Here is a 144,179-nt window from a genome sequence, read left to right as displayed (position 1 = left end):
TCTTGGGGTTTCTTAGAAACTGTCTTACTCCATTGAAATTTTATCATTATAAGTTCACTTCACATGGTGATAAATTCTCAGCCTTTTATTTATAACTTCTTTTTTGCCCCTTGGTTTCCAATGACTCATCTGTCTCATGGGGTTACCTTGCCCATCCAGTCAAGTATTCTTGTAATACCTTTCTATAAAGAACCCAGTTCAGCCTCCTTCTGTGGATTCACATCTCAGCTATGAATAACTAGCCCATCATCTTTCTCCAAATTTTGGAAATGCAGGCACTTTGCAAAACAGACTTATTTCTTTTTTCTGACATAGGCAAGGGAGCTCCGCTCAGATTCCTTTGACTGTAGGTTTCCCCAGGTCAGAGTCTTAGGCCAGTCCTTTATATTTGAAAAACATTTGGGCTAATTATAAGATTTTTTACTAACAAAAGTATTTTTTTTCTTTATCTTCTGGCATTTAACTGTAGGTCTTTTTTGTTTGTTCATATTTTCTATCTTCCTATCTTTCCATGTTGCATTACACTTAATATATTCCAATCTATTTTCAAGTTTATAAACTTTCTCTTTGGTTGTGCCCATTTTGCCATCAGTTTTCAATAATATTGTTAGTATTTTTTATTTCTAAAAAATTCTAAAAATCTGCCTGGTAATGCTTAATAACATCTTGTTCTTTGGTCAACTTTTAATGCCATTTTATTTATCCAGATAATCCATATGTGGCAATTTACATTCTATTTGTAATTCTAATACTTGATGTTTCTGAAGGGACAATTTTAATTTTTTTCTGCTGAATCTTGCCCTTTTTGTGTTTGTATTTTGTTCGTATTGGTTTTTGTTGCTTGTTTTGTTTTGTGTTTAGCTGATACTTAATTAAATTCAAACTGATGAAACTACTTATGCTTTGTTTCTAGAGATAATTTGTATTTTCTGCTGCATGTGGAGGTGTTACCACCTTTAATTTACTTATTTGACCTAAGAATTTTTTAGAATCTCTGCCCAAAAATCATAAATGACTGTTATATACATTGTTTTGAGCTACGTTCTCCACAGACATCACTAATAATAAGGGAGACTTTTAAGTTGAGCATTGTTTGTGGGTATAATGTCTCCCAAAGAAAATCAAGCTTAATCTTACAAAGACAGGAGAGAATAAACAAACAGGAGGAGGCAATCACCAGTCACAAAATGGGGTATTTGAGAATGGCATTGTTTCAATACTCAGAATATCAGATAGCTGCATGAAAATTTCTGGTAAAATTCAGCGGAAGGATCTAAAATATTTGCTAAACTTCTTGATTTAGGCACATAACATTTTTAGCATAAGATAATCAGGTATTATTTTTGAAAACTATAGTAGAGACATTCTAGTTCAACGTTTGAAAGCTGATTTTAATTTCATTGACTTTCTCTTAAGTCAGTAAAATATTGAAATATGCCAAAAACATTATTTGTAATAAAGCAATGTACTTTTGGTACATAAACATTGAACTTTTTTTATTATCTGTGTTTTTCAGAGAGAATTCTAGTGTAATAACAAATATTTCTACTGATGACAGTTTTGAGAAAATATTTCAGCCTCTAGCATGTTTATATTGACTCCAGGAACTTTAACTAAAACACTGAATAAAGAGATTAAAAAAGTAAGTTTATCGATTAAAATGAATTTATATTATATACATTGTGTTGCATGGGAAATAAGTATACACTAAAAAGATTCGTGAAATTCAGACATTACTAATCAATGTAGGTAGTAATTGGACCTCCAATTCTTTGCCTCAAGAACTATATATATTTTTAATTTATTATTATTATTTAGAGACAGAGTACTGTGCTATTGCTCAGGTTGAAGTGCAGTGGCATGCCATAGCTCACCGCAACTTCCTAGGCCCAAATGATTCTCTTGCCTTAGCCTCCAGAGTAGCTAAAACTACAGGCACATGCCACCACATCTGGCTATTTTGTACTTTATTTTTTATTTTTCTGTAGAGACAGGATCTCACTATGTTGCCTAAGCTGGCCTCTATCTCTTGGCTTCAAGCAGTCCTTCCACTCAACCTCTCAAAGTGCTGGAATTACTGGAGTGATTCACCCCAATAGCTATGTATTTTTTAATTTCTTGTTTTCTGTTTTTTTTTTTTTTTTTCTTGTCTTAGGTGGTTGAAATGTTATAAGTAAAAGATCCTAGCAGATTCATAGGGAGACACAATTAAGGCTATATCCATGAGATAAAATGAAAGATAATCTCTGAATCTATTATCAAGAAAGATTTCATATCAGAAGTGAAAAATCCGGGACTCTAGAAGAATTCATAGAAATATTCCCTGTCTAGAAGGGTATGCTGAGTACAGGTATTTCAAACTGACGGAGCACAGATACAAAAGTACAAAATTCCAGTGCAGAGTGACATGTAGCTTAGGGTGGCTTGCATGGAAAAGAGAAGAAACTTGAGAATACTGCCATAGGAAGTCACCTGTAATATGTGGAATTTTAAACTTTGTTTTACTCAAGGAATAGAATCAGCAGATTTAAAATAATGTCCAATTTCAATAAATAAGCAAGCTCATTTACTCTTAATCCATAAATATAAGGGCTCTATCTTATGAGTAAAGGTTTTAAAGGTTGGAAAGTTATAAACAGTAGATAAATTTTTACTGATTAATCTATAAATATACTTTGATAATTGTCCACATAGTATGCATTGTCTATTATTGCTTGGTTCACTTTTCCAGGTAGGAGCTCAACAGAAGTCATTTTTTCCCCAAGTTTTGGCATTTATACCTCATTTACCAAGAGGATCTAGGAAACAAATATGCATATTTATTGAGTTAATGTACTTTAATCTCATGATATTTACAAATAAGTGGGAAATTTTACTTTTGGGGAAGAAAGAAAGAGAAATAAACTAATGATACCATACATAACTAAAAATAGTGGAGTTACATTTTTCTATAGATTATTTGAAGAGTATTTGCCAGGTTTTATTCAACAAAAAATAATGAAAACCCTTATCTAAAAAAAAAGCTATAGTGACTTTAAAATTATATCCAATAAAAGAGCTAAGAATTCAGAAACAAATTTAAATTTCTACAAAAGCATAAGTTTTAGTAACTTATATTGTCCTTGGTGGGGAAAAGTCATTTTGAGGAGGTTTAAATGTCTCTCCTCAGGTATAAGAAGAGTGATACATTTAAAAATATGGGGCTTACCATTTTTGGCCTTTAAATTGATGCTTATTCTTAAAAATGTAGTTTGTTGCCTTAATAATATAGAAGGTATTGTTTAATTGAAGCTTTCATTCCCAACTAAAACTTTTGGTAGATGTATATTTCAAGAACACTTCAAGTATACTTTTTGATGGAGAGAAAAATAGCTTCTTCTCATATGATTATCTATATGAAGTGGGACCTTTCCATTGCACTGGGAGTGAGGGAAATATATATAATCAAATTAGTATTCCAGTGAGGCTACGGACAGGTAACTTTGGCTGGAAAATTGGTCTTCTCCAAAACAGCATGTACTGGTACTAAAACAGAGAGATAGACCAATGGAACAGACAAGGGGTCTCAGAAATAACACCACACATCTACAACCATCTGATCTTTGACAAATCTGTCAAAAACAAGAAATGGGGAAAGGATTCCCTATTTAATAAATTATGCTGGAAAAACTGGCTAGCTATATGTAGAAAGCTGAAACTGCATCCCTTCCTTATACTTTATATAAAATTAATTCAAGATGGATTAAAGACTTAAATGTTAGACCTAAAACCATAAAAAGCCTAGAAGAAAACCTAGGCAATACCATTCAGGACATAGGCATGGACAAGGACCTCATGACTAAAACATCAAAAGCAATGGCAGCAAAAGCCAATATAGACAAATGGGATCTAATTAAACTAAAGAGCTTCCACACAGCAAAAGAAACTACCATCAGAGTGAACAGGTAGCCTACAGAATGGGAGAAAATTTTTGAAATCTACCCATCTGACAAAGGGCTAATATCCAGAATCTACAAAGAACTTAAGCAAATTTACAAGAAAAAAATCAAACAACCCCATCAAAAAGTGGGCGAAGGATATGAACAGACACTTCTGAAGAGAAGACATTTATGCAGCCAACAGACACGTGAAAAAATGCTCATTATCACAGGTCATCAGAGAAATGCAAGTCAAAACCACAATGAGATACCATCTCATACCAGTTAGAATTGAGATCATTAAAAAGTCAGGAAACAGCAGGTGCTGGAGAGGATGTGGAGAAATAGGAACAGTTTTACACTATTGGTGCTAGTGGAACTAGTTCAACCACTGTGGAAGACAGTGTGGCAATTCCTCAAAGATCTACAACTAGAAATACCATTTCACCCAGACGTCCCATTACTGGGTATATAGCCAAAGGATTATAAATCATGCTACTATAAAGACATATGCATAGGTATGTTCATTGCGGCACTATTCACAATAGCAAAGACTTGGAACCAACCCAAATGTCCATCAGTGATAGACTGGATTAAGAAAATGTGGCACATATACACCATGGACTACTATGCAGCCATGAAAAAGGATGAGTTCATATCCTTTGTAGGGACATAGATGAAATTGGAAACCATTCTCAGCAAACTATCGCAAGGACGAAAAATCAAACACCGCACGTTCTCACTCATAGGTGGAACTTGAACAATGAGAACACTTGGACACAGGAAGGGGAACATCACACACCAGGGCCTGTCGTGGGGTCAGGGGAGTGGGGAGGAATAGCATTAAGAGAAATACTGAATGTAAATGATGAGTTAATGGGTGCAGCACAACAACATGTCACATGTTATATATGTAATGATTGTACACGCTGTGCACATGTACTCTAGAACTTAAAGTATAATAATAAAAAAAAGAAAGACCAAAAAAAAAAAAAAAGAAAAGAAAAGAAAACTGGTCTTCAGTCCTGACATTTGTCCTTTCCCTATTCTAATTAGACCCTGGTCCTACTTAACCACTATTGTGACCCAGCCTTGAACTTTGACCACTTCTGATACATTCTGCTACTCTCCACCTTCCTCTTCATTTTCTACTTATAGTCAAGTTTTAAATAACTTAAAAATAAAAAAAAAAGTGATTAAAGGTTGATGAGCTCTGCCAGCTCGTGAACTCTTACTGGAGAGAAAATTACCATTAACATACAAATAAATAGGGTTTATATTCATCTTTAAGGCTATAACAACTGTATATATGCAAAAGTTTGGTGGTCAGTATATAGACTTCTGTCACTTCAAAGTAAAGGCATCAACTCAGTGGCAAAGTTTACTTCAATGCCTTCTGTATTAGTCAGGGTTCTCTACAGGGACAGAACTAATAGGATATATGTATATATTAAAGAGAGTTTATTAGGGAGAATTGGCTCACAGGATTACAAGGCAAAGCCCCATGACAGGCCATCTGCAAGCTGAGGAAGAAAGAACTCAGTAGTGGTTCAGTCCCAGTCCCAAAACCTCAAAAGCAGGGAAGCAACAGTACAGCCTGCAGTCTGTGGCTGAAGGCCAGAGAGCCTCTGGCAAACCACTCACTGGTAGAAGTTCAAGAATCTAAAGGCCAAAGAACCTGGAGTCTGATGTCCAAGGGCATAAGAAGCAAAGGGAAGCATCCAACACGGGAGAAAGGTGAAAGCCAGAAAACTCAGCAAGCCAATTTATCTCACCTTCTTCCACCTGCCTTGTTCTAGCCAGCTGGCAGTCGGTCGGATGGTGCCCACCCACATTGAGGGTGGATCTTCCTCACCCAGTCCACTGACTCAAATGTCAGTCTCCTCTGGCAACAGCCTCACAGACATACCCAGAAACAATACTTTACCAGCTATCTAAGCGCCGTTCAATCCAACCAAGTTAACACCTGATATTAACCATAACACCATGTGAATAATTTTTCAAATGAAATGATTTTGAGACTTCAGTTCTTAGGAGTCAAATGGTTCTTTGAACAACTCTGCAAATGTGAGCAATTTAAAGCCCAGAGTCCTGCTGTGAGTGCTAGAGCTATGTCTTATAACTCTTATAAAATAATATAAACAGTATAATTTTCCTATATTAATTAGTCATCATGTTTAATTTCTAGTAAACACATAAGATATTTTCATGTATAAGTACTGTAGTCCCCCCATCAGTGGTTTTGCTTTCGGCAGTTTCAGTTAACCACAGTTAACAACAGTCAGAAAATATTAAAGTGTTTTGAGAGAAAGAGGGAGACCACATTCACAGAAATTTTATTACAATACATTGATATAATTGTTCTATTGTTATTGTTATTGTGCTTAAATTATAAATTAACCATGATCATAAATGTGTATGTATAGAAAAAACATATTAATGTGGTTTTTCTGTTTTTCTCTCAAAATACTGTAATATATTTAGATAAATAGTCAGACATTCTTCACCTAGTAGTTTTGCTACAGTATCTTCACCAACCACCAGACAGGCTGAATAGGACTCCTGCAGCAAGAAGCTCTGGAAATAATCCAAGAAACAATAAAATCTCTCTGGGGGCTCTTTTTCCTCAGACTAATGTGACTGACCTCTCATTTGATAAGAACCCTTTGGTAGACTCTGTTGGTATTTTCAATGAGAACAGTTGAGTGTTAAGATGTTTGCTCAAGAAGAATTGCACAAGCTTCTACAACAATGACATCTTTAGGGCTAAGTAGCCAGACTTGTCAACTTCGCACACTTAAAATGTTGGTATGTCTCATGACCAACCTCCTGCTCTTGGTGATGTTCAGAAACCAGGGAATTAATGTTGCCCCATGTGTCTAGATTAAATCACTTTTTTCGGGGGGAAGAAACAAAGTAGGTAGAAAGGCAATATGTATTACTCATGTTGATCATGTTTGGAGAGACACAAATTTGGAAATCCATTCACCTCTATGATGGCCTTTTATGCCCATCCTCACTGGGGCCTTGTGCAGTTATGTGCATCCTCTATGCGTTTCCTTTGCAAGTTTTAGATATTGACATAGATCCTCGGTAGCAACCAGGACCCTCCTGGAGCAATTTTGGAGATTGTTGGTAAATATTGTGTCCCAGGAGAGCTTAGTGGTCACAGGGAAAGTAAGTGTATTCTGGCTTATTCTGGGTAATATATTTAGACATGACATTCTGACCCAACAAGCAGGATTTGATTCAAGGTGATTAAAATCTTCTTTCATTTCTGTTCCATATATGAACAGGTATTGCCAAACAGTCCTATGCAGCTGATTCAAGCAAATATATCAAAAACTTTCACTCACTATTAAAGATCTTAGCACATCATCCTCAGATGGATTCCCCCTAGCAATTTGCCTTAGCTCTCTAAAACCATATTCTGTCTCCTGCACGGATGCTGTTAATTTAAAGTAGAAACAGCATATTCATGCTAATTGAATTCTGAGAAGCACCTTATGTGCTTCGCTGGATTGTTTTTTTCTGTGTGATTAGCATGCTTTCATTTACCTTCTCACTGGCTTGTGCTCTCTGGGAAAATATACAACCCTTGACATAAGACCCAATACATTTAGTTCCATTAATAAAGCCTTCCCTGGAGCATAAAGTTATCCTATTTCATCATTTCCCATGGGTTTCCTTCCACTGACAGAAATATCTGAGACCAACAGCATGATCTACAACCTTGTGTTTACCCTTAGAAAAATGCCAAGACCTAGGCTTCTCACTGAGGAAAGATATGTACTGAATACTGCTGTGATTTGCTTTTCTCTCCAAACTTCACGTTGAAACTGATCACCAATGTCACAGTGTTGGGATAGGGTCTTTTGGGAAGCATATAGGCCATGAGGACTCTGCTCTCATGAGTAGATTAATGCCATTATAAAAAGCTTTTATGAAGACAATTTAGCCCCCTTTTTGCCCTTCCACCTTCCACTATATAAGGGTACATTGTTCCTCTCTTCCAAAGGACATAGCATTCAAGACACCATCTTGGAAAAAGAGACTGGATTCTTGCAAGATTAAAAACTTACTGGTGCTTTGATCTTCCTAGACTCTAAAACCATGAGAAATAAATTCATGTTCTTTGTGAATTGCTAAGTATCACATATTCTGTTACAGAAGCACAATATAAACTAAAGCAAACATCAAACTTAGATATACACATAAGTTTGGAATGTTTGCTTGCTAGACATGGAAATAGATGTAGAGGCAACACTCTCACTGCTTCTCAGTCATAACTTAATGTCACCTTGAGTGATCCATTCAGGGACCCCGTGAAATTACTTCATGCCAAACCCAAATTCAAAGATTGGGATTTTTCCTTCTTTGCAGACATGGCTCAATGCTATGATGTCTCTATTTGGTAATCACATTTTCTACTACTGTTTGTATTCTTTACTACTGCTTGGATTGCCAATTTTATACAATGCTATTGTTAAATGTAATCAAATTAAACATTAAGATGAAAAAACAAAAATTAGCAGAATGGATAAATGAACATAACCCAAATATATGCTGTTTTAAAAAAGCACACTTTAGATTCAAAACACAAATAGATTCAAAGTAAAAGGATAAAAATAATATACCATGCAAATAGTAACCAAAAAAAGAGCTGTAGTGGCACAATAAAATCAGACAACATAGCCTTTAAGATGGAATTTATTAGTAGAAAGAGCAATATACACATTTAATATTCACTGATAAAGTTTGATTTTCATCTATTCTTTTACAATTTTTAGGTCCGCTTTCTTATTCCTCTATTCCCTTTTTACTGCCTTATTTTATGTTAAATAGATATTTTCTGTTGCACCATTTGAATTCTTTCATCATTTGTGTTCCTATATTTTTTTTATTTTGCTATTTTCTTAGTGGTTAACCTGGGATTATACTTAACAACTTATCATAATTAAATTTGAATTACTGTCAACCTAAATTCAATAGTATATGGCAAATTTATCCTGTATAGCTCCATTATTTCCTCTTCCTTTATGCTGTTATTGTGGTGTAAATTACATCTTTATTCATTATGACCCATCAATGTAGTTTTATGATTGTTTCTTTTTGAAGTTATTTTTTAAATTATGTAAAATAAGAAAAAAGATATATTTAAAAATGTACATTTTGTATGTTTCTTATATCAATCCGGTGTATTTTTACCAGTGCCAATTCTTTCTGTGGATTTGAATTAATGTTTAGTGTCCTTCAGTTTTAGCCTGAAGGACTCATTATAGAATTTCTTTTACAGCGTATCTACTAGCAAAGGATTTTTTGTCTTGTTTACGTGGAAGTGTCCTAAATCCTTTTTGGAGAGAAGGATAGTTCAGCTGTATATAAGACTATTTGTTGAAAGTCTTTTTTTTTTTTTTCTTTTTTCTGAGACGGAGTTTTGCTCTTGTTACCCAGGCTGGAGTGCAACGGTGCATCTCAGCTCACCACAACCTCCGCCTCCCAGGTTCCCAGGTTCAAGCGATTCTCTTGCCTCAGCCTCCTGAGTAGCTGCAATTACAGGTATGCACCACCACGCCCGGCTAATTTTGTATTCTTAATAGAGAGAGGGTTTCTCCATGTTGGTCAGGCTGGTCTCGAACTCCTGACCTCAGGTAATCAGCCCGCTTCAGCCTCCAACAGTGCTGAGATTACAGGCATGAGCCACCACCTGCCTGGCCAAAGGTCTTTTTATTTCAGCACTTTGAACATATCGAGAAAGCACAGTCCTCTGGCTTTCATAATTTCTGAGAAGTCAGCCACTGATTTTGCTGAAGATCTCTTCTCAATGGTAAGATGCCTGTGTCTTGCTGCTTTCAAAGTTTTCTCTTTGTCTTTTGATCATTCGATTATGATGTTTCTACTATGCATCTCTAAATTCTTCCAATTTAGAGTTTACTGAATTTTCTAAATGTGTGGATTAAGGTTTTAATTAAACTTTGAACGTTTTCAGTCATTTTTCTTCATATATTCCTTCTGAAACTTACTTTCTTTCCTCACCTCCTGGAATTTATCTAAAAGTTGGCACACGGATGATCTAATGATGTTCCACACATTTCAGGGTTTTATTCATTTTTCTTTACTATTTTTCTGTCTATAATTTATACTGGATTGTTTAAATTGACCTATCTTCAGGTTTACTGATCCTTCTTGCAGCTTAAATATGCCTCTAAGCCCCATAATGCAGTGGTTTTCCTTTCAGTGATTGTATTTTCAACTCCAGACATAGATATCTTTTAAAAATAATTTTGATCTTTTTATTTATATTCTCTGTTTGAAAAGACATTTTTATCCTGCTATCAGTGTTTTGAGATATGGTTTTATATAGTACCTTGAATAAATTTATAACAGTTGACTTTATTTATTTAGAGATAGGGTCTTGTTCTGTCACTCATGCTGGCATGCAGTGACATGACCATGGCTCACTGCAGCCTCAATCTCCTTGGCTCAAGTGATCCTCCTGCTTCAGTCCCTCCAGTAGCTGGGACTACAAGCATACACCACCACAAGTAATTAGAGCCTGGGGGCCGTTTCCCCATGCTGTTCTCATGATAATGAGTAAGTCTCATGAGATCTGATGGTTTTTTAAGCATCTGGTATTTCCTCTGTTGGCAATCATTTTCTCTCCTGCCACCCTGTGAAGAGGTACCTTCCACCATGATTTTAAGGTTCCTGAGGCCTCCCCAGGCATGTGGAACTGTGAATCAATTAAACATCTTTTCTTTATAAAATTACCCAGTCTCAGGTATTTTTTATAGCAGCATCAGAACAGACTAATATAGACAGAGGAATCTCACTATATTACCCAGGCTTGTCTCAAACTCCTGGGCTCAAGTGATCCTCCTACCTCGGCCTCCCAAAGTGCTGGGATTACAAGTGTGATCCACCATGCCCAGCCTATAGTAGCTGATTTAAAGCTTGTTTGTTTGTTTTCTAGTAAATCTATTGACTGGGCTTCCTAAGGATATTTTCTATTAATTGCTTCCCCCCACTTCATACTGGAAATATTTTATTTTTCTGTTTCATTACATTTCTCATAATTTTTTGTTGAGTACTGGACGTTTTAAATAACAAAAAATTACAACTATAGTCATCAGCTCTCTTGATCCCAAGTGTTGGTTGTGGTGGCTGTGTGCTTTTTTAGCAACCTTCCTGAATAACCTCATAATATCTCTATTGCGTGTCATACATTACTACTGATATCTCTTTCCAGCTGATGTTTAGGCAGAGATTTCCTTAAATGTCCTGCATCAATAAGTCTCCCCATCTTGGTCAAGGGGTTCAGTATATGTGTTGGCACACACTTTCAATGTTATGGCAAGTAGTTTCAAATATTTTCTAAACCTTCACACTTTCTGTTTGTACAGAACCTCAGTGTCAGCTACAGGTGAAATATAAGAAGTTTCTACATCTTTTTTGGGCATGCACACCATTTTGCAATATGCATGCTTTTCCAGATTCCCAGGAATATGTCAAAGCTCTTGAAAGCACTTTACAGGCTACCCATTTCCCAGGTTTTCCTTTTTGGTTTTTGATCTTCTTCTTTGCCCCAACATTATCACTTTCTCAGGCATCTGCAATTTAAACAATTGCTGCTGAATGTTTTGGAAGCTTCCTCAGAAAAAGATTATTCACACTGAGTGATCTCTGAGTCAGGTTAAATTAATAAAAAAAAAAAAAAAAAGTCCTTTCCAGTTAACTGACAGACAAGTCAAGTCGTAACATTTTTCTGAAGGTGGAATTTTTGAGAAACTCTAAATCAAATCCATTTCTGTTTTCTCTAGGAATTGTTACACTGATAATTTTTACAGTTACTGTGATTTCAAGGTTGTTGGTTTCCAGTGCTACTGCAAAGCTGTGCGGAAAGGAATACGAATATGGTAAGTTAAAATTCTGTAAATTGTGATGTTCATACTAATATCCAAGTGTTGTTCTTGACTAAATGCTCCTCATACTGTTGCATCCTATTTGTTAATTGCCAAATTTCTTTAAAATTTGATTTTCATAATTTTTGCTAGTGTTCTTATTGTTTTTCTTGAGGACCAGTTTTCAAATATTCTTATCTATGCATCCTGAAAACTAGAACTGTCTGCTCTCCGTTTTGTTGATTATATTTGTCGTTTCATTTCCACTCTCCTCTCAACTGTTAATCTATCTGCCCTCTCCTAATTATGACCCTTCTGCAGATGGCAAACCTGAGAATCCTTGTTTTGATTTCTTTTTTTTCTGTATAGGTCTTTAAATTTCTCTGTAGAGCTGGAACCAGATTGGCAGCAAACACTAAGTTGAACAAACTTTGCTGTTCCAATAAACTTGGAATCAGCATCTGAGGGATCATAGTGAAATCTGAGGGGCCTTCTGTTCCTAGTTCAGTTGTCCTGTGCACTACAACGTCTTTGTGAAAACACATCTGAGTTGAGACCCTTGATTCTGAGGTTTCCTTGAATTCTATTTGGTTGAATATCTCGCTGACAGACAGGTCATAGATTTGTGACAAGGCTGCCCTTTCCATCATTCATGTTGTTTTTTTCCCCCATTCAAAGTAGTATCTTTTTGTTATCTCCTGTAATTTGCATTTATACTGTAGTTCCATTATTCTAACAATGAATATTGTTATATAAGGCAGAGTATATCTATATTTATGATAGAATGTCATGCTTTTCCTTCATGTGGGTTTCTTAAAATACCATTTTAATATGAAGTTCATTGAAACATGAATGGGTAGTCAGAAGTTATCTAAAGTCTTTTTTGTAATTGAGAAAAAAGTTTACACTACCTATTAATGGTAATGGTGATGTTCTAGTATATGTTAAAAAGTCTTCTTTAGAAATGACTATAAATATTTTGAAATATGTACTGCAGTTATATCATCCTCTTATTATTATCATTTTTTAAATGGAATGGTGTCTTAGCAAAATGGAAATAGCACAAGTATAGAAACAATAGGTCTGTATACTAGAACTATAATATTTCACAAGTAACATATCTTTTCATTTTAACTTTTAAATTATTGTTTTCACAATTATTACATAATTGTGAATAATTTTATAACTGTGAATAATTTAAATTATAATTATTGCTTAGTGGAGTTGTTAGGAGAGTTAAGGTAAAGAATATCTTTATACTCCAAAGATGCTTAAAAAAAGTGCTTGCTAAAATAATCATCCTCACAATAACTATCAAAGAGTAGTTATAATTTTATTTTTATTTCTATGGTCTTTTTCATTTCCTTTCCGTTCATGCAAAACATTTTTTTTTTTTTTGAGATGGGGTCTCACTCTGTCACCCAAGTGAAAGTATAGTGATGTTATATGAGCTCACTGCAACCTCTGCCTCCCAGGCTCAGGTGATCCTCCCACCTCGGCCTCCCAAATAGCTGGGATTACTGGCACACATCACCATGCCTGGCTAATTTTTTATATTTTTGGTAGAGATGGGGTTTTATCATGTTGCCCAAGCTGGTCTAGAACTTCTGAGCTCAAGCGAATCACGCACCTCAGCCTCTCAAAGGGCTCGAAATAGAGGCATGAGCCACCATGCCCGAGCTAAAACATTTTTGTTGAATATATAAAATGTTGACAACCTGTCATATAGATTGGAGCTTGAAGGATGAAATAAAAAGTCAATAATTCCCACCCCCATTGTATGGTGCCATGAATAACACCTGGAACATAATATGTATTTAATCAATATTAACTGATAAAATAGATTTGTGAATAAAGGAATGAAAGAAAATTGGATTCTAATTACTTTCCAGAATGTTATAACCAATTATTTGTTTACGGAAGTACGCGACTGAATTAGTTGGCTTATGCTGCAATAAAGGACAGCCTTGAATTCATGGTGGCTTAAAACAATGAGTATTTATTTTTTTTCTAACGTTATTTGTTATCTCCAATCAGCACAGAAACTTATGTAGGGACCCAAGCTAACAGAGCAGCCTCCATCTCAAATATCAAAAGTTTCTGTCCAAGAGGAAAAGACTTAGAACCCATTCATATGGATCCACCCAAAGACAACTGTAGTTTTGCCATATGCCTTGAAGCAAGAGAAAAAAAAACAAAAACAAAAACAAAATAGAAAAATATCAAGTAAAAGGTAATAGTGAGTACCATAGGATATGGTAGGGGAAAGAGATTCAGAGGGTCATAGTAAAGGTGATGAAATGAATAATGTAATTAGAAAAGAGAGTTGTAATAACATTAGACAGGTTAAGATAATGGACTTAGAATGTAAAAGCATATGAAAGGAGTTTATCATTGGTGTTCTGAACATTTAAAACAAGCCTACCTAAGGCAATTATTTATTGTCTTCATTTACATACATTACCATTTCTTTGAGTGTCATTTGGATATTTTTATAGTCAACCATTTAATATTTCAATTAATGTCTAATATTTACCAGACATTATGCATTGTGTTTGGGACTTGTTTACCAAAGCGGCCATAGAACATACATTCCTTGTTCTTACAAAACTAAAATGTTCTGTTTCTCAAAGCGCTGGCAATTTTCCATACTTTTGAAGGAAACGCATGCTGCTATCACCTAAAAGATATTCTTGTGTATGTTAAGATAAGATAATCTAATCTTTTATTATAGTATTCATGAGGTTAAAGAATCATCATCTATCAAAATATATGAAATTGTCTTCATGCCACTAAAAAATCACTAAGCGACTTTATCTGTATTTCTATTTTAAGAAAATTTGCTTGTTGTGAAAATCCCAGACTTAGAGTAATATCCAGATGATACGTATATCATATAATATTTTTAATAAAATACTTTGCTTTTATTTTCTGGACCATATCCATAAAAATCACATTTAAATCTAATAATGTGGCTTAGATAAACACAAATAATTTTCCTGTGTTATAAATACATATTTGAAACATTTTCAACTTTATTCTAAAATTCATTTAAAAATGATGTTAAAAATGACTCCTATGTATTATTTTATTTGAAAAACTATATATTGCTGGCAATAAAAGCAATTGATAAATTTAAATCCAAAAATGTAATAATCCTAGTTTATATATATGTGACAGATTTTACTGTGCTATATTTTCCCCAAACTACATGCACACAAACGTGATGGTTAGAAATAGGAATTTACCAGGTGCACATATGATTGAGATGTGGTATGAGAGAAGTTTTAAAAACGTACTTTAATTTTCTTTGTCTATTAATGATTCTAATTTAACACTGTAGCTTCTCTTCTACACTTTAATATTGGCAGAATTCAGGAAATATTTCATAATGAATGACAATATTACCACATAATTAGATAATAGATATTATTAATGTAATTAATAATAGATATTATTATCTAATAATTATTATCTAATAATTTTGACAAATCCACAATGTGTTTTATTTAAGTGAAAGCCATTCTTCGTTCAAACACTGAATCTCCTCAAAATATTCAAAAACAAATCTTCATATCACTGATACATTATTTTGCCTCCCCTAACAATTTCCAAATGTACAAAAGGGACTTTGATAGCTAATTGTGGATAATTTGTGGAGGGTTAATTTGTAGTTGTAATAATCACTGAAAAAATTCTACTAAATATAGGTGGTTTTGACACAGGCATTTTGATACTTGTAAGAGTATACTGAGCTGGGTATCCTTGTTTCTTAAGAGCAGTTGGTGGCAAATAAAACTCAGAAGAAAACAAGTTAAAAATATGAACACAGTTTAATGTTAGACTAAAGAGCCTGAATTTTATTCATTTATTCATTATATCTTTCTAATTGAGGAATTAGAGAATAAAAAAACCTATCCTTTAGGAATATTAATTTTTTAGTAATGTGCCGGGAGGATTGGAGGAAAGCTAGAGGCAAGGAAACAATTAGAGGCTTTGCATTAGTGTAGAAATAAGGAAATAAGGACTCGGATTGGAAAAGTCACCATGAGAATAGAAAACAAAGCACAGCTAATAAATGCATTTCAAATGTTTTACATAGTTTGGCAAAATATTAGCTATTAAGATGAAGAGAGAGTTTGAAAAGTATTCATAATTTTGCACTTGATTGACTAGAGAAATATAATCATCCCCAAAAGTAGAAAAGATGGAGAATCTTGCCATGGGGATTCAAGGAGAATCTAATTTAAGCATATTGAGCTTTGAGGGTACAGTAAACTATCCGAGAATATATTTTAGCAAGGACTTGGAAATGTGGAACTAGAACTTGTAAAATAGTTTTTAGGCTTCTAAGAAATATGTTAATTTATACGACCATATAATTCTACTTGAACAACCCTAAGCATAACTTCATTTTGTGTTAGTAGCCTATTTTAAGTGGCAAAAGTGAATTTTGAGGATGCGGATTATCACATATCTACAAGAATCCTCATTTTTCACTACTTCAGTGGATCAGAACTAATATATATATATATGAAATAAAACATGGTGACCTACTTTTCTTCTGAGAGGTCTTAAAAATGAGTTCATTTTTTCTGATTCCAATAATTCAACTATCATTTTAAACAGCATGTTTTGGCACCAGTAGCATACCAAACAGGTTCTGTAGAATAGAGCTTAGAGGGATTTCATACCTTGGCATCTTGTCTCTTATAAGTACATAAAACATTAAAAAGGAAAATAACTATGATGAATCAAAAAGAACACGTCAAATTAACACAGGATTTTATGTTACAAAAATATGCAGTTTGCATAAATATGTACAAAGAAAATTAAAAGCGGTAGGATATTTAGGGCAAAGGATTTATGTCATACAAAGCATATAGTTTCTTACAAAATTCTTTTGTCAGTGTAAATGAGCAATGTAGTCATTCTAAACTGAGGCAATTAATGCTCAAATACATCTTTGAACAAAGGTCCTATGAAAGGGAATTTGGAGAAAAGACACTACTCCTGTGGTCAAGTTGGAAACCAGGGAGACATAGCTTTTGGTGTATTATGAACAATATTTGAGAAAACAAAGGGAGCATTTGAGTTTTACATCAAAAGTTATCTCTCAGATTGGCAATCAGATTTGTTTACACAAGTGAAAAACTATTCAAACTTGCTTAGTTCTGATTGGCCAGTGCGACTGAGTCCTTATTGGTTGATACAACTGAGCCCTAATTGGCTAGTTCAGGTGAGCTCTGAAAGTCCCAAAGTTGAACAGAAGTACGGACTTTCAAGAGACTCAGAGTCCATGTATGACCTTTAGTTAGCAAATGGTGACTTGGCTCTGTTTGAAATTTTGGCTCCAGAGCCACTTAAAAATCCATCTTAAATTATTGGCTCTTTCAGGTTCACTTTTGTTCACAAAGCAAATGTAATTATTTGTAACAAACAACTATCTGTCTCACTGTACTGTCAAATCAACCTTGTAAAATCAAAGATGCTCTATTTCATAATAGACAATAAAAATATGTGTGCATTTTTGTGTAGCCAGTATCAGATTTTCTTCCAAGAATTAAAGCTTTGCTCTTCCTAAATTTGAAGTTTTAAAAAAACTGATGTGTCAATGTTGTATTTAATACTGATTACAATGTGATCAGAATTCTCCCCAGGACTTCTGTGATCTGTTTCTGTCAGGAAAAGGAAGTTTTTATTTATTTAATAAACATTTTCCCCAAAAGCTATTCTGTGCTGTCCGAGTATTAACATAGCAGTCAATAGGGCAAGAATATTAATTTGCATATGAAAGAAAGATAAAGAAAATAACTTACTTCATATAATGTATTAGATCAGAAAGTCTTAAGTACTATGAAGACCAAATTAAAGCAGAGTAAAAAATTTAAGAATAGTAGATGGCACTAATTCCAGAAAAGGTAGTTAAGGAAGACATTTCTGAGACATTGAAAATTAACAACGATCTGAATGACATGAAGAACAAGATCCTTGACAAGGATCTCTAGGATATGAATTTCCAATTGGTGGAATAGCAAAGGGCAATACCCTGAGATAGGAATGCATATAGTATTTTGAGAAAACAAAAGTCCAGTGTCAATGGAGCAAAAAGAACAAGCCAAAATAAAATAAGTTTAGGCTGATGACCAGGGAGCAGATTATGTAGGATCTTATTTATTTTTCTCAGGGTGATGGGAATCCATGAGAAGTTTTTAAGCAAGAAGTAATGTGATCTTGTTTAAAGTTAACTTGTTTTAAGTAAGAAAAATAAAATAAATTGCTTAGACTATTGTGGAAAGTGATATTAGCTTGGACAAATGTGATAGCATAAAATTGTAGAGATGTGACTATATTAAGGATATAGATTCCAAGTACAGCTGACAAGAGCTTCTTGGATAGAGTTGAAATGTGAGAGAAAGAGACAATTTAAGGATAACCTTTTATGGCATTTTGAGGTCTGAGTAAGTGATGCTAATTATTGAATTAGAAAATACTAGGGAATATATGGGTTGGATTTGCTTATTAATATCAAAATGAAGATGCTTAATATGCAGTTGACTGACACAGCATAGGTTTGTGACAAGGATTCTCTTGCAATCATTTATATGAATTATTTTCTTTTCCCTCAAGCATTGTTTTATTATTGTCTTCTGTAGTGGAGACTCTCAATAAAACTCAAAAACTATTGGTAATATTTAAAGCTATAAATCTGGGTTACATTTACACAGCCAGGAGTTTTTATGAAGAAGACTTCTTAAGACTTAGTCCTCAAAAATTCTATCATTTACTAATTAGGAGGGAGAAAATAATCCAGCAAAATAAATGAAAATAACATATAATGAGGTAGGAGAAACATATAATGATATAGGAGAAAACTAATATTGTGTACTCTACATTAAGTAAAACAAATACTAATAAAAAGGAAATGATCAATGTTGAATGCTGCATGGCTGAATACAGTGAAGACTGGAAATTGTTCTTTCAATTTGATAAAATGAAAGCCATTGTTGACAACAGAAAATATTAACAGAATTGGAGGCACATGCCTGATTGAAGTGGGTCTAAGACAAAATAGGAGGTAAAATTATTAGAGTTGGTGTGTTTACACAAATTAAGAGAAATTTTGTTATAAAGGGCTACAGAGAAAAGGAGTAATGGTGGAGAGATACACAGACATATATAATCTTTTAAAAAGGCTAGAATATGTCTCAGAATGTTTATATGCTCATAGGAATGCTTCAAACCTTCCTGTAAAATAATAAAAATGAAAACAGGAGAGAGGATGTTAATTGCTAGATCAATATCTTTGTGTTGATGATGGACATAGATCCAGAGTTTAAATGAAGAGGTTGGTAATTGTCAGGTCATCGCAAGATTATAAAATGCACACAACATTTGTATAAATATTTGAGACTTTGGTAAGATTTAGATGGAAAGATGAGATTTAAATTCAATTTTATCAATGTGGAATTTCCCCTAAGTATTACAGCTGGAATCTTGGAACAATGGACAGATAGTAGATTTTTTCAGTGACATAAGAAACTTAAGACCCAGGATCTAGTCTTTGTCCTTCCATAGTTAAATCTTGCATCCCCTGATAATTCACCTAAACTCGGTGAATCTCAGGTTTCTCATTTATTAGCATGATGGTAATATGTCTTCAGTACTTACTGTATACCAGGCCACTGAGTTTAATATGTATAATCCTATCAAATACTCAACACTATTTCAGTATTATTATTGTTAATATTATACATAAACCACTGAATTTAAGAGAACCTAAGGAACAGATTCAACAACAACACAAACAAACAAACAAAAACCTGTTGGGTACTATGCTTATTACATGGGTGACTAAATAATCTGTACACCAAATCTTCGTGACTTGCAGTTTACCTATATAACAATCTTGCACTATGTACCTCAACCTAAAAGTTAAAAGAAATACAATTTAATTTGGTATTTGGAAAAAAAAGGACATAGGTAGCTCAAGTGTCAGAGTTTGGAATATTACCCTCATATAACTCTTAAAGCAGAATTCTTAGCCACAAGAGATACTGCCTCCTTGCTTCATTTCAGTCTGGCAAGAAAGGTAAAAAACGAAGCACTACTTTATCCAGTCTATCATTGATGGGCATTTGGGTTGGTTCCAAGCCTTTGCTATTGTGAATAGTGCTGCAATAAACATGTGTACATGTGTCCTTATAGTAGAATGTTTTATAATTCTTTGGGTATATACCCAGTAATGGGACTGTTGGGTCAAATGGTATTTCTGGTTCTAGATCCTGACTTCCATAATGGTTGAACTAATTTACACTCCCACCAACATTGTAAAAGCGTTCCTATTTCTCCACATCTTCTCCAGCATCTGTTGTTTCCTGACTTTTTAATGATTGCCATTCTAACTGGCATGAGATAGTATCTCATTGTGATTTTGATTTGCATTTCTGTAATGACAGTGATGATGAGCTTTTTCTCATATGTTTGTTGCCCACATAACTGTCTTCTTTTGAGAAGTGTCTGTTCATATCCTTCACCCACTTTTCGATGCGTTTGTTTTTTTCTTCTAAAATGTGACACATATACACCATGGAATACTATGCAGTCATTAAAAAGGATGCATTCATGTCCTTTGCAGGGAAATGGATGAAGCTGGAAACCATCATTCTAACATAGGAACAGAAAACCAAACACCGCATGTTCTCACTCATAAGTGGGAGTTGAACAATGAGACCACATGGACACCGAGAGGGGAACATCACACACCTGGGCCTGTTGGGGAGTGAGGGGCTAAGGGAGGGATAGTGTTAGGAGAAATACCTAATGTACATGACGGATTGATGGGTGCAGCAAACCACCATGACACATGTATACCTATGTAACAAACCTGTACGTTCTGCACATGTATCCCAGAACTTAAAGTATAATAATTAAAACAAAATTAAAAAAATAAAAAACTCTATAATGCATCGTGCAATATGTTTTATAAATGCATAGCATTAAAAATACTACATGACATGAGAAAAAGTACTACTGAAAAAAGTACATATTGGTGTAAAGTCATAAATGTTATTGCTAACTTTGAGAAAGAGTTGGAAAATTTTTCCTGTAAAGGTCCAGATAGTAAATATTTTAGACACTGTTTACCATATTATCTCTGCTGCAACTACTCAACTCTGCCCTGTAGAACAAGAGTGAAGGAATGAGCATGGCTATATTCCAATAAATTATTTATTAAAAATGCTAGAAGGTAATTTGGCCTATGAATCATAACCTGCTTTCCACTGCACTACATCATAGTTTTCCATAGATTAACTGGAATGAGAGTCACTGTGGAATTCCTTAAAGATGAAATTTACAAGTTTAATAGGCACCTACTTGTATGTACTATGTGCCAGCCACTACATTAAACAGGGTTTTATCATTGAGTGAGCATAACAGAAAATACTGACAGGAGTTTTAGTGTATTAAAATGAGAACAAAGAATAGAAGATGCTTAGAAGGGAAAGACTCAACAAGGAAATAAAAATTAAGGGCTGGAAAAAATAAGTAAGGCAGTGGAGTAAAAGAGAAAATCAGAATGTAATTGAAAGTACTAGGTGTAGTCCATGGATATGTTCATTGTTCAGGCTTTGAGTCATTATATAAGAAGTTAAAGTACAAATAAATCACAGATGTCTCTCAAATTACCTTAATTTTCAGAAGATATCAAATTGTTAAATGTTTCTGATCACAGACTGTTAAGGAAGAAATTATTTTAACGCTCAGTAATTTCTAAAATTTTGGTATATACTGTCATATGCAGAATCTTTCTGTATGCAAGTCTGTGTAACATAATATCTAATGATGTTAAACTCAATATCTTCACAGGCATTTCATTTAATCTTTAAGTGTTCCAAAGAGTTTTTTCTGGTTTTATTTCTAGGTACCCTTTTCTGTTCTATTGGTGTATGAATCTGTTTTTCCACCAGTAACATGCTGTTTTGTTTACTGTAGCCTTGTAGTATAGTTTGAAGTCAGGTACTGTGACTCTTCTGGCTTTTTTCTGTTTGCTTAGGATTGCTTTCACAATTCGGACTCCTTTTGGGTTCCATATAAATTTTAGAATAGTTTTTTTCTAATACTGTGAAAAATGATGTGGGTAGCTTGATAGTGATAGCATTCAATCTGTCAATTGCTTTGGGCAATAGGGCCATTTTAACAATATTGATTCTTCTCATCAACAATCATGAAGTTTTTTTTATTTCTTTGTCTTCTCTTTCATTTTCTTTAGTAGTATTTTGAAATTCTTATTGTACAGATATTTCACTTCCTTGGTAAGCTGTATTCCTAAGTATTTTATTATTTTTTTGTTTGTCTATGTAAATGGGATTGTGTTCTTGATTTAATTTTCAGCTTCGATATCGTTGCTATATAGAAATGCTACTGATTTTTAAACATCGATTTTGTGTACTGAAACTTTGCTGAAGTTGTTTATTTAGTCCTAGAAGCATTCTTGTTGAGACTACAGAGTTTTCTAGGTATAGAATCATATCATCTGTGAAGACATATCTCAAATACCTCTCTTCCTATTTGGATGCCTTTTATTTCTTTCTCTTGCCTGATTGCCCTGGCCAAGACTTCCAGTACTATGGTGAATAAGAGTGGTGAGAGTGGGCATTCTTGTTCCAGTTCACAAGGGGAATGTTTCCAGCTTTTGTCCATTCAGGAAATGTTAGCTGTGGGTTTGTCATAGATGGCTCTTATTATTTTGAAGTGTGTTCCCTCAGTGCCTAATTTGTCTAGAGTTTTTAACATCAAGGGACGTTGAATTTTATTGAAGACCTTTTCTGCATCTATTGAGATAATCACATGATTTTTTGTTGTTAATTCTGTTTGTGTGCTGAATCACACTAATGGATTTGTGCATGTTGAATTAGCCTTGCATCCCAGAAATAAAGCCTAATTAATTGTGATGAATTAATGTCTTAATGTGCTGGTGGATTTGGTGTGCTAGTATTTTGTTGAGAATTTTTGTGTCTCTGTTCATCAAGGATATTGGCCTGAAGTTTTCTTTTTCTGTTGTTGTCTCTTTCAGGCTTTGGTATCAGAATGATGATGGTTTTGTAAAATGAGTTAGAGAGGAGTCCTTCCTCCTCCATATTTGTAATAATTTCAGTAGGAGTGGTACTAGCTCTCTCTTTTTTTTTTTTTTTTTTTTTTTTTGAGACAAAATCTCTCTCTCTTGCCCAGGCTGGAGTTCAGTGACACAATCTCGGGTCACTGCAAACTCTGCCTCCCAGGTTCACACTATTTTCCTGCCTCAGCCTCCTGAGTAGCTGGGACTATAGGCACCCACCACCGCCCAGCTAGATTTTTGTATTTTTAGTAGAGACAGGGTTTCATTGTAGCCAGGATGGTCTCTATCTCCTGAACTCATTCATGATCTGCCTGCCTTGGCCTCCCAAAGTGCTGGGATTACAGGAGTGAGTCACTGATCCCGGCTAACTCTTTTTTGTATGATTGGTAAAATTCATATATGAATCCCTCTGGTTTAGGGCTTTATTAGTAGGCTTTTTATTACTGATTAAATTTTGGAACACATTATTGGTCTGTTAATCATTTTAATTTCTTCCTGTTTCAATCTTGGGAAGCTGTGTGTTTCTAGAAATTTACCTATTTCTTCTAGGTTTTCTAATTTGTGTACATAGAGGTATTTGTAATAGTTTGAGGATTTCTTGCATTTCTGTGGAGTTAGTTTTGATGTAACCTTTGTGGTTTCTGATTGTGTTTATTTGGATCTCCTCTCCTTTTGTTTTATTAATCTAGCTAGTGGTTATCAAACTTGTTTAATCTTTTAACCAACTTACGGTTTCATTGATCTTTTGTATACATTTACACATCTCAGTTTCATTCAGTTCAGCTTGGATTTTGATTATTTATTTTCTTATTCTAGCTTTGAGGTTTGTTTGCTCTTGTTTTTCTAGTTCCTCTAGGTACGATGTCAGGTTGTGAAAGTGAGATCTTTTTAATTTCTTGATGTAGGCATTTAACACTATAAACTTTCCTTTTAACCTGCTTTAGCAGTGTCCCAAAGATTCTGGTATGTTGTGTCTCTGTTTTCAATAGTTTTAAATAATTTTATGATTTTTGCCTTAACTTCATTATTTACCCAAAACTCATTGAGGGAAAGGTTAACTTCCATGTTATGTATGATTTTGAGCAAACTTCTTCATATAATTTCTACTTCTATTGCTTTGTTGTCTGAGAGTATGACCTGCATGATTTTGAATTTGTTTTTTAATTTTCGGAGACTTGCTTTATGGCTGAGTATGTGATTGACCTTAGGGTATGTGCTATGGTCAAGTGTTGAGTTCAAGTCCAGAACATGTTTGTTAGTTTTCTGTTTGGCGATCTAATACTCAGTGCGGTGTTGAAGTCCCCCAATGTTATTGCATGCTTGTCTACATGTGTTTGTACATTCTAAGAAGTGATTTCAAGTATCTGGGTGCTCCAAAGTTGGGTGAATATATGTCTAGGAAAGTTATGTCTTTTTGGCGAATTATACCCTTTATCATAATTACGTAATACCCTTCTCCATCCTTTTTGATAGTTTTTGGTTTAAAGTCTGTTTTATCTCAGATAGCAATAGTAACCACTGTTATTTTTGTTTGCCATTTGCCTGATGGATCTTTCTCCATTCCTTTACTTTGAGCCTATGTGTGTTGTTACTTGTGAGTCAGATCTTTTGAATACAGCATACAATTGGTTCTTGCTTCTTTATCCAGCTTGCCATTCTTTGACTTTTAAGTGGGGCCTTTAGCTCATTTACATTCTGTGTTAATTTCAGTGTGTGAGAATTTGATCCTTTCATTGTGCTGTTGCTAAGTAGACTTGATTGTATAGTGGCTTTATAGTGTCAATGAGGTAGGTATGTGTTTAAATGTGTGTGTGTGATGACAGGTATCGTTTTTCATGTCCATATTTAGCACTCTCTTTAGTCGTTTTTGTATGGCAAGTCTTGTGCTAAATAAATTATTGTATTTGTTTGTCTGAAAGAGATTTCATTACTCCTTTGTTTATAAAGCTCAGTTTGAATGGATATGAAATTCTTGTTTAGATTTTTTTTTTTTTTTTTTTCCTTTAAGGATGTTGAAAATAGGCCCCCTATCTGTTCTGGCTTGTAAGTTTTCTGCTAAAAGGTCTGTTGTTAGTCTGCTGGGATTCTTTTTGAAAATAACCTGCCCTTTTTCTCTAGCTGACTTTAAGATTGATTCTTTTGCACTGACCTCGGATACTCTGATGGCTATGTGTTTTGGAGATGGTCATCTTGCATCTATCTCACAGGGTTCTCTGAATTTCTTAAATGTGTATGTCAGACTCTGTAGTGATACTGGAAAGATTTTTGTGTACTATATTTTCTCAAATATGCTTTCCAAGTTGTTTGTTCTTTCTTCTTCTCTTTCAAGTATCTCAGTGTGTTTTTGTTTGGTTTCTTTACATAATCCCATTATTCTTAGAGGTTTTGTTCATTTAAGGACTTTTATTTTTCTTATTTTCTGCCCGGGTTGCTTCAAAGGAGTGGTCTTTAAGCTCTGGGATTCTCTCCTAAGATTTCATTGTTAATGTTTCCAGTTGTATTTTGAAATTCCTATAGTGAATTTGTTTATTTCCAAACGTTCAGTTCTATTATTTCTAAAATGGCTGTCATCTCTCAACCCTTGGACTGCTTTACTGTTTTCCTTGGATCGGGTTTCAACCTTCTCCTGTATCTTAATGAGCTTCCTTGCCTTCCAGATTCTGAATTCTATGTCTGATATTTCAGCCGTTTCAATCTCATTTAAAAACTTTTCTGAGGAGCTACTGTGATTTTTTGGAGATAAGAGAACATGCTGGCTTTTAGAGTTTCTAGAATTCTTTCACTGGTTCTTTCTCACCTGTGGGTACTGATTTTCCTTTATCTTTTGAAGTTTCTGTCCTTTGGATGGAGCTTTTTGTCTTTGTGATCTTTATATCCCTTGAGGGTTTGACTGTGGCAAAAGGTGGGTATAGTTGAATGTCTTCATTTCCAGATGCTTTCAGAGGGACCAGGCTCAACTCCACCATTCTGCATGATGCCATCTAAACCCAGGTATTTGCTCTACCTAGGGGACAACTGGGCATCATGTGTGTAAGTGCTCTAGCAGGGGTGGTGTGGGTGCTCTGGGTAGGGTGTCCTGGCAGGTGGACCCTAAGAGGAAGGCATTCCATCTCAGTGGCGGGGTGATGGGGGCACTGCAAGTGGAAGTTACTTCTGTGGGGGCACTGTGGGTGTGAGGTGCTTTGATGGAAGGTGCCACAGGCAGTAGGTGCCAGGTGGGGGTGGTGGGGGGTGCCATGTGCAGGAGACACTCTAGTGGGTTTCTGTGGGTGTGAAGCATTCCAGTGGTGGTGGCAAGGACACTGCAAATGGGAAGTGTTCCAGTGGGAATAGCAGGGCCACCTCAGGGGAGGAAGCACTCTGGCAGGGTAGCAAAGATGCCGCTGACAAATACACTCCAAAGGGGTAGCAGAGAGGTAACAAGTAAACATGTTCTGGTAGGAGGCTGTCAGCAAAAGCACTCTGGTGGGACAGTAGGGGTGTTAGACTAAAGTGCTGTGGCAGTGGCTGCTCGCAAAAACATTCTAGCATGGTAACCGAGGGCACACTGCTTGCAGGCACAGCCAGCCAGGAATTCTGGGAGGGGCCAGAGGACAGTGAGGCATGCAGATCAGACTTGTCTTGGTCCCACAAGAAGGACAACCAGACTCCAGGTCCTACACTTAAACAAGTCAGAGCTAACCTTCCTTAGTAGCTGTCTAGGGCCTGGAATACACCCCAGTGCTCAGCAACCCTGTGCAAGGTTCCCAGCTTTCTCTCTCTTCAGACATAGCATCTGGATTTTCTCTCTAACCTCTTAGTGCTTTTGTTCTCTCAGCTGGTCTGTTTGAAGTATGCCAGTTTACTTAATATTCTTGTCTGTTAATGGTAGGAGATTTTATTCCTGGCTGCATCTAGTCGGATACCTTGTCCGTGTCCCACCAAGTATATTTTTTAAATTATACAATGTCTATTCTATAGCTAAATAAGAAAACATGTTACAGAAAATAACTTTTTTTATGTATACATTTTAGAAACTAAGAAGAAATGGCAAAAACAAAGGCCACATATGCCAAGAAAACAGCTGTTCAAATTAAAGAACAAACTTGCCAACAAACCATGATAACTCACTCACCTTTTTGACTGGTAAATAAGCATGTACAAATGGATGGAATGTATTGACATTGACTCTATTTACAGATAAGTATTGTAAGTTCAGGATCTGTCACATGTTATATGTATACCTCATGGGATCCAGCTGCTATTGCTGAAGACTCTGAGTGTCTTTAGTCATTTAAGTCACCAAAAAAATTGATGCTCACATTTATTGTGAAAACCCTGATGGGTTTGGTTCCAGTTTCAAAGAAAAGTTAAAGATAAAGAAGACATATAATGAACATTCTTTTGACTATTTATTTTCGTGTTTATGAATGAATAAATAACATCAAGCTCAAGGAACATTTTATTCAAAAATGTAAAAAATTAGATGATTTATTACTCTACTTATAAGTTATAGTTTAAAATACAATGCAATCCGGCCAGGCATGGTGGCTCACTCCAGTAACCCCAGCATTTTGGGAGGCCGAGGCAGGTGGGTCATTTGAGCTCAGGAATTCGAGACCAGCCTGGCCAACATGGTGAAACTCCACCTCTTCTAAAAATATAAAAATTAGCCAGGTAGGTGGTGCATGCCTGTAGTCTCAGCTACTTGGGAGGTTGAGGCAGGGCAATTGCTTGAACCCAGGAGGCAGAAGTTGAAGTGAGCTGAGATCGCACCATCGCACTCCAGCCTGGGTGAAAAAGCAAGACTCCATCTCAAAACAAATAAAAATAAAATAAAATAGATCACAATAAACTTGATTAATCAAACAATATTGTTTCTTGTAGTAATAAAACAAAGTTAAGAACAATCCTTAGAATAAAGTGCTGTATTTTTCCCTATCAGCCAAGAACCTCTATTTCATTATAAATTTTATAGCAATTGCATGCTTTGTTAATAGTTAAATGCTATGAATTTTTGCAGTCATAACACTCAGTAAGTTCAAGTAAATATTTCCAATTCAAAACCTTCTTTACCATTACTATATCTCAAAAGGAGTTTCTAAAGTAATACTGATAATCAATGAAACTATAAATTGAATTTCATTTACTTAATCTATTTAATAATGATATACATATGTGTGTATATATATGCACACTCATATATAATACATATATAGTCAGAATATATATTATAATATATAGAGAGAGAGGGAGAGAGAGAGAGTCAGAAATACATAAATATTTTGTTTCATTTTGATTCAGATTGATTTAAATATATTGTTCCCTAATTTAATTACTTCAATTCCCTTTGCATGTTTTTGTAGACTAACGAACAGTTGTTCTTGTACTATTTACATCCAGACTAATGTAGTAATTTCCTTTTTTAAATGTAGATTATTGTAAGTGCCACATTATAAATGATATTAATGCAACTGTTAAAAGTAACCAAAAATTTAACAGTTAATTTATAATGCATTTTTCGTTAAAATTTTTAATTCCTGAGCTGGACTACTTAATTTTTAATACAAGTTTCACAATTCATTTACTTGTGCTCACTTGTTACCTCCATTTTTCTTTCAATAAAAGTCTCACTCTGGGATCAAGGCTGGAGTGCAGGGGACTGTTCAGGAATTCAATGTCTTCTTTGTTTGGTCTTGGGAAGTTGTATATTTCCGGAATTTATCCATTTCTTTTATGTTTTCTATCTTGTGTGCATAGAGATATTCATAGTAGTCTCTGGGGAATTTTGTATTTCTGTAGGATTGGTCATAATATCCCCTTTGTGATTTCTGATTGTGTTTATTTGGAGCTTCTCTCTTTTTTCTTGATTAGTCTAGTTAGCAGTTTATCTTATTTATTAAATCAAAGGACCAATTTATGTATTAATTGGTCTTTTGTATGGTTTTATACATCTCAATTTCCGTCAGTTCAACTCTGATTTTGGTTATTTTTTGTCATCTGCTACCAGACAGATTCACAGCTGAATTCTAAAAGATGTACAAATAAGAGCTGATACCATTCCTACTGAAGCTATTCCCAAAAAATTGAGGAGTAAGAAGGACTTCTTAACTCATTCTAAGAGGTTGCATCATCCTGATACCAAAAACTCGCAGAGACACAACAACAACAAAAAAAAACCTTTAGGTCAATATCCTTGATAAACATAGACACAATAATCCTCAACAAAACACTAGCAAATAAATTCAGCAGCACATCAAAAAGCTAATCCACTATTATCAAATAGGAATTTTCCCAAATCAGCAAATTTGCAAGGCTGATTTAACACACACAAATTAATAAATGTGACTCATTCAATAAAACTAAAAACAAAAATCATATTATTATCTCAATAGATGCAGAAAAGGCTTTCTGTAAAATTCAACATCCCTTCATGTTACCAAAAAAAAAAAAAAAAAAAACCTCAATAAACTAGGTATTGAAGGAACATACTTCAAAATAATAAGAGCCTTCTGTGACAAACCCACAGCCAACATCATCCTGAAATGGCAAAAGCTAGAAGAATTCAGAAAACTAGAACAAGACAAAGATGCCCTCTTTCACTACTCTTATTCAATATAGTACAGGAAGTTTTGGCTGGAGAAATCAGGCAAGAGAAGGAAATAAAAGGCATCAAAATAGGAAGGGAGAAAGTCAAACTATTCTTGTTTGCAGGCAATATTATTTATACTTAGAAAACACCATAACTTTTCCCCAAAAGCTCCTAGATCTGATAAACAACTTCAGCAAAGTTTCAGGATACACAATCAATGTACAAAAATCAGTAGCATGTCTATACACCAACAACATCCAAGCTGAGAGCCAAAAAAAGAACACAATCCCATTCATAAGAACCACAAAAAGAATAAAATACTCAGGAATATAGCTAACGAGGAGGTTAAATATCTCTTCAGTAAGAACTACAGCACACTGCTCAAAGAAATCAGAGATGACACAAAAAATGGAAAATCATTCCATACTCATGGATACGAATAATCCATATTATTAAAATGACCATACTGTCCAAAGCAATGTACAGATTTAATGTTATTTCCATCAAACTACCAATGATATTCTTCAAAGAATTAGAAATAACCATTTCAAAATTTATATACAATGAAAAAGTAGCTTGAATAGCCAAGGCAATCCTAGGCAAAAAGAACAAAGCTGGAGGCATCCTATTACCTGACTTCATGCTATACTATGCAGCTACAGTAACCAAAACAGCATGGTTTTCAAACCAATGAAATGGAATACAGAAGCCATAAATAATTCCATACACTGAAAACCACCTGAACTTCCATAAAGTTAACAAAAACAAGCAATGGGTAAAGGACTCCCTGTTAAATAAATGGTGCTGGGATAACTGACTATCCATATTCACATGGTTGAAAGTGGACCTCTTCTTTACACCATATACAAAAATTAACTCAAGATGGAATTAAGATGTAAATGAAAAACCTGAAACTATAAAAACCTTGGGCTATTGTCCAAGGCTATTACCTAGAAAATACCTTTCTGGACATAGGTGCTGGCAAAGAAGTTGTGATGGGGAAACCAAAAGCAATTTCAACAAAAACAAAAATTTACAAGTGGAATCTAATTAAGCTAAAGAGCTTCTGTGTGGCAAATGAGCTCTCAATAGAGTAAAAAGACACCATACAGAATGGGATAAAATATTTGTAAACTATGCATTCAACAAAGGATTAACATCCTGAATCTATAAGGAACTTAACTTTATAAGTAAAAACTAAACAATGCCATAAAAAAGTAGGCAAAGGACATGAGCAAACATTTCAAAATTAGACATATACATAACCAACCAGTATATAAAAAATAGTCAACATCACAAATCACTGGAAAAATGCAAATCAAAATCACAATGAGATACCATCTCACACCAGTCACAATGGCTATTATTACAAAAAGTAAAAAATAACAGATGCTGGCAAATTTGTGAAGAAAAGGGAATACTTGTACACTGCTGGTGGGAATGTAAATTAGTCACTGTGGAAAGAAGTTTGTCAATTTCTCAAAGAACACAAAGCAGAATTATCATTCTACCCAGCTGTCTTATTATTGGGTATATACCCAAAGGAACGTAAGTCATTCGATCATAAAGACACATGCAAACGTATATTCATCACAGCACTATTCACAATATCAAGGACATGGAATCAACCCAAATGTCCAACTTTAGATTGGTTAAAGTAAATGTAAAAGTAAAAGTAACTATATATATCATGGAATTCTACACAGTCATAAAAAACAAGATCATGTTATTTTCAGCGAAGTGGGTGGATTTGGAGGCCATTATCCCAAGTGAACTAACACATGAACAGAAAACCAAATGCTGTACGTTTGTACTTATAAGTGGGAGCTAAACATTGCATACATATGGACACAAAGAAGGGAACAACAGACACTGGGGCCTACTTTAGGGTGGAGGGAGGGAGGATGAGGATCAAAAAACTGCGTATTGGGTACTATGCTTGTCACCAAAATAATCTGAACACTAAACCCCTATGACATACAATTTTCCTTATAGAACAAGCCTGGACATGTAATCCTGAAGCTAAAGTAAAAATTTAAAGAAAGAAAGATGAAACGATAGGTTTGCAGCCTAAATGGAAAGATTAGCAAACACAAGACATAGCCAGATGATGTTGACATAATATAAGAATGTAAATGCTTGTTTACTCTTATAAACTTTTGCTAAATAATTTCAAAATGAGTTCTTTATTTATGATGACATAATATGCTGCAATATAGTCACCTACAGTATTTAACTCATTTATAAACTGGTAAATTGATATGTTTTGTTTGATACGGTAATTTTTTTTTCAGAATAAAGACACACCATTTAAAATATGTGAATTTACTATTTACGTATTATATTATTATATATTGACAGTACACAATTCAAATGACTTGTTAAATAACTTTTATCTTTAAACATTTTAAAAGTTCCTAGTATCTTTCTAATTTATCTTAATAAGTCCACCTTTTCAGATACTTTTCTTTAAGGTAAAGAAATTGTGTAAATAAGCACGCTTTTCTAAGATTTTACTTGCAAAACAGAAAATATTGATATCAACTTCAAATGTTTGAAGGACTTAACTTTTTTTAAGGCAACATTCTTTATCTGCTGTTGTTTTATTAGTAAAGTCAGTACACTATATGTATTTTGCAGATTTGTTAGAACACAATTTTGTAAAAATTGGAGTAGCATAAGAAGATACTAATATATAATAAAATATAATTAAGCAGTCATATACCTTTATTATGGCAACATGTTTTGTTTACAGTATTGTTATTGGACAAATTATTTGTTTTTTTAGCTTTATTGAGATAATTGACAAATAAGAATTATATATATTGAAGTTTTACAACATGAGGTTTTGATGTACACGTACGTTATGAAACTACCACAAATATCAAGCTAATTAATATATTCATCACCTTAAATAGTTAACGTTTGTGTTTTTGTAGTGAGAATACATAAGACCTACTCTCTTAGCAAATTTCAAGCTTATAATACATTTTTATCAATGTATTACATAGTCATCATGCTGTGCCTTAGGCTTCCAGAAGTTATTCATCTTATAACTGAAAGTGTATACCCTTTGATCAACATTTTCCCATTTTCCCTACCTTTCCCTCACCTCAAGCCCAGCTAACCACCTTTCTGCTCTCTGGTTTTGGATTCCACATATGTGGTAGCTAATTTTAACTGCCAACTTGGTCGGATTAAGCGAGAGCTTCATAGCTGGTAAATGCTTATTTCCGTGTGCATCTGAGAGGGTGTTCTCGGAGGAGATAGTCATGTGAGTCTGTGGACTGACTCACCCTCAATGTGGGCAAGTACCATTCAGTTGACTGTGGTCCTTGGTGGAACAAAAAGTACTGGGAAAAGTAAATTATAACTTTCTCTTTTGTAGTGCCCTTAGCTGCTGCCCTTCAGTATTTTGGAACTCCAAAATTCTCTGGCTTTTAGTCTCCAGGACTTGTAATAGTGGATCATGGGCTCTTGGGCTTTGAGGCCTCCAATTGGAACATTACTGAAGCCTCCTGATTCTCAGGCCTTTGGGTGAACTAGACTAGAAATTTCACAGCCTCTCAGGTTCTCAGCTCCCATTAATCAAAATAAAATGGGACTCCTTATCCTTCAGAATCCTGTGAGCCCATTCCCTGAATATATTCCCTGTTATCTATCCTATCTATCCTATCTATCTATCTATCTATCTATCTATCTATCTATCTATCTATCTATCCATCCATCCATCTATGTTTCTTTCTTTCTATCTATCCATCCATTCATCCATCCTATTGGTTCTGTCTTTCCAGAGAACCATAAGAGAGCATATAAGTCAGATCATGCAGTATCAGTTTCTGTCTTTCTGTTTCTGGCTTATTTTACTTAGCATAATGCCCTCCAGGTTCTTTCTGAAAAGATGATTCATAACGATTATGAGAAGATTTTTTTTTTTTATGGGATTTGAGTCAATAGTAATATCTCATTATTTTCAACACATTATTAGTTCTTTGGTGCATGACATTTTGTTTCTCTAAATTAATGCTTTGCAGTATTAATGAAAGACCCCTTAAGTTAAAGTCCAATGTTTGCATATTTGCCTTTAATATATAAGGGTTATGTCTACATAATAAAGACAGGTAATTAGGATTGATATTAAAAGACAAGGCAACACACAAAGCCATGTCTTACTTTATTATCTAAGTGTTTTAGATAATAAACACCTGTGATTTTATGTAACAAACATATGTTATTGATAGCAATTGAGGTTTATTAATTGCATTAAGCCCACCTATGCATGTAGGATATAATACCTTTATTTTATTTTATAGACGAAAACACATGCTTAACAAAACATCTTTCCTAAAGTAATAGAATCAGCATATCAAAGGCATTGAAGATTATTATACATACTCAAAAGTCTGTGCTTTTAAATATTATTACATATAGTTATCCATCTAACTAGCTATTCTTGGAATAATAGATGCATTCCAAATAGCCCTTAACAATTATTAATAGCATATGAACACATTTTTAAAACTCTGGTCATGTATTCAAGAATGGTATGCACTCTTACTTGGAGGTTCTCTCTTGGTTCCCACTAATAAAACTCCATTCATGATTTTTCCAGTCATATTAGTTTTTACAATGTTGTGTTTAACATGTAAGCAGCTCTTACTATAGAGTTGGTCCTAAAACAGTCATTTATGTTAAACCTTTCTGCTATGAAAGTAGTTAATATGTTAATCGTGAAAACAGTTTTTTATGTTTTTATACATAATACAAAACAGTATTTAACTGTGTTAAAATCTATATCTTCCCTATTTAGATTCCTGCTTATTGATTATTTGCATGCAGCATTTCTAAATGATTACTCTTTTCTGCTTCACTGTTCTTTTTTTCTCCCACATTTATTATTTCATCAAAGTTCTCGATGTTCTTTGTCATGCGAGAGTTTCATTTCAGTCTGGAAGTAAATTTTATCTCTCCTTTGTTTCTTCATATTTAATTAAAAGACAATCATTTAAAAATTAGAAAACAAATATTTTGTTAAATAAATATGTATTAATCTAGTATTTTTCAAGAAATAAATAAATGCACTATATCATAAATAGTTCCTTAAAATAATACCCACTTGTAAGCTGCCAAAAACAGTTTATGAAATAATAATGCTTGTTTTGGTGATAAATAGATCCCTATATATTGCCTAGAGATCACAGTTTACATAGAAATATTGTCTTTATTCTGCAGTTCAAGTTGTGAATATTTGGCATACACCACTGTAGTTTCTCTCTGAATAAAATTAAGACCATATGTCTAACAAGGAGTTAAGATTTAGCGGTGTATAAAAACATAGTGCCTAGATTCTAATGACACTACTCACTAATCTAATAATACAATGTCACTACTTTTCACTTTGATGTCAAACTCAACTTTGTATTCTAAAGCCTGCTGAGATGCTCACTCTTCATTCAGTGAAATATGGGGAAAAATATATTTTAATTAAGTTAGTTGGAAAATATAAAATATACATATTCAGGTTTAGAGATCTAGAATTTTTAAATATTATCCCTCAGCTTTAGTCAATATAAAAGTAATTTGTTTCACTTATAGTATGCTTATTATTAATTTCTCTGAAAAACTTGAATGTAAGAAGCAAAATTGTATTGGATACATGGGATTATAGTCATTGCAGATTTTGTAATTCTCATATATCACAGACTAATTAATAATAACATAAGATTGTATAATGACGGATCCTCTGTATTCCCATAGAAAATGCAGGACCATTCACACAATTAAACTGTGAGAAGCATGTTTCCACTTGACATTTATGGAATTGTATCTTGGCACACTCTTTGTTTTAACAGAGAAAAAGTTGATATAAATGTAAATCCAAAAGGCATTCTGGCAGCAATATTTTATTATTTCCTACTCAACTGAGTTGAATGGATGAATTTTAGCAATCGACATTCTTTGATGTTCCCTCTAGAAAACAGCAATTTAGCTTACATTGAAAATAACAGAGTAATGGCAACACTTATAGTAACTAAGAATCTCATGTTTGTTATGAATTCACCAAAGTAATGGAGGGCCTTAATGGTGTCTTTTTAAGAGGTTAGTATTTTCACGTATATATCACAAGAAACACAGCTGGATCTCCACAGTCAGATTTCAACTTTTTAAATATATATTCAGAAATCCAGTTCCACTTTCTAGTGCATGTCTTTCTTCAAATAGCCCATCAATGATCTCTAGCATGTCTTCTGTGGAAGGCAGAAGATTGTTGATAGAGCTTACGGTTATGCCTTATCCAGTCACTGTTTCTGAGAGGCCAAGTTCAATATTTCTCAATGTTACAATAACTATATAAACATAACCAAATAAGTTAATTAAACAAATTTTCCTTAAATGATAATTATGCATGTTAAAATGTGATAAATAGATATTTTCCCATTATGAATATTATAAATATTATATGGTCAAAGTCAAGCTTAAAAATTTTATTCATTCAATCATACAAATTAATAAGAAGAAGTCTTACTGATTATTTCCTATATCAAGACACTTTTCTAAACATTTTGTATGCACTGACTCATAGAAACCTCATTATAACCTAAATAACAGAGACAATTATTATCCTTATCTATGGAGAAATTTAGTCACGGAGCAGCTTAATTTATTGCTCAGAATCACACACCTGGTGGGTCTGGAATGCAGCTCAGGCATTCTGGTTGCTGAGCAAGGGCCCTTAACTTCTGTGATAAATTTCTTCTCCTCACCAATGCATTACAAAATATTGTTCTGTGTGAAACTCCTCCGACTTATTCACAATGTGCAAACCAAGGAAAGGTTACATTTTTTATGAAAGAGTAGTTTTATTTATCCTATTCTTGTTTTTTATTATCTACATAGTAATTGAATATTTTGATTCTAGCTGTTATTATGTGTATGGAGATGATGTTGTTTTTGATCATAATAAGACTGGAGAGGTAGATTTTAACTAGTTATCATACGACATATACAAAATCATTCCACCTTATGTATACATGATTGAATGTAACAGTAAAGTAATCTTGCAAATTATATTACTTGAATTTACATAACTCCCCTTGTCCCTTTTCTTTATAGTTCTTCTCAGTGAATCACAAAAATACGATGACTGAATTTTTCTTTAGTTAATATTTCTAGTTGAAAACATTATTTTATAGTATAAAAATAAGTGAACTGGTGAACTGAGAAGGAAGTTGTTTGAAGAAGTTTTACACATCATTATGAACAACATTTTCAGTGATGCTGTTTCTGACTCTTGGTTTTCATAATCAGGGAAAATATGAAGCTGCGAATTGATAATTCATGGCCTCCCACAAGGTGAGAAAAACATTCTGCTTAAATTTTCAAGACTAATTTGTATGGTGTTCTTTCCAGTAAGTCTTAATTTATTAGCTAGATTCAAATTATCTTGTGTTTTCTTAATGAAGAGAGGCATAGGTAATTTAAAGGATTCTTCAATAAGTCTTCAAGTTAGATATAATTATCTCTTCTCCTTTTCAGAACTACATGAAATAAGATTCACTTTGAAGACCACAAAGAATGGATTTAACTGCAGTCAAATATGCCAGCCCGTGCAATCTACTGATGAGATTGTGATATCTCTGAGAACAGAGAGTACTTTTCAATTTAGCAACTACAAAAAGATAAAGCTATCATAAGACTACTTTCTAGGTTCAAAATCAAGTTTTTAATTTAAATGGATCTAAAAATTCTTAGCTATAATATAAACATGCTTACTTTTCAAAATGCTTAATTACATGTAAAATGCTTGTACATGTAAAAATGCTTTGCATGTAGCTGCAGGCTTATATAATGTACATTAAATAATTTTAATAAATTATCTTAATAGATCTGAGTTTAAAATATTTATAGCAGATTTTAAATTCAATTTCTTGTTTCCAAAATTCCAGGACTTTGGTCTGGTCCTGCTACATGTAAAAATGCTTAACTATATGGTAGATAAATAAAAAAATTCAGGGACACTTGACTATTTTTTAGCACTAAATTCAATATTATGCTGATGGAGCTTTTTATTACATGAACTCTTTAATTAAAATGATTATATTAAAACTTATAACCTGTTTCTTATTTAGTTGAATTATGTTACCTATGGATTACTTTAACGAGCTTATTTTCATAGGAAAATTAAATTTCTAAACTTTAATTTGCTTAACCATTTAATATAATATCCAAAAACTTTAAAATGTCTCAAATGAATTTTTCAGTTAAACTTAGAGTTATCATTTACAGTGTCACAAAACTTGCTTAATAATGTAAAGTAAATGGACTCTATACAAATGTGCATCAAGCTATTTAATTTAAGTTTATTTACTTACTCTAAAATAATTTTTTGGTGATTTAGTATTTATCAGGTTTGTAAGTCATTGGAGTTTTTAAAAAGCTTACTAAATGAAAAATATATATTTTACATTGTTTTACTCTATATTTGTTTATGTGTATGTGCATCTGTGAGTAATGTATGAAATAAAATTAATGTAGTTACCTTCTAGGTTTTAGTGTTAGAAGAGAAATTACAAGCGCACATTTGGGTACATAGGACATGGCCTCTGTGGAGTATTGTTGCAGCCTCCTTACACCTTAGTTTAGTGAGGTCCGAGTTCTTGTCCCAAAGCCAGTAAGAATAAGGCACGCAGACATCAGAGAGTAAAGCAGAGTAGGAATTATTAAGTGACAGAAAAGCTCTAGTAGTGAGAGGGGACCCAAGGAGGGTTGCCAAAAATGGGGCTGAGTTTTGGGTCTCTCATGTGGCAGAAATAAGGAAGTCTTCTGTGGGTTTTGCCTTAACGGGAGGGCTAAAGTTCCCCCTGGGGTGTGACATCTGTGCATGCCCGAGGTTGACTATAGTAACTCTATCTTGGTTGTTACCCATGAGTGCCTAAGTTCAATACATGGTGGGGGAACGGGGGCTAAAACCACAATGCTAACGGCATTATAATGAGTTCAGGGTTATTTTAGGATGCTCTCAGTTCTTGTCTGTGCCTGTGTGGGTGTCTGGAAAGTCCCTTCTGAGCAAGCATTTTGGTATAAGAGTAAGTTCTTAACTACATTTCCTCCTGCTAACTATATAACAGAGGTGGTGCAGGTATGTTCCCACAGGCATTGTCCCTCTTCCAAGACCCTCCCTCGCTATTTGCCTAACCAGTCCCTACCTGCCTCCTGTCTCAGTAGGTTTTATTTCTTTCTGGAGAAGTTATGAAGATAAAACTAGCCTAGTTGTTCCATAGAGCTAATGTTTATGGATTATTTTGAATAAACATAGAAATTGAACTTCCCAGTCTTGATTCCTGAGAAAGCTACATTTGTATTATCTGAGCTTCTTTCTCAGGAAACAAACCACCAGGTCTCCTGGATAATATCAAAGGGATATTACCACATCTGGACAATGAGACACCAGTTAACTCACCTATAATGATTGCCTAATTGACTACCTGCTTCCTGTTGACCAACTCCTCTTACTTACCTCTCCCTAATTCCTGATTTCCCACACATGGTAAGGTTTCTTACTTGCTGTATAAAACCAATCATTTTAATGTGTCAGGGAGAAGAATTTGGGAATGATTTCCCACCTCCTTGACTGCAGCACCAGATTAAAGCATTCTTCCCTGGCAATACCCCTTGTCTCAGTGATTGGCTTTCTGTGCAGCAGGCAAGACCTAGAGTGAATCCTTGATGTTGCAGTAGCAAAGATATGAGTTATAAATCTAATTTATTTTTTTAAATACTCAGATAAATTAAGATCATTAATAAAAGATATTTTATATATATTATACAAATCTGCTATTATCAATTACATTTTTGTTATGTAAATTAAGAACTGATGATTCTTAAATTTATGACATAGAAATAGCTAATGGAACATATCCTTTGCCTTAAAAATATGATTCTAACAACAAATGCAAATTAATCTAATAAACAGAAGAAACAAAACCAATGAATGATATAGTGGCTTATTATAGCTAACATGGAAAATTATTATCAGAAAATGGTCTCTTGATTCTAAGAATAATACTCTTACATAGCAAAACAATCTAGAATTCACAAGATTTTAAGGCTAGTTTGTAAACATTTGCTGGACTAATTAGCAGACTACTGGATAAAGTTGATATTCAACAAATATTTGATTAATTACTTGAGGGAATGAGTATCTCAAGTCACACACATATATTAGATAGTGGAAAATCCTGTTTAAATACTTGCACAATTTTACATATATATATGCCTCACTCTTCATTCAAAAGGTAAGTAGTTTTATACATTGGGATATTTTGCCTGTCTGGGGTCAGAGAATCTGAGATTAAATTGTTACTTTGATATTTCCTAATATATGTATTATATAAAAGAATGATATGTCAATATGAAGGACTATAGTAAAGACACATGATTTATATAAAGGTCTCATTGCACTCTGTCTTTTGTATGGTCAGCATTCAGTACATTTATGCTGTTATTCTTCATAATGCTATTATTTGTATCCATATTTATGGTGTGGATATAATTCTAAAAAAAATTCTCAAATATATCTTCTGTCTGTGACATTAATAACCACCTTCTCATTTTTAAAACACTTTCTTGGTTTTTGGCATGATTATATTACTATCGTATTGATTTTCTTATGTCAAAGTCTTCTTTTTTTTTTTCTTCTGTGTTGACTTCTCATTCTATTAATTACCATTCAACATCTTTAATGTTTTGCATTTCCCCTTCATGTTTTCTTTCTTCCTCTAACTCTGTTCTCTTTCACTGATCTAAAACCTCCAACTAATACATGTGGTTGTGGATGATTATCATATTTTTCTTTTTAATGGTGAATATTGAATTCTCTTCTTAGCTGGTGTACTGTTTCCAAATATCTGAGTTTGTTATATAGTCTCAAACTTTAAAATTTTCCAAGCAAATGTCAATCTTCGTTTCTGTATCTATTCTTTCACGCCTATGCTTTGTTTTGCCTTTGAGATAAAAAATCTCAAACTGTCTTAAAAATAATTTTTATGAACTCCTATCTTGTCTCATGTTCTTCACACCCTGGCAGTTTTATGATAACATAATGGAACTGCAACTTGGTTATTTTGCTTTATGTATTTATTATAAATAATTCACAGGAGTTAAATATATGGCATGTAATACGACTGCATATTTTTGACAAATTATGTTTCTAATATATCACTCAAGTTATATCATCACCTGTTCAGGTTTGAATGCTCAGTTCTACAGTGTTTAAAGATTTAAGGGCTAACTTCTTAAACTGAAGTGATAAATAATCTAACCTTTCTTAATTTATCCCTATTATATAGACTTACCTATATTCTGTTTTGATAAAACTGTCATTACACTTTCAAATATCTTTGCTTTAAAAAATTATTTTATTTTAAATTCTGGGATACATGTGCAGAACATGCATAGGTAAACGTGTGTCATGGTGGTTTGCTGCACCTATAAGCCCATCATCTAGGTATTAAGCCCAGCATGCATTAAGCTATTTATCCTGATGCTCTCCCTCCCACTGCCCGTCCAACAGTCCCAGGGTGTGTTGTTGTCCTCTCTGTGTCCATGTACTCTCATTGTTCACCTCCGACTTATTAGTGAGAACATGAGGTGTTTGGCTTTCTGTCCCTGTGTTAATTTGCTGAGAATGATCGTTTCCAGCTTCATCCATGTCACTGCAAAGGATATAAACTCATTTTGTTTTATGGCTGTGTAGTATTCCATTGTGTATATGTACCATATTTTCTTTATTCAGCTTACCGTTGATGGGCATTTGGGTTGATCCTATGTCTTTGCTATTGTGAATATTGCTGTAATAAACACACATGTGCAGGTATCTTTATAATAGATTAATTTATATTTCTTTGGGCATATACCTGATAATAAGATTGCTGGGTCAAATGGTATTTCTGGTTCTAGATCTTTGAGGAATCGTCACACTGACTTCCACAACGGTTGAACTAATTTACATTCCCACCAACAGTGTAAAAGTGTTCCTATTTCTCCATAGCTTCACCAGCTTTTGTTGTTTCTTGACTTTTTAATAATTGCCATTCTGTATTTTCTTCTTTATAGTCTGGCTAGTGGTCTATTTATTTTGTTAATATTTTTTTTAAAAAACAACTCCTGGATTCACTGATTTTTTTGGAAGGGTTTTTGTGTCTCTATTTCCTTCAATTCTGCTCTGATTTTAGTTATTTCTCGTCGTCTGCTAGCTTTTGAATTTGTTTGCTCTTCTCTAGTTATTTTAATTGTGATATTAGAGTGTCAATTTTAGATCTTCCCTTCTTTCTCCTGTGGGCCTTTAGTGCTATCTATTTCCCTCTAAACACTGCTTTAGCTGTGTGTGTCACAGAGATTCTGGTACATTGTGTCTTTGTTCTCATCAGTTTCAAATAATTCATTTATTTCTGCCTTAATTTTGTTATTTACCCAGTAGTCATTCAGGGGTAGGTTGTTCAGTTTCCATGTAGTTGTACAGTTTTGAGTATCTTAATCCTGAGTTCTAATTTGATTGCACTGTGGTCTCAAAGACTGTTTCTTATGAGTTCTGTTCTTTTGCATTTGGTGAGGTGTGTTTTACTTTCAATTATGTTGTCAGAAATACAAACTATCATCAGAGGACACTATAAACACCTCTATACAAATAAACTAGAAAATCTAGAAGAAATGTATAAATTCCTGGACACGTACACCTTCCCAAGACTAAATCAGGAAAAAGTCAAATCCCTCAACAAAACAATTACAAGTTCTGAAATTGAGGCAGTAATTAATAGCCTATCAACCAAAAAAAGCCCAGGAACAGATGGATTCACAACTGAATTCCACCAGAAGTACAAAGAGGAACTGGTACCATTCCTTCTGAAACGATTCCAAACAATAGAAAAATAGAGACTGCTCCCTAACTCATTTTATGAGGCCAGCATCATCCTGATACCAAAACCAGGCAGAAAAACAACAGAAAAAGAAAATTTCAGGCCAATATCCCTGATAAGCATCAATGTGAAAATCCTGAATAAAATACTGGCAAACCGAATCCAGCAGCACATCAAAAAGCTTATCCCACGATCAAGTCAGCTTCATCCCTGGGATACAAGGCTGGTTCAACATACACGAATCAATAAATGTAATCCATCACAAAAAGAGAATCAATCACAAAAAACACACGATTATCTCAATAGATGCAGAAAAGGACTTTGATAAAATTCAACACTCCTTCGTGTTAAAAATTCTCAATAAACTAGGTATTGATGAAACGTTTCCCAAAATAATAACAGCTATTTATGACAAACCCACAGCCAATATCATACTGAATGGGCAAAAACTCAAATCATTCCCTTTGAAAACTGGCACAAGACAAGGATGCCCTCTCTCACCACTCCCATTCAACATAGTATTGGAATCTTCTGGACAGGGCAACCAGGCAAGAGAAAGAAATAAACGGTATTCAAATAGGAAGAGAGGAAATCAAATTGTCTCTGTTTGCAGATGACATGATTGTATATTTAGAAAACCCCATCGTCTCAGCCCCAAATCTCCTTAAGCTGATAAGCAACTTCAGAAAACTCTCAGGATACCAGATCAATGTGCAAAAATCACAAGCATTCTTATACACTAATAACAGACAAACAGAGAGCCAAATCATGAGTGAACTCCCATTCACAATTGCTACAAAGAGAATAAAATGCCTAGGAACACAACTTACAAGGGATGTGAAGGACCTCTTCAAGGAGAAATACAAACCACTGCTCAATGAAATAAGAGAGGACACAAACAAATGGAAGAACATTCCATGCTCATGGATAGGAAGAATCAATATTGTGAAAATGGCATTACGGTCTAAAGAAATTTATAGATTCAATGCTATTCCCATCAAGGTACCACTGACTTTCTTCACAGAAATAGAAAAACTACTTTAAATTCCGTATGGAATCAAAAACAGCCCATATAGCCAAGATAATCCTAAGCCAAAAGAACAAAGCTGGAGACATCACACTACCTGACTTCAAACTATACTATAAGGCTGCAGTAACCAAAGCAGCATGGTACTGGTACCAAAATAGATATATAGACCAATGGAACAGAACAGAGGCCTCAGAAATAACACCACATATCTACAACCATCTGATCTTTGACAAACTGACAAAAATAAGCAATGGGGAAAGGATTCCCTATTTAATAAGTAGTGTTGGGGAAATGGGCTAACCATATGCAGAAAATTGAAACTGAATCTCTTCCTTACACCTTATAAAAAATAACTCAAGATGGATTAACGACTTAAACGTAAGATAAAAAAATAAAAAATAAAACCCTAGAAGAAAACCTAGGCAATATCATTCAGGACATAGGCATGGGCAAAGACTTTATGACTAACACAACAAAAGCAATGGCAACCAAAGCCAAAATAGACAAAAGAGACCTAATTAAACTAAAGAACTTCTGCACAGCAAAATAAACGATCATCAGAGTGAACAGGCAACTTACAATATTGGAGAAAATTTTTGCAGTCTAGCCATCTGACGAAGGGCTAACATCCAGAATCTACAAAGAACTTAAACAAATTTACAAGAAAAAAACAAACAATTCCATCAAAAAGTAGGAGAAGGATATGAACAGACATGTCTCAAAAGAAGGCTTTTATGAGTCCAACAAACGTGAAAAAAAGCTTATCATCACTGGCTATTAGAGAAATACAAATCAAAACCATAAGATACCATCTCACACTAGTTAGAATGGCGATCATTTAAAAGTCAGGAAACAACAGATGCTGGAGAGGATGTGGAGAAATAGGAACCCTTTTACACTATTGGTGGGAGTGTAAATTAGTTCAACCATTGTGGAAGACACTGTGGCAATTGCTCCAGGATCTAGAACCAGAAATAACATTTGACCCAGCAACCCCATTACTAGGTATATACCCAAAGGGTTATAATTAATTCTACTATAAAGACACATGAACACATATGTTTATTGCAGCACTATTCACAATAGCAAAGACTTGGAACCAACCCAAGTGCCCATCAGTGATAGACCGGATAAAGAAAACGTGGCACATATACACAATGGAATACTATGAAGCCATAAAAAAGCATGAGTTAATGTCCTTTGCAGGGACATGGATGAAGCCGGAAACCATCATTCTCAGTAAATTAACACAGGAACAGAAAACCAAACACCACATATTCTCACTCATAAGTAGAAGTTGAACAATGAGAACACATGGACACAGGGAAGAAAACATCACACACCGGGGCCTATTAGGGGGGTTGGGGGGCTAAGGGAGGGATAGCATTAGGAGAAATACTTAATGTAGATGAAGGGTTTATGAGTGCAGCAAACCACCATTGCACGTGTATACCTATGTAACAAACCCGTACGTTCTGCATGTGTACCCCAGAACTTAAAATATGTTATATATATATATATATATATATATATATACACACACACACACACCTATATATATCTCCACAAAACCAAACATCACTTTAGTAGATTGCTGATCTAATTAATTCATAGGAAACTTATCATCAATTAGCCATCAACACAGAATACAGAGGGTTAAAACTCTGGAATTATTGTTTCTGTCTCTCTCCCTGATGATTATTGGAACATTTTCTTACATTCTTATATATGGTTATATGGCCCAATCTTATCTTCCAGATTTTCACTACACTTATTGAATTCAAGAAACCTAAAGCCACAGCAGCATTTCTGACATTTATTTCTACTAACACAAGACATTCCTCTACTTTTAATGTATAACAATGTTCCTTTTACTCAACACGGTATGATAAATGCCATAGTAAAAGGAATACACACCTAAGCCTTTTCCAGGGTATGGTTAGGACACAGTGGAGCCATTTGCAAATAATAGTGCTACCTATCCAACATTCCTACTTCCCCCAGCCTTAGGACACCCTCTTATATATTAAGAAGTGATTCAGTATTCCCTGTGGAGGCAATCATCATAGATGCAGTCTCTGAAGTTTTTGTGCTAGAGGTAGCTGATTTTCTCACTAAAGAGCTTCTTTAGTTGCTTCTTCTGGCAACAAAGTTTCAGGGATACTTGGCGGCATAAAATTCTTGGTTATTTTTATAACTGTCCAACAATATATAGTACATCCCAAGTCTCAGTATCCTGATTCATCCCAAACGTAATTCTGAGCTTAGCCTAAGAAATTCGGCGGAGCTTTTCTTTAATTGTTACTGCAGCTCTGAAAACCTGACAATGAAACCTAGAGACTGAAACTTATCTAGATGTGTCCTGTGCTAATTGTTTGAAATAATTTGCTTAAGACTTCTATAAATATTTTCTGATTCTCCCACCATGCCTTGTATTTGGACTCCATGGACTTAATTTACAGATGTATTTTTAGTAAGCTTTCTAGGGCACTAAGAAGCAGCTATTCGATCACTTACAATATTTTGTTGCCATAGTGACTAACTAATTTAGCTATGGGGTCACCAACCATGGCACATAAGCAAAATTTAGACCCCTGCCTGTTTGGGTAGATACTGTTCTTGAACACAGTCACACACAATTGGTGACATCAGTTTGCTTTAGCTGAAAAAAGGTAGATTGTATAGTTGCAACAGTAAACTTTTGGCTAACAAAGTTAAAATGTTTACTATATGATCTCTTGAGAAAAAATGTGTCAACAACTGCTCTAGTCACTTGACCTCCTGAAAGTTAGTGCTCCTCTGACACTGCATCCCATTCCACTGCAGTTGCTAATTTCAGTAGATTATATCACTACATGCCATTAGTTACCAGTAGTGTGTTTCCCTCAGAACAGAAAGGTATACAGACATTTATTAAATATTTGAGTAATCTATACCTAGAATCCTACTTTGAAGATCTGTTCCCTAGGTCACTCTTGATATCAATTATTGGAGCAACAAGATTCTGGCTCTTAATAGATAGCAAATTTATAAAGGGTTTAATGTTTTATAATTTAATAAAGTATCAGTGAAGAGAGTTGTGAGCAAATATAAGACAACCAGCTATAGGTGGTGAAGGACACAGTGATTAACTTTTAGTACCCATTTTCACTTCTACTCCTGAAGAAATAAATTGTGGGGCTGTGTTATGACAGCTTGGAAGAGAGGAAGGAGAGCTGTTGGACAGGTGATGCAAATGTAAAAAGCTGCCACAGGCAGAACCACAATGGTTCACTTACACAGAGAATGGGGAACTCAATCCTCCTTTCACCTGAGCTTAAATATCCATAGAGATCAGTCTACAAAACCTCAGAACAGGGCAGAGATGAGCAAACTTTGATCTAGAAAGGAGATAAAAGGGGAGGCCCTTAGTAGATTGAAAAACAGTATAATGTCTCAAGAACTGTAAATGCTTTCTCAATTTCCTCTAAATTCAGTTTAATTATTTAAAAAGTACATTTATATAAGTTAGAAATTCCAATCTTCACTCCAGTATTAAACTAAATGTTTTGAGATTGGCCAGTCTCACTAGGAAGTTAACAGTGTTGATGACAGATCAAAAAGTTGCACAGAATCTGGGACTATGACAATGTCATTAATTAAAGGCAATTTTATGAACGAATGAATTTTCTTTTTTATATAAGCCAATTTGTTGTTACTAGCAACCAAAAGATGAAAACTAGCCTATGACCTAACTTATGATTATAAGTTGTTAGCACAACATGATTGTCTAAACAAATTTTGTGGAAGATCACATATTACCACATTAAGTAAAACAACATGAAAACTGTTTAGAAGCACAGATAAAGGTCAGGGTGAGGCTGGCATGGGGTGTCATGTGAAAATGGATTTGCATCAAGAAGCTTGATCCTTGTTTTTGGTCTTCTAATATTGAAACCTACAAGGCTGATGCTTATTCATATGAAAAAGAAAACATTTAAAGCAAATAGAGACCTGTTGACTATTAATTAAACTCATAGGTCATTTTAATTCAGAAATATCTTTATGCCAAAGTGATTCTTAAATGTGATCAAATTTCAGTGAACATAAATTCAGTAAAATAATTTTTAATTTATATTAATTATTTATGTATATTAACTTCCAAACAGAAAGTCCCAATATAAAAATTATTCATAATGTATTTTTTTTTCAATTCCTGTAGTGAGTACATATTTTTTTCAGGTACTTGCAACTTAAAGGCTACACCAATGATAATTAAAAGATAATTTTTGATAGTTTAATGAGAGATACTCGTCAAAGTTTAAAAAATACATACTCTTTCTTTAAAAATTAGGTGAATCATAGCAGATTTAGCCTCATCAGACAAATTTGATTTAAAAAGACACAGGTTCAAATAAGATCAACCATTACTGATTGCTTTTGCAACAATGAAATTCTGTATCTTCATATATGTGTGTATGTGTGTGCAAACGTGTGTATGTGTATGTGTAGGTGAGAGATTATAGATAGAGATATTGTATAAAACACACATACATAATGTATTTTAAATATTATATATGTTATATTAAATGTGTTGTCACAATCTATAAGAACAATATTTTCATTTATTATAGATAGAGATATTGTATAAAACACACATACATAATGTATTTTAAATATTATATATGTTATATTAAATGTGCTGTCACAATCTATAAGAACAATATTTTCATTTTTAGCGATGGCTCCATCTAGCCAAACCTATTAATGACAAAGATTTTTGCTGGAGGGAAAAGTTCTTCTTTAAGAATTATTCTGGGGCCGGGCGCGGTGGCTCAAGCCTGTAATCCCAGCACTTTGGGAGGCCTAGACGGGCGGATCATGAGGTCAGGAGATCTAGACCATCCTGGCTAACACGGTGAAACCCCGTCTCTACTAAAAAAATACAAAAAACTAGCCGGGCGAGGTGGCGGGCGCCTGTAGTCCCAGCTACTCGGGAGGCTGAGGTAGGAGAATGGCGTAAACCCGGGAGGCGGAGCTCACAGCCTGGGCGGCAGAGCCAGACTCTGTCTCAAAAAAAAAAAAAAAAAAAAAAAAAAGAGTTATTCTGAAATGATATAAATACAAAAAAGAACAATTTTTTTTTTAGATATAGTCTCTCTGTGTTGCCCAGGCTGGAGTTCAGTGGTGCGATCTCGGCTCACTGCAACCTTCGCCTCCCGGTTCAAGCAATTCTCCTGCCGCAGCCTCCTAAGTAGCTGAGATTACAGGCGAGCACCATCATGCCCATCTACTTTTTGTATTTTTAGTAGAGATGGGGTTTCACCATGTTGGTCAAGCTAGTCTTGAACTCCTGACTTCATGATCCCCCCACCTCAGCCTCCCAAAATGTTGGGATTACAGGCGTAAACCACCGTGCCCAGCCAGCAATGTATTTTTTATGGACTGCTTTCATATTCATGTTAAATAAATATCAGTTTTCTTCTCCTGAAATCTACTTGTCCTCTTTACATTCTGCCAAACGCTGTAAAGATCTCCTAATTCAAGAGCCTGTTTCAATAGAACAATGTTGTTCCATTTATTATTTTTTTCAACAACATGCTAATTAAGCATTGAATAGTCATTCTTACAGTTCCTCTTAAAACAAATTGGAAAATGTATACTACTTGATTTGTGCAAATATTTATGAAAATATTTGTGAAGATTACATTGAACATTGAAGAAACAAGTAGGATATCTCTTTTCAAATTGTAGGTTAAAGAATACTTTTTTAAAAGCCAAAGATAAGGAGATATCAGATTTTGCTTTGCACAAAGAGAATATAAACTTCTCTTTATTCATGGATGCAATACCTTTATAAAGTTCCACAAAGTTTTTAAATGACATAAATGTACTTTATGTGTTGGAACAGTGTGCACTTCTATATACCACAACTTACAGTACCTATAAAAATAAAAAAGTAAGTTAAATATTTATTAGGAGCCAAAGGTACAGTTTTATCCTCTTTAAGATGAAATATAAAACTACAAATTATGTATTTTCCTTCTAAGAGGGGTATGTATGTGTGTGTGTATGCACATGTCTGTTTTTGACCTCTGACAGAGAAAATGCAAAAATATTTAAATACAAACACAGATGCATTTTCATATCCAATATAAGATTTTTCTTTATACTCACCGTTGGAAAAGTTTATAAGAAATTTGTAGAGAAAAATGTAGGTCTGATTACAGAATGATTTCTTCATAGATGTCAATGGAAACTATAAAGGGTTTCCATATAAGCAACTTTTTTCTAATTTTCATATTAGAAAATTACATATATTGAAGCAATAGCAAGGACATGAAAAATATGTCAAATATGTATAGAAACTGCATAGCATTTGTTGAAAGTACACAGGATACATTGAACAAAACACTGTCACAATTAATTTGTGGAATTGTCTTTCATTTATTCTTTTTACTTGTTTCAATATCTCCTTAAGTTTGATATTCTCTATGGAAATGTCAACATATTTAACAATTATCCAGCTTTTTGCCTAAGATAGGTGCTGTTGGAGTATTCTATATTCACATGTTATCTGTAGGATAAAGGATGTTTGAAAGACATGGTGTATGATGGAGCGATGTCAGAAAATTCTAATACTTTCAGCTTTCTTTTTATATTAAGTAGTATTTCTCTAGAATTACTGATATGGTTAAGTCCTGAATAGCTTTCTTAACGATATTTTTTCATCAGTAGTTTCTTCATTTAAATTCAAATGAGAGCATCAGAGCAGGTTATTAAAGCTAGAATGTAGTTGAGGTTGACAGTACTGTTTCTACATCTTAGTGAGTTGAAGACGTTTAGTGCAGCCTTACCTTTCTTGTAAGTTATTTATATATAACCATGAATCAGAAAGCTGTACTGTTAAACTTGGCAGACCAAACAGATTTCCCCTGTCCCATCTGCTGAATTCATTTCTTGATTCCTTATCTGAGGTCTCTCCAGTTCTTGGAGGTTTAAGAAAAGCAAACAAACAAATCTCAGGAGTGCCTGTGCAACTCTGCCCTCTGCTCACATCTTTGCCAATCCTGAATTCTATTCCATCTGCCCTGCTGCTGCCTGAGCTGTCCTCATGATCAATAGGCAGACAACGACTGTTGGCAAATAGGAAACATAAACATTTAATTTCACAGAACAGGAAGAAATTGCAAAATCCTTACGATAGAGGCCATGGACATAAAATGCATTGGCTTTTAACATACGTACATATTGTAGAAGCAGTTGAGAATACATAGAAATGTAAACTATGCAATGGCTTGTTGGAAAGCTATTCATTGAAGCTATACTCTGTATCTAAAGATAAATTTTATGCCACATAAAATAAAGTATAAGGAAATAAATATATACTTTGAAAGTCTTATAAGCAGTATTTCTAAGAATCTGAGCTAGAGTTCTTTTACAAATGGATATATATTTTAACATTATATTTCCTGCGGACTAAGTTGAAAGTGAAAATATTCTTGTTCAAAACAGTTTTCATTGCTGAAAAAAGAGATATAGCATTTACATGCAGAGAGATACTTTTTGTCCCAGAAATAAATCTAATGAAGATTTTATTATGCATTCGCTTTCTTTAGAGGCATTTTGCAATGTAATAGATACTGTCTTTTCTACCACCAGGAACTGATTTTTCTACCTGATTCAGTAACTGCAATGTGAGATGTCATTAAATGTTAGAGGCAATTATTTCAGTCAATTTAGCACATTATCCTAACTTCACCCGCATAATATTTTGTCATGTTTTCTATCTTCTTTCATACTCATCCCTACTTCATTCCTTCATAGTGCCATCCTGGATTTATTACGGTTCATTCTTACTTTTCCTCAGAACTCTGTTATTTGTCCCCTTTTAATCTCTTGTATGATATTTATGGATCACATAATCTATTTTTAAGAATCTCTTTATTCTTACCTTACTTCCAGTAGTACTCCATATTCTCACTCCAAAAAAATGTAGTTTTTCACAGAAGAATACGTGGCAGTTATTTTAAAGACTTTTCATATTTTCAAATCTGCAAATGCAAAGGGAAATTATGTGAAATCAGCCCACCTCTTGCATCCAACAAAAAAGTATTGTATTTCAGCCTTTTTGTTCTTTCTTTTAAAAAAGTTTTTGCTTGAAATGCATGCCATCCGGTTTCTTCTTTTACTGCTACTACTTCTTCCTATGTTCTAAGATACAAATCTATTTTCAATTAGTTTAATCACAAGATCACAATGCTGTGGTTTTAATTTGTTGGATAAATATTTTTGTAAAATTCAACATTCTTAAAAAATTTTTTTTTCTCATCACCTAGGCCAGAGAGATTTTGAAACAGTTAATTATAGTGAAATTCGGTTCTATTTTATTTTACCTCCTTATAAGACCATAATGGAAGCTCCACCAATGCTGAACATTGAGCCTTTCTAACATCTTGGTAAAATTTCTCCCTCAGTTTACTAAATCATTCCCTTTCAGTATTAGGATAATTTTGCCTTGATTACCTCTTCTTAATCACATTATAACATCTTGTCCCTCACTTCTTACAGTCTCCAGACTCCATCTGTCTTTCTCTCACCAGCTAATTAAGATTTTAATAACAGGTCTATCAAAAATTCAATTATTATATTAGTTTACTTTTTTTTTGCCTGACAGCTGTCAATGAAAAATAGCAATAACTATTCACATTTTGTAATCTTATGAATGATGTGTTACCAATTAACTTATAGACAGCTCAATGTAAGTTGTAAATCTATATGCACATTTTGCAATTGGCACATAAATACATATCAAAATAGCTTAATCAATAATCTATTATGGTGTAACTAGAAAAGAAAATACTATTATATTTGTGTAATGTTTTGTGTTAACTCACATTTATTAAAATTGCCCTTATAGTTTAGACAGTGCTTTATGTTTTAAAAAATTATATAGTTGAGAAGAAAAGACTAAAGGAAAACATTGCCTCTATTTACTGTGTGTGAATCACAGTGGTGTTTTTAAGAACGTTAAGAACCAGAACAGAACACTGGTGATCAGAACTGGCACCAACCAGATAACAACAGATATGATAGTGCTGTTGAACAGTAGCCAAATGTAGACCCTGATAAAATGTGACTATATACATGAAAATGCTTTGAATTTTTAAGTACTCTACAAAGATATAATTATAGTGAGTTATTGGGCAATTCTTAACCAAAAACCCCCCAATTTTCTATCTTTTTAAAGCAGTGTATCTCCAGAAAGATTGAAAATTCAAGAAAATAGAGAAAATATAAAAATTATAATACATCCCAAGGAAATTATTGGCACCAATTTTGAATGTTTTGTTCAGTTTAGTATAAGCATATTTCAAATGTTATCAGTATGTTGTTTATATTATTCTATCATATTTAAAAAATAAATATGCTAATGAGTAATGAGATACATGCATGAGAATTTTATCAATATACCAAACATAACTGACATAGAAAATTTTCTATAAAGTATTTAACATAAAATGACACAATTGTGGCTTATTTCCATTGAATCATTTACCTATGAGCATATAATTTCACTTTTAGCAGTAGGAAGATGCAATAATTTGAAACAAATTTTCTGTTATACTAAGTTCATTGTACCTCTACTACTGTAAAAATACATAAAATAACAGTAGACAGGTGCAATAATTTAATACAAACTACGAAATTTATAAATTATTAAAGTCAGTAAATCAGGTCATGTAGAAATGTTTCTACTCAATGAGGAAATGTGAAGAATTTTGTTAACTGTGTTCTGTTTTTCTCACGTAGGGAAACAACGTAACTTTTTTAAGGAAAGCTTTATTTATAAAACTGTCATGTTGGATCTTGGCCTCTAAAGGATATCTTCTGGGAAGAAATTATGTTTTAAACATCACCTTGGGTTTCTGAGAAAGTATATAAATCCAAGATACTATTATTTTTATCATTTTAAATTCATTGATACAATGTCTATTTTTGTATTGAAATTGTATATACCAACTTACTGTCTTATCATCCCAATGACTTCATCATTTTTTTTTCCTAAATGACTCACTTTTTTTCTTACTGGATTCATTCCAGTTTCTCATATCATATTTTTTAACACAAAAACCATGTAATATGTGTTTTTTTATCCAACACAGAATTTTATGATATTATCTTTCCTTGAATTATTTTCATATTTACCATAGATAGCAGCTCCTATAGAACTACAGTTTACAAATTTATTTCAATCTTTTCACCTTGTCTTGAACAAATAAGACCAATAAACATTGCTTCTTAATATTCTTTTGTACATCTTTTTGTCTCCATATATTTACATTTTATTTTTTATTAATTTTGAGTAAGACATTTTTAAAATAAGGTTTTCTATTTCTGTGCCATCATACTGTATTTTATTTAATGTGATTACACTAATTATTCAAATTGTTATTCATGCCACTTACTAGGTGGGTGATCTTCGAAAATTATTTATGTTTACTTAGTGTCTATTTTTATTTCTTAAAATGAAAAGTTAGACTGGATAAATGATGAAACCCTTCCCCAATCATTGACACTGTAACCCATTTTCTGCCACTTACTTAGACATAGATTCATTCTTTCTGTTCCTATGACTTATTATTCATAAAATAACTCATTCTGGAAATGATTTCTTCTTTATAAACATCTCCATATATTTCTAACAGTATCATAATTCTGTAATTCAAGAAGTATCTAGCTTAAAAGCTTACAATGAATGTAGACATGCTTAATTTACATAGGTCAAAAATAAAAATGGAATTTAAAATATGTAGATAATTATACTGTAAAGTTGAGGCTAAACCAGCCTCTCAGTAGTAAGGACCAAGGCACCTGATAACTGTATAGTATTTATTAAATACTAAATCAGATACATAAAATAAACTTTGTGCTCTTTGCATGAAAAACATTAACTTAAAAAATTTACAATAGAATCTGAGTTTTGTATAAATGTGGAAAACACCACATTAATAGGTAATATTACCATATATGCTCAGTTGTGTGACAATCTGTGTTGTCCTGTTTGTTTCTTTTTCAAATACTTGTAATTTTCAATTATTATCCTTTAGAAAATGATTAAATAAAGTAATTTCAGCCTCAATAAAAATGATTGACTAATCTTTGAAGAAATGTAGAATTAGAATAGCAAGGATTCGGGAGCTTACTTCTTACTTTTATCATATCCTAAATATTTTCAAAAGATCAAAGATGGATTTTTTTCTACATTTATATGGCATTAAAGATGATAACTCTGTACAGAGTTTCTAATTTTTTTGACGGTATGATAGTAAACAAAACCATATAGTATTTTTTCCCAATTATTAGATTTGAAAATCTATTAATGCATATTAATCAAACCATCACTTCCTGCTGTCCATAGTAGAGATAATTTTAAATTTTTTAAGTATTGCTGAATTGCTTTGAAAGTATAGAGCAAGGAAATTTTCTTTGAAAGTTAAACTTTTGAAAAGGGTTGTTTGTGTTAGTAGTTTCTTAGTTAAAAAACAATTGTACATTTATATAACATTAGATAGTACATTTACAAAGTAATTTTACAAATTCCAATATCTTAATATTGAATATGTTATTATAACTTTTATTTATTAAGCATTTAATATGTGCTCGGAAACTGTCAGGGATATTTCACACATAATCTCTTAAAAAATAGAGAAGAATAAATAAAACACAAAGACTTTATAATGCTTAGAGAAAATATATTAAAATATAAGGCTATAAAATTTTAAAGTAAAAGGGTGGAAGACCATACATTTAGATAGATTCGAATGTAGAGATACAGATAATAATACATAGATATAGATACAGATATAAGGCCAGGGGCGGTGGCTCAGGCCTGTAATCCCAGCACTTTGGGAGACCGAGATGGGCGGATCACGAGGTCAGGAGATCGAGACCATCCTGGCTAACACGGTGAAACTCCGTCTCTACTAAAAAATACAAAAAACTAGCCGAGCGAGGTGGAGGGCGCCTGTAGTCCCAGCTACTCGGTAGGCTGAGGCAGGAGAATGGTGTAAACCCAGGAGGCAGAGCTTGCAGTGAGCTGAGATCCAGCCACTGCACTCCAGCCTGGGCCGCAGAGCGAGACTCAGTCTCAAAAAAAAAAGAAAGTCAAGAAAAATAGAGAAGAATGAATAAAACACAAAGACTTTAAAATGCTTAGAGAAAATATATCAAAATATAAGGCTATAAAATTTTAAAGTAAAAGGGTGGAAACCATATATTTAGATAGATTTGAATGTAGAGATGCAGATAATAATATATAGATATAGATATAATACAAATACAAGTAGAAAGAAAACTGGTCTGTCTATACTGATATCAAACAAAGTAGACAGTAATACAAAGGAACAGCCAGATAAAAGGGGCAATTTGATAATGATTAATGTTGAAATCATCAGAAAAACATAACTAAAATGAGAAATAGAAAAATCTATAATGCAATATTTTAATTCACTATTCTCAGTAACCGATAGATAAATCATATGAAACTGCAAACTGATTATGAAAGTTAAAACAATGAAATGAGCACACTTGACCTAATAGACACATATAAAGCACTGTGCTAGCACTCACAGAGTAATTTTTTAAAGATATATGGAACAATTTTTAAAATTGACTTTATGCTGGGCCACAAAAACAGTCTCAATAAATTGCAAAAGATTGAAATCTCACAGCATGTTTTCTCTGATTGGATAGAAAAATCCCATTTATCTGGCAACTGAACAACAAATTGTCAAATATCTCTTGTTGAAGATAAAACTGTAATGGAAATTTAAAATTTTATTTTACTGAAACAAAATAATAACTAAACACTAAAATTTGTTGGATCCTGCTACACCAGCATATAAAGAGATGTCTGGCTGTAAATCCATGTGGTAAGAAAGAAAAAATTTCTGAAATGTTAATGTATTATTCATCCATCCCAAGAAAAAACTACAAATTAAACATGAAATTCTTCTAACTTATCAGCAATTAGAAAAATGAAGTAATTAAAATAAAAAGTATAAAACCAGAAGGTAATAAAATAATTAAGAATTAGAACAACATTAAAAAATCAACAGAACTAGCAGCCCTTTGTAAAGACTAATACAATGTATATACCCTTCCTAAGACAAATCAAGAAAGAGAAAAGAAGACACAAATATCCAGTATAAGAGTGAAAGTGAGAAAGTAGTCTAAATACTAGAGATATTAAAAAGATATAACCATCTTAAGAACTTTGAAACTTTAGACATTTTATCAAGTCTCTTAAAGTATACAACATCAAAACTGACATAAAAATAAAAATCCTGAATAGTTCAATATCTAAGAAAAATTGAATTTCTACTTTAAAGGCTCCCCACATCAAAAGAACTGTAGGACAAAATAATATTACCTATGATTTCTAGCGAATGTTTAAGGAAGAAAGAATTCCTAAATCATACAGGCCCTTCTAGAGAATAAAAACAGAGAAAAATATCCAAACACTTATAAGAGGCCAAAGTAACCTTGATGTCAGAACATGAAGGTATTAAAAATAAGTAAATTTACAAGCCTATCTTGCTCATTAATGTACATGTAATTGTTCTGAAAATAGCATTGGAAAAATCATGCATATAAATAACTAAAAAGGTAAAAATATCATGAACAAGTTGGGTTTATTTCAGGAATATGCCAAATCAATTCAATAGGCAAAAGTCAATTAATGTAATTTAGCATATTAGTAACTTAAAGAAGAACGTCCAAAAGATTAACCCAGATAACCACTTAATCAAACATGCATTTTAGATTAAAATTTAAAAAAAAGTAAACTATGTGTAGAAGAAGCTATCTTAAAGTTAACAATAAAAATATTATGGCAATTATAACCCTTTATGGTTAAATATTGAAATATTTTCTTTTGAGATTGGGAATAACACAAAGATTCCTTCTCTTTAATACTTTACAAGAAGTATTAAGCAGTGGCTTAAACAAAAATAAAATCAATATGTTGCTACTGAAAAGAAAAAAATCATAATTTGCAGACAATATTATTTATACCAAAATAATCCACTAGAATATAGATAAATCACTGAAATTCCTAAGTTAAGCAGACTGGCCAGATATAAGATCAATGTACAAATATCATATGTATTAATACATTTCAGTAATAAACCATTGGAAAATAATATTTTAAAATATAACATTTAAAATACTACAAACATAGTATGATAAATTTAGTGAAAAATGTGTAAAGTGTCTATGCACAAAACTATACATTACTGAGACAACAAATAAAATGTATGAAACTGGATTTTGTATCTTTATGCTATAATAAGTAATAGTCATATATTTGCATATTTACAATAATGCATCCCGTGTGCATATGTGTATGTGTGTGTGTGTGTTTTATGTATAGCGTGGAGTAAGTGATAAGTGAAAAGTCAATTAAAATGAATTAGTGAGTACATTACCAGCCCGATACTTCTACATACACACCTGGTTTAGAACAGAGCAGTGGGGGCGGGGTGGGGGAAGGTCTTTTGATAAATAATACTGAGTCATTTGTATATTAATATAGAAGAAAATAAATCTTGACCTGTTTTGATGATCTCAAGACTACACTCTCAATTGATTTGCTACAAGTACTTCCAGGACTCAATAGCAATTTATTCATGTAACTATGAGTTATTACAGTAAACTGACACAGAGCAACAGAAAGAGGATAAAAGATACACAGTTGGCCAATTTTCAAGGAGTAAGATGTAGGCTCCCACATTCTTTTTCTTTTAATCTTTTTTTCTGGGACTGAATAGAATGCACTTTTCTCTCTGGCTGTGAATTTCAATGATATATGCAAAGTGTCCCTTACCAGGGAAGGATGCCTGAGTCTCAGTGTTCAGGGCTTTGATAGAGGGCTGGATACGTGGGCATACCCTATTATGTGACCAGCCATGGTTACTGAAACTCAGAAAGTCCAAAATGAAACCAGGTGCATATCATTAGTCTTGATGTTTGTCAAAGCAATCATGACAAGCTTATTTGCACAGCCTGTGACTCGAAGTGTGAAAAATTATTAGCTATTAACATAAATAACCTTCTGAGCTCTATATTGCCCAAGGTGAACAAGAGTCCATCATGGTTCCAGGCAACTTTGGAAACATTCAGGGACTAAGCAAACAGACATGTGTTGATTATTTCCTTACATGATATCTAACTCCCCTCAAAAGTTAGTTGCAGGTAGAGTATATATTTAAATAAAAAAGTAAAGTAACAGAACATATATAAGATAATAGGTACTATCTTTTTAAATTTAGGATAAAAACAAGTTTCCTAAATTGAAAACTAAGTGTGTAACCATAAAGCAAAAATTGATAAATTATATTTAAATTAACAATTTACGTTCAGCAAAAAAAAATACAGTTGACATATGTAAAAGGCAAGACAAAGATTAGGAGATGTATTTCTGAGAAGAAAACTAACAGATTTATAACAAGTGTGTATAAAAACTCCTTCAAATCAGTTATAAATCCAGAACAGAAAATGTGCAAAATACCTAGTCAGGCTTCACAAAAGAGAATATTCAAATAAGTAATAAACATAAGAAAGGTTGCTTAACCTCATTAGTTATCAGAGAAATTCAAATTAAAGCACAGTGAGCTATTACTACTTACCCATGAGAATATTAATGTCAAAATGGTTAACATTAAGAAATATTTTTGAAGATATGGACAAATTGAAATTCTTATGCACTTATTGTAGGAATGGGTTTTGATGCAGCAACTTTGGAAAGTCATTTGCCTTTAATGTTATTAATATACTTTGGCCCCCAAATTGTATTCCTGATAAAATAACTAACATAAACCAATGCATATATTTACCAAAAGATATATGCAAAAATGTTCTAGCAGCATTATCAATTTAGGCCAAAAACTAGAAAAAAACTGAAATTCCATCCATAGAATATTGAATAAATCCTTTATGGTTTATATAAACAACATAATTTTACACAACAGGATATATAAATGAAATTTACCTGCATGCATTAACATGGAAGAATTTTGCAAATATAATGTTAAGAAAAAAAAATAAATATAGATGTATTTTGTGATTCACTTTCTATGGAGTTTAAAACAGGCAAAATTACAAATGCAGTTTTTGAAATCCAGCTAGTGGCTACCTTTATGAAGGAGGAAATGATTGGAATTGGATGAAGCAAAGGAGTTTCAGAAGGACTGGCATTACCCTATTTCCTTGTTTCCGTTACACTTCATCATAATGACAATTTTGAAAACATCAGGAACCATCATATTAATAAAAATAAAAGTGACCATCTTTTATTGAGAAAATCGCTTGCTTTATTTCATTTGATTTTGAAATAGCCCAGAAAAGTAGATTATGTTAGTTATTGGTCTTTAAATTCAGGAAATATGAAACAAACGTGGTAAATTTGACTAAAACTCAAATTCAATATAACAACATGAGGTAGCTTAAAAAACTGAAAGAAAAACTCCATCAGTCTTTGAAAGGCACACAAACCAGAGTAGCTTTTGGGATCTAGGTTGCAATAATGAATCAACTTGTTCTCCTGAAGGCAATATTGGAAAAAATTATCTCAAGTCATTTTCTTCATTTTATCATTATATTAATGCCCTATTGCCACTGTGACAAATTGCCACACACTTAGTAGCTTCAAGCAACATACATTTATTCTGTTAGTTCTGGAGGTGAGAAGTAACAAATAGATCAACAAAACTACATCTTTTCATAGCATCTAGCGGATAATTTGTTTCCTCATCTCTTACTGCTTCTAGGGACCATCTACATTCCTTGGCCCATGATCGTCTTCTTTCAGCTTCAAAGCCAGCAGTGTAGCGCCATCTCTCTTCACTGACCTCGGTTTCCAATCTCACGTGTTCTCTCTTATTCTGATCATCATACTTCCCTCTTGTGAGAATTTCTGTGACTGCATGGTGCCCATCCAGACAATGCAGGATAATCTCCCCATCTCAAGATCCTGAACTCAATCATATATGCAATGTTCCTTTTACCCTGTAAGATAATGTATTCACACATTCTGGGGATTAGGATATGGACAAATGTTGAGAACCACTCTTCAGCATACCACAATTGCTTTGATTAAAATGTGTCTTTTAGAGACAGAATTAGTGACAATTATTTCATATGCCCAATTGCTCACAAGGAAAAGCAAGCAATTATAATTAAGCAGGCCATCAATTTTGTATAGTGATATTGCTATTACAAAAAATAAGAAGAAGATATTAGACAAAATTCAGAGCTGACTCACAACAACTTCCCAAATCATAAAATTGTATATGGTGTGATTAGGATAACATTATGTATTATATTATGGTCATTTCAAAGAATATGAGTCACACCACACACAATTTGGAGTAGATGTTAAGAATGATGATACCACATATGCATCAAGGGGTAAGTGAAAGTCTATTAGTAACATAATGAGATTTTTTTGGGAAATGTAGGGCTAGCTTCCAAGCAGGTGTGAAAATGGCTTAAAATAGCTGCGAAAAGAGACTGGCCTAGATTTTTTGTGTGGTTAGAGGGTAGGATTGGCTTGAGGATTCTCATGCATGTGTGGGTGGGCATGAAAAGAGTAGCATTCCGGCTTCCTCTATCAACTAGTTTATAGACTTGACTTTTTCATCATCAACTACTCCAATTCTGGATTATTTTTTTCAAGTTTTCCACACACTAAAAGGGAGTTTTACAACTTTAATTTAAGAGAAAAAGTGAGTACAAAAGTAAACAAGTTCATCAATCTACTCAAAATTAAGAAATAAGAATATCAGATTAAAATCAAAGAATGTAATAGTAGTATTTCACATCAACAAAGTAATACAAAAATAATTGTGGTGAAACAGCATATGTTTGTAAAAATATTGGGGGAAAAAACCTTTTTTTTCTGTGGAGAGACAAGTAGGTAAATCACTTTCAGATGTAAAACGTCTGATTTATTTTTATATAATTTCAAACATTCTTACTAGATAGATGTGATGGTTAATATTGAGTGTCAACTTGATGGGATTGAAGGATGCAAAGTATTCTTCCCAGGTGTGTCTGTGAGGGTGTTGCCAAAGGAGATTAACATTTGAGTCAGTGGACTGGGAGAGGTAGATCTATCCTCTATCTGGGTCCGCACAATCTTATCAGCTGCCAGCATGGCTGGAATAAAAGCAGGCAGAAAAATGTGGAAGGACTTGACATGCTTAGTCTTCTGGGCTTTATCTTCCTCCCATGCTGGATGTTTCCTGACCTTGAACATAAGACTCCAACTTTTTTCAGGTTTTAGACTCTTGGATTTACAATAGTGGTTTGCCGGGGGATCTCAGGCCTCTGGCCACAGACTGAAGGCTACATTGTCAGCTTCCCGACTTTTGAGGTTTTGGGAATCCAACTGATCCACCACTGGCTTCCTTTCTCCTCAACTTGCAGATGACCTATCTTGGGACTTTACCTTGTGATCGTGGGAGTCAATTCTTCTTAATAAACTTTATTTCATATATACATTTATCCTATTAGTCCTGTCCCTCTAAAGAACCCAGACTAATACATATTTTTAGTAGAAGTGAGGTGGTTCTAGAGGAACAGAATTTTAAGAATGGGTTTCTTTAATTGGTTTGGGGTTTCTGGAGTTGGCTGCTTAATATGATTATAACCTAAAATGCTAAAGACTCTTATTTCTAATAGTATGGAGAATACCGACAGTCCTTGGCATGAGGTGTTTAGAGAGTTATGCAAAATAAATGCATTTAATACTCCTGTTTCACTACTCTTCAGAGGCAAGGTGTTTAATGACTCTATACATAATACCTTTGACGATATGTGGAGAACCAAGGAATATTATGAAGCTGGCTGGGGGCTTCTAAGTTCACTGGACAAAGTGATACAAAAAAAATAAAAAATAAAATGATGAGCTCAGGGATTCTAACTCCTGGCTCCAGACGCACATGCCAAGTGTCAAGTCTTCTAAGATTGCCCTAAATGAGAATCTTATCTTCTGTAGACAAAGGGCAGAATTTGCAGAAAATCAGACATAAGGTTTATCATGTGAGTGACTGCCTGCCACAAAAGGTGTGCACTCAGTCTCACCAGGTGTCTACTTTAAAGTGAGGACCTTGATTGGAAAAGAACGAGACACTAAAACTTGAAATGGGGACATGTGGGAGAACCCTGATGAGGCTGTGGGCAGTGGGCTCCCAAATGCTGATGAGGCTTTTTTTGCCAGAGGAAACAGCCTCCTTAACCACAGTAGTGGCAATATCCCCTTCCCTATCTGCACTGCCATCAGCCTTTCCACCTTTGTCTGAGGAGATTAACCGTACACTGCCTGAGGCAACAGTGATGGCCTTCCTGGGGCAGTTGCCAAGAAAAACAATGTGGATTCTCCTCAGGACCCACTCCCAACACCCCTGTTTGCTTCTAGACCTATAATTAGACTCAAGTTCCAGCAGGCCCCTAGAGGTGAGGTTCAGAGTGTGACCCACAAGGCAGTATGCTACACTTGAAAAGAACTGTTTAAGTTTTCTAGTTTATATAAGCAAAACTCTGGAGAACAGGCATGGGAATGTATATTAAGGGTGTGGGATAATGTTGAAAGGAACATAAAGCTTGATAAGGTGGAATTTATTGATATGGGTCCACTAATCAGGGATTCTGCATTTAATATTGCAGTTTGGGGAGTTAAAAAAGGTTCTAATAGTTTATTTGCTTGATTAGCTGAAATATGGATCAAAATATGGTGCACTGTGAGTGTAAGCTGGAAATGCCTGATCTCCCTTGGTTTAATTTAGAGGAAGAGATCCAAAGGCTTAGGGACATTGGGATGCTAGAGTGGATTTGTCACTTTAGACCCACTCATCCCAGCTGGGAGGGTACAGAAAACATACCCTTCACCAATAGCTTGCAAAATAGATTTGAGAGGGGAGAACCTGCATCCTTGAAGAGCTGTGTGATTGCTCTTCTCTGTATGCAGGTATTACAGTGGAAACCACAGTCACTCAACTACAAAATTTAAATGCAATGGGAATAATTGGATCCCAGGGTGACAGGGGTCAAGTGGTGGCACTCAACCATCAAAAACAAGATGGGCGTAGTTACCATAATGAACAGCAGGGGCAAAACAGCAATCAGAATAGTCTGACTTGTGTAGAGCTCTGGCATTGGCTAATTAATCATGGTGTTCCTAGAAGTAAAGTTGAAAGGAAGCCTACTGCATTCTTACCTAATTTGTATAAGCAGAAAACTTCTAGATCGAGTGGACAAAAGACTAATTTGAATCATAAAAACAGAGAATCATGGTCCCTCAATCAATTTCCAGACTTGAACCATTTTACAGACTCAGTACCCCTTGAATAAAGGGGAGGCTGTGTCCCCTTGAGGAAGAAGCTCATTACACTACTGACAACTTCTACTGTAATCGTTATCTTGTTCTTGCCAAGGAGACTTCCAGTCTTTTATCAGGGTAACTGTGTGTTGGGATAAAGGGAATGATCAGAAGTTTTGGAGACTACTGGATATTAGCTGAAGTTGATTCCTGGGAACTTAAAACATGATAGTGGTCCTCCAGTTAAAGTAGGAGCATATGGAAGTCACGTGATTAATGGAGTTTCAGCTTAGGTCCAACTTACAGTGGGTCCTCGGACTCATCCAGTGGTCATTTCCCCAGAATGCATCATTGGCATAGATACACTTAGCAGCTTGCAGAATCCCCACATTGGCTCTCTGATGGGTAGAGTGAGGGTTATTATGGTGGGAAAGGCCAAATGGAAGCCTTTAGAGCTGCCTCTACCTAGAAAAATAATAAATCAAAAACAGCATTGCTTCCCTGCAGAAATCACAGAGATTAGTGCCACGATCAAGGACTTGAAAGACACAGGGGTAGTGATTCCCACCAAGTCCCGATTCAACACTTATATTTGGCCTATACAGAAGACAGATGGATCTTGAATAATGACAGTGGATTATCGTAAGCTTTAACCAAGAAGTGATTCCAGTTGCAGCTGCTGTACAATATGTGATTTTATTGCTTGAACAAATTAACACATCTCCTAGTACCTAGTATGCAGTCATTGACTTGGCAAATGCCTTTTCTCCATTCCTGTCCATAAGACCCACCAGAAGCAATTTACCTTCAGCAGGCAAGGCCAGCAATATAAGTTCACTGTTCTACCTCAGGATATATCTACTCTCTGGATTTGTGCCATAATCTTGTTCACAGAGATCTTGATCACTTTTCCCTTCCACAAGATATCACACTGGTCCATAACATTGATGACATTATGCTTACAGGACCTGGTGAGTGAGAAGTAGCAAACACACTGGACTTATTGGTGAGACATTTGCATGCCAGGGCATACGTATGTTACATGAGGAAGTGGCTCAAATGCCCATGGTCCCCACTCCTGCCATCCTGCCTTTTCTCTTCAAGCCTTCACCAATGGCCCCATGGGGTGTTCTCTATGATCAGTTGATGGAGGAAGAGAAAACTAGGGCCTTGTTTACAGATGGTTCAGCACAATGTGCAGGAACCACCCGAAAGTGAAAAGCTGCATCACTACAGCCCCTTTCTAGGACATCCCTGTAGGACAGTGGTGTACCAAAATCTTCCCAGTGGGCAGAACTTTGAGCAGTGCACCTGGTTGTGCACTTTGCGTTGAAGAAGAAAAGACAAGATGTGTGATTGTATCCTGATTCATGACTGTAGCCCATGGTTTGGCTGGATGGTCAGGGACTTGAAAGAAGCATGATTGGAAAATTGATGACAAAGAAATTGGGAAAAAGGTATGTGAAGGACTTCTCTGAGTGGTCAAAAACTGTAAAGATATTTCTATCTCATGTCAGTGCTCACCAAAGGGTGACCTAAGTAGAGGAGGATTTTAATAATCACAAGGATAGGATGACTCATTCTGTGGACACCACTCAGCCTCCTTCCCTGACCATCCCTGTCATTGCCCAATGGGACCATAAGCAAAGTGGCCATGGCAGCAGAGATGGAGATTATGCATGGGCTCATCAACATGGACTTTTATTCATCAAGGCTGACCTGACTACGGCCACTGCCGAGTGCCCAATTTGCCAGCAGCAGAGACCAACACTGAGCCCTCAATATGGTACTGTTCTTTGGGGTGATCATCCAGCTACTTGGTGGCAGGTTGATTATACTGGACTTCTTTCATCATGGAAAGGACAATAGTTGGTACTCACTGTAATAGACACTTACTCCAGATATGGGATTGTCTGTACCGCACGGAATGCTTCTGCCAAGACTACCATCCATGGACTCACGGAATGCCTCATCCACCACCGAGGGATTCCACATAGCATTGCCTCTGACCAAGACACTCATTTTATGGCTGAAGAAGTGTGACAGTGGACTCATGCTCATAACATTTACTGGTCTTACCATGTTCCTCATTATCCTGAAGCAGCTGGACTAATAGAATTGTGAAGTGGCCTTTTGAAGTCACAATTACAATGCCAACTAGGTGACAGAACTTTGGAAGTGTGAGGCAAAGTTATTCAGACAGTTGTGTATTCCCTGAATCAGCATCGTATATATGGTGCTGTTACTCCCATAGCCAGGATTCACGGGGTCCAGTAATTCAAGGGGTGGACATGGAATTGGTACCTCTCACCATCACCTCTATTGACCCACTAGCACAATTTTTGCTTCCTGTTCTGACATTGTGTTCTGCTGGCCTAGAAGTATTAGTTCCAGAGGGAAGAATGCTGCTACCAGGAAACAAAACAATGATTCCATTAAACTGGAGGCTAAGATTGCCAGCTGGCCACTTTGGACTCCTCCTACATCTAAGTCAACAGGATAAGGAGGGAGTTACAGTGTTTGCTGGGGTGATTGACCCAGACTATTAAGATGAAATCAGTCTACTACTCCACAATGGAGGTAAGGAAGGGTATGCATGGAATACAAGAGATGCCTTAGGGCGTCTTTTAGTATTGTCAGGTCCTGTGATTAAGGTCAATGGGAAATTACAACAGCCCAATCCAAGCAGGACTACAAATGGCCTAGACACTTCAAGAATGATGGTTTGGTTCACTCCACTGGGTAAAAAACTATGACCTGCTGAGGTGCTTTCTGAAGGAAAAGGGAATACAGAATGAATAGTAGAAGAAGGTAGTCATCAACACCAGCTGCAACCACATGACCAGTTGCAGAAATAAGGACTGTAATTGTCATGAGGATTTCCTTCTTATTTTTAAATTTTTGCAATCTACTCATCTGACAAAGGGCTAATATCCAGAACCTACAAAGAACTCAAACAAATTTACAAGAAAAAAACAAACAACCCCATCAAAAAGTGGGCAAAGGATATGAACAGACATTTCTCAAAAGAAGACATTCATACAGCCAACAGACACATGAAAAAATGCTCATCATCACTGGCCATCAGAGAAATGCAAATCAAAACCACAATGAGATACCATCTCACACCAGTTAGAATGGCAATCATTAAAAAGCCAGGAAAAAACAGGTGCTGGAGAGGATGTGGAGAAATAAGAACACTTTTACACTGTTGGTGGGATTGTAAACTAGTTCAACCATTATGGAAAACAGTATGGCGATTCCTCAAGGATCTAGAACTAGAAGTACCATATGACCCAGCCATCCCATTACTGGGTATATACCCAAAGGATTATAAATCATGCTGCTATAAAGACACATGCACACGTATGTTTATTGCAGCACTATTCACAATAGCAAAGACTTGGAATCAACCCAAATGTCCAGTGACAGACTGGATTAAGAAAATGTGGCACATATACACCATGGAATACTATGCAGCCATAAAAAAGGATGAGTTTGTGTCCTTTGTAGGGACATGGATGCAGCTGGAAACCATCATTCTTAGCAAACTATCACAAGAACAGAAAACCAAACACTGCATGTTCTCACTCATAGATGGGAACTGAACAATGAGATCACTTGGACTCAGGAAAGGGAACATCACACACCGGGGCCTATCATGGGGTGGGGGGAGGGGGGAGGGATTGCATTGGGTGTTATACCTGATGTAAATGATGAGTTGATGGGTGCTGACGAGTTTATGGGTGCAGCACACCAACATGGCACAAGTATACATATGTAACAAACCTGCATGTTATGCACATGTACCCTGGAACTTAAAGTATAATAATAATAAAAAAAAAATAAATTAAAAAAAAAAAGAAAGTAGTCATCAACACCAGCTGCAACCACATGACCAGTTGCAGAAGTAAGGACTGTAATTGTCATGAGGATTTCCTTCTTATTTTGTTAAGACTGTGTTTGTGCATGTATATACTTGTACTAAAAAATTTATCTTTTCTTTCTCCTTTCTTTTTTCTTTATCATGTGACATGAGATTTATTGACATCATATCAGTGATACAGGAGTTAAGAAGAAATTACTTAGGTAGATAGTGAGGGTACCAGAGTCCTTTGCAAGGTTTTTCTTTTAATGAAAAGCAGCCCCCAGATAATTTTCTTTTCTAACAAAGATCAGCCTGTAAAATTGAACTGCAGACATAATCAAGCAAGCTGGAAGTTTTCACAGGTGAATTCTGGCCCTAGGCATATTCAAAATGGTGGCTCCATGTTCCCTTCTCTTTGCTAGCCATATGTACAGTAAGCAGCAGATAAAATGGAACTAACCAAGTGGAAAGTCTATTTGCATAATAAGATTAGGGTGGTGTGGCCAGTGTTCCCTGCGACTTGAATAAAATTATAAATTACATCAGTTACAATTGAAACATTTTAAACACTTAAAACTCATATGTATCTAGTGATGACAAAATTAAACAGCACAGATTAAGAATATATTTATCATTCCAGAAGTTTCCATTAGCTAGTATTGGTGTACAGCACCAATATAAAATTTATTGTTTTATAGAAAAGAAAATATTGATTATAGTCCTCTTACAGTGATTAATCTTGATAAAATAGGGAACTCAGAACCTTCCTGCTATTCTGATGAAAATCATCATAAGAGTATGCATTCATGTGAAGTGGATTAATTCCTTCTGCATAGTCTGTTCTCAAAAGTTTTTTAAAATTTAAAACATATGAGGCAGAATGCTTTATGATACAGTTGATACAAGAAGCAGGTTCTGCCCACAAGCATTTTGATATTTTACCAGAAAAAATACAAGCAAGGGCAAATAGTTATAGGAAAAATAAGGAAGAGAAAGACAAAGTTCAATGGCGTTTAAAGGAGAGAAAAATGATTTACATTTGAAGATAACAGGCTTCTTAGAAGAAGTGATAAGTCTAGAGATTAGATTCAGCTTCTATGTGTGCAGGTTGAAGTCATTTAGGGTTGAGCAAATAACATGAATACAAAGACACAGAGGCATGGAAATGTAGGCAATGTATGAAGCAATTTGAATTCTGTTGAGGTCTGTATAGCCAATTTTGCTGTAACGTGACATATATACTCCTAAAATATACCATGCTATGTAAAATCACACTATAAACCCAGAGAGTTTATGGGAAAATGACTTTGGGGCCTTTTCACTCAAAAACTTTGTCACTGACACATAAAAAAGAACCAATATAAAAGGTTAGCACAGTTTTATGCATGTTAAAAGGCCAGGAGACATAATGCTACAATACATATGGCATTTTACCTTGAAAAAAGAGGTGAAGTTTTCTTGCAAAAGTGAGCGCTCTGTTCCTTCTGATCTGCCCACCTGGCTCATGATGTAAAAGAAAAAGAAAACCAAACAAAAGTAAGAGACAGAGAGAGAGAGAGAGAAAGGAAAAGAGTAAGAGGAAAGAGAGGTGAAGGAAGAAAAACATCAGAGAAGAAAAGGGAAAGTGCAAAAAGGCCTGAGAGGAGGTTGGAGGTCATATGGCCCCGGGTGGCTGTTGAAAACAGTATACAGCTAGTTATTGTGAAGCGGGAGAAGGACAATTACTTAAAATAAGAGAAAAATCTACCAAATATTTTTACACCAGATGTGGCTTGGCACGGTTCATTGTCATGAGATGAGTGTGTATGCATTATGAAGTATTTCTATATAACTGAATTTAGTTTGCTGTAATTTTCTATATCTATCTAGTATTTTTTGCAAATGAAATTAGATATACAACAAAAAATTCATTTTATTCCCAAATTGTTCCATAATAAATCAATCACACTGGAAGAAATTTGCGGTTTCAACACAAGTGGTATAGCAGGACTGACTGTATTCATTTTCCTGAATTTAGGTAAAGGGCAATACTGATAAATGTATTTGTACGGTTAAATCATTGTCAAATTGTCAAGCATTTTTGAATGTTTGGTGTATTATCTATTGTTTCATAACATTACCTTACACTTAGCACACATAGCAGCTTTAAAAAACACACATTTATTATCTCATAGTTTTTCCATATGTGGAACCATAAGTCTAAGCACCACTTAGGTGGCCCCTTTACAAAACTATAATCATGCCAGCCAGATGTGGTTTCTATGGGGAGGTTGAACTGGAGATGGATCCACTTCCAAGGTGATGTGGTTGTTGGCAGCATTAAATTCCTTGTCAGCTGTTAGACTGTGGCCTCAGTTTCTTCCTGGCTGTTAGCTAAAGGTCACCCTTAGTTCCACTTCTTAGTTGGCTGGAAACTACTCTCAATTCTTTGCTATGTGACCTTCCCTAACATGACCACGTGCTTCATCAAAGCCAGCAAAGGAGACAGTCTTCCAGAAAGACAGACATGACAGTCTTAGGTAGCACAATTGCAAGCGTGACATCTCATCAGTGTTCCCATATGTTTTGTTTAGAATCAAGTCACAGGTCAAGGGGAGGAAATTATGCTAGCAATTAATGCAAGGAGTTTGGAATAATTAGGACCAGTCTGGACTCTGGTTATAGAAGAGGAGATTTCTATTTTTCATATATGAAATACTAATTGTGTCATTATCAAATAGAATGATCTTCTATAGTTAACACAAGCATCCAGCAGGGCAGTGCCACAAATGTGTGGAGTTTGGGATTATCCCCAGACTACAGAATATTTTGGCAAGGGTAAGTAACAGCCTTCACATTTAGAGTTTCATCTACAAAACTAAAACATGGTACTATTTGATGAATTTTAGATTGATTTTACTTATTTAGTTGTATAGTCAAAGCCATGATAAGTGAACTGACTGATCCACTTTAATCCATTATTTCGGCTAAATATACACATATGCATTCTGGAATAGGCAGGTAACTTTGCTTGAGTGGAAAGTAATAATTTCAATTTCCAAGATTTATCAACCAACAGATGAGGTAGTTACATTGTGAATTAATTAAAGAAAGAGTGAGTCTACTCTCCAATAAATAAAGGAATATATTATGAAGTATCTCTATATAACTGAATTTAGTTTGGTGTAATTTTCTATATCTATGTAGCATTTTTTTGTAAATAAAACTGTAGATATACAACAAAAAATTCATTTTATCCTCAAATTGTTCCATGATAAATCAATCACACTGGAAGAAATTTGTGGTTTTGAATTTTTAGGAGAGTCTCAGAGTCTCTCTCTGAGACATGTATTTACATGTAACAAAGGATAGAAATCACAAATACCTTTTCTCTTTTGACACAGAAGATCATTAATTTTATGTATATTATTTTCTATTAATATATGCATGACTCTATAAACTTAAAATTATTAATGTGTTAGGGTACTTTTTAGCCCTCCTTGACATATTTTTTCTTCTTTAAGTCAGAAGTACTTGGAATTTCAAGATAGAAAGGCAGTTAGAATGTTCTTATATTTGTTTTTAATTCTATATAAATGTAAAGGACATTTAATTTGTAAGTAAAATATATTCAAAGTCTTGTCTGAATATTCCATCCATGAAAATATTATCAACTACCAAACATTTTTCCCAAGGAATTAAATGTTATTATTTCTTTTATATCACAATATTTGCAGATCTTGAAAGAAAACAGAAAACTTCACAGTTTAAAGTGATTTCTTTTTTTTCTTCTTTAAGAGATGGGAGTCTTGCTATGTTGCCCAGGCTGAAGTTCAGTGGCAACTTTTAGGCACCATGATGGCATATTATAGACTTAAATTCCTAGGGTCAAGGGATCCTCCTGTCTCAGTCTTCTGAGTAGCTGGAACTACAGGTGCCCACCAGTGAGCCTGGCTTGAAATAATTTTTTTTAAACTAAATAATCTCATTCCTTTATTTTATTTTACATATACGATTCTAATTCCCTGATTCCAACATTGTATCATATATATCAAATTGTTCCTCAAATATGAACCTAAAATAGTAAAACTGTGAATAAATATTAATTTTCAAATGCATTTCTAAGTTTTTGAAGATGATATTTTTATGACACAACTATGAAGAATATTAATATAAGTTTTATGTACATGAATTTGTTTAAAGATTAACTGGGTTTGAAAAGTCTTCTCCCACCTCTGGAATTCCAAAATATGGCTCACTGGGAGATAAGACACTTCAAATAGAATATCATATTTTAAAATTTTGCTATATAGTTATAATTCTAGAAATAATAGAAGACAACAATTTATCGTATAAACTTGCATACTATTTATTGTGTAGAATTATGAAAATTAAAGAGAGGTCTATAAAATGAAAGAAAATGATGTACACAACTAAGCACTTTTTAATGTTTTTATCTGCACATTTGAGCCTATACTACTGTCATTCAAATTTTGAAGATTATTAATGAATACTTGTGTTTTAAAGCTTTGTTCATTAATGAATGTGTCTCTAAAATAATTCTCTCACACTTTTTCAGTTGTTTATTCATTTATTTATTTGGAGACAGAGTCTTAGTCTGTCACTCAGACTGGAATAGAGTGGCGCAGTCATGGCTTACTGCAGCCTCAACTTCTCAGGCTCAAGTGATCACCCACTGTCAGTTTCCTGGTTAGCTGGGGCTGCAAGCACATGCCACGATGCCCAGCTAATTTTTGTATTTTTTGTAGAGACAGAGTTTCGACATGTAGCCCAGGCTGGTCTTGAACACCTGGGCTCAAGTGATCCACGTGTCTCAGCCTCCCAAAGTGCTGGGTTTATAGGAGTAAGCCACTGTACCTAGTTGTTTGTCGTATTTCAAACTTTTATCTACAAACACATTCCCATAATAATGTAACCAGAATGGTATACACAAATTCTCATTTCTGAAAACAGATCTATCTATCTATCTATCTATCTATCTATCTATCTATCTATCTATCTATATCTATCTATCTCTGCATTTGCTATTCTTGTTGAATTCATTAAGGAAAGAGATACAGAATAAAAGACCTGGTAATTTTATAAAGATTCTCTGCCCTACAGATGTTTTAGTGGCTTTAATCATTGTCTTAGTTTGGCTGGGCACAGTGGCTCACGCCTGTCATCCCAGCATTTTGGGAGGCTGGGGCAAGTGGATTACCCGAGGTCAGGAGTTCAAGACCAGCCTGACCAACATGATGAAACCCCATCTCTACTAAAAAAAATAAATTAAAAAAAAAAAAAAATTAGTCGGGTGTGGTGGCACATGCCTGTAATCCCAGCTACTCAGGAGGCCGAGGCAGGAGAATTACTTGAACACAGGAGGTGGAGTTTGGGGTGAGTTGAGATCATGTCACTGCACTCCAGCCTGGTCGACAGAGTGAGATTCCATCTAATAATAATAATAATAATAATAATAATAATAATAATAATAAATTGTCATGGTGCAGGTTGTTCTAAAAAATTACCATAACTTGTTGGCTTAAGCAACAAACATTTGTTTCTCATAGTTCTGGAAGCTGAGAAGTCCAAAATCTAGATGCTGGCAGATCTAATGCCTGGTGAAGGCCTGCCCACTGGTTTCCAGATGGTGATATTCTTCTTATATTCTCCCATGGCAGAAAAGAGAGAGAGAGAAAACAAGCTCTCTTGTATCCCTGATATGAGGACACAAATTCAATCATGAGGGCTCTATCCTATATACATAATTACCCCTCAAAGACTATGCCTCCTAAAAGCATCCAATTGAGATTTAGGATTTGAACATATGAATTTTGGGGAAACACAAATTTGTATTCCATAACAGTAATGAGTAGTAAAAATAAAATTGTCTGATGATGACAAAGTGAATAGCCCTATGCTAGGTACATTCATTAGAAAACAAATGAAAAACAGAAGAAAGTAAATAGAGTAAAATAGTAACCATGATTACCTCTTGGTGATGGGATTACTAATAATTTTTGCTCTGACTAAAATTTTTAAATGATTTTCAAAATGATAAAAATAAAGGTTATTTTAATATAAACCTCATAGCAGAATGTAGTATGCACACAGTTTCATTCATAAATTCTCTAAAATCATTTCCTAGAATTTGTAACTCTTCTTTCTTTATTTTTCATATTGTTCTCACTATCCCCATTCTGACATTTTTTTCATGCCATTTATAAAAGAAGTATTTAAGATGTTCTACTGTATTAGGAACTGTATTTGAAAATGCTTGTGGGATAGATGACTCAGTCTCCTTCTGTTTCAGTTTCTGTCACTTGTACTCTCTCCCTCTCTCTCTCTCTTTAGATATATATATAAAAAATATATAATATATATGTATATATACAATATATATGTGTATATATACACACACGCACATACATTTGCCTCAATAAAGTATATGATCGCTTCTCTTTACTCCTCCCTTTTCCTTATTTTCCCAGGTAGATTGAAAAAAAATTAAATTCAAGAAATAAAAACCTAAATAACTATGAAATCGTAAAATTATGCAAACAAAAATAAAGCACAGGTTTTAAATTCAATATAAGGATAATAATATTTATGCAATCTACAGCACACAAGTAAGTGTCAAACATTTAATTACTACAATAAAACAGAACTCATGTCAGGAGCATAACATACATTACTCCTCTTATTTCTTACTGACTTCTCAAATGTTGTACTATTGTAGATATACTGCCTGACCAACATTAAAAAATAGAGTATTGCCACCTCTTAGACATCCTTTTTATCATTCCTTCTAGTTTATTATTTTCCAAAGCACTGCCTGACATATATATATATATATACACACACACACACACACATACACACACAGAGTAAATATACTTATGGCTCTATATACACTTTGTACTATCCGTACCCACATCTCATAGATGAAAAAATTTATACATGAGAAAGCTAAGGTCCAGAAAAGCTATGTGTCCAAGTCTGTAATGTCTTTTGACTTTATTTTTGTGTGTAAAGTAATGTAAGTGTCTAATTTCATCGTTTTGCATGAGGAGATTTAGTTTTCTCAATGAAATTTATTAAAAAGACTATGTCTTCTCATTTGTGTATTCTTGGTTGAAGAATATTCCAGCTGAAGATCAGCTGACTGTATATGCATGGGTTTCCTTCTGGTCTCTCTATTCTATTCCACCGCCATGCTGTTATAATTACTGTTGCTTTGTAATATATTTTGAAATCCAACAGTGTGGTACTTCCAACTTTGCTGTTCTTTCTTAAGACTGCTTTGGGTGTTCAGATATTTTGTAGTTCCATGTAAAATTCAGTATTTTTTTCTGTTTCTGTAAAAATGACATTGGGTTTTGATAGGAATTTTATTGAGTCTGAAGATTGCTGTGGATAACATAGGTGTTTCAACAATGTCAAGTCTTCTAATCTATGAACACTGTGTATCTCTCCATTTACTTTTCTCTTCTTTAATTTATTTCATCAATGCCCTGTAGTTTTCAGAGTACACATTTGTAAAACCTAAAACTATAAAGCTCCTAGAAAAAACATAGAGGAAAAGCTTCATGATATTGGCCTCAGTGTAATTTCTTTGATATGTCACCAAAAGCACAAAAAACAAAATTAAAAATACACAGGTAGGACAACATCAAACTAAAAAACCGTGTACAGCCAAAAAAAAAAAAAAAAAAAAAAAAAAATCAACAGAGTGAAAAGGCAACCTAAGAAATGGGACAAACATTTGTAAACATCCTATCCCCTCCTGACCACTTGAGTTGGTATAAACTGTATATCTGATAACGTATTAATATGCAAAACACATAAGAAACTGTTAGGGCTCAATAGCAAAAGAAAATCAAATAACTTCATTAATAGTAGAAAAATTATGTTAATAGTAAGAAAACAAATGGTCAACAAGTATATGAAAAGTTGCTCATCATCACAATTCGCCAGGAAAATGAAAATTAAACCACAACAGATATCACCTCACACGAGTTAGTATGGCTATATTTTTTAAAGATAAGGTTGGCAAGGGTTGTGAGGAAATTAGAAATTTTGAACACTATTGGTGAGAATGCAAAATGCTACAGCTGCTATAGAAAAAGTTCTTCAAAACTTAAAAATCGAGCTATCATTTATCCAGCAATCACACTTCTACATATATTTTCAAAAGAATTGAAATCATCTCACAACAGGCACTCCCATGTTCATTGCAGCCATTATTCACAATGGACAAGATCCAGAAACAGCCTGAATGTTCATCAATGTGTGAATGAATGAAGAATCACATTTTCTTTATCCATTCTTTATTGAAGTTAAATAATATTCTACATATAATATTCCAGGTATATAGAATAATATTCCATCTTAATAAAGAAAGAAATCCTTGTATATGCAACAACATAGAAACACCTGGAGGACATTATTCTAAGTGAAATAAGCAGTCACAGAAAGACACATACAGCTTCATTCCACATATATGAGCTACCTAAAGTAGTGAACTGTCACAGAGGCAAAGAGTAGAATGTAGAATGGTGATTGCCAGGGGCTGGAGGGAGGAGGACATGGGCCATTGCTACTCAAAGGCTACAAAGTTTAAGTTATCCAAAATGATAATTTCTAGAGATGTGCTGTACAATATTGTTCTAGTTAACAATATTGTATGTGTACCTCAACATTTGAGAAGGTAGGTCTCATGTTAGGTATTATTACCCAAATAAAAAATTGTACAAAAAGGTTAATTGCATATTGATACAAGGTAGAACCATGAGAGTCGTGAAACTCTATACATAGAATTATATAGCATCATTCTATAAAAAGAAAGCATTGTCAGAAATATAAGGAAACACCTCAGTAATATTAAAATGTTATGCATTACCATAATACTCTGTAGGTCAAGGAGACAAAAGTAAATCATTAAGGACTTAAAGAACTTGAATTATTTAATGTTTTCATAAATAACTGTGCATTGTTATAATGTTGTACCTTAACGATGAGAAATGCATTTTCGAATATTGCTCATAATCTATACCATAAAATATTTTAATTTCTAAAATAACAATTTTATAACTTTCTTATATCAATAATAAAGTATTGCTAGAAACTAATACTGAAACTTTGAGGAAGGAAGAAAATTACTCAGATGATTTAGGAATTGTTGCATGAATAAGGGCTGCCTTACGTAAACTAGAAAATAGCAAATGTCAGGCCAAGATGGCTGACTAGAAACGGCTTGTGTGCTTGGCTCTTACCAAAAAAAGAAAGAGTGTTGAGTGGACACTAGTTCTTCACCCGGAACAGACATGCTGACACACTATGATTCATCAGGGAAACAGCTTGACCTATGCATAACAGAGAAGAGCAAGACAGAACAACAGTCCGCCTAGAAGTGGCATGGAGCTGGAGATGTCTGCCCACTACACAGAAGCAGTGAATAAGAGTCTTCAGGGACCCAAAATTCTGCCACAGACCTCTGCATTCCTGGGGTCAGGGGGGATGCATCCATGGTCCCCAACACAGGGGCCTCCAGACTGACACGGAGAGCTACATGGAGTATGGGAAGAGCCACTGCTCAGGCATACATGGAGTCCTGAGAGCCTTGCATCCCCAGGCACCATGGCCCCAGCAGCTGCAGCTCAGTTAACATGAGAGACCAGACTCCCTCTACTCCTCCAGGAAAGGGGCCAAATCCATGGGGCTGAGCAGTGATGGGCTGAAGGCCTCTGAAGCACTTTGCAGAATAAGGTCCTCTAGCCTGTGATGCTAGTGAGGTCACTTCAGCCCTGCCTGAGTTCTTGGGCCAGGAACAGCTCTGTACTTCCCTGGGGTGGAGCTCTCAGAAGGAGACGCAGGCCACCATTTTTGCTGCTCTGCAAGTCTCCCTCTAGTTACCCTCAGGTTCAGGAAGGCACAGGGCGATTAGGAACTATTGCAGACACCCAGCACAGTGCAGCTGCCTTACAAAAAAGCAGCCAGACTGTTTTCCGCACAAGATCCTGACCCCTGCTACTTCTCAGGGCAGGGTCTCCTGATGTGGGACCTCAGCCATCCACTGCTTAGGCGCTCAGGCTGGCAGCAGCTCTTGCTGCCAAGGGACAGAGCTCCAGAGGTAGAGACAGCCACGGTTTTCTGCTGCTTTGCAAGCCCCATCTTGTTGAACTCAGGCTCTGGAGGGTAGGCAGTAATTAGGAAGTATCATGGCACCCCAGCACAGTGCAGCCACCTTACAGAAAAGTAACCAGACTGTTTCCCATGCAGGTTCCTATCCCTATGACTCCTTGCTGAGCAGAGCCTAATAACCTGGCACCTCAGTAACTCCGTGCCTTGGCTCTCAGGCTGATAGCAGCTCTGTGCTTTTCTGTAAAAGAGCTCTCAGAGGGAGCAAGTAGGCCACCATTTATGCTGCCCCACAGTGCTCCCTCTCATTGCCCTCAGGCTCGGGAGGTAGCAAGTAATGGGGGACTGATGCAGACCCCTAGTACAGCACAGACACCTTATAGAAAAGACAGATTGTTTCTCACAAGCATCCCCACATCCACTACTCTTCACTGGGCAGTGGCTCTTGACCTGAGCCCTTGCGCAATCACCCTATCCCCTCCTGACCACTTGAGTGGGTGGTAGCTCTGCATTTCACTGAAGATGAAATCCTAGAGAAAACCTATAGACCCATTGTCACTGCAGCTGGAGTGGTACCTCCCTGACTGCCCTTGGGCGGGGAAAGGAAAAATAGGTCTGGTCCAGGCTCCATTAGAACCTCCAGCGTACTGCAGGCACCATGTGAAGAGGAGCCCAGTCTCTCTTCCTTATGAGTCTCCTGCCCACACTCTTTAGCAAGCAAGGCCCATGGCTTGGGATAGCAGAATAGCTCTCCCGCCCTAGTTGAGGATTTCCACAAACAGTGGCTTTGTGTTTCTTTCCCGGAGAAGGACTCCTAGAGGCAACTGATCACCCCTCTGGCACTGCCACGATGGTGGTTCTGCCCTGCTGCTCTTGACCTGGAGAAGAAACAAAGGGCCTGAGGGCTTCACTTGCACTGCTAGCATGACACAGTCGCCATACAAGAGTAGCCCAGTCTCTCCTTGCTGTGATCCAGAACCCAATACCCTTCAGCAGTGGGGGTCCTAACTCAGATCACCAGTGCCAGTAGAGCAGCTGTCCCACCCTCTGGCTAAACATCCCTAGTAACAGCGGCTCTGCATTTTTCTCGGGTGGAGCTCTCAAAGGCAACCAACAGCCTCTCTGCCACTGCTGCTACAGTGGTACTGCCCTTCCCGCCCTCAAACTGAAAAAGAACCAAAGACCCTGAGTGCTTTAACCACACATCCAGCAAGCCACAGCCACCCTAAGGAGAAGAGGCCAGTCAGTCCCCCAGTAAGGGCCCCCCACCTCAGTCATCACCAGGCAAGACTCCCCAGCTTGAGGCCTCAATGCAGCCACCCCATCCCAGGTGAAATGCACTAACTGGCAGTGGCTCTGCATTTCTCTGGGGTGGAGCCCCAAAAGACAGTGACACACCATCTGGCATAGCCACTGCCAAGGTTCCTTCCCCTGCTGTCTCCAAGCTGGGGAAGAAGCATAAAGCCTGAGCTTACCCCAGGGTAGTGGTGTGCAGCCCAGGAGTGCCAAGCTGAGATCTGCAGCCAGCCCTTGAGTGGGAGAGGAGTCCACACTTTTAGAGCATTGAGAGGGAGCACGGCTGCAATCAAGAAGAAATATAGAGGACTCACATGGCTGAGTTAGAGCCTACCTTCTGGCCATTATGCTGAGGCACCGTCTACTGGATCCCAGCCCAAGCTTCAACACCAAAAATACTTTGCTAATATACTCCTCTGGGAAATCAAGAACAATAACTCAGCTACAGATAAAGATCCTGCACAAAGCCTCAGTATTCTTAAAACATGCAGAAAGAATGCCAACTGACTATACTCAAATTACAACATAGTTGAAGCTATATCAGCCCACAGAGATGATAAAGAACCAGAACAAGAACCCTGGCAACTCAAAAATATAAAGTGTCTTTTTTTTCCTCCAAATGACTGCACCAGTTCCCCAGCATGGATACTTATTCAGGTTTAAATGACAGAAATGACAGAAATAGAATTCCAAATATGGGTAGGAATGAATATCATTGAGATTCAGGAGAAAGTTGACACAGAATCCAAGGATTACAATAGGAAGATATAGGAGAGCTGATAGACAAAATGGCCATAATAAGAAATAACCAACCCGATCTGATAGAGTATGGAAAACATATTAGAAGAATTTCATAATGTAATTGCAAATATTATAGCAGAATACACCAAGCTGAGGAAAGGATCTCAGAGCTAGAAGGCTGGCTTTCTGAACTAACTCATTCAGATCAAACCAAAAACAAAAACAAAAACACGAAACTTCTGAGAAATATGGGATTATGTAAAGAGACCAAATCTATGACTCATTGGTTTCCCTGGAAGAGATGTGGAGAAAACAAGTCACTTTGAAAATATATTTGAGGATTTCATCCATGAAAATTTCTGCAAATTTGCTAGAGAGGCCAACATTCAAATTCAGGAAATGCAGAGATGCCCTGAGGGACACTAAACAACAATAAAAAACATTCACAAGACTCATCATCATCAGATTCTCCAAGGTTAAAGTGAATGAAAAAATGTTAAAGCTAGCTAGAGAGAAGGGGCAGGTAACCTTCGAAGGGAACCTCATCAGGCTAACAGCAAAATGTTCAGCAGAAATGCAAGAAGCCAGAAGAGATTGGGGGATTATGCTCAACATTCTTACAAAAAAGAATTTTCAACCAATAATTTCATATCCAGCTAAACTAAGCTTCAAAAGTGAAAGAGAAATAAGATCAATTTCAGACAAGAACTGCTAAAGGAGCTCATTACCACCAGACCTGCCTTAAAAGGAGTGCCAGATATGGAAAAGAAAGGCTGTTGCCAGCCACTACAGAAACACACTTCAGTAAATAGACCATTGACTCTATAAAGCAACCGTACAAAAAAGTCTGCAAAACAACCAGCTAACAATACAAGAACAGGATCAAATTCACACATAACAATATTAACCTTGAAAATAAATGGGGTAAATGCCACAATTAAAAGGCATAGACTAGCATGCTAGATAAAGAACCAAGACCAATGATAGATAATCTTCAAGAGGCTTACTGCCCATGCAGTGACACTCATAAGCTCAAAGTGAAGGGATCGAAGAATCTACCAAGCAAATAAAGAAAAAGAAAGAAGGAAGGGAGGAAGGAAGGAAGGAAGGAAGGAAGGAAGGAAGGAAGGAAGGAAAGAAAGAAAGAAAGAAAGAAAGAAAGAAAGAAAGAAAGAAAGAAAGAAAGAAAGAAAGAAAGAAAGAAAGAGAGAAAGAAAGAGGGAGGGAGGGAAGGAAGGAAGGAAGGAAGGAAGGAAGGAAGGAGAGAGAGAAAGAAGGAAAGAGAAGGAAAGAAAGAAAGAGAGAGAGAGAAAGAGAGAGAGAGAGAGAAAGAAAGAACAGACAGGGCTGCCATTCTTATTTCGGACAAAACAGACTTAAAACCAACAAAGATAAAAAAAAAAAGACAAAGAAGAGAATTACATAATGGTAAAGAGTTCAATTCAAAAAGAAGCCCCAACACAGGAGCAACCAGATGTATAGAGCAAGTTCTTAGAGACTGTAATGGTTAATATTGAGTGTCAACTTGATTGGATTGAAGGATGCAAAGAATTCTTCCTGGGTGTGTCTGTGAGGGTGTTGCCACAGGAGATTCACATTTGAGTCAGTGGACTGGGAGAATCAGATCCACCCTTAATCTGGGTGGGCACCACATCATCAGCTGTCAGCATAAAAGCAGGAATGAAAAGAGCAGACTTGCTGAGTCTTCTGGACTCCGTCTTTTTCCCATGCTGGATGCTTCCTGCCATTGAACTTTGGATTCCCAGTTCTTCAGCTTTGGGATTCTTGAACCTTCAACAACAGACTGAAGGCTGCACTGTTGTCTTCCCTACTTATGAGGTTTGGGACTCAGACTGGCTTCCTTTTTCCTCAGTTTGCAGATGGCCTATTGTGGGACCTCACCTTGTGATGATTTGAGTCAATACTCCTTCGTAAACTCCCCTTTATATGTACATCTGTCCCATTAGTTCTGTCCATCTAGAGAACCTTGACTAATGGAGAGACCTACAAAGAGATTTAGATTTTCACAAAGTAACAGTGGGGGACTTCGACATTTTACTTACAGTGTTAGACATATCACTGAGGCAGAAAATTAACTAAGATATTCAGGACCTGAACACAACACTTGACCAAATGGATATAATAGACACCTACAGATGGCAAATATTCTGAAATAACCCAAACAATTGGACATAAAATAATCCTCAGGAGAAAACAAAGAAAAGAAAATCCTAAACCATCCCAATCACATTCTCAGACCATAGCACAATAAAAAATAGAAATTAATGCTAAGAAAATCACTCAAACCCTACAATTATATGAAAGTGAAACAACTTGATTCTAAATGACCTTTGGGTAAACAATGAATTTAAGGTAGAAATTAACAAATTCTTTGAAACAAATGAGAGCAAAGACACAAGATATCAGACTCTCTAGGACACAATTAAAATAGTCTTAAGAGGGAAATTTATAGTGCTAAATGCCAACATCACAATGTTAGAAAGATCTAAAACTAACAACCTAGCATCACATGTAGATGAACTAGAAAAACAGAAGCAAATGAACCCTAAAGCAAGGAGAAAAAAATTTACTAATATCAGAGCTGAAGTGAAGGAAATTGAGACACACACAACAAAATATAATAAAAGATCAATGAATCCACAAATTGTTTTTGTGAATGAATAAATAAGATAGACCTCTAGCTAGACTAACAAAAAAAGAGAGTAGATCCAAATAAACACAATCAGAAATGGCAAAGGGAACATTAACATTAACCCCATAGAAATACAAGAAAACACTCAGAAACTATTATGAACACCTCTATGCACCCAAGCAAGAAGTCCCAGAAGAAATGGATAAAGTTCGGGAAACACACAACCTCCCAATAATGCAACAAAAAGTAATTGAATCTCTGAACAAACTAATAATGATTTGCAAATTGAATTAGTAATAAAAAGTCTACCAACCAGAATAAATCTAGGACACATGGATTTACAACTGAATTCTACCAGATATATAAAGAAGACCTGGTGCCATTCCTACTGAAACTTCCAAAAAAAATGAGAATTCTGTGAGACCTCACTCATTCTATGAGGTCACCATCATCTTGATACCAAACCAGTCAGAGACACAACAACAACAACAACAAAAACAAACTTCAGGCCAATATCTTTGATGAACATAGATGCAGAAATACTCAACAAAATACTAGCAAACTGAATCCAGCAACTCATCAAAAAGTTAATATACCAGGAAATAGTTGGCTTTTTCCCTGGTATGCAAGATTGGTTCAACATACACAAATCAATAAATGTGATTCATCACATAAACAGAACTAAATACAAAAAAAGTTCATCTCAATAGATGCAGAAAAGATTTTTCATATAATTAAACATCCTTTCTTATTAAAAACCCTTAAATTAGGCATTAAAGGAACATGCTTAAAAATAATAAGAGCCATTTATGACAAACTCATAGCCAACATTACACTGAATGGGCAAAAGCTGGAAGCATTTCCCTTGAAAAACAGAACAGGACAAGGATGACGTTTCTCACCACTTTTATTCAACATAGTACTGGAAGTCTTGGCCAGAGCTACAGGCGAAATAAGGAAATAAAAGATATCCAAATAGGAAGAAAGGAGGTAAAACCATCCCTTTTTGCAGACATCCCATAGCCTTTGCCCCAAACTCTTTGACCTGATAAACAATTTCAGCAAAGCTTCAGGATAAAAAGTCAATGTGCGAAAATCGGTAGCATTTCTATACACTAACAACTTCCAAGCTGAGAGCTAAATCAAGTACACGATCCCAGTCCCGGTAGCCATGAACAGAATAAAATATCTAGGAATATAGCCACCTGAGAGGTGAAAGATCTCTACAATGAGAATTACAAAACACTGCTGAAAGAAATTAAAGTTTACATAAACAAATGGAAAAACATTTCATGCTCATGGCTAGAAAGAATCAATGCTATATTTAAATGATGATACTGCTCAAAGCAATTGACAGATTCAATGCTATTCTTATCAAACTACCAATGATATTCTTCACATAATCAGAAAAATAATTTTTAAAGCTCGTATATAACCAAAATAGCTTGAATTGCCAAGGGAATCCTAAGCAAAAAGAACAAAGCTGGAGGCATTACATTACCCAACTTCGAACTATACTACAAGGCTACAGTAACCAAAACAGCATGGTAATGGTACAAAACAGACACATAACCAACAGACCAGAATAGAGAGCCTAGAAATAATGCTGAACACCTACAATTATTTGATCTTTGACAAAACTGAAAAAAAAAAAAAAAAAAAAATGAGCAAATGACTCCCTACTCGATAAATGGAGCTGGGCTAACTGGCTAGCTATATGCAGACAACTGAAACTGGACTTCTTCCTTACAGTGTAGCAGGACGAGCCGCAGACAAAACTCCTCAGACACCGGATTAAAGAAGGAAGAGGTTTTTTATTCGGCCGGGAGCGTCGGCAGACTCACGTCTTAAGAGCCGAGCTTCCCGAGAAAGAAATACTTGGCCTTTTTAAAGGCTTACAACTTTAAGGGGTCCACGTAAAGGGGTCGTGATAAATCGAGCAAGTGTGGAAAACGTGACTGGGGGCTACATGCATCAGCTAACAGAACAAAAATTTTACAATGCTTTTTCATACAGTGTCTGGAATTTACAGATAACACAAGTAGTTTAGGCCAGGGGTTGATGTTATTATTATTACTTTGTTTAACTCCTAGGGCCGGGTGGTGGTGCCAAGATTGTCTGGCTATTTATCTTACTTTTGTTTCTTTCTCTCTCTTCTCCTGTCTTGTGAACTAGGCAAGGTGGGGGGAGGAGGGCAGCAGGAGTAGTAGTGGTCTCCTTCCTTAACAGTACATACAATGATCAACTCAAAGTGGAATAAAAACTTAGATGTACACCCTAAAGCTATAAAACTCTAAAAGATAACCTAGAAAATACTATTCTGGATATAGGATCTGGCAAATATTTCATGACAAAGACATTAAAAGCAATCACAACAAAAATAGAAATTGACAAAGGGGACCTAATTAAAGAGCTTCTGCACAGCAAATGAAACTTTCAGTAGAGTAAACAGAAATCCTATAGAATGGAAGAAAATATTTGCAAACTAATCATCTAGCAAAGATCTAGTATCCAGAATCTATAAAAAACTTTAACAAATTTACAAGAACAAAACAAATAACCACATTAAAAAGCGGGCAAAGTATATTAACAGACACTTTTTAAAAGAAGACATACATGTAGCAAACAAGAATATTAAAAAATGCTCAACATGCTCCACATCACTAATCATTAAAGAAATGCAAATCAAAACCACAGTGAGATACTATCTCATACCCGTCAGAATGGCCATTATTAAAAAGTCAGACAATAGCAGATTCTGGCAAGGTTGCAGAGACAAAGGAGTGCTTTTACACTTCTGGTTGGAATATAAGTTGGTTCAGCCATTGTGGAAAGCAGTTTGACAATTTCTCAAAGAACTAGAAGCAGAAAATGCATTTGACCTAGCGATTCCATTATTGGGTATATGTCGAAAGGATTATAAATCATTCTACCATAAAGACACATTTATGTGTATATTCATTGCAGCACTATGCACAATACCAAAGACATGGAATCAACCTAAATCCCCATCAGTGGTAGACTGCATAAGGAAAATGTGGTACATATACCCCATGGAATACTGTTACAGGGTGCTTGCAGTTTCACTCTTCTGGCTGGAAACTTCTGTGACTAGTGGCACCTTTGCCCAAGTTTTGCTCAGGCCTGCTGGGCTTGTTCTACCTAGTCGACTTGGCAGACTGTGCTTGGCTCATGCTACTGGCCTGGATCCCATGCTGCCAAAGGCAAGCCAGGCACAGAGTGGTGAATGATGTGTGAGCAAGTGAGCATGGGGTCCCGCCACTGCGCACAGCCAGGCACACCAGCTGCAGCGGGGTAGGCAGCTCCAGGCACCAGCAGGGGTCCCAGCTCTCTGTGAGACTGCAGAGGGACCAGACGTTTTGCAAGCAGCTTCCACAGCTGGCAGCATGAAACACAGTGGCACCCGGGAGCTTGGAGATGCCAGGAACTGCAGAGCCCCAAACAGGGTGTCATAGCCCTGGCATGGGGAGCTCCTAGGTCTGGGCTCCCGAAAGAGCTGAAGCTCTTCTGTTCTTTTTTTCTTGTTGCCTGCAAAGTGGCAAGCAAAGGGCATGTTTCAGCGCTGTTTGTGTTACAGCTCTTTCAGCCCTGCCATTAAGCGGGTCCTGAATTGTTGTTTCATGTTCAGGAAGAATGATATACATGGACAAGTGGAAGGTGAGCAAGAGAAAGAGATGCTCTATTGAGCAACAGAACAGCTCAGAGGAGACTCCCGGTGGGTAGCTCCTCTCTGCTGTCAGGTCATCCCATCACCTGCTCTGCTCTCAGCAGAGAGGAGACCCACAGTTGGAAGCTCCTCTCGGCAGGCAGGTCTTTCTGTTGTCTCCTGGAGTGGGGCTGAGTCCAGGATTGTTAGGAGCTTCAGAGGGGAGGAAGTGCATGCTGATTGGTCCATGGGCAGTCATGGGCGGGCCTGGAAAAAGGACACTAAGTTCTCACTCTGGTCTGCAGAACCGGCAGCCTGGTACCAAGGTGGGGTTTAACTGGGCACCTGCCCTTTTCTTCCCAGGAGCCTGTCCGCCTCCTGCCGCCATTAATCTGCCATCTATGGTGCCCCACAGTGCCCAGGCTGTTCGTGTGGAGGGGTGCCTGCAGACTCACACCTAATCATCTTTAGTCCCACTTCAGCCTCCCTCCTGTGCTCCTTTGTTTCCCAAGTCTGGAGGGGGCTGAGGCAGCAGGGTGCTGGTGTGTCAGCACTGCCCTGAGCACATGCACACCCACCAGGTTGTGACAGCACCCGGGCTCAGCCACAACTTTGCTCCAAAATTGGAGTGGGGAGTTGGTGGTATAGTGGTGAGCACAACTGCCTTCCAAAATTAGAGTGGGTTTCGGGAGTGCGGAGAGGCCAGGAAGTGGGAACAGACACTTCTGAGTCTGCAGGGAAGGGGGCGCTTCCTAAGCCTCTGAGAATGCGGAGGTGTCGGGGTCCACAGCCATGACTGAGCAGCTGCACCTGCCCAAAATGGCGGGAATCCTATCGCCGTAACTTGAAAGGGGGTGGGGCTTCACCTGTTCCCAGCTCCTGCCAACTCCACGGAGTACGCAAGTACGCAGACCTGGCCCTGCCTCCCTGACTGCAGTCAGTGACACGGCAGTGGCTTTTCCAGATGGGCCGCCACTGCCATCCATACTATGCAGCCATTAGAATGGAACGAGATTGTGTCGTTTGCAGAAACATGGATGAAACTAGAGGCCATTATACTAAATGAAGTAAGACAGAAACAGAAAACAAAACATCTCATGTTCTCTTAGTGAGAACATTGAGTACATATGGACACAAATAAAGAAATAGTAGACACAGGGCCTTACTCGAGTGTGAAAGAAGGAGAAAGTTGAGGATTAAAAAATTACTTTATTGAGTACTATGCTTACTACCTGGGTGGTGATGTAAAAAGATAAAGAAAATTTATAATGAGAAAAATAAACCTATCTTTCGTAGAACTGATAGCTAAGACCAAGAACAGGTTCTTCAAATAAAAGAGAAAAATGTAATAAAAGAAAACATAGAAGAAAGACAAGTAAATTATAAAATATATTTTCAAATTTGAAGAGAACATTAAGACTTGGAGTAAAATATTTCAAACAACTGCTACAATTGGAAACACTGACTAAATAAATAACTCTTTAAAAAATGTAAATAACAATGAACTTATTGGGAAGGAAAAATATTATAAGACAAATGAAGAAATTGAAACACACAAAACAAACAAACAAAAACGTGCTGAAAAAATTGGCAAAAGCAAAAGGCAAGTATCTAACTAGGATTTCAAAACCAATGCTCCCAACCACCTAATTCAAATAAAAATTTGGGATTATCACTGTTGCTGTTTGATAAAACTAAAGTAAAACCACACAAATCAGAACCAACACTTTATATCAAGTAGTGGGGGAAAATGAATGAAGTTGAGACATTCAGAAAAAAAAACATATCAGACATGACTTAAGCAATTATTGCAATAAATAATTCTTTAAGGCCAAAAGTAATGTATTGTCTTTTTGGAGCAATGGATTTTGTTGATATATTTCCTTAAACCAACAACTTTCTGTGATACATACTTTGATCAGAGTGTTCATTTATTTAATACATCTGCATTCTATTTGCAAATGTTTTATTAAACATTTTGTACCTATAAGTAAGATTGGACTATAATTATTTTGTAGAGGACTTTTATAGAAAATATTGATTTAAAAAGTACTGATTTACAAAGTGAAATTTTACATTACATTTACTCTGACTTTATTAAATAATTGGGAAACATTTCAACTTTTTATATTGCTTAATTATGGAATTATTCAGTATCCATATTTAACATTTGTTGTATTTACAAAAGGTCAATTTAAAAAAATATGTATTTAATACATTTCCACATGAAGTGTATCTTTTATTAGTAGAAATTGTCTTATGATTGCCCATTTTGTCATCATCCTTTGGGCTTATCTTACTCAGTTGTTAAGTGTTCTATCTGTGCTGGATTCACATTTTGCACTGACTTTGAATGTCACTCAGTTGTTCTCCAAAATTGCTTTTGTGGCCTTAACAAATGTTTCTTGGTTCATTATTTTTACTTGTATTCTTCATATGTAATGTGCATTGCAATATTAGACGTTAAATGAAATACAATCAAGGAATAATTGACCTAATACTTTGAATATATCAAAGACTGGAATAAGTGGTAAGGTTGATTTGGATGAGGTTCTTTCACGGAAACTAACCTTACATTTTAAAATTTATGACTATTTTTCTTACACTATATCTTACTGCTAGCACACTTGGATATAAAATCCAAAAATGCCTTTTTATGGCTAAAAAACTGTATATAATTAAATAATAATTACATAAACTTTACCAATAAGCTTATTGCTTATTTATAATCACTTGTGTTAATACATGTTTACATAATGTTTATTTCTCTGCATATGCAACACATGCATTTCATCTCTTTCCTTCCAGCTTGTGATCATACTGTTCTATATTCTATACTTTGCACATTTTTTTCTTTCTTAAAGTGTAGTAATTTTCAATCTCCAGTGTATAAAATGATCTTTTTTAACTTTTAATTATCCATGTTTTTATATAATTTTTGCTTTGTTTTCCCAATTTTAAATGCAAAAGTAATGTTTGCTTTAAACTATATAGTTTTTTTCTTTTGTTTACAAGTGATGTTGAATATGTATGTATGTCTCTGTATTTTCAATTTTTCTGTCATTTATTTATGCAAGGTTTATAACTGTGTATCATCTTAGGTGGTTATGGTTTTCTTAATGATTAACATAACTCTATAGTCCTAGTATTAACATATTCTATAAAACATATCACAATTCAGTTTTCTACCAGTGATTATTTTATAGTTATCTTGATCTACTAAATTTGTATACATTTTATTAAAACACATTATGCATATAGAAAGGTGCACAATTAGAAATGAGCATGTTGATAAATTATCAGAAAATGAACAGTGATGTGACCATTACCAAAGTAAAGGAATAGAATATAACTTGTGTTCTAGAAATCCCTCTTGTGCCTCAGCCCAAAGTTAATCCACTCCCACTACTCTGACTTCTATCACCATAAGATTGATGTTAATTTAAATATTTTAAAAACCTATCAATTTTTACTATAGATTGCTTATCTATGATTAGGATATCCTTCCTTATCCTAAAAACAGGTAAATATTTTTGCACATTTTTTCATCATTTGGGTATTAAATATTTACATATATGCAACAGTTTCTCTGGAATTTGCTCTTGCTTAAATATAAAATAACACATTTTTGTAATTATTTTTCAATGTTTTCTATACTGCATATTTGGAGACTAAATGATACACTCCTAAATAACATATGGCTAAAGGAATATCAAGGGAAATTTTAAAAAACAATTGTAATTAAATGAAAATGAATTTAAAATATCAAAATTTGTAGGATGCAGCAAAAGCACTGCTTAAAGAGAAATGTATAATAACATTAAAAACATATTAGAAAAGAATAGAGATTTCAAATCAATCATCTAAGTTTCCACGTTAGGAAAATAAGGAAACAAAAGCAGTGTAAGGCTAAATAAAACAAACGAAAAAAATGAGTCTGAGTGGAGTGAGTTAGCCAGCCAGCCATGAGGTTGTATGGTTGCATCTGTGAAACCAGTAGTGCTTGCAGCACAGGTGACCAACCGATGGGAGAGCAGATTGCAGAATTCAAAGGAATATTTTCTCTATCTGACAAGGATGATGATGGAACTGTAACAATAAAGCAATTGAGAACTGTAATGAAGTATCTTGGGTAGAATCCAAAAGAAGCAGAGGATATGATTAATGAAGTAGATGCTGATGGTAAGGGCACAATTGACCCTCTTGAATTTCTGACAATGATGGCAAGACAAATGAAAGACCCAGACAGTGAAAAAGAAACATTCCATGTGTTTGATAAGGTTGGCAATGGTTATATTAGTGCAACAGAGCTTCACCCTATAAACCTTAGAAAGAAGTTAACAGATACCAAGGCGATGAAATGATCAGGGAAGCAGATATTGATAGTGATCGTCAAGTAAAGTATGGAGAGTTTGTTCAAATGATGACAGCAAAGTGGATGTTGTGCAGAATGTGTTACATTTCTTGTACAAAATTGTTTATTTGCCTTTTCTTTGTAACTTATCTGTAAAAGCTTTTCACTACTGTCAAAAAACACCACCATATGGATGTATAGTAGTTAGGACTTCATTCCTCCATGTTTTCTTCCTTTCTCTTAATGTCATTGTCCTGAAACCTGATTTTAGAATATTGATCAAGTAATATGTTGTATGTGACTTACACTTGAATATATATCTAAGCCATTCTGCACATCTAAAATTAGATGGAGTTGGTCAAATGAAGGAATATCTAGGTTATGCCTTCTTATAAAGTAGGTTTCTTTAGGATCTGTGAGCATGTTGTTGAAGTGTGAAGTTGTAACTGTGCAGACTATAAACAGTCAACAATATGCACTAAAAAGTTGCACTATTGCAAAAAAGGTGTGTTATTCAGGTTTTTATATACTATTTTTTCATACTGCTTCTCTTGTACTGGAAACATTTTCTCCTCCTGTTACTTGCTTTTTACACTGTTGTTAGCCACTTAAAGATAATCTGCTGATGGCATAATTTGCCTAAAATCCATTCCAAGTTGTATATTTGTTTTCCAATAAAATATTACAATAAAAAAGAATAAAACATAAAATATACCAAAGAAATAATAAAAACAATTGAGTAATGAAAGTTACATCTTACATTCTGAATATTATGTTAAGGTGACTAACTTACATTTAATCATTTTCCTCAAGTAAGATAATTAATTGCAAACAATATCAGCAATCAAATATGTTCTGTTAACTGTCATCTACTACAGCAGGGGTCTAAAACCCCTGGGCTACAGTCTGTGGCCTGTTAGGAACAGGGCCATATAGCAGGAGGTGAGCACTGAGTGAGTGAGTGAGAGCATTACCACCGGAGCTCCACCTCTGCTCAAATCAGAGGCAATGTTAGATTGTCACAGAGTGCGAATCCCATTGTGAACTGTGCATGCCAGGGATCTAGGTTGCGTGCTCCTTATGAGAATCTAACTAATGCCTAGTGATCTGAGGTAGAACAGTTTCATCCCAAAACCATCCTCACCATACCCCTGTTCTTGGAAAAATTATAATCCATGAAACTGCTCCCTGGTGCCAAAAAGCTTGGGGGCCGCTGATAGAAGTTATTCATTATGCCAAAAGAACATAGATTTTTGGAAAAAGTAAATGAATAAATACCAAACTATAAAGTCATTTACACAAAGTGATGGGTTTAATGATCATTGTGTAGTCTATACAAAAATTTCACTTTCTTCATATCCATGATTTTATCATTTTATTTGGCAAATACCTGATTTGTGTGAGACCGATATCGTTCCCTACAAAGGAATACGCTAGTTGTTATAAGTCAACTTATTTATTTTACCACAGTCATGTTCAATGGTGGAAACTTGGTCTAATCAAATCGAAGCTGAAAACCTATTATATGTATTATTTTTTATATAGTTTGGAGAGAAAACACCTCTTTGGTCTGGGGGGAAGGTGAGTTTGAGGTATACAGAGGAATGTGCAACTGATGTGTTTATTTGCCATCATGGGCAAGTCATTACAAGGTTAAAGCTGATATTACAGAGAAATGAAGCCAGAACCATCACTGAATCACATCTGATATTGTTTTATTATTTTAATCAGTTTAAAAAAGGTTTATTACTTTCAGAAAGGTATCTGCCTCTTAGGTGGCCCTATTAGCATAGATACTCAGAAATTTAAGAAATTTTAGAAATTTCTAATGATGTATATTTTCCAAAAAATAAATTTTCAGTCAAATGGATTTTTATGAGAATATTTTGTAGCCAAAGAAGTTTCTGTTTCATTATACCTATTAACATTATTCTCCAATATTCTGAATTTGCCCATAATGAAGGAAAGAGTGAATAATTCAGTGAGTACTCAATGTTTATTTTTTCACTATTTTTTTCATTAATAGACTTTATATTTTGTGCAGTTTCAGGTTTACAGAAAAATTAAGTGGAAAATACAGAGTTGCCATATGCCATCTCATACTCTCCAAAGTTTCCTCTATGATTATCATCTTAAGTTAGTGTTGTGATTTTTGATTTGTTATCTTTTGATTGTTAAATGTTGATTGGTTACCATTGATGAGCCAATATAAATACCTTATTATTAACTAAAATCCATAGTTTACTTGAAGGTTCACTCAGTGTTGTACATTCTCTGGGTTTTGACAAGTGTATAATGACATGTATCTACTAATATAGTGTCATATAGAATAGTTACACTGTCCTAAAAATCTCCTGTGCTCAACTTTCCCTCTCTCCTCAAACCCATGATGACCACCAACGTTTTTGCTACTGTCACCAGAGTTTTACCTTTCCAAAATTCCCTATAGTTGGAGTCATAATAGCCTTCTTAAATTGCTAAAAGACTTCTCTTGCTTAGCAATATGTGTTTAAAGTTCTTCCATGTCTTTTTGTGATTTGATAGTTCATTTCTTTTTATTGCTAAATAAATATGCCATTGTATCGATGCTCCACATTCACCTATTAAAGGACATCTTGGTTGATTCTGAATTTTGGCAATTATAATCCACCATTATTTTAATATTCATCTTTAATGGGAAATAAAACTTTTCACTTCAACCCATTTTATTGGGAGCAATTTAAACTATTAAATAATAGCCTATTGCTACATCAAATAATGATATTTGAATAAGAAATAGTGTATAATACAACTGCAAACATTATTACATTGCAAATAATTACCTTTAATATGTTCAATTAATTTTAAAGGGAAATACTGTGATAATGAATATTATATAATTATAAAGAATACAATATAATTCTTATAATCTTTGCAGGATATCATTTTTTACATAACTATAAATTTCTAACTAATTAAATCAGCCTTAGATTTGCATCTTATATAATAGCAGTCCCCCACAATTTTGGCATCAGAGACCAGTTTCATAGAAGACAATTTTTCCATGGACCAGTGTTGGGAGGGTGATTTGGGGATTATTCAGTCACATTACATTTATTGCAGACTTTATTTCTATTATTACTACAATGTACTGTGTAATGAGGTAATTATACAACTCACCATAATGTAGAATTAGTGGGAGCCCTAAGCTTGTTTTCCTGCAACTAGATGGTCCCATCCCATCTGGAGGTGATGGGAGACAGTGACACATTATCAGGCCGTGGATTCTCAAAAGAAGCACGCAATCTAGATTCCTTGTATGTACAGTTCACCATAGGGTTCACACTCCTATGAGAATCTAATTTCGAGGCTGATCTGACAGGAAGCAGAGCTCAGGCAGTAATGGGAGTAACCAGGAGCAGCTGTAAATACAGATGAAGCTTGCCACTCAACACCTGCTGTGCGGCCCAGTTCCTCATCGGCCGCGGACTCGTTTCAGTCCACGGCCTGTGGGTTGGTGACCACTGTAATATAAGGATAAGGAAAGCTTGATTTTATCCCATTTGGAAAATTAGCATGAATATCTGCTGTAAAAAGTAAGATCTAATATTCATTTAACTGTAAATATCCTATTTTAAAAACTAATCTGCACATATATTTTTTACATAGGAAAATAAATAGAATGTTAAAAGTGAAATTAAACAAGTAAATATAACAAATTTTATACTTTGAATTTTAGAAAAGAAAAGCTAATATTAATGTGACTTCACATTTGACATAATGTTTGATAACTTACTTTTTATAATTCATAGCTCTTCTTTATCACTTTCTATCAAAACACAAAATTTCAGGCTGAGATGGGAGGATCAATTGAGCCTGTGAGGTAGAGGCTGCAGGGAGCTGTGATCATGCCACTGCTCTCCAGTTTGGGTTACAAAGCAAGACCCTGTTTCAAAACACACACATATATTGGATGGGCACGGTGGCTCATGCCTGCAATCCTAGCACTTTGGGAGGCTGAGACAGGTAGATCACCTGAGGTTGGGAGTTCAAGACCAGCCTGACCAACATGGAGAAACCCTATCTCTACTAAAAATACAAAATTAGCTGGGCATGGTGGCACATGCCTGTAAACCCAGCTACTCGAGAGGCTGAGGAAGGAGAATCGCTTGAGTCCAGGAGGCAGAGGTTGCAGTGAGCCAAGATCGCACCATTGCACTCCAGCCTGGTCAACAAAACCGAAACTCCGTCTCAAAACACACACACACATGCACGCATACACACACACACACACACACACACAAAATCAATATAATACTTGGAAAATTTCATAGATAACTGCTGAAAATGGAGATGAAAACATGTGGAGACTTACTTGCAGTTGAAATTTAGCTCACAGACCTTGCCACTGTCTAAGAGCTTACTATGACCTTTGCCAGTTGTCAAATGGTCAAAGTAGCTATGTTTAATTTAATTTGGTCTAAAAGTATCTACATTGGCATTGCATTCTGTAAGCTTTTGAGTGTTTTGATAAAAAAATTCTCTACGGATTTCTGTTTCTACACATCTTACAAGCAGAAGCTATGGATGACTTTGTTCTAGACCCTTTACAAGGATGTTTATATAATGGACAGTCTCAAAAATAGATGACTTTTCCACTCCAGACAAAAGACAAATTTGCTTACTGTTTGGTAGAAGAAAGGCATATGTCCCTTTCCTCCAGGGCAAAGGTCAGGGATACTTATTTCCTTTTAATCCCAAAACTCACATTCCCTAAACTCAGAGTTCCTCTTCTACAGTGAAACTCACCGCATGTACAGGCATCACCCAACCCTCTTTGCAGCACTCTGTGGGAACTGGACTTACAAAACAGGAGTAAAAACAATGATGTTCTGGCTAACACAGTTTCTGTGAATAGTAAAATGATTATAGTTTCTGGCCTAAGAGTCTTATGTCTTCTGTCAACACACATACACATGTGACAGGCTGTGTTAGCTTGCAAGTAGAGTAGAATCTCAAACCCTTCACAGTTCTTGGATACTTGGTCAATGGGGACGACATGTTGACAGAAATATGGATTGTTGGTTGGATAAAAGGTATGAATACCTCATGGGCCACTTTCGGAGATACAAAAAGAATTGCTGGGGTCTTGTAGAAAACACTCTTGCCTATGTGGTAATGTGGTGGTAGTAAGGAATCCCCACTCTCTCACCAGTTAATAAATTTTAGAGGATGAGGACAATAAAGCAGGATAGAAGGAAGCTGCCTGAATGGTGGTTTGGTTGTTCTTACTTCCGTGGACAGAAGGAAGAAAAGATGTTATGACACAGTGGCACCAATATCTATGGCCCCTGCTGAAAGCAGTATGGCGGACTTGTTGGGTCATGGAACTCAAAAGCTGAAATATACTGTGTTATCAATAAAGATGTAGAGTTTTATGGAGACCAAAACCATTACAATGTAATTGCTTGAGTTGTGCTAGCAGCCACACTAAACCAAAAAGCTAATACAAAGCCTTGGTTTCTCAATACGGTAAATTTTAGGTTATATGTATTTTAACACAATAAAAACCAAACAAGAAACCCAAAACAACAACAACAAAACATTCATACAGAATGGAATAGGGCTGCTCTATTCCATATTTTATTGATTCTCCATACACCTGTACCCTAAACAGAGATATTTTAAGAAGGTAAGTAATTATATCTAGGACTAAGTTATTTCTATTTCCTGTATTTCCTAAGGGACCAAAGCCCATATATAACAGCTGAGTATGCTTTGGAAAACCTTAGACACAAGAAATGGACACAAATTTTTATGACATTAACCAATTATAAGAATCCCATTAACCATCCTACCTGATCCTGTGGGAGAAAAGGATGCCTAAATTTAACACATAGGATTTGAGTAGTGATCACAGTGGGTAAGGAAAGCTAAAGTAGTCTTGTGAGTGAGATGTACTGGATCAATTTAATGTACTATTGCTGTGACTTTCACTGTTACATACATATGGGTATTGATGTTTATCAGGTCTGGACTCTGAAAGCTCATACAGAGAAGACACTCCAAATAACGGACAACAAATATGTAGAAATTCTAGCACTTTTGTGGACATACATTTCCAGTGACCGCTTTGAACTACATGTCTCTGTAGGTAATTATTTATGTCATTGACATGTCTGTCAAAGAGTGCTTCTACCAGGGCACCCGGCGGTTTGGTTGAGCTGTGCCAGCTGTGCTTGCAGCCACTCTTAATGGAAGAAAATGCAAAGCCTCTTTGCCTCCCAGACACAGCTGCTAGTGACATCAGATTTAATAAGATTTCCTTTCTTAGTTAGTAGAGACACCAGTTAAAACAATATTCTGTTTGTTGGGTGAGTAAACTCAGGCTCAATGACATGAAGATTGTCGAAGAAGCCTCACTTGTAAAACATACATAGTGTATTCAAGAATTTAGCTCACTTGGCGCCAATAGCATCTTGGCTTTATATAAAAAGGTCACAGCTGTTCTTTTAAGAAAAACTATCAATTATTCTTTGCTTAAAGAAAATCTGTGGGCTCACTGAAACCCTAGATTCATAGAGGTTTCCCTAAATACCTGAGACTTCACTGATGGTTTGATTAAGCTGAAGGCCAATGATGTCCACCAGACTCCTGAGGCTGCTGTTTTTATACCATAGAAATCACAGACAGATGTGTTGCTCCACTCATTGGGCAGAACTCCAGGCCATTCTCACAGAAATGGCCAATATTTAGATAAATGAACTTTGTTGTATGTTTCTGCTGATTGTGAGGCTGTTTTCAATTGCTTCCTATTTTGGTGTGCCACTTGGAAAATAAAGTCCTGGCAAATTAAAAATATCTCTTTTGAGACCATGAAATGTGGGGAAAAATTATGACTGCTTATGAAAATATCTGAGTCACTCATGCAAATGTCCATGGTAAAAGACCATTTGCTAATGAGACTTACTAGAGTCAAGGTGTTAATCAGGCCTGCATTCCTCAGATTGCTACCATTATGGACTAGATCCATCATCAAGCAGGTCTCTGATTCACATAAACCTTCATAAACTAATCTACCATTGTATGCCAGACTTCTATCTCTCATTAAAAGTTTATTAGGTTGTTTCTCAATGGAAGAGGACTCATGGCATTTGGTGTTGCCCATGTCTGCTTCGTATTTGAAGACTGATCACATCAGACTTTTGACCCCGGCTAAGAGCTTGTATCATGTCATACCACAGTTGACACTTTTTCAGGTCATACATTACTTTTGCAGTTCAACCAACTGACCCCAGTTGTAAGGTGTGGCCATTGTAATTAATCTGTATCATTTTTTTCTACTTTGTTAACAATTTGTTATCAATTTAGTTGTTAACAATTCAAGTCCAACAATGGTATTCTGTTATCACAAAATAATTCAACAGTAGGCTGATAGTTAAAACATTCAGCCGATCTTTCCAATCATCTATAGGCATTTTCTATTGCTGCACACTGGAATATTCGTCTCTAAAACTGACTCAAAAAGATTTCTTATTCTAATTCCTTCACCTCCTTTTGCCCCGTAAACTTTAGTAAGTCAGTCTGGTCATTGAATACAGTTGCTACCAAAAAAAAAAAAAAAAAAAAATCATCTTTTCTTGGTTGCTCCCTGGGTTATGAACAGGGTGAAAATGTGAGGCACTATATAGATGTAATTTGAAAATTTATTATTTTAGGTTCCCTTTTGTACAAAGAGAATACCACTCTTAGAGTCTTTTTACATATGACTTTAAATTCTGTATTGGTAAATACAAACAAATTAAATAATAATGAGGAACTTTGATGCACAAATTACTAAATGAATAGATTTCTATAAATTAGAGAAAACATAAATTAATATTTAAAGTTTTTGGTATTGCTGCTGCTGTGATATATTGAATTTTCCCTTTGATTGAAAATGACACTCTGAAAAATCTAAAACACATTAAGTATGCGTTAAGGATATTTCTGAGTCTATGAAACAGTGGAGCCGAAAAGCACTAAGTATTTGACTTTCTGGCACAAAAAACCTAAAGTCAACCCAAGGTACGTATTTGACTTCTACAAAAATAGATCTCCAACTTTTGACCTCAAAATTGAATACAATTGAAGGAGATTGAGATTGTCATTCACTAACTTTAACATTACTGCCTTCCCCCCACCCCTCAAAAAAAGTCCTAAATTTCAGACTGTTTTTAAAACTTTGGAGGCTGGGCACGGTAGCTCATGCCTGTAATCGCAGCACTTTTGGAGGCCGAGGAGGATGGATCACCTGAGGTCAGCGGTTCAAGACTAGCCTGGTCACCACGGTGAAACTTCGTCTCTACTAAAAATAAAAAAATTAGCCAGCTGTGGTGGTGGGTGCCTGTAATCCTAGCTACTTGGGAGGCTGAACAGGAGAATCACTTGAACCCAGGAGGGGAGGCTGAGATTGCAGTGAAGTGAGATCACACCATTGTGCTCCAGCTTGGGTGACACAGCGAAACTCCATAGCAAAAAAAAAAAAAAAAAAAAAAATTGGTTTAGGTTTTCTTTTTTCTGTCCTCATTTCCAGTTTTTGTTTCCAAAAATAACTTTCTGTTAGGTGGGTTCTTTCATTTAACTGATTTTCTGTTGGCTTGTTGCCTCAGTTTGGCAGCCAAAAAAATTCTGTACCAAATTGCATGATTCCTCAACTAGACATGGGCTTATAACACTGTTTTATTCTCATTATTTCTTGGCTCTTATATCTTGGTCTGCATCTGTTTGGACACCTGACATTTTCCCCTATCCTTATGGAGATAGATTTAAAAAGACTCAAAGATTTATTTATTAATATATTAATGAAAAAAATCTCATAGATATTTGACCCTCCTTCTTTGATTTTTCCTCCGTACCTAATATCACCAAGAGGTGAAAGAAAGAAATAAGCTTCATTGTCCTAGGAAATGATTGGACTTATAACCATGAAGGAAGAGGAAAGAAGATTTCAAGGGCATTAGTTTTATTAATAAGGCCAAACCTGCCAAAATACTTTTTTTGTGGCTTGGTATTTGCACGTCCCCTGTGCACTTAAACAAAATTATATTTAGATCATAGAGAGTGAGAAGGCATATTTAGAGTCACTTTCTATATTTCTACTGCCTACAAAAACCCCCGACATTTTTATTTTGGAAAAATATTGACTTTTATTATTTTTGTAAAGCTTTATTTTAACAATATATGTATGCTTTACATAATTTTAAGTCAAAGAATTAGAAGTTAAAAATTAAGATTTTGTGATGTGTTCTGTGCAAGGATGAATTTGATAAGGTTTCAGAATTAATCTTCAACATCTCTTTAACCTTCGGATCCTACTCTATTTAAAGTACATAAATCTCTGATGAGAAATAGCCTGATATTAAAAAAAACCCTCACATGAATTACTATGGAAAAGTTTCCATATTTTCTTCTCCTTTTCTCTGTTGTGATTTACCTTGATTTTAACCATAAGACCCATTATTTTTCATAACAGCTATTTAAATAATAAGTTAATTCATGGAAACGTGTTAATAATTTTCTTTCACTGATAATATAATTACTTTGATTGATGTCCTTCTAGAGCTATATTAGCTTATAACCCAGAAATAATATTTAACAGCGAATTTCTGGTTTCTTGTACATTACATTGAATCATGTAATACTTTTGTTCTTAAAAAAATAAGTCACAGAATGTAATATTTTTGTTCTTCAAAAAATAAGTCACATAATGACCAGTTGTATACCTGCAACTGGTTCTTCTCAAACCACAAAGTAAATTTCCTCCTACCATCCAATCATCATTAGTTGAATGGAAGTTGTTTTGTTTTTTACTGTTCTTGATTTGTCTCTCAAGATCTTCTCATAAATTAAGAACCTTTCATAAATTTTTAATGCCAGAAGTAAATAAACACTAATGGCTATTAAACATATGACAAAGTATTACACTTTTATATGAAAGAGGTGAAATAAAACAAAAGAGTAGTAAATGTATGACATTTAAAATATTTTAAAGGAATATAATATTTTTATTGTCACCAAATAGAAATGAGATTACTGAATGTCTACTCAGGATACATATTCTTCTTCAGTCAATTTTCTTTCCTAATTTGTATGGATGACAATGCAATTGGTTAAGAGACCTAGTCCTAATCACCCTTTGTAACTAGTTTGGTCATGCGATAAAGTTTTATCAAATAATGTATGAAGGCCATGGTGATATGAGATTTTGAGTAAGGTTGATAAGTGGCAAAGGTCCCTAGAAAGTGCTCCCCTTTGTCGTTCCTTCCTTGTTTCTTCTTGCAAACTGTGATACAAGAACAACCTTTTTGTACTTGAGGATTGGAGTCCGTAAATAAAGGCAGTAAAGTAGAAAGCTCCTGGGTTTCTGATAATTACGGAGGGCCCACAAAAGCCTTGGACTACCTACTTCTGGACTTCCTATATATAAAAAATAAACATTATTTGGTACTCATTCTGGGGAGACAGGTAAAAACTCTTATTGATGGGAGTTTATATTTCTAAATTTATGGACAGTTAATCAAACGTATTAAAATACTTAAAATTATGTATCTCTATCAATATCTTTATACAAAAAAAATAAATAAAAATAAAACAGAGTAATTCTTGATATCTCTTTTCCCCCTCGCATCTAAATGATGAAAGAATTATTTTATTTTGGCTTCTCCGTGTAATACATTTAGATACCAGTCCTTCCTTATTATACCTTCTGCCACCAACCTAGTCTAAGCCCAAAGTTACCATCATTTATTTCCCGGGTCAATGCAATAAAATCTTAAGACATGTTTCTTCTTTCAGTACTACACACTCTTTGTCTATTGAGCAATCGGATTGTAAGGCTAGAGACAATGGAGCTGTTATCTAAAATAATTCCTCATTCCCCTCCCACCAAATATATACCTACTCTTATTTTTACTTGCTTGCCTTTTCTTCACTTTAATTTTTTTAAACCTGTCTCCTTGTTAATTACAAGCATGTTATTATAGGGCTCACGTAGGACTTTTTGACCTGTCTCCATCGTTAATTATATGCATGCTATTATAGGGCTTATGTAGCAGCTTATTTCTACCTGTTTATTTGTAGGGTCTCAAATTTTATAATAGCTTGACACAAATACTTATTACATATTGTTCAAATGGATGACTGAATGACAAAAGCTAGAATAAACCCATATATTTAATATGAGCCATGTTTAAATAAATTACGGGAAATAGATTCAATGAACACTTTGTTGTTGTGATAATAATTGTGTAGAATATTTTTGTTTTATTTAATAAACTGTACTTTTTAGAAGAGTTTTTATATCTAGAAGAATTGTAAAGTTTCTTACATTTATATGGTATGTTTGTTACCAATGAACAAGTATTAATACATTATTATTAACAAAAGTCCATATTTTATTCAGTTTTCTCACATTTTACTCAATGTCTTTTTTTTCTTCTAGGATTCCAGCCAGAGTAGAACTTTATATTTATTCATCATTTTACTTGGGTGTCTCTTGACTATGACAGTTTCTCATACTTTTCTTGTTTTTTGATGACCATCAGTTTTAAGTTGTAGTGGTCAAATATATCGAAGAATGCCTTTCTATTGGGATTTGTCTGATTTTTTTCTCATGATGAGTCTGAGGTTATAATTTTGGGGAGGATGAACACAGAGAAAAAGTGCCATTTTGGTAATCTGGTATCAAAGGTATCTACCATCATATATTAGTCACAGTTCTCTAAAGGGACCGAATAGCATAAACATAATTATCAAGGGAAGTTTATTAAGGAGTATTGACTCACAGGATCACAAAATGAGGTCTCACAATAGGCTGTGTGCAAGCTGAGAAGCAAGGAAGTCAAGTAGAATCCCAAAACCTCAAAAGTAGGGAAGTCAACAGTGCACCCTTCAGTCTGTGGCCAAAGACCCAAGAGCCCTTGGCAAACCACTGGTGTTAAGTCCAAGAGTCCAAAAGCTAAAAAACTTGGAGTCTGATGTTTGAGGGCAGGAACCATCCAGCACAGGAGGAAAGAGAAGACTGGAAGACTCAGCAAGTCAAATCCCTCCAGGTTCTTCTGCCTGCTTTATTCTAGCCATGCTGGCAGCTGATTAGATAGTGGCAATGCAGATTGAGGGTGGGTCTGCCTCCTCCAGTTCACTGACTCAAGTGTTAATCTTCTTTGGCAACACCCTCAAGACAAACCCAGCAACAATACTTTGCAAGCTTTAATCCGATCAAGTTGACACTCAATATTAGCCATCACAATCGATATGTCTTATTAACACTAATGATCAGTGTGAGTACTTGGCACAGATAGTGTTTGACAAGATTCTCTATTGCAAAGGGAATCTTCTCCCTACTTTCCATATTGTAGTTTTTGTGAAAAGAAATTTTTAAGCTTAGTCTACATGCAAGGAGTATGCATTATACTCTCCCTCCTTGAACAGATAATTTTTATACATTATTTAGTATTCTACTTTGGGGATTTGTCTCTTCTTTGTCATTTATTTTTTTATGTAAGCATGTATTTGCATCAGTATGGATTTATGTGTACTTATTTTATACTTTGGATTATAATCCAATGCAATTTTATTCATGTTGCTACTCAAATTATTTCAGCTTTGGCCATGGAGTAGCTTTCCAATTGTTTCTTACGTCCTTTGGCATACTACCTGATTGCATTTTTTTAAAGTGTGCTACTTTATTTTCTGACACGAAAAGGTTCTCAGACTGATGTTGTATATTTTCTGCCTTCATCCCAGACTCAGTCATTTCTCCAAATAGCATTTTTTACTGTAGAATTAAGAAAGAAACAATAAGCTATATCTCATTTTTGGTTGCAGTTGATATGCAGATGCAGATACACATTGAAGTGTTAGTAGTAGTGTTAGAATTATTTGTTGGGGTCCATCCCACGGACCCCAGCTGAACGATGGATGAATAACGTACTCAGACAGCAATATTTCAGTGAATGAGTTGGCCAGGGGTCCGGCAGCTGACAGAAAGACTTGTAGCACCAGCATGCCCCTACTAGCTGGCCCTGCCTCCATTTATTCCGCACAAATTAATGACAAAGGCTTTGAGTCAACACACCTGTGGGTAATTAACCTGGTTGCCCACCCCAAGTAGAAAGCATGCACCCTAAAGGTTAGTCTTAAGACCACATGAGTAAACAAGCTATTTAGATAAACTCCCCTACATTCCTTTGTATCTACTCTAATCTATTTAACTAAAGGTAAGGGTATAAAGCTGCCTTCAGCCAAGTGTTGTACTAAAGTTATGCAAACTCTCAGGCTTTCCAAGAGGGTTTGTGGCTATTTCCAATAACCAAAATTTTTCCCACCGGCCTGTCTGAACCTCAACAATTATTATTACATATTTTTGGCATAAATATTTTTTCTAAATATTCTATATGGGTTTATATAGTTCTTTCCATAAAAAAAAAAACACTGAATGATATTGTGTAAAATGATTAAGACCATTTTTTTGTTGTTTGGACTACGTAAAAACTAAAATTAAATTTGGGCTCTAAAAGAAATTTGGTCATCAATACTTCCAAGAAATGTAGTCAGATTGCATATAAATTTTAATTATATATTAATAAAATTTTTAATTGCCTAAATATTAGTAGGCATTTATAAAGTAAAGCAGAAGTTTTTTTAAAAAAAGGTTTCTGTGACATTCAAGTAACAGAATGCTCACAAGAAATTAAAGTTTAAAATACATTTTGAATCCCTTATTGAATTTACCAAATATCAATATAGAGTCTTGCTAAATTGTCTGCTACTAGGAACTGAGCATAAACTACATAAGTTAGAGTGATATAATATGCTGCCATGGCAATTAAAAAGTTTATATTTTGCAGCTGAATTTTTAAATTGAAATCATGAGACTCATCAATCATTTCTATTTTTACACAGTGGTTGGTACAATTCTGAGATTTCATATTTTCTTGTTGCATAATAGTTCCATCTATGTACATGTTAAAAGGTGTTTTTTAAATTTTTATTAAGTAAATGCCCCATAAACCATAGAATAGTTTATTAAATATTAAGAATTATCATTGGTTAAATTTAGAACCATGTTACATGCATGTATTATAATTTATGTTTTCATGCATATAGCTACCTAAAGAAATAAAGGGAAATGACTACTTCTCAGTTATTTGAGATTTGTTATCACATTTAATATTATTAGCAAGCTCATGCATGATCACTATCTTTATTTCACAGACGTAAGCCCATATGACATTTGCCAAATTCAGACAATTAATAAATTTCAGAATTCTGCTTTAAATTTAGGTATATTTGATTCCAGGCTGAAATTATTAACATGGTACCATCAATTACAATAGGTGTCCTGAAGGTTCTATTGTATAGTTATATAAAATAAAAAATTTGAAAAGTTACACAAGGTAATATTATGATTTATTCTGATAAACTTGTTACAAATAAGTAATATGCCAGCTTAATATTAAAAATGTTGAATATAATTTTAAAGTAAAGCATTAATGTATTTTGCAAATGTAGATTCATATAGTAGATTCACTTATGGAAGACCATGCCTGCCTCCTCCTTTACAAAATCTATGCTGTGTTCTCAGCTTTACCACTCACCATTTATCATAGACAATATAACATGTACATATACATTGTATTATTAATAATATATATTATGTTTATATATACCGTTAAATTATATAAGTATATTTATTATGGGGATGTTTAGAAAATTAGGGCATTAAATATATGGCCACATAAGATACACATAAATTAACATTTAAAATGCTTGCCACAAAGTAAGCCATGATAGACATAAATATTATTTATAACAACACATGCTATCAAATGTTTTGTAATGTGTATATAAACAGTTAATACATGAGTTTGTGGATTTCCTATAAGAAATGTTTGATATATTACTTCACTAATGTGATTTGACATAAGAATTCTCTTTAATTATTTACACAGACTCATTGGGAAAAATGGAGTAATTAATATAATGAATCACACCATCTTACAAGCAACAATTTAGTTGTAATTATAGTAGTAGATGCAACCTAATGAATAAGAAAAATGAATTTTATAATGCAAATTTTTCTTTATACAATACAATAAATGTCCTATACTCAGTTACCCAACGATTTTATATTATCTAGTAAGAACATCTTATATATTATTTTACATTAGTTAATCATAGAATCATGTACCATATTTGCAAGGTCTAACTCCAAGAAAACAGATGAAATATTTTGGTTCTGACTCTGCTAACAGTAGGATCTATCTATCATCCCATTTTCTATGACAGAGCAGGGAGGGCTACTCCGTAAAATAATGGGCAGAGTTTTGGTAAAGGATTATGATGTACAGATAAAAATAATCAAAAACAAAAAAAAAGACCAGAAGATGTTTAGACTACATTTTTGTTTATCAGAAATAGAAGACAGAAAACAGGTTAAGACTAACGAATCCGTTGTATATTTGTCCCTATGTATTGCTGTTACATATACCATCACTCTTCACATATAATTCCAAGGTCTCAGCAATCAAGATAAATGAAGGCTTCTATTTCTACCAAGTGAATCATTATTAAAACTTTACCAAAAATATTTTCTTTTCATATTGAGAAAGAGAAAGTACATTTTACCTATCTATTTTCCTGGTTAAGTTCTTTATGATTACGTTGAAAATGATTGGAGATGGGTTACTGAGGATAAACGAAACACGAACAGAGTGGACACTTCTTCCTTTTTAGCAGCTAGACATATTTCATAATCTAGTCCATAGAAAAGATGCACAGTATTACAGATATTATGATTTGATTATTTTACTTAATTTTCTGTTGTTAGAAGATTGCAATTAAAATCAGAATGTTTTCTATCGTTATATAGATTCTATGTTTTCAAGACTGGTTTAAATAGAAGGGATAATAGAATTACAGAAATGGCCAAAAACTTTCTTTCAATTTGTACTACTTTATTTCCTTTGTAGATGTTATGGCATTAAGTTCAATGTTTGCTTATTATCCTTTACCTCTAGTTTCTCAACACTTACTTAATGTTTTACTATTTATGTACTCTCAGACATGCTTTGAGGCCCTTATCCACTTCCACACTAATAACAGCATAATCTATCACCCATCTCATTTACTTCCATGTAATTTTCTTTTTCATTTTCCCCTTAATTATTTGCACTGAAAATTTAAAGCCCCATGTCCTTTGATTCTAATGCAGTCCCAACTTAAATATTGAAAATTACACATACACACATGCACACACACGTATGTCTGTGTGTCAAGTTTGTTTTTATTTGGAAAAAAAATAGTTGAAACCAGATAATTTAAATTTTGCCATTAAATAGCAATTAATTACTTCAACAAATTATAAGTAACTTGTTGTATACTATTTGTATAGTGAGAGTACTATGTTAGATAATTAGAGGGAGGCTCTAAAGTACAGGGGAAAATTAAAAGCCACATAGATTTTGGAATAAGATAAAACTGGCTTTGAATATCAGATTTGAAAATATACCTATAATCTGAACACTTTAAACCACCTTCCCTATTACTACTATGCTACAAAACCCAATCATCTTAATCCTGATTATTACCACTGCTGCGTATAGCTCTTCCTGCTTCAACTCCTGTCCACTTATAGCACTTGCATGTTCAGTGCTATAATTTGAATATGCAAGCCAAAATGCAAAATGTTTCATTTGGAAATATTACTCTTCCAAAATGCAAGCTTTGAAACTTAATGGCCGATGTGATGTTATTAAGAGGCAGGAGCTTTTAAGAGATGATTAAGTTACAAGGATTCCTCCCCTCATGAATGGAGGTAAGGGCCTTATAAAAGATGCTTTATGCAACATTGGGTTTGCTTGCCCTTCTGTCTTCCACCATGTGTGGACACAGTGTTCCTCCTTTCAGGAAAATGCAGCATCAAAGTGCCATCTTGGAAGCACAGAATAGCCCTCAGCAGACAACTGAACATTCAGGCACCTTCATCTTGGACTTTCCAGCCTCTAGAACTGTGAAAAAATGAATTTATCTTATTTGTAAATTACTCAGTCCTTTGTATTTTCTTAAAGCAGTACAAACTAAGACAGTTTTCATCACTGCATCCAGAATGATCCTTTTCAGATATTTTTCCTCCTCTGCCAAAAACACTCCAATGGGGATTTCTCTCTCAGCAAATGTCAGAATCCTTAGTATGGTTAATAAAGGTACTAAAAGTTGTGCTTCCTTCGCCCTATCCTTAATTCTTCTTTTATCTCATCTCTTACTACTTTCTTCCTCAGTCTCCATTAGGTTCCTTCACCTCCTCCAGTCTTTCCTCAAAAGACACCATTTAACAGAGCATCCTCAAGCTACACTAACTTAATTTTAATTAAACACAAATATTTTCTATGCTATTTGTCTGCTTTATTTTCTCTTACAGCTTATCAGCATCTATAATATTATATATTTTACATATCAATTTTTTTCTGTGTATGGTCACATAAGTTTCTCTTATATTTTGTTTTATTTCATTTTTATTTCTATACTGTGCATTCTGGGATGTTGGTTAACACTAGTGAGCATTAAAAAATAATAGTTTACTAAAAGAATCAATTGCAATGATGTTAATTCTAAGATATTCGACACAAAAATCTCAGTAAGCTGAGTATTAGTACCATTATTCTTTGAAAGACTACAATATTATAACAATCACAATTTTGCTGAGAATAAGTGTAATTTGCAAGTTCTTATTGTAAATAATTGTTGTGTTAGAAGTATTTATTACTATCAGTGGCTACTATTATGTTACTACTCCTAATTATTATTTTATTATTGTTGCTAACTTTTTAAATAATTTAGATAAATGTAGTTACCTTATTGCTTGAACCCATTTCAGAAAAGTAATACTTTGAAAGAAATACAAAAATCTGATTTTTAAAGTATCTCACCCTCTTGTAAAAATCTAGAAAACTGTACAGCTGAAGATAACATTTTTTCAAACACTGAACATCAGTCAGCAAAAGACTGTAATCTATCTCTGATAGAGGGAAAACAAATGAGGTGAGACCTAGGAAAGCCCTGCTTTATGCCCAGAAACTGTTTCCAGACTACAAAGCAGGAAGGTGAGACCAGACAGAGCCTAGCAGTCTTGTTGAGTTGAAAAGACAAAGAACAGATTTACTGGAGGCAGACTCAACAAGAATTTTTAGAGCAAAGAGCTGAAAAAGAGAAATGTGCACACACAGAACTTCAGAAATCAGTAAAGAATCCTCTTGAGTCTCCAACTGAATGTCATTCTGTAGATACATAGGGAGAAATCCTATGAAGCCAGGCAAAGAACATACACCTCCAAAATAATAATTACTGGAAAACTACAGACAAAAAAATTTCCAAAACTCCTAGAGGCTTGTGAATCATTCAAGTTCAAACCAGCCAGAGGGAACAACTTCATAAACAATTAAGCCATTCATTATACACCGGAAATCTTCATCCCTTTGTAGCAGAGTACAGCTAGCTCTGGACTCTGGATTTTACTCCAGAACAGCATTAAAATGTAACATAGAAACAAGTTTCAAAGGTTCAAGCTGATATGTAAATAACTGACCTACCTGCCAGGGCAAAGTTAAATGCACTTTAAAAATTATTTTAATTCAGCTTTTGAAAATATAAAGTTAATAATATTCCCCAAACTAGTGGTCCCCAAACTTTTTGGCACCAGGGGTGGGGGTGTGGTCAAGAATAGTTTGGGGATGAAACTGTTCCACCTTAGATTATCAGGCATTAGATTCTCACAAGAAGCATGCAAACCACATTCCTCACATGCGCAGTTCACAATAGGATTGGAGCTCCTGTGAGAATATAATGCTGTCACCGATCTGACAGGAGGCAAAGCTCAGGCAGCAATGCCCTTGGTTCACCTCTTGTGTGGCCTGGTTCCCAACAGGCCAAGGACCAATAACAGTCTGTGGCCTTGCGATTGGTGACTCCTGCTCTAAACAATAATATTTCCTAATCAGGCAAAAAGCAGGAAAATATTATTCATAAAACGGAGAAAAAATAGCCAACAGAAACTTTGGTTCAGAGCCATAAAGCTTATGAATATGTATAATAATTCAAAAATAAGTGAAAATAAGAAATGCAAACTGTAGAAAAATCCAGAATATCTGAATTAAATATTTTACTGGATAGGATTATCAGCAGAGTGGGCACAGTAAAAGTAAGTATCAGTGAACTTGAAGATATATCAAGAGAAATTATCTAAATTAATCACAAAAAAGAAACTACTAAAAATGTAATTAACTGCATTAGTGAGCTTTGGGAAAATATTAAGTGCTCTAATGCATGTATAATTGGAAGGAGTGAAGAGGGACTAACATATTTGCAGAAGTTATGGCAAAAATGTTTTCAAATTAGATGAAAACTATAAATCTGTAATTCCTATTTAGTCTGTGAATCCCAAGGTGGATAAACATACTTTTTCTAGTGCAATTCTGGAATAAAATTTATATTCTAGAGTTATTTTTACTCTACTGTTAAGGAGTGAACCTTTCTGGTGTGTAGTGAATGGCCTAAATGTTTATGAAGTTGTTCTACTCTGGCAGATATAAGCTTGAATGACTGACAAGCCTCTAAGAGTTCTAGGAATTGTTTGGTTCATGATTTTCCAGTAATTATTATTTTTAGGTATTTTTTTCTTCGCCTGACCTCATGGAGTTTCACCCTGTGGAATATACACACACTACAATATATTTTCAGGAAATCAGTGATAAAGATATTATTTTTCATAACAGAAAAATTTTAAATACATATTATGTGCAGAAAATCAAAGATAAGGAATACTATCATCAGAAATGATGCTACTGTGTCCAGAAAATATTAGAATGTCATATTTAACACAGGGATTAAAGAAAAAGTCAGAGTTCTTCTAGAGTTCTGTGGTTTCACAAACTATTGTACAAACATACAAAATACCATTTAGCAGTAAAAAGGAACCAACCAAAAAAGTAGATGAAACTCAAGGGAATTCGGGTAAAGTGAAGAAAGCTAATTCCAAATTAATACATACTGTGTGATGCCATTTATATATTATTAATTAAACATCATTATTATAGAGAAGTAGAAAAATTCCATGGTTGTCATGGGTTAAAGATGGAGTGGGTAGGAATGACCATAAAAAAAATAAGAGAGCTTTTTGAGGATAGTTAATTTCTTTTCTTGAACGCGGTGGTAGTTACATGAAGCTACACATATAAAGCAATTTTATGGAAATACATACAAACACACACATACACAGAACGACACACAAGAGAGTGCATATATAACTAGTGAAATTTAAAATCACTCTATGGATTATGCCAATGTCATTTTCCTGTTTTGATATTGTACAATTGGTTTGCAAAATGTTAACATTGGAGGAGGCTGAGTGAAGAAACATGGAGGTCTGCTGCACATTTCTTTGCTAATTCCTTTGAATCTGTAATTATTTCAAAATTTAAAGGTTTCTGTTAATAAGGCTCACCAAGAAAAAGGGAGAAAAGTTTATGTAGGTTTCTACAGCCCCTTGAAATAGCTTTCAAAATAAGGAAAAGAATGACAATATTACATAAACAAAAGTTGATATGACTTATTTCCAACAGACGGGGGCTATAAGAAATGTTAAAGCAAGTAATTTAGCCCAAAGAGAATAGTATCAAATGAAATCGTGTATTTAAGAAATAAAGAGCTCCAAATGTAGAAAATACGTAAGTAATTATAAAAGATGCCTGCTCATTTTTAATCTCTTTAAAACGTATCTAACTGTTAAAGGCAAATATAACCAAGTGGGATTTATAACATAGTTGTACAAAAATTATGTCAACACTAGTACAAAGACATGAGAATATAGAGGATGTATCCTGTGCTAAGGGTCTCATGGTGTAAATGAAGTGGTAAAATATTAGTTGGAGGTAGGCTATGATGTTAAGAAGCTTAGTGGCACATGGTAAACCCTAGAGCAACTACTAATAAATAAAATAAAAAATATAGCTAGTAAACCATATGCTTGGCAATTAAACAATTCTTAATAAGGATTTTTTCTTTTCTTTTTTGTTTAGATGGAGTTTCGCTCTTGTTGCCCAGGCTGGAGTGCAATGGCACCATCTCGGCTCACCACAACCTCTGCCTCCCAGGTTGAAATGATTCTCCTGCATCAGCCTCTTGAGTAGCTTGGGATTACAGGCCTGTGCCACCATGCTAGGCTAATTTTATACTTTTAGTAGAGACAGGGTTTCTTCACGTTGATCAGGCTGGCCTCAAACTCCTGACCTCCGGTTATCTGCCCTCCTCGGCCTCCCAAAGTGCTGGGATTATAACTATGAGCCACTGCACCAGCCGACAATTCTTAATAAATGTAAAATAATTGAAATTATACCTACGATGCTGTCTGACCTCAGTAAAAATACGTTACAAATAAATTAATAGAAAATCTGCCGGAAATATTCTAAAGTGCCTGGATATAAAACAATGCACTTCTCAATGACAGATAAGGAAAAATAAAATTTTTAAAATATTTTAAGTTGAATAGAAATAAAAACATAACATTCCGAAATTTGGGGTATGCACCTAAAGCAGTATTTATAGGAAAATATATGTTTAACTATATATTTTTTAAAAAACGAAGTCTAAGATAAATTATTTAATATTCAACCTTAAGATAGAGTGAAAGAAAAACAATTCAACTCAAAATAAGTAGGAAAAAGAATGCAGTAAAATAGAATGTAGACAATAGAAAAATTGTTAAAATAAAAGGTGGTTCTTTGAAAAGATCGCTAAAACTAACGTATTTTGTTGTATTGATTAATCAAAAAAGGTGACACAAATTAAAATATCAGGAACGACAGAAGAATTAACACTATTATTGGCCGGGCGCAGTGGCTCATACCTGCAATCCCAGCACTTTGGGAGGCCGAGTTGGACGGATCACCTGAGGTCAGCAGTTTGAGAGGAGCCTGGCCAGCATTGTGAAACCCATCTCTACTAAAAAATACAAAAATAAGCGTGATGGTGGGTACCTGTAATCGCAGCTACCAGGCAGGCTGAGGCTGGAGAATCGGGTGAACCCAGGAGCCGGAGGTTGCAGTGAGCGGAGTTTGCCCCATTGCACTCCTGCCTGGGTGACAAGAGTGAAAAGTGATCTCAAAAAAAAAAAAAAAAAAAGAAAAAAGAAAAAGAAAAGAAAGGAATAAAAAGAATCAACACTATTGTCTTAACAGAAAATTATAACAAAGGAATAATTAAACATATTTCTTCCAGTAAATTTAACAATTTTGACAAATATAGGTAAATTCCTTGAAAGTTATACACTACCAACATTGATTCAAGAATAAATACAAAATTTGGCTAATCCTATATCTATTAATGAGATTTAATTTGTATTCATTCATCCCACAAAAAAATTCTAGGCACAGATTTCTTTGTTGGTGATGTCTATCAAATTTTTAAGGAAATCATGATACCAAACATACAGAAACTCAAAAAATAACGTTCTGTATTTATTTAATTAAAGTCAGCATTACTCTGATTACAAAACCAGACTGAATCCAAAATAGAGCAAAACAAAATACAACAAAATGAGTGATGCTAAAATAATTCAACATTATAGTAAGTGAACGTCAATTCTACTTGAAATGTTAAACAAAAACTAACCAAAAATTAATCACAGAATGTTACCTCAATTTATAAAACTTCTAGAAGAAAGGAAAAATTAAAATCTTTTCGACCTTTGGATAGACAAAAAAATTATCACATTTGACATATATAACATCAAACATTTTTAAAATGTGATAAACGTAAATTCATCAGAAATATAATACAACTATTGTTCTTTTGAAAGATATAATTTTTAGAAAAAAACAAACAACCCAATCAAAAAGTGGGCAAAGGATATGAACAGACATTTCTCAAAAGAAGACATGCATACAGCCAACAGACACATGAAAAAATGCTCATCATCACTGGCCATCAGAGAAATGCAAATCAAAACCACAATGAGATACCATCTCACACCAGTTAGAATGGCAATTATTAAAAAGTCAGGAAACAACAGGTGCTGGAGAGGATGTAGAGAAACAGGAACACTTTTACACTGTTGGTGGGATTGTAAACTAGTTCAACCATTATGGAAAATAGTATGGCGATTCCTCAAGGATCTAGAACTAGAAGTACCATATGACCCAGCCATCCCATTACTAGGTATATACCCAAAAGATTATAAATCATGCTGCTATAAAGACACATGCACACGTACGTTTATTGTGGCACTATTCACAATAGCAAAGACTTGGAATCAACCCAAATGTCCATCAGTGACAGACTGGATTAAGAAAATGTGGCACATATACACCATGGAATACTATGCAGCCATAAAAAAGGATGAGTTTGTGTCCTTTGTAGGACATGGATGCAGCTGGAAATCATCATTGTCAGCAAACTATCGCAAGAACAGAAAACCAAACACCGCACGTTCTCACTCATAGGTGGGAACTGAACAATGAGATCACTTGGACTCGGGAAGGGGGACATCACACACCGGGGCCTATCATGGGGAGGGGGGAGCGGGGAGGGATTGCATTGGGAGTTATACCTGATGTAAATGACGAGTTGATGGGTGCTGACCAGTTGATGGGTGCAGCACAACAACATGGCACAAGTATACATATGTAACAAACCTGCACGTTATGCACATGTACCCTAGAACTTATAGTATAATAATAAAAAAATAATAATAATAATAAAAAGGGGGGGAAGACAGACATAATTAAGAACATGAAAAACAAGTCACAGTCTAAAATATTTGAAATTCATATAGTTTTTAAAGTTTTATTTACTGAAAGCATAACTAATTATAAGAAGGCAAATGATTGCATTTTTAAACAGACAACCATTTGAACAGACATTGAAAAGGGAAGTTATACAAATGGTCCAAAGCTACATGATGCTACAGATGCTGAGACACGTTATTGCTATTCATAAAAATGCCAGTTAGAACCACAATGAAACATCCTTACACATTCCCTGGAATAGCTAAAACTGGGAAAAAAAAATCTGACCATTTTAAGTGTTGGTGAAGATATACTGCAACTGGAATTCTTATGGTATAAATCTTTTGGAAAATGGTTTGACAATTTATTATAAAGTTGAACATAAATTTACCATGTAGCCTAGCAACTGCACTCGTAGGTATTTGCCCAAGAGGAATGAAAACCTATAACTACATGAAAACTTAAACATGAAAGATCATAAAAGATTCATAATGGACAGAAACTAAGGGAAAAAATCAATGTTTGGAAGAGAAATTAATAGACAAATTGTGATATAACCATAATGGAGATACTACTTCACAATTAAAAATTAATGAACTATTTTCTCCAGCTTTCTTTTTATTAGTGAAAAAAATAAAACAAAAAGAAAAAAATGAACTGTTGATATACATGAAAACGTATATGAATGTCAAAATCATTAAGATGGGTAAAGAAGCAAGCAAAAGGAGTATAATTTAATCCAAATAAAATTTTATGAAAGGCAAAACTAACTTAACAGTAATAGAAAGCAAATCACCGTTTTGCTATCGTTGGTGTGTGGTGTTGGGGATATGGTTACAGAGACCTGTTAGTGTTATGGAATTTGTTGTAAATTAGCTTCACAATCTTTTTGAGTGATTGATGGAAATATCCTGTATCTTGATTTTGGCTCTAGACATGTGGGTATTTATATTTGTAAAAAAGATATTGAACTGTACTTTTAAACTCTGCATAAATTGTATTGTGTGTAAATTATGCCTGAAATAATTGATAAACATTGTAAGAATTTTCTGAAGCTCTCCTGTGGATTCTGACAAATTTACAGAGTAATGAAAAGTAAATCTTGCAAGAAAGTCGCTCTTCTAACTGTTCTGAAATTACGACTCTTTCTGACGTGGTTTTCCAGATCACTTTTCTCTAAAGTTCTTTCAGAAACTCATTTTCTTTATTATTCGCCACCTCACTCTAACCTCAGCCTCAACTTTTTCATAAACTTAAATTTGTTATTGTCTACAGTAAACTAGTACTTCTTAGATTTCTTCCAATATCAAGAGGCACAAAAAATAGGATTAAAGATAGAAAGGGAGAGAGGGTAACAAACAGAGGAAAGAAGCGAAAGACAGGAAAAGAAAAGAGCTTACAGTTTAATACTTAACTTTCTAATAACTATCATTGTGTTTTTATTATTATTCTTATTTAACATATAGCATATATTCATTATCTACTAACACAAGTTATAAATGCATAAGAAACGTGGCTAGGCAATATATCATTGTCATAATTTTGAGGTATTATTGCTTTTTCCTTTTGTTTTTGTTCTGCAACTTGGGATTGTCTTGGGGGATTTGGAGATATTTCATTTATCTTCATCTTACTAAAACTTATTACCAATAAGTAAAGAATAAACGTTTGTTGCCTTGAAATTATTTCAAGAGTCTTCACCATCCTCTTCTCCTCCTGCTGCCTCTAACACACAGCTGGAAACAATTTCACTTAACGTATCACTTGTAACTTTATTATAGCACTAATCAAGGCTGCCTGATTAAAGTGTCCATCTGGTAAATGATACGTTGGAATAGTTTAAATCAATGTATTATGGTTATGGGTTGGTTTGAAGCTAAGACTTAAATATACCAACACCAATCTTGTCATATATTCTGATTTTCATGGGCAAAGGGAATGAATCTTACCCTACTCTTCTCAGCGTCTTAAATATGTATAAATAAGACTGATGACTCTAATGGACCCTGAAGTCCTCAGTGGAAAGAGGACTGGATAGAGGGATAATAGGTTTCATAAAAGAAAAGTAATCACTTATATTGAGAACTCTTGCATGGATCAGAAGACTTAGCAAAAGTGTGAGAGAAAGATTCTACCTGATTCTGGGCACCTACCTGCTGAGGGAGCTCGCTCTGTAGTGAAACCAAGAATACTTTACTAGTGACTGAATTAACTCTGTTGAGCAAGCCTGCGTTCAATGTCCATAAGAAGAAATTATTAGACTTACTGGCAGAGCAAACAACTTAAGCATTGACTACAAGTGCAAAATACATTATCATCAAGAAGGAACGCTTAATTGGAGTGTGGAGCAGTTCAGGTGGTATTAAACTGAGAGAGACTCAGGGAAGATATGTGAAATCTCAGCAACTACAGAGAGAAAGGCTGTTCCAAGGATTGCAGATTTACATCAAAGATGAATGAGATGGAAGCTCCCAGGAGAGCACCACAGTGGAACATGCAACACTACTTCAGGCAAGCTAAGCAGCAAGTTTCAGAAACAAAATTATCAGTTCAGGCAGGAGCTGACAAGGATGGTAAGAGTGCAAAGAAAGTGAAAACATGATAAGTTTACTAAATTATGAATAAAATTCAGCTCTTCACTTTGGGAAGTGTATTCCAAAGAAATGCCCCAAAGAGGAAGTGTTGAGATCTCACTATTTGGCAGGTTGAGATTGCATTTACATACATGATTTTTTTGTAACCTTTCCTAGGATATTCACACTGGTGGAGTTTTACTATTTTATGTCTATTTTAATATCTATTAAAATAATCATGAGATTTCGTTGGTATGATAATGTATGCATCACTGTAATTTGACTGTATCATTAAGCCTTGGTCATAGTTACTAATTTACTGAATAAATGAAGCTATCTAAAAGCAGGAGAATGGTTGAGACCTCAAAAAACAAAGCATATTTTTCAGATTTCATCTGCTTTTTCCTGAATACAGTAGTTTAGTAAAATTGTATTAACTCAGTTAATTCAAAAGAATGTATATTTTATTAAAAACCTTTAGTTCTATAAAACTCTTCCTGTTTCATAGTAGAAATCATTATGTCATCATATTGACTTAATTTCAAACTGCTAGTGATAACGCAGTGATGTGGCCTTGTAATAAATTTAAAATAATATAGAATATAAAAATACATTAAAATATACTAAAATTATATTAATATATCTACTCAGGCCTTTCATTTTATATATTTTAGGCATTTCCCATTTTCAGAGATTATGTCTGTATTATTCTGAAAGTAAAAAATATGCTATTGAGAAAATTTGAGTTTCTTTTTTTCTAACATTGTCTGAATTTTTTCATCATATATAAAAATAATTTATTACTAGTAGTATATGCACAAACTTGTTCCACTATCAATTTGAAGTAATAAATAGTAATGATAAAATTAGAATAAATTATCTTTTGAAATGTGTAATATAAAAATTCCACTTTCATTGAAATGCTGTACAAGCCAATAATATGCCTTTGAACTATACAAGAAGCAGAGTTTTGAGTTTTACATAAACCATCGAGAGAGTACAAAAGTGAAGTCAATCGACCAAACAAGGGAATTCTGCTCATCAGTTTTTCATTTTGCAGTTACTTTACCTGAACATAGATTATAGAAAATTCTCATGTTGCTGTTAATCATTAACATTTTTGGTTTTAGCATAAGGTCAGGTGATATTTTCACACAGTTAATTTTATGAGTTGAATGGCTACTCGTGCAAGTGGCCTCATATTGTACTAAAAAGGCTATTAATAAAAATAATGGTTCAATATTTTGAATGAAAACATATGAGCATGACACTATTTGCCTAACTCTGCATTGAACTGTCAGAGCTGTTTTGGTTGGATGCCAGCATAGGTAATTTAGGTTCATATTGGTCTCCCCACTCAATCTATACAAATGTTTTGCAACTGAATCAATCACTCAGTGGTCCAGTTTGATGACTAAGGTAGCTAAAATGAATAGTTTAACCATGTCCACAGCTCATTTGTGTATGTTTCGACCAAGAACACCTAATAGAAAGGTCAGAGAAGAAAATGTTCACTGAAAGTATATGTGCTCTAAAGGAAATATGAATCAGGTCTGGTTGCTTTGGGATGTCGGCCTAGTTGAATGTGATTTTGAAGGTTCAAAGGCTAGGAATTATGATTAATTTATTTAATAACTTTAAGACTTAAGAATTAAAATAAAGTTGAAGGTCTATTGCTTATATTTTGATATTCTGCTCTGATATAAAGGCACGCAATGGATATGTTTAGGGAAAGTCTTGGTAAGAGAAATAGTGTTTTTTTTTGTTTTTTTTTCCTGTGTAGTCCACATTAACAAGTTAGAGATACACAGTGTAAAATCTCCATGTAAACTATCTTATCAAAATTATTATGAATAGCTCATTCATTTAGAAAATATTTTAAAATGCTATCTACAATTCTAGAATGTACACATATTTGAATTAATAGATTAGATAAAATCACTTCCTTAATTCTCTGTGCTTTTACTTTTTTCATTTTTTCCCAAAAACTCAGTAATTATTTTACTTAAAAAAGTTTTACTGAGATATATATTATATGTCATATAATTCATCAACTTAAAAGGCATAATTCAGTGGTTCTTCGTACGTTTTCAGAGTTGTATAACCACCACCAAAATCAATTCTAGAACATTTTCATCATATAAAAAAGCAACTCTATAATTATTGGTAGTCATTCCCTATTTTTCTCTCTTCTCATCACCTCTCCTCTTCCCTCCACCTCCCAGACCCAGGCAATCACTTATCTATTTTCAGTCTCTATATTTTTGCCTATTCTGAATATACTTTTAAATATTCCTTATGCCTAATTATAATTACACATCCTTTGACCAACATCTCTCCTCTTCTTTCTCCCACCTACCCACCCACAATGTTCTTCTCTCTACTTTTGTGAGATCAATCTTTTCAGATTACACATATGAGTGAGATCATGCAGTATTTGTCTTTGTGTGCCTGGCTGATTTTACTTAATATAATGTTTTTCAGCTTCATCCATGTTGTCTCAAATGACAGGATATTGTTCTTTTGTAATGACTGAGTCATGTTCCACTGTTTATATATGCTGTATTTTACTTACTCATTTATCTAATGATGGACATACTTAGGTCCTTTCTATATCTTGCAAATAATGCTGCAATGAATATGAGAGTGCAGATATCTCTTTGAATACTGATTTTGTTTCCTTGGCATAGATATCCACTAGTGGGATTGATGGTTCAGGCGTTGGTTATAAGTCTAATATTTTGAGGCTTCTTCATATTGTTTTCCATAACAGAGGCACTAATTTACATTCCCATCAACAGAGTGTAATCGTTTCTGTGCTTTTAAAAAAAGGTTAAATCTACCGAGCCATGCACTTAAAATTCTTCAAAATCTGACTTTAGCTAACTATCCTATCATTATCTTCACTCAACTTTTCCTCGAGTTTTTATTAAATCATTCTATTCTTAAGATGGCATGTTTCAAACTATGTTTGTTAGCATCTTAAAGTTTTTCAGATAGGGCAAAGCCTCCAATGAACGTTAGAGTGGGTGTGTGGGTGGAGGTGCTCAATAGTTGAGATTTGTCCTCTCCTCGCACCAAAAAACAGAGACAGCTCTTAAAAAACTCCATCTTTTTTATTTTTCCCTTTTTTCCCCTTAATTTCTAATCTGGGTTTCTTTAGGGTAAAATATTTTATTTCCAAAATTTAAAATATGCATAATGTAATTTTCTCCATTTCTATTTATTCAAATCATCTTATTTATTTTTACAGTTTTCCCCATCTCCTTTAATTTGAGAGAGTAGAAATTTATTATTTTGAAGATACACACTCTGTACTCAAATTATTTTAAACTTTAGTGTCTGTAAGCATTTATCTCTAAGCTATTTATTAATTCCACAAATGTTTATTTAATTCTGTGCATACCACAGTGATTTAAACAAAGACTCTTGCCTTTGAAGAGATTCCACTCTAGCATAGAGAATGCAGAAACTTCAACATAAGTACAATAAGTAGCTAATACAGTGTATTTTTAAAAAAAAAAGTGCCATGAAAAAAGAAAAGGAAGAGTAGGGTAAAAGGGAATAGAGAATATCGTTTAGGAGGGGTTGAGGGTAGATTACAATTTTATGTAGGATGGTCAGGAGTGGATCTAGTTTAGATGATAATAAATAGGCAAAGACTTGACAGCAGTGAGAAAGCTTGCCAAAGGGATAATCCGAGGAATAAAATGTTCCAGACAGAAAGAACATCCAGTGCAAAACCTGCAGACTGTCTGGAGTGAGTCCATTGAGAAGAGTACATTTGCTGGGGAGTTCATTTATCTATCCAATGAAATACACATTTAGACATATTTTCTGTGTCTTATTACTAGACAGATAATCATAAATATTAGTTCTGAAAGAAACCATAGAGATCAAATCCAAGTGTGTAATTCAGGGGAAAGACATTGTTCCAAGAAGTTAACTGACACCTAGTGGCAGAAACAGGACAGATTTCAATTGCTCACTCCATCACTACATAGCAATAAATCCCTCTAAGGCTTTTTCCTTAAGTAGCTAAAATATTTTTTATTTAATTTAATTATTTTTTTATTTTCTGGAGAGGAGGTAGGGACAGCTTTTAATAAAGACTTGGAGGAAACTAAGTAAATTTATTTCACCTGAAGGATTGCCTGACTTGCCTGTATGCAATGCCAGTTCTAGTCAATATCAACTGTTGTTTTATTTGTTAGAAAGAGCAGGTGAATATATGGACTTTGTCACGAATCTGATTCCCCTAGCACCTATTTAAAAAGTCCTGTGCACTTGAATGTATAGATTAAAGTCAGATTTCCTCAGTGTCTTTAAATTTTCTAATATATCTGCCTTAGGAATGAATAATAGCTTATAGTTTTTCATGTACTCTGATTTAAAATATATGACTCCCACTCATTATTTCTGCAGAAATATAAAAATTTGGCCAATTTGATGTGGATATGCTAATATCTGATTTTGTAATTTTAGGAAAAAATATGTACATTTTTACAAGAAACTTTCATAATTGCAGAGACAAATAGCCTATATGAGTTATTTTACCAAACATTGTAATCATTGACCCATTGAAGGCAGCAACAAGGAAGATCAACTAAATATCTAGGTAGGAGCTAATGTGTGGTATTGGTTGCAATATGTTATGCACATGCAAAAAATGCATGAATTAGAAAATATATATGTATTATATGTACTTGTGGCATATCTTTACACACACACACGTCTGCACACACACACACAACACCTGTGCATCTGTGAAAATATGTGCCACAGGTACATATAATAAGAAAAAATCAAACACTATCATGGACATATACATCTTTATAATGACTAGCCCTATTATTTTACTATTTGATCATTTATTCCATTCCATAATAAATTTCTAAAAATTTATAATACTCAATAATGTCCATTAAGGAAGCAAAAATTAACTTCTGAGAAATGAAACAAATGGGTAGACAATACTATTAGAATTAAGTAAAATTGTTAGGGTTTATACTTTTTGTTAACAATAAAAGAGTGCTGAACATTGTCAGAAATATGGGAAAGTCTAACTTCTCGCTAAACAAAATTTTTATTTTATATTTTTTGAGACAGAGTTTCCCTCTTGTTGCCCAAGCTGGAGTGCAGTGGCGCGATCTCAGCTCATTGCACCCTCCACCTTCCTGATTCAAACAATTCTCCTGCCTCAGCCTCCCGAGTAGCTGGGATTACAAGCAACCACCACCATGCCCGGCTAATTTTGTACTTTTAGTAGAGATGGGGTTTTACCATGTTGCCCAGGGTGGTCTCGAACTCCTGACTTCAGGTGATCGACCTGCCTAGGTCTCCCAAAGTGCTGGGATTACAGGTGTGAGCCACAGCGCCTAGCCAAAAAATGTAATGCTGACAGCCCAAGCTTTCAGAAAGAGATTCTACCAAGTGTAATGGTGAATTTACCTACCCTCTCTTCACCTTGCATGTATTTTGTAGATGTTTTTCTTACGCAAACTGAAAAACCTCTATGAAATATAGCAGAGTAGCCATGGGTTAAAAACATAAATTCTTGAGAGGTAGTAGAATTATCATTTTAATTTAACTTATGCAATACTGTATAAACAGCCCATAGAATGGTATACCTGGAAAAGAGTTAAGTGTAACATAGGGAGCATTGACAGTAATCAGTTAGAATTTGGTTTTATTTGGAACTCATTTCCTTAGAGAGGAGTAGGTTGAGGAAGTGTTATATTATTTAACTAATTAATTAAAGTTGATAGATTTAATATTTTTATAACATGGTTTATGGTCCCATGGGAAAAAAATAATGAGTAATATTTTGCCTCTGCTCTCCAGAAATCAGAATTGGGGAAAGTCTTTCATGCAAATTAATCACCATAATACAGTTTAAATGCTTTAAAGATAAATGCCTGAAGCAGGAGAATCGCTTGAGGCCGGGAGTTCAAGACCAATCTGTGCAACATAGTGAGACTCTTTCTCCACATATGAAGTAAAATAAAATAAATTAATTAAAAATCAAAAGCATATGAAAATAAAAGTTATATGTCAAAATTTTAGAGGAGTATGTTCTATAAGCCATATGTAAATATTTCATGATAATGAGGATAATGACAAAAGAACAACAGTCATAAAGATTTTAGTGATTGAAACCATTCACTCAATATCCGCTTCTTGCTTTACTCTTAAGTAAGAAAGACTACATGAGTATATGATAAAAGTTAGGCACCAATTAAGGTTAAAGAAGACAATTCTAGCATACATACTTTGTGTAAGAAGAGCAAAAAAAAAAAAACGCAAAAACTTCAACTGCACTCCATGTAAAAAGACACTACAGTCAGTTATGAAAGCTCTAGTACCTCCAACATACTTTAAAGAAAATATAATAACCACATTTTAAAATATTTCACTCAGATACAATTTTCCATTCATTTTTCATATAAAATAAAATGTACTATATGTAACTTTATAGTAGTATAATTATTTATCCAATGTTTTGTAACAGAAGCAAAATGGTCTCTTAAAAGAGCAAAATATGGGCCGGGCGCGGTGGCTCACGACTGTAATCCCAGTACCTTGGGAGGCCGAGGCGGGCAGATCACGAGGTCAGGAGATGGAGACCATCCTGGCTAACACGGTGAAACCCCATCTCTACTAAATACAAAAAATTAGCCGGGCGAGGTGGCGGGAGCCTATAGTCCCAGCTACTCTGGAGGCTGAGGAAGGAGAATGGCTTGAACCCGGGAGGCGGAGCTTGCAGTGAGCCGAGATCGCGCCACTGCACTCCAGCCTGGGCAACACAGCGAGACTCCATCTCAAAAAAAAAAAAAAAAAAAAAAGCAAAATATGTCTTCATAATACTTTTAAACACGTTTTTTGTTTTCATGATATGCTCTATTTATTAATATTTCCTAAATAACTCTGTACTGTTATAACTTCAAAAGCTTCAAAATTTTACTATATACAAAATCTTGAACTGTTAAAAATGAAATGCTTCATGAATATATTGGGTAAATTTTCATTCAAAATGGTATATTTTACTTCCAATGCTAAGATTAAAATATTTAGCAGTGATAGAAATTCCTGAGTTATCAACTATTGTTTTACCTGTTCTAATTTTTGTTGTCATTAGGTTCCTAAATTTTCAATAACATTTTCTTGTATTCTCTCTAAATTGTTAATATGAATGCAATCTCACGACCTGTCATTGTATTGTTGGACAGAAGAGATTCTGGTAAAGTATCTGTAATAAAATGTTCATTTTGAATATGTCTTCAAAGAATTATGACAATTCTAGTAAATTAAATTATTTATGATTTTCAGGCCTTTATAACTTTATGCCAACTATGTTCATATGTACTATATTTGTTTTCTAAATATATGTTTCAGTATTTGCTTTACTGTCTTGTTACAATTCTTTGGCTGTAAGAAATAGAGAAACAAATCAAATTCCCTTGAGCAAATGTGTATCTTTTTTCCTCCTGATTTTAGAAGACTAGAAATAATATGGTTTTGGGCAAAAATTGATCCAGAAACTTAAAGAAATCATCAAAATCTGTTCTCTCTCCCTTTCTTTCTCTTTTCTACTTCTTAGTGTGGTGAGGAAAATGTGGTGGGAATTCTTGATACTTACTCAGCTAGCTATAGCTATGACTCAACTTGGCCTTTTTGGGTTTTTTTTTTTTTTTTTTTTTTTTGAACTCTTAGGGGAAAATTTGAAGAAAAAGAAAGATCTGTTTGAATTTAACATGTGCAAGATTAGACCAATAAAATGTAATAGTGTAACTGGAATCCCTGAAACATGTGCCTACACGTATGGCCAGGAAAGCAATAGACTGTGAAGGCAGCCCTACTCCAGTGACATGATTGGAATGGGGATAAAGCAATTCTCAAAGAAGGAAGGGGTGAGTTCCTGGACAAAGTCAGCTCCAAATGTGATATCAAAGTATAAATTGCAAAAAGTTAGAAGTGTGAGTCTGATAAGAGAAAAAAATAAACATTATTTCAAAGATATGTTCTCTTCTTAATGAGGGGAATAGTAAGATGGTAAACCTGATTCAAATATCATTTGAGGAACTGGAATAAGTATAAATACATCAAAATAGCACACAGAAATACATCTTTTAATTACAGTAATTTACAGTGAATCTCCTACAGAGTTATAAACCATAACTTTTATCTTTTCTATTAGACAATAATTATTTACATTACTATTAGACTTGAATCAGTTGCTTTGCTACTAGTGTCAATGAATAGAAAAAAAATCAAACAAAGGTATACACCTGTAGAAAATCAGATAATCTTCATTTGGACTGCTACATAACATCCAGCACAAAACTGAAAAAACTATATACAATCCCTTTGCTTTACTTACAAATTTGAATTTTTTTTTTAATTAATAGATGTAATGTGAAGATCACCTAGCTTGGAGTTGGGTTTCTCGTTTCTAAAGTCGGTTTATTACTTTGAACCAGGCACTGAATGTCTCTAACACCTGGCTCTTCACATCTAAAAATCTGTTATTCCAAACTTTGACTACATTATGTCTCTTAGGATGAACTATTCTGTTTTAAACTATGGAATACATAAACTTACGTTTTATGATTTTACAAAAGAACTTTAGTAATATTCTATCCAAGTTTTACTCAGATCTAATTAACAAATACCCTTTTGTAACTATTTAACAGCTTTATTGAACTGTAATTGTTATACAAATAACTGCACATATCTGATCTCTACAATGTGATAAATTTGAATGTATATAAACATCCCAATACTATGACCACAATGAAGATAATAAAAATATCCAACACCTTCCAGTTTCCTTGTGTCTTTTTTGTCTTTGTGTGTACTTATGTGTTTTGTTTTGTGGTAAAAGCTCTTAATATGAGATCAATCCTCTAACAAAGTTTGAAGTGTACAATGCTGTATGGTTAACTATTGGAACCACGGTTGTATAGCAGAGCTCTAGAATTTATTCATCCAGTATAACTAAAACTTTATGCTAGAAAGATAAAGATAATTAAAACATGGAGGCTATTCTAAATTATGTGAGGTCAACTATAAAGAAAAAATATGTAAACAATCAGAGTGTTATAGAATTGTATGTGCTATGATGAAATATATGTCATATATTTTAAAATGGTCTTGAGGTTTAAAATTGAACACAGCCAATACTAAATCAAATATTTCATGGAAAAGGGTGGATGCTTCACTGAGATAGACTCTCTAACTCAGGAAAATAGGTATGTATATTAATAAATAATTAATAAATATGGGCCATCATTAGCTCTGAATATTTTTTTCTTTGTTAGATGGTAAACTTAATGATGGCAAGATATCACATATCTTTTTATTTTTCAGTGATGTATTCCCAAGACTAAGTGTTATGACAGCAATTACAGGGTCAATATTTGTTTAATCTTAGCAAAAATACCAACGTATAATCAAAACTAATTTTATAACTAAGAGTTTCAATAATATTTGCTAATTCAAAGTGAAACAAAATCTTACTGCAATGCACTAGTAAAGATTTTATACATCCATATTTATATTTATATGTTTTAAAGTGCACTGAGAACAACTCAAAGCATTAAACTGCTAAAATGTTAACACTAAGTATTGAATACTTTACAATCCACACTCAAAGATGCACATGTTGTAATGTTAATACATTTTAATAACAATATTTAGAATGGTATATTTATTCTATTTGTTTCCACAAGCAGTACATCTAACGTATTTCTTGTTTTGCATGCCCAGATAACAAATAGCTTTCAACCACATGTGAACATTCATGAACTATACCTTTAAACTAGTGAGAACTGTTTTTAAAAAAAGAAGTAATGGATGTTATCTCGTTTCATGTATTGACTTGATTTGATAAAAATAAAAATCACCTGGAAATGATTTTTCTGGCTGGGAACATCTTTCAGTACAGTGCTTTGACCTACCCTGTTAGATCTCATTTTATTCTTATGTCCTTAAGCCTTCTAAAGCTTTCTGCTCTTTCCATTTATGAGCATGCCAGTGACATTCCCATGTTCCTTCTCATCTACTTTTTGATGTTCCTATACAATCTGATGATTCACCTTTCTCAGTGAGCACAGGGAATATTTTCAAGTACTATTTTTTTGACAACTTCAAATCATCAAACTATATTGTATAACAAAGGCTACTCTACTTAAACTAGCAACTCATTTTATTTGATGTTCTAGCTGTCAGTTTTAAGTGCTTTGATTATTTCATCTTCTTTTTGGTAAAATAGTTTTTGTTCTGGCATTTGGTAAAGATCTTATTTCTAATTTTGATCACATCTTCATTAATTTTAGTAAGTGAGGATTATATTTATTTTATAAGAATGCTTGCCTTGCTTGTGGTCATTTTTCTTTCATAAATTGTTTTAGAACGTTGTTACCTTGGACTTCTAGACTCACTATTTCATATAAGTTTTCAAAATTCTAATAAAATTAGAAGGAATATGAATAAAGTTACAAAGGAATGTAAACTGTTATAAGTCGTAAGCTCTAAACTTTTTTTATTTGTTAAAGATAGATATTTTCTTTATACTTCCTGTAACCTTGTTTTCTGTGGAATTAAGTAATCTTAGATCTGAATTTAATTTGATAGCTATTTTCTGCTTTCTGTGATTTCATAGTCATGCCAACTTCCTATTAAGTTCAATTATTTTTATTGTCCTCAATTATTTTGTGTGAGTTACATTTGAAGCCAAAAAAAGCATCTTAAGAAAATTATCAGACCTTACTTTGTGGGAAATATATGTGCCATCTTCCATCATCCATAAACCACTGTACTCTTTAGCTTTATTCCTGTGAAATGTTGATAATGCATTTGACACAAAGAAGTAATAGAGATATATTATTTGTTTTCATTGCTAAATAAATGATAACCATACTGATGAAATTAATTAGCTAAGGCATTTTACAAATCAAAATGTATTTGGCTGTCAACACAAAGGAAGGCAATGTATATATAAACTTCATTTATAAGTACAGTATTTCACTAATGCCAAGTAAATTGTTTGGGAACATCAACATTACAATGTTAAGACATACCTCTGTCTTTTACCTCCATTACCTGACAACTTTCATATTTTGAACTTGCAGCTTATATGACTTTTGGTAATTATCACACATTAGATGCAGCTTCCAAAGGGGCATGATTAGTAAGCTAGCAATAATGCTATAGGAAGAAATTGGAATAAAAGGATAATTGTATGAGGGGAAAAAACTAACTTTTAATTCTCTAGTACTTCATATGAGGAACTGTGATTACATAAACATGTTTAATCCATTGAATACATTTTGAGGTCACTTTTTTTTTGTCAATTCATATTTACTACTGAGAAACATTGAATATTAATAGAGTGTATCTCACCTGCCTCAATTACAAAACCTGTAAGTAATAGAATCAAAGTTGGAGTTTAGGTGCTTTGAAATTCATAGCTTACACTCTTTGTTGTTGTTTATTTCTATTGTTCTTCTTTAACCATTTCTATTTTGGTTGACTGACTCAAATCACCTTTCTTAGCCTCTCTCTCTCTCTTTCATGTGTATATAAAGGTTTATTTTACTATCAGGATTTCATGTGTAATAATAGTGAGAATGTCTTCTTTCCCAGAAACATTTTCATTTTAAAGTACATCCTTATCCTGAAGTCATCAGCTAGTAAATGAAAAGGGCTTAAGTTGTTTTAAAGCTTTATATATCTGTATGCCATAGCCAGGTTTCTTATTGTAGAAATACAGACACTATTTATACACACACCAGATATTGTATGCCATTCCCCTAATAGAACAAGCAATATAGCTAAATAGTTTTAAAAACAAGCTTTAGTGTGAGAAAATGATGCTTTTAAATCCAAACTCCATTTCTAGATGTGTGAACTTTTGGAATATCAATTTTCAGAGACGACATTGCCTTTATTATTTATTTTCTCAAATGGAGCCCTCAAAGTGTTTTCTTTCTTTCTTTTTTTTTTTTTTTTTTGAAAGATTTATGATAATGTATTCAAAAGCAATGTGACTTAGTAGTGACTAAGATCACCACTGACCCAGAGAGAAATATAATAAGAAACAGATATACCTATTGATATGGTTTGGATCTGTGCCCCCACCCAAATCTCATGTTGGATTGTAATCCCCAGTGTTGGAGATGGGGCCTGGTGGGAGGTGTTTAGCTCATGGGGGTGGATTTTTCATAAATGGTTTAGTATCATCCCCTTGGTGCTGTCCTTCTGACAGTGAGTTTTGTTTAACATCTTGTCATTTAAAAGTGTGTGGCACTTCCTCCCACTCTCTCTTGTGGTCCTGCTTTTGCCATGCGGTGTGCCTGCTCCAACTTCATCTTCTGCAGTGAGTAAAAGTTCACTGAGGCCTTCCCAGAAGCCAAGTGATGCTGTTGCAATGCTGGTAGAGTCTGCAGAACTGTCAGCCAATTAAACCTATTAAAAAAATGAATCACCCAGTGTTGGATGTTTCCTCATAACAATGCATGAGTGACCTAATACACTTACTATGTACCAGGCATTATTCTAGTTTAGGCAACAGATGCCAAAATATGAGTCTTTTTATTAAGATGCACCTAAAGGAAAACTTACTCCCAAAAGATTAGAGTAGTAAGAGCCAATGTTGTACCCCCTTCATTCTTTCTTTATCTCTCTTTCTTTCTTTCTCTTTCTTTCTTTCTCTTTCTTTCTTTCTTTCCTTTCTTTTTTCTTTCTTTCCTTTTTTCTCTTTCTTCTTTCTTTTTCCTTCCTTCCTTCCTTCCTTCCTTCATTCCTTCCTTCCTTCCTTCTTTCATTGTCTCTTTCTCTTCTCTCTTTCTGTCCTTTTTCAGGTATTTCATCTGGCTTTTTGAAAGTTTTAAATAAAAAGTCATTCTTATACCGACCATGCATATTTGTCATAGTTGGCAAATAAAATAAAGTAGGTTCAAGAAAGTATAATAAGTACCTAGAAAAAACTTTTACTGGGGACTCCAGAAGGGAGAAGGGTGTGAAGGTAATGAGAGTTGAAAAATCACCTATAGGGTACAAAGTTTACTGTTTGGGTGATGGGTATACTAGAAACTCCAACACCACCATTATGCAATATATCCATATATCCATTGTGTAATATATCCATGTAACAAACCTGAATATGTACCTGCAAATCTAAAATAATAACTAAAAATTTCTAATTAATTTAATTTTAACAATAAAAGTAGTAAATATAACTTTTATTACATTTAGAATATTATATGTTTAACTGTGGATTCTCCAGTAGTACTTTGATTTATTTATCTTATTATATTCTATACCCACAATACTTTAATGCAAGAGTATTGTAGGATATTGTGATGAATTAAAACACTATTTTACCTCAGTATAATTTATTTTCTAATTGTTTGATGTAGAGATAGAGGATAATTGTGATAGAATGATTTTTAAGATGCCTGCAAAGGCAGGAATTCAAATCAATTATAATTGGCAGTCATATGAAGAAATGTTGCTTATGATAAGTTGTGATATTAACAGAATATAAATTATTTGGATGACTACCCTCATAATATATCTATCATAATCAGAATTAAACTTTATTTTTAATTAGCAATTATCTCAATTTGAGTGACTTTTCAACACCATACTTATTTTATAAGATTGACAGGTGTCTTTATATATTTAATTTAAAAGAAGCACTAATGGTTTCCAATCTTGTGAACTAAACTATGTTTAAAAGGTATTAAAACTCATGTATTTTTCAAGATTAGGATAATATAAACAGTATTTTTCTAGAAATAAAAGCCTAATACAAAAGCTAATACCTATTTCTACTTTTGATCAATCCACAGGTTAAAGAATTACAAAGAAAATTAAATGTATTTTAAAAAATGACATATAAATCAATGGCTTACTTATATGCTTGTAGTAACCATTAAGACAGCATACTGGAAAAGAAGAAGTAGACACACACTACCTTCTCACATAGGTCACTGAATAATAGTTAAAAGTTGTATCATTTTACCTAATGAACCAAAAACTCAGAGGAAAGACCTGATATCAGTGTGATGCTTTTAAACAGTCTCATTTTGATGGAGCATGAAAATGTGACATAGTCAATTTTTGCTGAAAAAATGGTGGTAAGCTTCAAATATTCAGTCCTCACAGCAACATATCCCAAGCCTTCATAAATGTGTATAAACTATTATAGTTGTTGAAGAACAAAAGCTTTCACAAATCCAAATCTTTATCTGGCTTTTCGTAACATAGGCATAAATGAATTTTTTTCCCTAAATAAAATTACTGGTCAAGCGCAGTACTTTGGAAGTCTAAGGCAGGAGGATTGCTTAAGTCCAGGAGCTCAAGACCATCCTGGGCACGACAGAGAGGCCCCATTTCTATAAAAAATAATAAAAAACAGCCAGGCATCTGGGCATATCCCTGTGGTCCCAGCTGCTTGGGAAGCTGAGGTGGGAAAATAGCTCGAACCCGGAAAGTTGAGCCTGCAGTGAGCCATGATTGTGCTAATGCACTCCAGCTTCGGCAACAGAGGAAGAGCCTGCATCAAATACATAAATAATAAACAAACAAGCAAATAAAACCAATAAATAGAATTACAGAATTAATTCTGACAGAAAAAAAACGAATATCTCTAAATTTTAAATTATTCATTGTTTAGCTATAAGAAGATATTTTTATTCTAACATCTTAAATTTAAATGGTACTAGAAGTCATCACATGCTAAAATGGAATTATGAAATATTTATGGATATTAAATAATTTTACGAGGAATTATTTACCTAATAGCCTTAAAATAAAACCTCCCATCGAGAACATGAAATTACACTCACTTGATGTCTTTTTTTGTAATTTATTGTTTCAATGTGTTCTAAATTATACCTATTGTAAGATGATTTTTGGCCTGTAGAATTCTAAATTTTTCTTGAGCTTCTCATTATTCCTAGTAACAGAAACAGGATGGTAATATACATAATGTACAGAATAGCATTTAAAATTATTTAAAATCTAGTATTTTGTCAATAGTTCCATCCTACTCTGAATATATTGAATGAGGAATTGAATGCTCGTATGATACTCTTGTTCATTCCATATTTTATCTTTCAGTTGAAAAGCATTCTGTCTTAAAACCTAGCTACTAAGACATTTCATATATGTGCCAGTAGGGAATACCAAGGTCTTTTCTTTCTTTTGTTTGTAGCAAATGAAGGTTTCCCTGATATAATGAAAAAATAATATATTCAGATAGTCATATAATTGGTATAGTATTGTAGAGGCTACATGCTTATGAATGTGTCGTGCCCTAGTTCTTTCTCCCTCCCTGGAGGAAACCTTCATAAGAGTTCAGTTTTTTTTTTTTTTTTTGAAGACATAAATGGCATATTTACAAGTTGAATATGTGTAACCTTGTAGCACGATACCAAATGGAGCATGGCAAAAGCAAATGAAACAATTTGAATGGCTGATAACTACTTCAAGCTATGCTAGTCTCAAGGCAATAACAGCAGTTAGAAAATATCCGGCTATTCAAACACTAACTGTATTTCTGTTAGTATAAATCTATAACCATTACCTGATTAAAGTATTCTCCAAAACTCTGAAACAATTCCTGTTACCTCATGTAAAATGTATAGCTAACTGGCAAAGAAAGGCTATGAGATTGAAATTGTTTCATAAATTTTATCAAATAAATTATAACTTTGTCTCAGGAGTCCAATTCAATGATTAAACATAAATTTTATCAGAAATCAAAGCAATGAAAGAAAATAATCTTTGAGATGAGGACTGTACTTACTAGGAGGTTTTTTCCTTTCTGTAAATTCATAGTATATAACTTTTCATAAGCATAATTGATATTTCACTGAATATCAATTATGTGATATGTGAATTGAAGAAATCTAGAGTAGTAACACCCACTATTATTATCAAAATATTGTTTAAAATTGCCCTGATGACGTCACAGCTGTTACTCTGGTACACAGTTCAATGACAATGCACTTAATTTTCTTTTCCAAAAATAATAAAAGGGATTTATTCCTATATTGGGAAGCAATAGAAGTATTAAGCAAATACTTGTATAGTGGTGCAATATATTAGTTGCACAATACATTGTTATGAGTTCTTAACATTTCCAGGGACTCATCTAGATATTGGAATGATACAGTAAACAAGTTATAAAGTTTCTATAAGTCACAAAGTTTCTATACTTCATTGTAAGAAATCATCAAAAAAATTAACATTGCAAAGCTAATTATAAACATATTTAAAGAACATATCAAAAAAATGAAGAGGATGAAGAGGAGCTGGCTCTCAGGAAGGTAAAGAAATGCATTACATCTTTTCTGAAGGATATTTAAGATGTGAAGAAATTAACTATATAGATATCTACGGAAAAACTTTTATAAAAAGTAAAAAGCAGCTAGGTGCGGTGGCTCATGCTTGCATTCCCCACAGTTTGGGAGGTGGAGACAGCAGGATTACTTGAGACCAGAAGTTTGAGATAAGTCTAAGCAATATAGTGAGACTTGATCTCTTCAAATAAAAAAAAAAAAAAGATATCCAGGTGTGGTGGCACATACCTATAGTTCCAGTTACTTGGGAGGCTGAGGCAGTAGGATCATTGGAGCTTAGGAGTTCGAGACTGCAGTAAGCTGTGATCATGCCACTGAACTCCAGCCTAGGTGACAGAATGAAACACTGCTTCTAAATTTTAAAAAATAATAAAAATGAAAATAAAAAGCAAATTTGAAGGCTTAGATATGGGAAGAAACCTAGCATATCCAAGGAACACTAAAGTGGACACTATAATGCATCATTCACCATCTAACACTCATTTCCCAAGCTGCTAGATATTATGCTTGAGAAAGCTGAGTTGGAAATATATGTCTATATATCTATTATCTATATACTTATATCTCTGTATGTTGATATAAATATATCTCTATATCTATTTAAATTTACTTTCTTCGGCTTATAAATTGTATATAAAGTCATGGCATTAGGTTGAGGTTCTAATATAAAAACAAAACTAGGAAAGAGGGCAATGCCAGAGTTGTATAAATTAACTGAGAGATCTGGTGGAAAAAGATGAAGACGAAAAAGAAATTGAAAAGGAGCAATCAGAAATATATGGGCAGTGATGTTCAGGTAAATGGTTACTCACAACTGGCATACAGCAAAGGAATGGAGGTACAGGATGTTGATTTGTAGTGTTTTGCAATTTATGTGGTGTCAATATTGCATTGTGGATTATTTCAACCTATCAAAGTGATGTCATTGAATATAGAGTTGGAACAGACACACGGGGAGTAACATCAGCGAGATGGCAGACTAGAAGATCCCAGCCTTTATTCTCTCACAAAATGACAACTTAATAACAACCTGTTAACAGAAATAAATCTAAGACATTCAGAGTAAAATTAAGCTGCAGCAACAAAATGGATCACAAAAATGAAAGATGACTACATAGAGGAACATTGGAAGCATTCTATCTGTGTCAGTCCATCCACCAGCATGGCACATGTTGGCACCAAGAGGGATATCCTAGGCAGAGATCTCTAGTGGAGAAAAAGAGAACATTTGCAACCAAGTACTCCAGCAGTCTTTGCTGCTGCAGAGGACATTCAGAGCTTTCACCACTGAATATCTTTGCAGTTTTTGCCAATACGGACCCTAGCTGGTGGGACAGCCTGGAATCCATGCTGCTGTGCCCCTCCCCACCAAACCCAGAGGAATTTCACACCACCCAAATAACAACACTTGAATTAATATGTAAGTGAAGGTCTTTCCCCACCAAAGCAAAAGTTTCTAAAATGTGAAATAGATGATTATATAAATGCATGGATATCAATGCACGGCTACATGCAATATGAAAAGTCAAGAAAACAGCACAACCCGTGGAATACAATAAATCGCCATGAACCAATCCCAAAGAAATGGAGATCTATGAATTGCCTGGAAAATAATGTAAAATAATTATTGTTTTATAAAATTCTCAGCAAACGACAACAGAACACAGACAACAGCAAAAATAAAGAAAACAATATATTAACAAAACAAAATTTAATGAAGAAACAGGAATTATTTAAAAACTGAGCAAAAGTTATATAACTGAAAAATACAATTAATTAAAAGAAAAACAATATAGAGTTTCAGCAGCAGACTCAATGAAGCAGAAGAAAGAATCTGTGAATTCTGTCAGTCAGAGGAGAAAAAGAACGTTAAAGAATAAAGAAAGCCTATGGGTTTTATTGGACACAATCAAACAAACTAATATCCACATTATAGAAGTTCAAGAATAAGAGACATAGAAAAATGCAGAAATCTTATGTAAAAACGAAATAGCTAAAAACTTCACAAATCTTGAAAGAATTATAAACATACAGATTCAAGAACTCAAAGGATCAAAAATAGAATCAATACAAAAATGCTATGCTGAGACATTATATAACTAAATTTTCAAAAATCTAGGACAATGAATTTTAAAAACGGGAAGAGAAAAGCTACTCATCACATATACTGAAATCCTCCTAACATGATCATTGGGTTTCCCAGAAAATACTATCAGGTGAGGAAAGAGTGGCATGTCAACCAGGCGTGGTGGCTCACGCCTGTAATCCCAACACTTTGGGAGGACGAGGCGGGTGGATCACTTGAAGTCAGGTGTTCAAGACCAGCCTGGACAACATGGCAAAAACACATCTCAACTAAAAAGACAAAAATTACCCAGGCATGGTGGTGCGTGCCTGTAATCCCAGGTACTCAGGAGGTTGAGGCAGGAGAATCTCTTGAACCTGGGAGGCAGAGGCTGCAGTGAGCCAAGATCATGCCATTGCACTCCAGCCTGGGTGACAAGAGTGACTCTGTTAAAAAAAAAAAAACAAAAAACAAAAAACAAAAAAAAACGCATGGAATGACATATTCAAAATACTATAAGAAATAAACCTTTCCAACCAATAATACTATACCATGATAAAAATTATCCTTTACAAATAGACAAAATCTTTCCCAGGAGAACGAAAACTGAGAAAATTCACCACCCATAGACCTGCCTTACAAGACAGACAAAGAAAAGGTTTTCAATAAAATTCAACACACTTTCATGCTAAAAACTCTTAATGAACTAGGTATTGAAAGAACATAACTCGGGGCGGTTCCAAGATGGCTGAATAGGAACAGCTCCAATCTATAGCTTCCAGCGTGAGTGAGCAGAAGACAGGTGATTTCTGCATTTCCAACTGAGGTACTGGGTTCATCTCACTGGTGCTTGTCGGACAGTGTGGGGAGGACAGTTGGTGCAGCCCACCGAGCAAGGGCCGAAGCAGGGCGAGGCATTGCCTCACCCCAAAGCACAAGGGGTCAGGGAATTCCCTTTCCTAGCCAAGGGAAGCTGTGACAGATGGCACCTGGAAAATCAAGTCACTCCCACCCTAACACTGCACTTTTCCAACGATCTTAGTAAAGGGCACACCAGGAAATTACATCCCGTGCGGGGCTCAGAGGGTCCCATGCCCACGGACCCTCGCTCATTGATAGCACAGCAGTCTGAGATGGAACTGCCATGCAGCAGCGAGGCTGGCAGAGGGGCACCCGCCATTGCTGAAGCTTGAGCAGGTAAACAAAGCAGCCAGGAAGCTAGAACTGGGTGGAGCCCACTGCAGCTCAGGGAGGCCTGCCTGCTTTTGTAGACTCCACCTCTGGGGGTGGGGCATAGACGAACAAAGGGCAGCAGAAACCTCTGCAGACTTAAATGTCCGTGTATGACAGCTTTGAAGAGAGCAGTGGTTCTCCCAGCAAGGAGTTTGAGATCTAAGAACAGACAGACTGCCTCCTCAAGTGGGTCCCTAACCCCCGACTAGCCTAACTGGGAGGCAACCCCCAGTAGCAGCAGACTGACACCTCACAAGGCCGGGTACCCCTCTGAGATGAAGCTTTCAGAGGAACGATCAGGCAGCAGCATTTACTCTTCAGCAATATTAGCTGTTCTGCAGTCTTCGCTGCTGATACCCAGGCAAACAGGGTCTGAAATGAACCTCCAGCAAACTCCAAAAGATCTGCAGCTGAGGGTCCTGACTGTTAGAAGGAAAACTAACAAACAGAAAGGACATCCACACCAAAACTCCATCTGTATGTCACCATGACCAAAGACCAAAAGTAGATAAAACCACAAAGCTGGGGGAAAAACAGAGCAGAAAAGCTGAAAATTCTGAAAATCGGAGTGCCTCTGCCCCTCCAAAGGAATGCAGCTCCTCGCCAGCAACGGAACAAAGCTGGACGAAGAATGACTGACGAGTTGACAGAAGAAATCTTCAGATGATCAAACATCTCCGGGCTAAAGGAGGAAGTTCGAACCCATTGCAAAGAAGCTAAAACCCTTGAAAAAAGATTAGACGAATGGCTAACTAGAATAACCTGTGAAGAGAAGTCCTTAAATGACCTGATGGAGCTGAAAACCACGGCACAACAACTACATGAAGAATGCACAAGCTTCAGTAGCCAATTTGGTCAAGTGGAAGAAAGGGTATCAGTGATTGAAGATCAAATGAATGAAATAAAGCAAGAAGAGAAGTTTAGAGAAAAAAGAGTAAAAAGAAAAGAACAAAGCCTCCAAGAAATATGAGACTATGTGAAAAGACCAAATCTACATCTGATTGGTGTACCTGAAAGTGATGGGGAGAATGGAACCAAGTTGGAAAACACTCTGCAGGATATTATACAGGAGAATATCCCCAACCTAGCAAGGCAGGCCATCATTCAAATTCAGGAAATACAGAGAATGCCACAAAGATACTCCTCAAGAAAAGCAACTCCAAGACACATAATTGTCAGAATCACCAAAGTTGAAATGAAGGAAAAAATGTTAACGACAGTCAGAGAGAAAAGTCAGGTTACCCACAAAGGGAAGCCCATCAGACTAACAACGGATCTCTCAGCAGAAACTCTGCAAGTCAGAAGAGAGTGGGGGCCAATATTCAGCATTCTTAAAGAAAAGAATTTTCAACCAAGAATTTCATATCCAGCCAAACTAAGCTTCATAAGTGAAGGAGAAATAAAATCCTTTACAGACAAGCAAATGCTGAGAGATTTTGTCACCACGAGGCCTGCCCTACAAGAGGTCCTGAAGGAAGCACTAAATATGGAAAGGAAAAATTGGTACCAGCCACCGCAAAAACATGCCAAATTGTAAAGACCATAGATGCTAGGAAGAAACTGCATCAACCAATGAGCAAAACAACCAGCTAACATCATAATGACAGGATCAAATTCACACATAACAATATTAACCTTAAATGTAAATGTGCTAAATGTTCCAATTAAAAGATACAGACTGGTAAAGTGGATAAAGAGTCAAGACCCATCAGTGTGCTATATTCAGGAGACTCACCTCACATGCAGAAACACATATAGGCTCAAAATAAAGGGATGGAGGAAGATCTACCAAGCAAATGGAAAACAAAAGAAGCCAGGGGTTGCAATCCTAGTCTCTAATAAAACAGACTTTAAACCAACAATGATCAAAAGAGACAAAGAAGGCCATTACATAATGGTAAAGGCACCAATTCAACAAGAAGAGCTAACTATCCTAAATATATATGCACCCAATACAGAAGCACCCAGATTCATAAAGCAAATCCTTAGAGACTTACAAAGAGACTTAGACTCCCATACAATAATAATGTGAGACTTTAACATCCCACTGTCAACATTAGACAGATCAATGAGACAGAAAGTTAAAAAGGATATCCAGGAATTGAACTTAGCTCTGCACCAAGCAGACCTTATAGACATCTACAGAACTTTCCACCATAAAACAACAGAATATACATTCTTCTCAGCACCACATCGTACTCATTCCAAAATTGACCACATAACAGGAAGTAAAGCACTCCTCAGCAAATGTACAAGAACAGAAATTATAACAAACTATCTCTCAGACCACAGTGCAATCAAACTAGAACTCAGGATTAAGAAATTCACTCAAAACTGCTCAACTACATGGAAACTGAACAACCTGCTCCTGAATGACTACTGGGTACATAATGAAATGAAGGCAGAAACAAAAATGTTCTTTGACACCAATGAGAAAAAAGACACAACATACCAGAATCTCTGGGACACATTTGAAGCAGTGTGTAGAGGGAAATTTCTAGCACCTTAAATGCCCACAAGAGAAAGCAGGAAAGATCTAAAATCAACATCCTAGTGCACAATTAAAAGAACTAGAGAAGCAAGAGCAAACACATGCAAAAGCTAGCAGAAGGCAAGACATAACTAAGATCAGAGCAGAACTGAAGGAGACAGAGACACAAAAAAAAACCCTTCAAAAAGTCAGTGAATCTAGGAGCTGATTTTTTGAAAAGATCAACAAAATTGATAGACTGCTAGCAGGATTAATAAAGAAGAAAAGAGAGAAGACTCAAATAGATGCAATAAAAAACGATAAAGGAGATATCAACACTGATCCCACAGAAATACAAACTACCATCACAGAATACTATAAACACTTCTATGCAAATAAACTAGAAAATCTAGAAGAAATGGATAAATTCCTGAACACTTACACCCTCCCAAGACTGAACCAGGAAGAAGTTGAATCCCTGAATAGACAAATAACAGGCTCCGAAATTGAGGCAATAATTAATAGCCTACCAACCAAAAAAAGTCCAGGACCAGACTGATTCACAGCCTAATTCTACCAGAGGTACAAGGAGGAGCTGGTACCATTCCTTCTGAAACTATTCCAATCAATAGAAAAAGAGGGAATCCTCCCTAACTCATTTTATAAGGCCAGCATCATCCTGATACCAAAGCCTGGCAGAGACACAACAAAAAAAAAGAGAATTTTAGACCAATATCCCTGATGAAAATGGATGCAAAACTCCTCAATAAAATACTGGCAAACCGACTCCAGCAGCATGTCAAAAAGCTTATCCACCATGATTAAGTGGGCTTCATCCCCAGGATGCAAGGCTGGTTCAACATATGCAAATCAATAAACATAATCCATCACATAAGCAGAACCAAAGACAAAAACTACATGATTATCTCAATAGATGCAGAAAAGACCTTTGACAAAATTCAACAGCCCTTCGTGCTAAAAACTCTCAACAAATTCAATATTGATGGGACTTATCTAAAAATCATAAGAGCTATTTATGACAAACCCAAAGCCAGTATCATACTGAATGGGCAAAAACTGGAAGCATTCCCTTTGAAAACTGGCATAAGAGAGGGATGCCCTCTCTCACCACTCCTATTCAACATAGTGTTGGAAGTTCTGTCCAGGGCAATCATACACAAGGAAGAAATAAAGTGTATTCAATTAGGAGAAGAGGAAGTTAAATTGTCCCTGTTTGCAGATGACATGATTGTATATTTAGAAAACCCCATCATCTCAGCCCCAAATCTCCTTAAGCTGATAAACAACTTTGGCAAAGTCTCAGGATACAAAATCAATAAGGAAAAATCACAAGCATTCTTATACACCAATAACAGGCAAACAGAGAGTCAAATCATGAGTGAACTCCCATTCACAATTGCTTCAAAGAGAATAAAATACCTAGGAATCCAACTTACAAGGGATGTGAAGGACCTTTTCAAGGAGAACTACAAACCACTGCTCAATGAAATAAAAGAGAACACAAACAAATGGAAGAACATTATATGCTCATGTATAGGAAGAATCAATATTGCAAAAATGGTCATACTGTCCAAGGTAATTTATAGATTCAATGCCATCTACATCAAGCTACCAATGACTTTCTTCACAGAATTGGGGGAAAAAAACTACTTTAACGTTCATACAGAACCAAAAATGAGCCCTCATTGCCAAGACTATCCTATGCAAAAAGAACAAAGCTAGAGGCATCAAGCTACCTGACTTCAAACTATACTACAAGGCTACAGTAACCAAAACAGCATGGTACTTGTACCAAAACAGAGATATAGACCAATGGAACAGAACAGAGCCCTCAGAAATAATACCACACATCTACAACCATCTGATCTTTGACAAATCTGACAAAAACAAGAAATGGGGAAATAATTCCCTGTTTAATAAATGGTGCTGGGAAAACTGGGTAGCCATATGCAGAAAGCTGAAACCGGATCCCTTCTTTACACCTTAAACAAAAATTAATTCAAGATGGATTAAAGACTTAAATATTAGACCTAAAACCATAAAAACCCTAGAAGAAAACCTCAGCAATACAATTCAGGACATAGGCATGGGCAAGGACTTCATGTATAAAACACCAAAAAGCAATGGCAACAAAAGCCAAAATTAACAAATGGGATCTAATTAAACTAAAGAGCTTCTGCACAGCAAAAGAAACTACCATCAGAGTGAACAGGCAACCCACAGAATGGGAGAAAACTTTTGCAACCTACTCATCTGAGAAAAGGCTAATATCCAGAATCTACAAAGAACTCAAACAAATTTACGTGAAAAAACAAACAACCCCATCAAAAAGTGGGTGAAGGATATGAAAAGATACTTCTCAAAAGAAGACATTTATGCAGCCAACAGACACATGATAAAATGCTCATCATCACTCGCCATCAGAGAAATGCAAATCAAAACCATAATGAGATACCATCTCACAGCAGTTGGAATGGTGATCATTATAAAGTCAGGAAACAACAGGTGCTGGAGAGGATGTGGAGAAATAGAAACACTTTTACACTGTTGGTGGAACTGTAAAGTAGTTCAACCATTGTGGAAGACAGTGTGACAATTCCTCAAGGATCTAGAACTAGAAATAACATTTGACCCAGGCATCCCATTACTGGGTATATACCCAAAGGATTATAAATCATGTTGCTATAAATACACATGCACATGTATGTTTATTGTGGCACTATTCACAATAGCAAAGATTTGGAAGCATCAATGTCCATCAATGATAGACTGGATTAAGAAAATGTGGCACATATACACCATCAACTACTATGCAGCCATAACAAAGGATGAGTTCACGTCCTATGTAGGGACATGGATGAATCTGGAAACCATCATTCTCAGCAAACTATTGCAAGACAATAAACCAAACACTGCATGTTCTCACTCATAGGAGGGAATTGAACAATGAGAACACTTGGGCACAAGAAGGGGAACATCACACACTGGGGCCTGTCATGCGGTGGGTGTAGCGGGGAGGGATAGCATTAGGAGATATACCTAATGTAAATCATGAGTTAATGGGTGTAGCACACCAATATGGCACATATATACATATGTAACAAACCTGCACATTGTGCACATGTACCCTAGAACTTAAAGTATAATAAAAATAAAATAAAATAAAATAAATATAGAACGTAACTCAAAATAATAAGAGCCATGAATGACAAACCCACAGCCAACATTATACTGAATGTACAAAAGCTTGAAGCATTCTACTTGAAAACCAACACAAGATAAGGATGCCCTCTCTCACCACTCATATTCAACACAGCCAGAGCAATTTGAAGTCCTAGCCAGAGCAATCAGGCAAGACAAAGAAATAAAGGCATCCAGATAGGAAGAGAGGAAGTCAAACTATCTCTGTTTGCAGATGATGTAATTCTATATGTAGAAAACCCCATAGTCTTGAATCAAATGTTCCTTCTGCTGATAAACAACTTCAGCAGTTTCAGGATACAATATCAAAGTGCAGAAGTCACTAATATTTCCATATACCAACAATAGCCAAGCTGCGAACCAAATTGGAAAGGCAATCCAATTCACAGTTTCCACAAAAAGAAAAAAATACCTAGTAATGCAGCTAACCAGGGAGATGAAAGAGCTCTACAGTGAGAGTTACAAAACACTGCTCAAAGGAGTCAGAGAAGACACACACAAATGGAAAAACATCCCATCTTACTGATAGGAAGAATCAATATCATTTAAATGGCCATTCTGCCCAGAACAATTTACAAATTCAATGCTATTATTATTAAATTACCAATGACATTCCTCACAAAACTAGAAAAAATACTTTAAAATTCATATGTCACCAAAAAAAAAAAAAAAAAGAGGTTGAATAGCCAAGGCAATCCTAAGAAAAAAAGACAAAGCTGAAGGCATCACATTATCTGACTTTATACTACAGTGTTACAATAATCAAAAAAGCATGGTACCAATACAAAAACAGGCACAGAGATCAATGGAACAGAATAGAGAGCTCCAAAATAAGGCCACACACCTTTGACCACCTGATCTTCGACAAAGCTAAAAAAATAAAACAAAACAAAAACAATAAAGAAATAGGGAAAAGAGTCCCTATTCAATAAATGGTGCTGAGAAAACTGGTTAGCCATATGCAGAAGACTGAAGCTGGACCCCTTCCTTACACCATATAAAAAAATCAACTCAACATGTATTAAAGACCTAAATGTAAAATCCAAAATTATAAAAACCTTGGAAGACAAACCAGCCAATACCATCCTGGACAAAGGAATGGGCAAAGATGTTATGACAAGACACCAAAAGTAATCACAAGAAGAACAAAATTGACAAATGGGATCTAATTAAACAGAAGTGTTTTTGCACAGCAAACAAAGTAAACAGACAACTTACAGAATTGGAGAAAATAGCCGCAAACTATGCATCTGACAAAAGTCTAATATTTATCATCTGTAAGAAACTTAAACACATTTACAAGAGAAAAAAAATTCATTAAAAAGTAGGCAAAGAACATGAACAAACACCTTCAAAAGAAGACATATGTGTGCCCAACAAACATATGGAAAAAAAAGCTAAACATCATTGATCTGATTATTAGGAAAATGTAAGTCAAAACACAATTAGATACCATCTCATACCAATCAGAATGGCTACTATAAAAAGTCAAAAAAGTAACAGATACTGTTGAGGTTGTGGAGAAAAAGGAACATTTATACACTCTTGTTGGGAGTGTGAATTATTTCAACCATTGTGAAAATTGGTGTGATGATTCCTCAAAGAGCTAAAGGCAGAACTACCATTTGATACAGCAATCCATTACTGGTTGTTTACCCAGAGAAATAGAAATCATTTTTCCATAAAGACTCATGCACCTGAATGTTCAGTGCAGCACTATTCACCATAGCAAGTCATGGAATCAACCTAAATGCTCACCAATGACAGACTGCATAAAGAGAAATGTGGTACATATCTACCACAGAATACTATGCAGTCATAAAAAAGAATGAGCTTATGTCTTTTGCAGGAAGATGAATCAAACTGGAGGCTATTATCTTCAGCAGACTAACACAGAAACAGAAAACCAAATTCTGCATGTTCTCAATTATAA

General features: G+C 34.8%; 1 pseudogene; it reads left to right on the top strand.

Annotated features, from left to right (window-relative positions):
- The first annotated feature begins 89,142 nt into the window (after nucleotides 1-89,142).
- On the top strand, nucleotides 89,143-92,462 carry LOC116275729 (annotated as a pseudogene).
- Nucleotides 92,463-144,179: the final 51,717 nt, after the last annotated feature.

The sequence above is a fragment of the Papio anubis genome, chromosome 7 (genome assembly GCF_008728515.1).
Source record: "Papio anubis isolate 15944 chromosome 7, Panubis1.0, whole genome shotgun sequence".
Taxonomy (NCBI): domain Eukaryota; kingdom Metazoa; phylum Chordata; class Mammalia; order Primates; family Cercopithecidae; genus Papio; species Papio anubis.
Note: the sequence above shows the minus strand (reverse complement) of the source record. Positions and strands in the feature narration are given on the sequence as shown.